The sequence below is a fragment of the Simochromis diagramma genome, unplaced genomic scaffold (genome assembly GCF_900408965.1).
Source record: "Simochromis diagramma unplaced genomic scaffold, fSimDia1.1 OVJJ01000483.1, whole genome shotgun sequence".
Classification (NCBI taxonomy): Eukaryota; Metazoa; Chordata; class Actinopteri; order Cichliformes; family Cichlidae; genus Simochromis; species Simochromis diagramma.
Genome location: NW_024386835.1, coordinates 117,228 through 258,574, shown reverse-complemented (window position 1 = coordinate 258,574; position 141,347 = coordinate 117,228). Strand labels below are relative to the sequence as shown.

General features: G+C 39.8%; 10 protein-coding genes, 2 long non-coding RNA genes and 1 pseudogene across 37 annotated transcripts in view; 6 read left to right on the top strand and 7 right to left on the bottom strand.

Moving 5' to 3' along the window:
* The window catches only part of LOC120731538 (GTPase IMAP family member 2-like), a 30,518-nt gene extending 14,243 nt beyond the window's left edge, over nt 1-16,275 (bottom strand). Inside the window, exons 1-2 of the mRNA XM_040028596.1 lie at nt 16,245-16,275; nt 9,590-9,648 (exon numbers count right to left, since the gene is read on the bottom strand). Of these exons, the coding sequence (XP_039884530.1) occupies nt 9,590-9,608 (19 nt within the window). The 5' untranslated portion in view covers nt 9,609-9,648; nt 16,245-16,275. The remainder of the gene's footprint in view (nt 1-9,589; nt 9,649-16,244) is intronic.
* On the bottom strand, nt 13,572-14,433 carry LOC120731541. The gene is made up of 2 exons (XR_005695388.1): nt 13,855-14,433; nt 13,572-13,667 (listed from the first exon to the last, which is right to left on the bottom strand). It is a non-coding gene; the product is annotated as an uncharacterized LOC120731541 (long non-coding RNA).
* A 15,310-nt stretch (nt 16,276-31,585) lies between the features above and the next one.
* Nucleotides 31,586-33,383, bottom strand: LOC120731540. The gene is made up of 4 exons (XR_005695387.1): nt 33,246-33,383; nt 33,022-33,120; nt 32,334-32,374; nt 31,586-32,240 (listed from the first exon to the last, which is right to left on the bottom strand). It is a non-coding gene; the product is annotated as an uncharacterized LOC120731540 (long non-coding RNA).
* A 4,367-nt stretch (nt 33,384-37,750) lies between these two features.
* Nucleotides 37,751-40,171, bottom strand: LOC120731509. Its single transcript, XM_040028544.1, has 6 exons — nt 39,956-40,171; nt 39,618-39,644; nt 39,218-39,505; nt 38,613-38,927; nt 37,867-37,923; nt 37,751-37,776 (listed from the first exon to the last, which is right to left on the bottom strand). Exons 1-6 carry the CDS (start codon nt 39,987-39,989, stop codon nt 37,751-37,753), a joined length of 747 nt encoding a protein of 248 aa, XP_039884478.1. The 5' UTR covers nt 39,990-40,171.
* Nucleotides 40,172-44,603: 4,432 nt separating this feature from the next.
* Nucleotides 44,604-47,961, bottom strand: LOC120731537 (annotated as a pseudogene).
* A 268-nt stretch (nt 47,962-48,229) lies between these two features.
* rpusd4 (RNA pseudouridine synthase D4) lies at nt 48,230-50,894 on the top strand. The gene is made up of 6 exons (XM_040028595.1): nt 48,230-48,760; nt 49,477-49,684; nt 49,771-49,864; nt 50,055-50,205; nt 50,295-50,392; nt 50,484-50,894. The coding sequence occupies exons 1-6, from the start codon at nt 48,349-48,351 to the stop codon at nt 50,682-50,684; spliced, it is 1,164 nt and encodes a 387-aa protein (XP_039884529.1). The 5' UTR covers nt 48,230-48,348; the 3' UTR covers nt 50,685-50,894.
* A 135-nt stretch (nt 50,895-51,029) lies between these two features.
* On the bottom strand, nt 51,030-60,014 carry LOC120731532 (glutamine-rich protein 1-like). Of its 10 annotated transcripts, none has more exons than XM_040028587.1 (12): nt 59,897-60,014; nt 58,495-58,748; nt 58,352-58,420; nt 55,221-55,358; nt 54,320-55,126; nt 53,794-53,953; nt 53,458-53,612; nt 53,235-53,349; nt 52,763-52,871; nt 52,517-52,668; nt 52,338-52,428; nt 51,030-52,250 (listed from the first exon to the last, which is right to left on the bottom strand). In XM_040028587.1, exons 1-12 carry the CDS (start codon nt 59,901-59,903, stop codon nt 52,061-52,063), a joined length of 2,247 nt encoding a protein of 748 aa, XP_039884521.1. In that variant the 5' UTR covers nt 59,904-60,014; the 3' UTR covers nt 51,030-52,060. The 10 variants fall into 10 exon arrangements, with proteins under 10 accessions (XP_039884521.1, XP_039884520.1, XP_039884516.1 ...); XM_040028586.1 differs by having other exon boundaries at nt 58,495-58,754; nt 59,897-59,983; XM_040028582.1 differs by lacking the exon at nt 59,897-60,014 and adding an exon at nt 59,761-59,885 and having other exon boundaries at nt 58,495-58,754.
* LOC120731534 (proline-rich transmembrane protein 3-like) lies at nt 59,828-65,469 on the top strand. Of its 2 annotated transcripts, none has more exons than XM_040028592.1 (3): nt 59,828-59,940; nt 62,634-63,127; nt 63,457-65,469. In XM_040028592.1, the coding sequence occupies exons 2-3, from the start codon at nt 62,650-62,652 to the stop codon at nt 65,094-65,096; spliced, it is 2,118 nt and encodes a 705-aa protein (XP_039884526.1). In that variant the 5' UTR covers nt 59,828-59,940; nt 62,634-62,649; the 3' UTR covers nt 65,097-65,469. The 2 variants fall into 2 exon arrangements, with proteins under 2 accessions (XP_039884526.1, XP_039884527.1); XM_040028593.1 differs by lacking the exon at nt 59,828-59,940 and adding an exon at nt 60,236-61,865.
* Nucleotides 65,470-70,756: 5,287 nt separating this feature from the next.
* tmcc1b (transmembrane and coiled-coil domain family 1b) lies at nt 70,757-86,174 on the top strand. 5 transcript variants are annotated; one of them, XM_040028574.1, is made up of 8 exons: nt 70,757-70,886; nt 74,535-74,708; nt 77,222-77,261; nt 79,310-80,087; nt 82,440-82,859; nt 84,022-84,506; nt 84,585-84,720; nt 84,802-86,174. In XM_040028574.1, exons 4-8 carry the CDS (start codon nt 79,488-79,490, stop codon nt 85,114-85,116), a joined length of 1,956 nt encoding a protein of 651 aa, XP_039884508.1. In that variant the 5' UTR covers nt 70,757-70,886; nt 74,535-74,708; nt 77,222-77,261; nt 79,310-79,487; the 3' UTR covers nt 85,117-86,174. The 5 variants fall into 5 exon arrangements, with proteins under 5 accessions (XP_039884508.1, XP_039884510.1, XP_039884506.1 ...); XM_040028576.1 differs by having other exon boundaries at nt 77,218-77,261; nt 79,825-80,087; XM_040028572.1 differs by having other exon boundaries at nt 77,218-77,261.
* Nucleotides 86,175-86,281: 107 nt separating this feature from the next.
* Nucleotides 86,282-104,500, top strand: LOC120731530. 2 transcript variants are annotated; one of them, XM_040028579.1, is made up of 17 exons: nt 86,282-87,996; nt 89,847-90,020; nt 90,514-90,621; nt 93,619-93,710; nt 96,180-96,227; nt 96,477-96,521; nt 96,695-96,991; nt 97,591-97,902; nt 98,046-98,105; nt 98,436-98,522; nt 99,062-99,163; nt 100,452-100,470; nt 100,959-100,978; nt 101,128-101,168; nt 101,280-101,346; nt 102,159-102,199; nt 102,281-104,500. In XM_040028579.1, exons 4-17 carry the CDS (start codon nt 93,689-93,691, stop codon nt 102,320-102,322), a joined length of 1,203 nt encoding a protein of 400 aa, XP_039884513.1. In that variant the 5' UTR covers nt 86,282-87,996; nt 89,847-90,020; nt 90,514-90,621; nt 93,619-93,688; the 3' UTR covers nt 102,323-104,500. The 2 variants fall into 2 exon arrangements, with proteins under 2 accessions (XP_039884513.1, XP_039884512.1); XM_040028578.1 differs by lacking the exons at nt 86,282-87,996; nt 89,847-90,020; nt 90,514-90,621 and having other exon boundaries at nt 93,620-96,227.
* Nucleotides 90,894-92,979, bottom strand: LOC120731531 (protein B4). Of its 2 annotated transcripts, none has more exons than XM_040028581.1 (5): nt 92,792-92,979; nt 92,482-92,717; nt 92,309-92,408; nt 92,184-92,233; nt 90,894-91,697 (listed from the first exon to the last, which is right to left on the bottom strand). In XM_040028581.1, exons 1-5 carry the CDS (start codon nt 92,883-92,885, stop codon nt 91,464-91,466), a joined length of 714 nt encoding a protein of 237 aa, XP_039884515.1. In that variant the 5' UTR covers nt 92,886-92,979; the 3' UTR covers nt 90,894-91,463. The 2 variants fall into 2 exon arrangements, with proteins under 2 accessions (XP_039884515.1, XP_039884514.1); XM_040028580.1 differs by having other exon boundaries at nt 90,894-91,706; nt 92,792-92,978.
* Nucleotides 104,501-106,550: 2,050 nt separating the features above from the next.
* On the top strand, nt 106,551-120,612 carry LOC120731528 (cell wall integrity and stress response component 3-like). 5 transcript variants are annotated; one of them, XM_040028570.1, is made up of 18 exons: nt 106,551-108,118; nt 108,409-108,435; nt 109,069-109,383; nt 110,914-110,961; nt 111,054-111,116; nt 111,309-111,365; nt 112,547-112,594; nt 112,689-112,748; nt 114,709-114,771; nt 114,934-114,984; nt 115,079-115,138; nt 115,249-115,350; nt 115,617-115,635; nt 115,939-115,958; nt 116,067-116,107; nt 116,254-116,320; nt 119,660-119,700; nt 119,799-120,612. In XM_040028570.1, exons 1-18 carry the CDS (start codon nt 108,028-108,030, stop codon nt 119,889-119,891), a joined length of 1,266 nt encoding a protein of 421 aa, XP_039884504.1. In that variant the 5' UTR covers nt 106,551-108,027; the 3' UTR covers nt 119,892-120,612. The 5 variants fall into 5 exon arrangements, with proteins under 5 accessions (XP_039884504.1, XP_039884503.1, XP_039884501.1 ...); XM_040028569.1 differs by having other exon boundaries at nt 106,554-108,118; nt 115,076-115,138; nt 115,620-115,635; XM_040028567.1 differs by having other exon boundaries at nt 106,559-108,118; nt 115,076-115,138.
* A 6,410-nt stretch (nt 120,613-127,022) lies between these two features.
* Nucleotides 127,023-139,632, top strand: LOC120731525. 6 transcript variants are annotated; one of them, XM_040028561.1, is made up of 19 exons: nt 127,026-127,305; nt 127,506-127,532; nt 127,648-127,935; nt 128,226-128,540; nt 131,398-131,469; nt 131,567-131,623; nt 131,912-132,001; nt 132,352-132,411; nt 132,508-132,567; nt 132,771-132,815; nt 132,896-132,964; nt 134,628-134,678; nt 134,872-134,976; nt 135,535-135,553; nt 135,842-135,861; nt 135,954-135,994; nt 136,092-136,158; nt 137,019-137,056; nt 137,147-139,632. In XM_040028561.1, the coding sequence occupies exons 1-19, from the start codon at nt 127,272-127,274 to the stop codon at nt 137,237-137,239; spliced, it is 1,551 nt and encodes a 516-aa protein (XP_039884495.1). In that variant the 5' UTR covers nt 127,026-127,271; the 3' UTR covers nt 137,240-139,632. The 6 variants fall into 6 exon arrangements, 5 of the variants coding, with proteins under 5 accessions (XP_039884498.1, XP_039884495.1, XP_039884496.1 ...); XM_040028562.1 differs by having other exon boundaries at nt 127,027-127,305; nt 131,398-131,450; nt 131,563-131,623; XM_040028563.1 differs by having other exon boundaries at nt 127,027-127,305; nt 132,914-132,964.
* Nucleotides 139,633-141,347: the final 1,715 nt, after the last annotated feature.

Below are 141,347 nucleotides of genomic sequence, written 5' to 3'. Positions count from 1 at the left end.
TACATCCTTGCATTACATACTTTAGGTTCATTTTCTGAAGGCAGGTTTCTGAGAGAGAACAGGCAGATTTGGAATATAACATGCAACGTTCTATAGATGGATACATAAAAAAATGAAAAATTACATGTATGTGCTAAGTTTCTAAATACTTTGTCACATTTATGATAAATGGATTTGAAAGCAGATAAAACACATTTATGCCGGCCTTGGCTCATTAGAGTCCTTGTCTTTAAATTAACTTTGTATGTTTCAGGTACTGCACTCTTAAAGACTGAATGAACCAGCATTGCAGCCATGGGTCATTGTGAGCATCACAGGGAAGGTTAAAGCTGTCCACTGCACCTGTAAGGCCGGAGTCGTGGAGACCTGCACCCATGTCACTGCTCTTCTATTTAAAGTAGATACAAGATACAGCCAGAGGTTGGCCATAAGATAGACTTCTCCTCTTCAGCTGCCCAAAAACGGCTCTGGATCAAAACATAAACAGACCATCCATATTGAAAGGTAAAAGGAGCCGTCCCCAAAAACGAAGAATACCACCTGCTAATGTGGAGGAGTTGTCACTGCTATTGGATACTTTGCTGGAACACAGTAAAGCTGTGGGTTGTGGGAATGACCCATAATGTTTTATATATGGGTCTAGATTTATGCCTGAAGTGCGCTGCCATGTAAAGAATTTGCATTTACTGGATATGTACTGACTGAGTACCACTGTTCAAAAGTTGAATAAAGAAACAAACTAATTTTTGCCTCTTTTTTAAATTTTTTTATTAAAACCACTTTATAGAACATCACATCAGTTACAATGTAGAATCCATGTCATTTATAGTTTATAAAAGACAAAATGTTTACACAAAATCATGACAGCATTTACACGATATCACCCACTACTAACATTACTTTATTTACTATCAATTACTTCAATTTATCTTTTGAAAAATTACCGCTATCTATACAGCACAAGACTTAATATTTAACAGGAGCAAGTTTCATTTTTCCCTGGTTTTACTACCACACTGTTCACCAAAAGGGCAGCAAACCTTCACCATCTTATCCAGAAGGTAAGTAAAGTAAGTAAAACTTTATTTATATAGCACCATTCAAGATAAAAATCACAAAGTGCTTCACAGAAGCTAAAACCTAAAAATAAAAATCAACCAAAAGCAAGTTTAAAAAGATGGGTTTTTAGCTGTTTTTTAAAAGCGACCACTGAGTCCACAGATCTCAGGCTCAAAGGGAGAGAGTTCCACAATCTGGGGGCCACAGTTCCAAAAGCTTTGTCGCCTTTTGTTTTCAGCCTTGTGTGTTGGACAGCAAGAAAGCCCTGGTCACATGACCTCAGGGACCTGCTGGGAATGTATGGATGTAAAAGTTCACTTATATATGTTGGTGCTTGTCCATGCAGAGCCCTGAAAGTCAAGGTCAAAACCTTAAACTGGATTCTGAATTTAACGGGGAGCCAGTGCAGCTGAATCAGCAGGGGTGTGACATGGGAAAACTTGGAGGACTTGGTCAGAAGCTTTGCAGCGGCGTTTTGAACAACTTGTAGACGCTCCAAAGAGGCTTTACATAAACAAGTAAACAAAGAATTACAATAGTCCAGACGAGATGAAACAAATACATGAATGACAATTTCTAATTCGGAGCGCGATACAATGGGACTCAGCTTAGCAATGTTTCTCAAGTGATAAAAACAGGAGCGAACCAAAGATTTTACATGGGCATCCAAAGTCAGAGCTGAGTCAATACTAACACCAAGGCTCCTGATAGACGATTTTGCAAATGTAGCAAGTGGACCCAAGTTTTCCATAACACTAGGTACAAAATTTTTAGGAGCACAAACAAGAACTTCAGTCTTCTCCTCATTTAGTTGAAGAAAGTTTCCAGCCATCCAACATCTAATGGAGTCTATGCACTTGTGCAAAATCTGTAGCTTGGAAACATCATGGGGCTTAAAGGAGATATATAACTGAATATCATCTGCATAGCAGTGATACGAAATGTCCTTAAAAGTGCTCAATAAGTGTTGAAGAGGAAGTAAATACAGTAAGAACAATAAAGGCCCCAAAACTGAACCTTGTGGCACACCATAGGCAAGAAAAGTAGAAGAGGAACTGTACTTAGAGGTAGCCACAGAAAAGGATCGTTCATGCAAATAGGATTCAAACCAGTCCAAAGCAGCCCCTGATATACCCACCCAGTCTCTCAGCCTATCTAACAGAATATGATGGTCCACAGTATCAAAGGCGGAGGTCAGGTCCAACATCAACAGAACGGAGCATTCTCCTGCATCACATCTCATCAAAATGTCGTTGGAGACTCTAAGAAGTGTAGTTTCAGTAGAGTGAGCTCTACGAAAGCCAGATTGGAATTTATCCAGAATGCTGTATTCATCTAGAACAGCTATAAGCTGCTTAGCCACAACCTTTTCTAAAATCTTAGAAATGAACGGTAACTTTGAAATCGGTCTGTAGCTACTGAGAAGAGAAGCATCAAGCTTAGGTTTTTTTTAACAGTGGGTGAATAACAGCATTCTTACAATAAACAGGGACCTGACCAGAAACCAGTGAGGTATTAATAATTGTGAGCACACAGGGACCAATAGACTGAAAGACATTTTTAAACAAAGATCCAGGTAAAATATCAAGAGAGCAGGAGGATGCTTTCATTGAATTAACTAACTTGACCAGCTCAGGTAAGGACACAGGTAAAAATCTTTCTAAAATTACAGGCCTAGCTTGAGTTGGAGCAGACAAGAGAGACACAGAAGGAGAGATACTGTTCCTCACGTTACTGACTTTTTCAATGAAGAAAGAAAGAAATTTTTCACAATCTTCATTTGATGAAATTGGGACAGCATGTGGAGCAGGAGCAACAATATCACTAATGGTGTCGAATAGTACCTTAGGGTTACCTCTGCTCTTAGACACTAAGTCTGAGAAATAGGCCGCCCTCGCATCTCGAACTGAAGTGTTAAAAGAGACTAAAAAGGTCCTTTAAATGAAGGAGATGGACATGCAAACGCGTTTTCCTCCATAAACGCTCAACCTTACGGCAGCAACGCTTTAAGAAGCGAATGCTGTCATTTATCCAGGGAGACGACTTTGAAACCGGAGCTAGTCTAACTTTGACAGGACAAACATTGTCTAAAATACAAAGACAATGATTATTAAAAAGATTTGTTAAAAAATGAACATCTTTATAAGGAGATAAAACTAAATGAAAAGCATCGGAAAATTTAACAGCACTAGAGGAAGTTAAGATGTGAGAGCTAACCACATGTCGAATAGGAGAGAGGGACAAATGAAAAGACAGATTAAAAAGAATACAATGATGATCCGAAATAAAAATGTCCTCAGTACAAATAAAATCAATGTTTAAACCTAAAGTAAAAACAAGGTCCAGTGTGTGTCCTTTGGTGTGTGTGGGACCAGACACATGCTGAGTAAAATGAAAAGAATCCATGACGCTAAGGAAACCTCTAGCAAAGAGGTCGGAGTCATCATCAACGTGTATATTAAAATCTCAGACTATAACCAGTCTGGACAGCTTCAAAGTCGAGGATAAAAAGTCACTGAACTCCTTTAAAAACATGCTGTTTAGGCCAGGTGGACGATACACTACAGCGCAGTAAAATGGATCTTTATTTCCAATTCTAACCAGCTGTAGTTCAAAGGATGAAAAATGTCCGACCAACACTGCGCGACAGTAAAACCGGCTTCCAAACACCGCAGCGACACCTCCTCCTCGACCCGACGTCCGAGGCTGGCTGATGAATGAGTACCCACTCGGACAGAGTTCGATGAAGGATGAAAAGTCACCATCGCGCTACCAGGTTTCGGTTAGAAATAAGAAGTCCAGTTTCTTGGAAAGAATAAAATCGTTCAGCAGGAACGTTTTATTAGTCATTGATCGAGCATTAAAAAGCGCCACTCTCAGCGAAGTAGAAGACACATTATTAACAGAAGCGGCTCGATTTAGGGAACGAAGAAACAGAGAGTTTGATCCGCGACGTTCATAAATTCCACTCACCGCGGGGACGGAAGGCCAAACAACAGGAGAGTCTGGATGGACACTCCTGAGGTAGCACCGTCTCATAGATCCAGGCACAGTTAGTCCCCGCTTCCAGAACAGCCTGAGTTTTACCTGGACACCTGCTCTTTTTCCTCTCCTCCTCCGTGACTTGCGCGGACACAGAAAGGCGCCACTGATGACCAGTGTTGGTCAAGTTACTTGAAAAAAGTAATCAGTAACTAATTACTGATTACTTCCCCAAAAAAGTAATCCCGTTACTTTACTGATTACTTATTTTCAAAAGTAATTAATTACTTAGTTACTTAGTTACTTTTTAAAAACACGATTTACAACCTGAATAGGTGATAAAGCGATAGATCTTTCAGCCCAATTCTACTTTTTCTGCATAATCCATCATACAAAATGTAATCAAATGGAAAAGTCTCTTTTTTTAACTTGTTTTATTAGTTTTATTCTTTTAACTTTATGCATCAAGCAAAAATTTAATTATATGCAACATTCTTTGACTTGAATAAATTAGTTTAACATTTAAACCTATTTTCTACACATTCCAGCACATAAAATAAAATATTTTTTGTGTTTACACTCAGTCTTTCAAATAGATGCAAGTAAAACACAGCAGAAAATAAATAAAGTCAAAGACTCAGCGGTCCTGTTGCTCTATTTTCACCTGTAAAGCAGGACTGCGGTAGGCGGAGGTTTACCCTGGTGCAGGTGTTCCGCGGTCAATGGAAGAATCCGCGAGTTTCTCTGTGAATTTCCCATTACGTCATAGCGCACTCTGCGCTTGCTCGGAAGTTTAGGGGGTTTTTTTCGCTGTAAAAAGAAGTTTTCTTCCCACGCACAACGGACACTAATGTTTTTGTCACTTTTTATGGAATCAAAGTCAAAGTAAGGTCAGTACTTCCACGCTTTAAACGCTGCACGCTCATACTCTCTCCCGCACTCAATATGTGATCCATTGTTGATCTGCACACAGCTGTTGTCACTAACGGCGCACTCGCTTACGTCACTGTCATGAGACATTCTCGCAAAAAATCACGGTTTTAGTAACGCAGTAACGCAGTGTTCCTACGGGAAAGTAACGGTAATCTAATTACAGTTTTTGCAATAGTAATCCCTTACTTTACTCGTTACTTGAAAAAAGTAATCAGATTACAGTAACGCGTTACAAGTAACGCGTTACTGCCCATCTCTGCTGATGACACCTAATGAAGATCCAGACACTGGTGTCGGCAGCGGAGGATGGAAAATACCGCAGAAGGATAAGGCATCTTGACTTATCATAGAGGATCGGATGGATAATAGCGTCAGGCGATCATAGACAAGGGCAGCCAACACATTAGTGACAAAAAGCGAAAGCAAAAAGGCCGAAAAAAACAGCACAGAGAAACCACGGCCGGCAGTGGCAAAGCCAAACACAGGCGCCATCATACCGGAAGTGTATGTGGCGAAGAAGGGTCACCTCTTCACCCTCACATGGAAGAAGTAATCTGATTGGCATGGTGGTATGTTTGAAGCAGGTCCCTTGTGTAGCGCTGGAACCCAGTCACGATGTTTCATCCATTTCATAAGGTTGGTTTGCCTGCAATAATGCCACACAATTAGCAAGTCTATAAATAGAACGTTTTTTTTCTAATTTGATATGACCTCAGAGTGCATCGAAAATAAAACTAATAGGCTTTAAGTGATGGCGTGACGAATCCTGCTTCCGGGCCAACACAAAACCCATATTAAACGCAGACTACTTTAAAGTAGTCTGCGTTTAATATGGGTTTTGTGTTGTTAACATGTTTAATGTTTTGTATTGTCTTCTCTTTAATCTCAAAAAGCTCCTAAAAGCAGTCAGTGATCACTGTTGGCCTCCCTCTGCTTTTATCACCACTAATCATTTGAAAGCTCAGTTTTTAAAACCTTACGATGTAGCTACAGCCCAGCCCATGCAGCAGTATATAAATGGCTAATCCTATACATCCTTGTGGATGAATTATCTCAGTTGTTCTCCTGGCTGAAGTTTGGTCCGTTTACAGCAACCTGCCATGAGATTATATTTGTTCCAGACCACCGAGAATCCTCACGATAACTTTTATCAAGTGGAAAAAGGTTAGCCTGTTTATATTATGCTAACATAGCTGTGTCGCTAGCGGTCACGTAGCACTAGGGTTGCCAACCGTCCCTTAAAAAACGGAATCGTCCTGTATTTCGAAACAAAAGTACACGTCCCGTATTGCGCTAATAAGGGACGCAGTTTGTCCCGTAATACAGTGAGAATCAAAAGTAGTCTATAACTTTTAATGGAATTAACGCTTTGTTTGAAAACATAATTCCCAGCCCCTCTCCTGCTTTGTGACCAATGAGCTGACAGCACACTTATGACAATTCGAGTATGACAAGTCAGATTACCGCTCATCTCATTGGTCGAGGAAAGGTCGCTTACAGAGAAAATACCGGAAGACAACAGAAGACCACAACAAGAAGCATGGCCAACAGGGGAACAAACGCCGACACTGCGGTGCAAGTCTCGGACGACAGTACACCTAAAGCTGGACATACACTGTGCGATTTTCAAACTGCACAACTGACTCGCAGGGGTTAGAAGTTGGTAGGTCACGATGCAGGGTCTCACCCGATGCTCTGATGCGACCTGAGTGCTCACACTGTGCCTCCATAAAATGAAGGTTATAACAGAAATTCTGTCGCTCGCTCTCCCTCTCTGTCTTTCACTCACACAGACACACACCACCACCATCAACTTTGCTAAATTGCTAATGAAAAACATTGATCAGGCAGCTGTGATTGAGCAGCAATGTAAATCCAACTATTTTCACGGTTGTTGTGGTCGTGATAATTTTGTGATGCCACATCGAAAAGGCTCGGATGAGCTTTCCAAAGTTCTACAAGTTGTGCCTCCATCGCTTGTGTCCAGATCACACGCTGCACTGCCGTGCTGCGCCGTCTTTTTCACCGACGTTTACCTGTTTGCGCGTGAGCAGTGTGAGCGGCTCACGAGCGATTGATGATCGGGAGCTGCTCGAGGTGTTAATCGCTTCTCGTTACCCCACGTATACTACACAATGCACGATGAAGGCCAAAATCGGGCCGATCACCAAATCGGTCGCATGACTCAAAAATCGTCTCAAAATGGGCCAAAAATCGCACAGTGTAAGCCCAGCATTAGAGCAGCAATGTTTGTTCCCCTCAGAGAAAGAAAAAAAAGGCTGCAAAAGTACAGGGAGGAATGGGAAAAGGAAAACACCTGGCTGGGAAAGTGCACGATAACACCTATAAAACGCACTGCACTGTGTGCCGGCGCACTTTTTCCATAGGCATGCTTCTAATGGTGGGCACATGAAGAACATGAGGGGCGTGAAAGCTCAGGGAACCCTTAACCAATTTTTTGTCCACCAGGCCACGGCAGAAGCAGATATGGTATGTAAACATTGGTTTGTTTTTTTAAACCCTCTGGTTAAGGTTAATATGGGCATGTGCAGTGAATATCAGCGCTATGTGGCCAGAAGTGTGATAATATAATTTATTTTGTGTAATAAACAACTGCAAGGATAGATGATTACAACAAATAGATCACTAATACATAAAAGTAATACATATTTTAATAATGATGATGAGTTAAGATGCGTAATCATGGGAACAAGTGGGTTTACAAACAGGAGCAGCTGATTAGCATTAGAAAAGCTGAAATAATACCTCAACTGAAGCCAATTGTACTAAATGCCCTATGTGCACTGTTACAAGAATATTTTTGTTCTATTGCTTTCTATTAATTTATATAACTTTAAGTTAAGCAGGACAGAGTTCTTTTAAAGAAAGATTTACTTCTATTCTCAAAAGTTAAGCATGACAGGCTTCTGTTTAAGAAAGAGACCTGTTTTATTGTGTTAATGTTGTCATTTTGAGCTAAAAATAAATGGCTAAATGATCATTTGTTTCCCATATGGTCATATCACAAAGAATATGCATCTGCTTAAATCAAATTCAAGTCAAATGGTTAAAAAATAATTTCACACACAAAAAAAAGAGCTACCACACTGGGAAGGGTGAAGACAACTGGGTTGCCCGGCCCTGGCCACAAGGTGTCCCTTATTTATTTTTCAGGGAGTTGGCAATATACCAGCTAGCCAACCTTCAGTAACCCTAGAAAACGTCACTGCTGTTTAGTTTTCTGTCTTCATTTATGTTGGAAGTGATAGCAGAGCTGTACGTTTGAATTTGTTTCCAAAATCCCTCATTTAGATGGAAGCTAGCGAGCTAACTTCCTGCTAATTTCTAACTCTGTTAAATGTCATAAATTCCGTTTCGCTTTCATGGTTGCCTGGATGATAAACTCAATTGTTACACATGGTAGAGCAGAACGCTGATCATTTTATTACAGATGAAAGACTTTAGATAGTTTTTCAACTCTCAGTGATTTATGGACCTGCAGCAGCGTTTAAGCCCATGCTAGTGACGTCAGACTTAAAGACCGGATAAAGAGTGATATGAACATATCTATAACTTACCGGAATGAAAATGTCTGGAGCACACCAACAGATATTTGGAGATGGTAGAGAACTGGATATCAGCTCGTCTCACAGCTGCTATCCAGACTAGACGCCTTCTTTTGGTAACATCCGATACAAGAACTGCCTCACGTTGCTTCCAGGTGGGGAAAGAATGAAAAGATAACACATTTTCAACCTTATTTCCTTGCCGGTCGTGCGATCTAAGTTTACAACCGACCGCACAGCAAGTACGAACCATAGCTGGTGTTATCCGAGCACTTTCGCTCCTCTTTCGCTAGCGCTTTGTTTGGCCCAGAAACATGGTGCCTCAACCAAAAATCATGGCCACGCCCCTCTCGTGACATCACGCTCCAAAAGCCCTATTAGGCTAATCGTTGCGTCACTTCCGGTATTTCAGACAATCCCTTTCCGTCAAGGATTTTTAATTTGTTGTGGGTTTTTTAATTTGTTGTGGGTTTTTTGTAATTTGTTGCGGGTTTTTGTAATTTGTTGTGGGGGGTTTTTTAATTTGTTGTGGGTTTTTTTTAATTTGTTGTGGGTTTTTGTAATTTGTTGCGGGTTTTTGTAATTTGTTGTGGGTTTTTGTAATTTGTTGTGGGTTTTTTTAATTTGTTGCGGGTTTTTAATTTGTTGTGGTTTTTTAATTTGTTGCGATTTGCACTTCCCAGCCACCGTAGTATTTAGTTAAATTACTTATTTAGTAATTAAGTTACTTTTCAGACACAGTAATTAGATAAGCATTTTAAATACAATATTGATTTAGTAATTAGTAATTAGTAATTAATTACTTTTTTAAAGTAACTTACCTAACACTGGTTGTAATGTTCATCTTATAAAAATACTCAAAGATAAATTAAGTGGCTTTGTGTGCAAGCACCTGTACATTGACAATAAAAGTTCTAAGTTCATTATGATTCTTTAGATTATTTTCTTTGACAAAAGCAGAACGATATTACAACACCACACACGTTTATATACAGAAATGGAGATGCAGTCATTTATTAGTATTTGTTATAAAATCTGATTAAACTCACCAGATGCTGCAGTTGCCATGATGTCACACTTGCGGAAATATGAGTTACTAGACAAACAACTGCAAGAAGATAAAATCAGAGAAAATAAGTCACCATTTCATAATACAGGTAGAACAAAGAAAATAACAGAAGAAAAAATATATTCATGATGCCTTCCTGATGATTGTAATTAATTCTTCACTGTTCTAGGAAGCAGGCTTCAACATGCTTCACTTATTGTGCTTTTAGTGCATAGTGCTGAATGGAGAATTGGTGAAGGGACAACTGTGCAGCCATGTGTGACAGACCCTTAATTATTACAAAATAAAAAAAATTAAAATAATTATTAAAGTAAAAATAAATTGCAGATCATAAAGTGCTCCACAATCTAAGTTATGGTCATTTTATCCCATAGTTTGAAACGTACATTAAAACATGTTTGAATTTATTTAGTAGAAGAAATAATATTGTACTCTTAAATATATATTGATAATTAAGTCTTCCAAATTCTCATAATCTTACAGTTTATAAATTAAAAACTCAGCAGGTGGTGGTTTGTAGGAGGTTGCCATGTTGCTGACAACTGTTGTCTTGAATACAGTGGCCAAGAGGAACACAGTTCTGCCTAATTTTATTTCATCTATGCAGTTAGAGACCAGCTACATGTGTATTACGTATGTGAGAACTTGTATTCATTTGTGGGCAACAGAAGCAAATTTTAATTCACGTCTGCACCTTCAGATATGAAGGAACATACCTATATTTTTATCACCTGAGAAGGAGCCCCTTCATGAAAGAATACAAAATGTAAAGGAAAGAGATGCCACCAGCATCTTAATAGGACCTCATCCTCTTCCTTCTGACCTGAAGCTTCATCTCCTGAACTGACATCAGGGCTTTAACACATCAGGGGTTTAACACATGAAAACATGCATAAAAAATACTAATTTATTCACTGTATCGTGACTAAGGTTGGTCTTCTAACCTCAGTGACATCTGGGAAAATAAACTCTTGCTTGACTCCCTGTCTCCTGAGATCTGCAATCCCAACAACACCACTCTTCCAAGGCTCAGACCCGGGCCAACAGATATCTGGGGCCAGCCATGGTCGCCTCCATCCATGATGAGGACCTGTGGTTAAAGCTCAAAGCCAAGCCCAAAGTGAGGACCTGCTCCACACCCACTCCCTCTGATCCATGACTGCCGTCTAGAACAGTGTTTCCCAACCTTAGGGTGCCACGACACATATTTCATATTATAAAAATCACACGGTACACCTCAAACAAAAATGTCACAAAAAGCATATTGATCATTTTTCCCCCACACACCAAGCATAGCGGAATTGGCTCAGTTTGTCTCCAGTATACCTTTTTTGCTTTCTTCTGACCACTACTTGTGCTAGGCCCTTCATCTGGGTCAGAATTTTCTCCAGGACCCAGGTCAGACTGACTGCTTTTCCTTTTCAAATATTTATCTATTGCTATTATGCACTGGTTGTCTCACAGCATGACTATTGTCATTTCTTCTTCATCTTCTTCTGTTTTACTGGCAGTTGGCAACCCATTTAATTAGAGCAGGTAGTTGTACTGCCCTCTAGTGGAAGATAATGTAATTGTTCTGCCCGTTACTCATGCCGGTCGCTTAGAGTACTTTTCCACGGCACATGTATGTGCTACGGCAGAGTGGTTGGGAAACACTAGTCTAGGGGAAGTGGAAACAAGGATGAAAACTGTCTTGCACTATACAGTTTGGACCCATCATCCTGACTAAGGGGTTCAAGACCCTAGGGAGGATCAACACCTATTAGTTGTCTGTCTAAAACCCGTAGCCAACCTTGTGCCGCGGCTGACTTCCTACAATGTTGGCCAGTGGAGCAATGAAAATAATTCTAATGTCTAGATTTTGTGTGTGCTGGCACAATTCATCTTTGACCCTGACAGATTAATATATGTGCATGTGGAAGACTGACAGCCGTAAAGTTAGAGATGCTGCTATGCACCTTTTTCTACCTGTTTTACATTTTAACTGAGTTAAATATGTAAATAATAATTTTAGCATGAATTCTGGCTGTAAGTTCTTTCACTGTACTTTCACTGTTATTGCATTATCAATAATCAGGCCCCATCTTATCTTAATGACCCTATAGTACCATATCACCCCATTAGAGCACTTCGCTCTCGCACTGCAGGCTTACTTTTTGTTCCTAGAGTATTTAAAAGTAATATGGGAGGGAGCGCCTTCAGTTTTCAGGCCCCTCTTCTGTGGAACCAGCTTCCTGTTTGGATTCAGGAGACAGACACTATCTCTACGTGAGTGAAGAAATATTTTTAAAAATTATTATACAAAAATGATTTAATATGAAGGCAATAGGCAGAGTGTTACAGGCAATGCCCTAAATAATGTAGCCTCATGGGAAGTGTAGTCTGTGCTGCAGGGAGAATGGACTGCCATACCCGTTATGTGTCTGTGAGTGCGAGGGAGGGAGAAAAAGGAGAGTGGAAAAGTATGAGCTGTCATTGAGCAGAAACGGGAGCTGGAAGCATGTAAATATAAAGATAACCACTGCAGCCAAAAGTTCAAGTTCAAATTTTATTCGCCACATGCAGGTTGCCCTGCAGTGAAATGAAAGAGTCCCTGACGAGCCCAGTTGTAAGTAAGCTATTAAGACTCGACTGTACACTGTGTTCGAGTTTTCCTCCGAAACAATAAGTACTGTTGGAGCAGCCTTTCAACGCCTCTCTCTGTCTCTCGCTAGCAAAGTTGACCCAGATAACAAAGTAAAGCTAGTTTTCAGCTACGAGCCCAACGTATTACCCAGAGGTCCCTTTACTACGGTTCAGAGCCGCGGACCTGTTTTATATACGCACAGAATATTTTTCTATACGAGATCGCTGCAAAAAGTGCAGCCTTACCTGATGTCCACCCTGCTGTTATTCATTTTATATTAAGATTTAAAATTCTAGTTGGTATTGGTATGGTGAGTAACCTTCAGTAATAGTAATAAATCACACAGCAATAGTACATTCATTTAGTTGTAAAGTATTCAGAATACATTACTTCAGCAATGTGTAGTGGAATACATTCCCAACACTGTCAACAGGTTAGCACCTCATACCACAGTGCATCAAAGCAGTCTCATGAGCGCTGGGAAGGACAAGCCCAGAGCCCAAAACAAACTGTGCAGGAGATGACAAGGTTAGTAATTTTATGGTGAAAATTATACTTTTAGTTATCTTGATTGGCAAAAAAAAAAAAAGTAAATACAAATTCTGCTTCTCACATATAGGGCATTTCCAAGATTTTTTTCAAAACTTCGTCCCTTTATTTCATTACAGCTGTCCTGTGCCAGATGTTCTGTTGACCCACAGTGACAGGCATCATTTCAGAAACCCCAGGAAGACTGAAACTCATCGCCGGGATCAAGCAGGGCTCGTGATCTTCACCAGCAGCTCCCTCACAAGAGGGATACACCCAGCATTTCATGAACACTGTGATGGAGACCTTTGCTTTGTGTAATGTTAGAAGTACTCAGATAATCCTCAGAGGGTCTGGACTTTTACATAATATAATATCTTTAAGTCCTGTAGAAAGTTAAATATATGTTGTGCTCTCTGGTTACTCTGGTATGAATGACTCTGAATCACTTTATGATAAATAACACACTATTGACAAAAACAGTGAAAGAATTCTAGATCACAAGTTTTTAGTTCAAAATACAAGTGACGACCTTTGACTTGAATCAGGTTTTATTTAATTGTGTCAGAGAAAACATCATGTGCTCTTCATGCAGCTGAGTACATCAAGTGTTTAAAACAGAAGCTGTGCAGGTCTGAGATCAGCAGCTTTCTGAAACACCAAACTGAGGTACTGTTAATGCTGATGTATAGTGACACAGTTACAGGGGTGATTCATCCTTTTGACTTTTTGTCTTTAACTTTATCAATAAAACAGCTGCAGCTTTCACTGACAGCACATGTGGTACTTTAACCCTTGTACTGTTTTCTTCAGTTAATTTTGGAGTTACTACAAAGATTGAAGATATAGGATGATCTGTCTGCTGTCACTGGGTGGTGCTGAGGTCTGAATCTGAGGACAGCTCCTGTAATCACAAACAGAACAGAATCATGAATCAAGTTTATCTCTCAAATCTGAAATAGAGCTGATCCTTCTCTGTCCCACACACTCAGGATCTGAAGTTGTTCATTCCTACAGTTCTGCTGACAGATGAGCTGTTTATTTTTTTTAAAGGCCTTATATACTAATGCATTTTCCAATATCATGTTTACCTTTGAGTTGTTGGTGCTTTGTAAATGGACGTCTGCAAAGATGAGATGATGGAGCAGGTTTCAGTCCTGGTTCAGTCTGCTGCTGCATCCTGGTCACAACATACAGAGGTGTTATCAGCAGTGGTATTGAACATGAAATATTAATGCTTCAAATTATTTCTCTTAAAGGATGTAAGCTGTACTGAGTACTGCACATGTGACTTTGTGAACATACCTCATTAACACTAATTCAGACAGTTTTTTAACGTGAATATTTGCAACAAACTCCATAAAACAAATATACAAAGTCAGTGCTAAAAAATTAATCAGTGGAAAAATTAAACATTTTAACTTAAGCTGCCAAGCGGAAGTAGTTGGTTTTTGTACATAAATATCGGGCTTTGCTATTTAATCCGTAGCTACTGACTAATGAGGGGTTACTGAAGTGCCAGCTTTTTAAAAGTTGGCGTTAATGTCCTTCCACATGTGGCAAGCGACAGAAAACATGCTGCTGTTTGCACATATTTAATAATCAGCTCTGCACAGGAGCAGAAGCAGAGTCCAGCCTGTTGCTCTTACAGTATAATACTTATAAAAGTACAGTAACCATTCTAATTTGTGTTGTACAGTTATTTCATTTTTAACCTTAATTTATATTTTATTTCTTCCTAGTTAAATTTACCCTTTTTAATTTTTCATATTTATTTCCTATCTTATTCATAGCCTTTTCCTTTTTTGTTTTCTTTAGGTCACGAGCAGTTGTCCAAGCATTTCACTACATATCGTACTGTGTATGACTGTGTACGTGACAAATAAAATTTGAATTTGAATTTAACCGTGGTTAGTCACTAAGCAGCCCGGTGCGTTTCTCTTGATTTCTTTAGTCAGGGTAAATTCATTCACCTGCACGGGTTAGCTAAACAAACTTTACAAAACAAGTTTGCCCGACAGCCGAGTGCTCATCCTAGCTAAGGACCTAAGTTACGGATTAGCTTACAAACACATTTAACTTACCGAAAATATTGCAGTGGGGCCTCAGGTCCTCCTGTCCGGTAATCCAATTTACTGAAGAACACCTCAGGCTGTCACTTTGAAATAGTCGGTAATGTAAACGATAGAGCTCTCAGCATCTGCCATTACCGAACAGACAGACACATGCAAGTTTGTCCGTGACCGCAGCCGCGTCGTCAGTGTTTTCTCCAGTCATTGGTCAGCATTATAATATATGCAAATACATGCATTACCCACATTTTGATGATTTCAACTTAATAAATGGAAAAACAACAACAACTTTTAGTCTTGCAGAAAACAAACTGGAGAGGTCTCATTCTCAAAACAAACTAACAATCAGAGGATAAAATTCCACATTTAACTGTACAAATCGCGTCTTTGTTTTGGGGCTTTTTTTTTTTCTGTATTTCTGCATCAAACACTCCACCTACTTTTACCGAGTTGTTTAAAGTTGACGCCGTGTGTGTAGTGATCAGGAAGTACTTTTCAGCTCCGTCAGACACATTACCGTGATATCAATGTGTCGATATAAATCTGACTCCCTTAACGCCAATCAGAAAGTGATCAGTGATTGTGAATGTCAACACTGAAGCCTCTGATTTATTTACAGGATCAGAAAGTATTTCATCGTTTGAGTTACTGACCGGTTTAACCGTTTTGCTGCAAAACGTCCATCCGAATGAAAACGAAAGCGTTTAAAATGTTCCACCCAAAACAGGTGGAGACTGCTGCCCCCCCCAAACAAAAAAAGATAACAGAGTGAACGGGAAAGTTTCGATTTAAAAAATTTTCCCACAAGTCGCATAAATAAATAATTCACTGAAATTAAATAAATAATAATGTATGTTCTATAGGGCATCACGCGCAAAAATGTTTTGGGCCTTTATTGATAATAAGACAAAAACCATGCATGTGTAACTTTCTGTTATGTACGTTTTTCTTCCTGGTTGTGTTTTACATCTGAAATCTAGAATGCTGCATTTACCATTTACCCACATTTTGATCATTTCAACTTAATAAATGGAAAAACAAACACAATTTTTAGTGTTGCAGAAAACAAACTGGAGAGGTCTCATTCTCAAAACAAACTGACAATCAGAGGATCAAATTCCACATTAAACTGTACAAATCGCGTCAATTTTTTTGGGGTTTTTTCTGTATTTCTGCGTCAAACACTCCATCTACTTTTACCGAGTTGTTTAAAGTTGACGCCGTGTGTGTGAAGTCTTAGTGATCAGGAAGTACTTTTCAGCTCCGTCAGTGTGTCGATAAAAATCTGACTCAACTAACGCCGATCAAAAATTGATAAGTGATTGATGATCAGTCAGTAATGTCAACACTTAAGCGTCTGATTTATTTACAGGATCCGAAAGTATTTCATCGTCGTTTGAGTTACTCACCGGTTTAACCGTTTTGCTGCAAAACGTCTGTCCGAATGAAAACGAAAGCGTTTAAAATGTTCCACCCAAAACAGGTGGAGACTGCTGTGTAACTGTCCCTGAGACAGTTAAAATAAAGTTGGTTATTTCATGTTTCTGTGATAGATTCATGCTTAATTTAGTTCATTTATTTATAAGATAAGATGATAAAAGTGTAACATTAATTAAAAAAACATGTCTAAAATATGGGATTACAAAATATGGGTTTGTTAGATATGTAAAGTGCCATATAGTTTGTATGAGGTGAAGTTTGTAATTGTCACATGACCAGAGTTTGGTTGAGAGCACAACCATGACATTGTGGAGCTAGCATGGATACATGGCTACAGATGCATCTACAGCCTCAACGTTAATGTTATTCTGCATGTGGTCCAAGAGGCGCACACGGTATGGTTTCATGTATATTGTTTGTATAATGTTGCATACGTGTTCCACACTGGTAATGAGAGGACATTTTTGTGATATCCATTATTGTGCATTTTTTCTGTTCTGCTTGCACAAGAGTGTTTATGGACACTGATATGAGGGACTGATAAGCTCAAAACATTTATGTTGTAAACTTTGTGTTTCTTCAGTTTTCACGGTGTCTGAAGACAATAAGAGTGAGAGAGAGAGAAAAATAAATTTCCAAAGACATCAGTATGATGCGTGGCCATTCTTTGTTGGACCCCTGTAGTTACATACTGCGTCCCCCCCCCAAAAAAAGACAACAGTGCAAACGAGAAAGTTTGGATTTTAAAATGGAACTTGTGTGATTTTTATTTCATTTATATTTTGTCATAGAAGTTGTGATCTATTTAAATTTAAGTGTGATCAGTGGTGGAGATTTCATAGTCTTAGACTCAGTCTTCAGAGTCATAGACTCAGAGTCTCAGAGTGACTCTGTCTTCATGTGGTGTTTACAGAGAATTTTTACACTGGACAAAAATATAAACGTAACACTTTTGTTTTCGCTCCCATTTTTCATGAGCTGAACTTAAAGTTCTGAAACATTTTCTACATACACAAAAGAGAGTAATGGGTCGACCCATTACTCTCACATATTGTTCACAAATCTGTCTAAATATGTGTGAGCACTTATCCTTTGCTGAGATAATCCCAGCACGTCCCATCTGATGTCACACTGATGGAATTCATGCGTAGAACCACAAGATAAAATTTCATCTCGTTCAATGATGATTATAGTCGTCCCATTAGGTGGCACTCTAACCATTACTGACAAATGGCATTACAAACATTTCCGAGCTTGACTCTCATGTCCCCTGCGACGTTAGGGTGAGATTTGATATTGTGTTTTTGAGTGAGAGCTGATTACTGCTTTTTGGTGAGTGATTCAAACTCCACGTGCCGCCATGATCACCCTGTTTCATTAAACATAAAAAGCTTCGCAATTTAACATCACAAAGGTCTTTAGATTCCATGCACCGGAGATCGTGTCGATGTGATGAAATCCCTTGGTGGAGTTCGTCAAAGTACGAGGCCTGAAAAGAGGGGAAAATGTCGCCAAAATTACACTTTAATTTTAAAATGGCTGACTTCCTGTTGGATTTGGGATATTGCTCCAAGAGACTTTTTTGTACATCTTGATATCTTACATAAGCTTACCAGGTTTCAGACCTATAGATGAATCACAGAGCAAGGGCTGATGTTTTGAAATTTTGTAGGGGGCGCTGTGGCGCCATTTTGCAATATTCCATGAAAATGATCAGATAACAAGAAAGTCTTTGTCACATTGGAGGTGTGGGCCAAATTTCAAGAGTTTTTGAGGTTTCCAAGCCCCTCAAAAGCCTTCATCTTTCATGGTGAACTGCGTTGCCACCAGGGTGCGCCGTTCAGTTCAAACTCACAATTTTCACACTGAAGCATCATGAGGGACTCATGTTAATATTCACCGCTTTTGAGGTGGACATGATGAACCTGTGAAAATCAGTATATCAAAGTGAAACACATGACATTTCCTGTTCCCACTAGGTGGCGCTCTGCGTATTCCTGACAATGGGCACATCAATTTGTTCAGGGCAGGTCTGACATCACACCTGTAAAGTCTCGTACTAATCAGACTGGATTTCATTGAGTTATACTAATTTGTTTCTTCATGGCGAGACATCAATGTTCGCCATGCTGCTGCGGTCACACCCTTTTGTGAAAACTCACACTTTTCATTGTAACCCAAGACCAACTCCTTAAGGCTTTCCTGGAGAAATTTGAGGTTGCAGATGTCACCCATCACAATACTGTATCCTGAAGTGTAAAACATGACATTTCCTGTTCCCACTAGGTGGCGCTCTCCCTGATTTTACGGTGTGTTCACACCGAACGCGATGGACGCGAATAGAGCGTCAGGTTTACATGTAAAGTCAATGGAAAGGCGCGATGACACGCGATTGCGGGTCCCGCGAAAATTCGGAAGCAGATTTGCGTCGCGAAAACGCGTGAAACGCGCGTCAGTGTAGCGCGTCTGGCGCGCGAATAAAACCACGCGCGTGAGTTTTTGTGTTGCATTTTGTACATACGCGCGTTTCGCGTCTACCGCTCGAGTTGGAAAAATCTGAACTCCAGCGTCAAATCGCGCTGCGACAACCAATCAGGAGCCTGGTGACGTGGCTCTGACCTAGGTCAAAGGGGCAGATCCAGCCAAAGCCCTTCATTCTTCATTCAGTATGGAGGAAAAGCTAATCAGTGCTCTGGCTAATCACCCCGAGCTGTATGATGCCAGCTACTATTTCTACCGAGACAGGAATAAAAAGGACCTAGCTTGGAGACACATAAGTGAGGAGATTGGGCAACCTGGTAAGTTCATTCCTTCTTCTTTTTAATTTTCAGACTGACCCGATGAAGCCGCGCAAAAGCTAGCAAGCCCGCCTACTGTCCCGCGATTTTCCCACTGATGTACAAATACCTTTCCGCTAACCAGATAATGCGTTTATTCAGAGGACATCTGCAGGAGAAAGTGGAAGAGCCTCAGGGACACCTATAATAAGGAGAAGAGGACAGAGAAGGAGAAGAGGAGTGGGTCTGCAGCAGGATCGGGGAGGAGATGGAAGTTCTTCGCGGTCATGGGGTTTCTGGACCCCTTCCTCACCCCGCGGGAGACTAGTGGCAATATGGTGCGGACCGTGGAGAACTTCTCCCCTGAGGACCAGGGACAGCCCGAAGAGGCAGCAGGGTAGTGTCAGTCAGAAGGTATGTTTACAATGAATTAATGTAGGCAGTTAATTTATGCGTGTTGTCATACAGGAATATATTTTGTTTATTAATAAACAGTATACAGTAGTCCCGCTGTTCATCCGTCACTGCCTCGCCTTTTCGCTGATTTTTTTTTTTTATTGCACCGTACAGCTTTCAACAATGCGCATTGCATTCTGCAGCCCAAATGACAAATCTCCTCCGTGTCGTGTCTCCTGCGCTTGCCAAACTTATCATGTTTGGTTTTGATAACCATCACGTCCAATAGAAAAAAACAGCACAAAAACACTCTTAACTATGACCCTCATTCGGAAATAGACACCTGCCCCGGGAGCGAAAAAGGCGCACAAAAGTGGCGCCGCAGACGGAGAAAAAGCGCGGCATAATACTTTTACGTTTTAAAATCGACAACGGTTTGCACTTTGAGAATCAACTTGTGAGAACTGTGACTACTGTTCATGTGCTGCAATAAATGAGAGACCACTGTATATAATAATAAGTATATAATAATATAATATTCTCCATGACTATTGTCTTCAACCTGTTAACATATAATATTGTCCTGATAGAGTCAAGTAATCATGCAGCAGAGTCTTCCCCTGTTGCTTCTCCTGGCTCCCCAGTCCCTGGTCCCTCCACTCCTGCTGCTGCACCCACAGGTATGAACATCAAGCACTGATAGCTTTTTACTTGCTTGAATCCCCTTGTGATCACCTTCACTAAATATCTACAACCAATCTGTTCATATCCTGGTTTTTTTCAATTTTGAAAATGAAAATCTAGTAGCAGCCTTCTCATTACTTTGTGGTGTTTTGTGCTGTGTTTTACAGGCCCACAGAGGAGGACAGCTCGAAGGCGGGCGAGGGACGGGTCCCAGGACGGTCCATCGGCGGTGGAGCTGGCTATCCTGGAGTCCCTAAAGAGGCCACGCCCGTCTCCAACAGAGCATTTCCTCCTCAGCCTTGTTCCTGCTCTGGAGAGCATGCCGCCTCAGACACGAGAATTCGTGAAATTTCAAATTTATAAATTAGTTTCTGAAAACAGCACAGCTGTGTTAAATTTGGAAACATTGGACCCTAGTGATCAGTAGTTTTCTGATGAGGCAGCAGCTCTCCAGGGCAGAAACAATGTGCTTATTCTTCTCCTCCTTCTCCCTGAGGCTCTTCCACTCCAAGCTGGGTCCTTTTTATTCCTGTCTCTCTGTAAATAGTTAAATTTCATATATTTATGTTTAATGTTTTTGTTACTGAATTTATATATTTTATCAAATAAACATTTATAATGACAAATGTCTCTGTTCTGCTACACAGCAAATATTGGCACCCGACTTGACACATGTAGAATTTATTTCATATTATACTAATGACAAAATATACTGATACAGTGGGATGCAAAAGTTTGGGCAACCTTGTTAATAGACATTCTTTTCCTGTATAAATCGTTGGTTGTTACAATAAAAAAATGTCAGTTAAATATCATACAGGAGACTCACACAGTGATATTTGAGAAGTGAAAAGAAGTTTACTGGATTTACAGAAAGTGTGCATGTGACAAAGTGGCTAGAACGGAATTAATTTGCCATTTGTCACTTGCATATATTGTTATTTTGTGTTCTGTTATTTTACTGTCAGCCATAATGCTTTAATTTAGACATTGTTGGTGTAACTTCTCTTAACACACAATATCCCGGGTTTTGTTTGTGGTAGCAGTAGTTACATTCTTTACATCCATGCATGTGTTTTAAAGCAAACACTACTAACCATCAGATCATCTGAATTCTCTTCTGTTTACAGGCACATGTCTGGTAAATGATGTTTCTTTATGTTGCTTTGGTTATACTTACCATGGAGTCCATGTTGTGCATTCAGGTCCTATATGTGAGTCAGGTGTATGGGAAGGGCCGCCCACTACTTCCTGTTTATATAGGGTCATGAGGTCAATGATTGCATCACTGGGTGTAACCAAATGGAGGGTTTTTCATTTTGTATAGTATTGTTTGTTTTCTTTAAAGTAGCCTTTTGAGTTATATTGTATGCAGTGTTTTACTTTACAAACTATTTAGTTGAGTAAATGAGTTTGTCAGTTTCATGCATGACTTTATTCCTGTTCTTTGTTTAGAATTGTATTATTTGGTCTGGGTCTGGGTCTGGGTGCAGTTCCCCCCTCCAGGGGCAAGGGTACCTAGACCCGGTTCGTAGAGTACGCTTGGGGAGTGTGATCGTGTGTACAGCGTCTCTTCATGTCTGTCTCCACGTTGGTTGAGTGTGGAGTAAGTGCATATGAGAGCATGAGGGTGGGAATGGATGTTTGTATCTGTGTGTGCCTGTATGTCTGTGTCTATATGTCAGGTTGGGTATCAGACGCCACCTCTCTGGGGACATCTCAGGCCCTCCAAGGTTTGGAGGTCTATCTCCCCCCACCACCACTTCCCCTGCCAGTGGCGGACTCCCTCAGATATCGGTGCGTTGGTGGTTCTTTGTGTCCGGGGATGGGCGTCCAGGTACACACCGGCTCACTCCTTGGCGGCCGCTTATTGGGGCCTGGAGCCTGGGGCTCGCTTGGGCCACTTCGGAGGTGGGGTGCCCCCGGCCTCTCGGCCTGGGGCTCGGTCACTCAGGCACAGCTGGCTGCCGGCGGAGCTCACGGGCGCGTCACTGCAACCCTCCCTGGCTTCTGCTCCGCGGCTGCTGAGTGAGCCCTCATCTGGGACTCTCCTCAGCTCTTTCTGGGACAGTGGCGCGGCTGCCCCTCTGTTGGTCTTCCTTGGTCTCTTGTGTTCTGGGGGCCTCTGGATGTCTGGAGTTTTGATCTCCTCCATACCTGCTTCATGCCCTGGAGGACGGGGCAGTGGCTCCCCACACCCTCTAGCAGATCATTACATGAAGGAACCTTTTAAAAAAACAAAACAAGCGCGTCCATGCTCACAGGTGTACACACGGGTGATCACACCCACAAACTACACCCTTTTTGGCTCCTACCTCAAAGCACACTGTGTTCTGTTGATCTTATGTGCTGCACAATAATGTTTAATATTTAGTATTTACTGTCATATTCCCATATATCATTGTGATGTTGTTTATTCTATTACTCTTGTTCTCTTCTGCTTGTTTTCTTTTTTCTTTCTCAACAGGTGATCCAGGTGATTGATATATGCATTTTTTATTTCCTGCCCATTCTGTTGGTTTTTGTCTTTTGCCCTTCTCCCCCGTCCCTCTTCTCAGCTGTTTCTCTTTCCCTCTTTCTTTCTCCCCTTCTTTCCTCCAGTCAAGTCTGTCCCGTATTCAGCAAGTGAAAATAAAATAAACAATAAAAGGTGAATCAAATGGACCATTATGGCAAGGCTGGGATGGTCAATTTGGTAAAGTAAATCCGTTGGGCATCTTTCTTTGCCTTTAGACAATAATTCTGATGGCAAAAGAGCCAAACGGGACAGGCAAAAAAAAAAAAAAAAGGTACTATAGGTATAATATCATCCTGAGTATACTCCGCATTGAAATACAGGAAACAACACTTTGGCCTTTCTTCAGTATGAAATGTTATCAAACCATCAAAGTCCTGTGGTGCTTCAGACTTTTTCACTAGCCTGTTTTCAGTTAGCACAGTTAATGAGCTGTCTAAAAACCAGAATTCAAAGATTTTCCACTTTGCTCTCCAATTGCTTTCCCTGTATCAGAATTAGGCAATGAAATGCCATCATTAACGCAGTTGCTGTTTAAAATTTTCTACGTTTAAATTGATACTCAACTGAGCCAAACACTGATAATTTTCTTTTTTTTAAAATACATTATAGTTAGCTAATTCATGCTTTTAACTCTACTGTTACTACAAACCATTTTTAAATCTTATTTAATAAAGAAAAAGCCTGAAAACCTGATATTTGCTTGTATTCCCCGATTACAGTAGGCTAAATTACTCTATTATCAGGAACATCTCTGGAGGAAACAGAGCTCTGTATTTTTTGCAGTTCATGAGACAGCCATCCCTCAGTTAAACACTTTTCACATTATTTTTTTTTAACATTTGGTTTAGTTATTTATAAATCTGGTTATCATGTTTTGAATTCCCACCAACAACCATGCATTGCAGACTTTTTATAAAATAATACTTGTAGAACTTTTTGTGTATTGGAAAAGATCGTTAAAAGAAGCCGTTTGAAATAAACCAAAACTTCAGTAAAAATCTACCAAATCTTCTTTTGATTGCTTGCTTTAGGGGTCGCTACAGCCAACCATGTGCCTTCACGCTATTTCTAGCATCCTCCTCTGTCACACCAACCCCCTGCTTGTCCTCCGTCACTTCATCCATGAACCTCTGTGGTCTTGTCCTTTTCCTCCTACCTGGCAGCTCCATCTTCAACATTCTTTGTCCAACATGTCCAATCCTCAGCCTCAGCCTTCCCTTTCTAACATTTGTCATTTATGTTTATATGGTAACTCCCAATAATCTTAACATCTCCAGCTCAGCCTCAGCCCCAAACCAGACATCACAGCAGGTCTCACTACACATATTTTTCATTATTATCATCACATCCACGCTCAGTACACACTGAATTCATTTTCCTTTTCAGATTTTTTACTTCAACCACTCATCAATATGCTCCTTTTCCTTATCAAAAATGAGTTTTCTTTGACCACATAATGTTAGATATATTGGATATGGGTTTTCTCACACTCCCCATGTCTTTCTCACTGTGTGTGACTGTCAAAGCGTGTGTGGATCTGCAGGTTACTGTGTGCAGTGGAGTGCCCCCGAGTCTTTGGTTAATAATTGAAAAATGTCCTCAGGGGCATGGCAAAGCATGTGAGTTTCCATGCCCCTGAGAGGATGGTGCATTAATGTAAACTAGCATTCAGAGAGAAAGCATAAAGATAGCGGTCGTGAACGAATGTACATGATACGGCTGCTGTCTGTGTTGCAGGAGTGCTAGCCTACATCAATTGTGTTAAATAAATAAAGCCAGTGGGATTTTTGCATGCCTGATTGATTGTTTTATGGTAAAAGGGAGATGCTAGCAATAAAACATGCTTAAAAGAACTTCAATCATCTGCTAATGCTATTTACTTATCACCTTCCTTGCTGCTTAAGTTATGCTACATCACAGTGCAATAATTGTTTAAACAAAATCAAGCAGGTGCATGAATTTGGGCACCACAAAAAAGAAATGAAATAAATATTTAGTGTATATCAATGTGTGTGTCTCCTATATGATATATGGGGTGCCTTTGTCTGGACGTGCTTCCCATCCAGAGCTGCACAGCACAGAGGAAAGTTCCAGCGCTCCTGGAATCCCTCTGTGATGGACCGCCAGTCTCCAGGTGAAGGCGCAGCCATGAAGTCGTCCACTAGACAGTCCCAGATGGCCGTCGCTCCCTGGGGGGTGATCTGGCTCACCGTGGACACACCGACTCTGAAACTGAACGCGATGGTCCTGAAGCAGTCCCCGGTGACAAGGAACCTGGACAAAATTGTTCAAAATTAGTATTATGTGTGCTGCAGTTACAAAATACATTATTCAAATTCCAAAATACTTTTGTGATGTCAGATTTAAATCACAAAACTTAAATCTTACATAAAACATTTTGTAATTATAAGGATAATTACAAAATGTATATTAGATAATATCGAAAACAGTTGTTTTGTTTTAACTTTAACATATCATAATTTGATTGGTAGCAACTTTTGCCACTACAGTGTGCCAATCACTCATAATTCCTAAACATGTCAATCAGGTAGGAATGAAGTAAGACATTAATAGAAATAAAGAGTTGTATGTTGACATGTAGCCCTTGCTTAAATCATTAATATTTTTGAAAAATTTATCTGTGATAAGACAGCTTATCAAGATAGAACCATGTAACTAAAGATGAACCAAACTGTTCAGTTTTATCTAACTCTGTTTTAATAAAGGCTGGTGACCCCTGCTATAGAGTCTGACAGCTGCTTGGATTATATACAAATATTCAACTATCCCAGAATTAAACCAGGTCTAAATAAAAAGGAGTGAGTATCACTACAAAGGTTAACTCAGTGGTCCTAATGCTACAGTTTGATATCAGCAAACACCGAGCGCATACATTGATGTGACACCACGGCCATGCTATCATTGCAAACACTGATAACAGCATAAATCGAATTAAATCGGGACTTGATGAGAGCTTCTGAGTATGACTAGAAATATTATAAACAGTCGTCTCTGTACCACAGTTTGCTATCAGTAAACACCAACAGCATTCACTGTTAGCATAGCACATCCATGTTAGCAGTGTATAAATGGATGGTTTAGCATATTAGCACAGGTATCAATAAAGGACTACCGTATTAAACACTTTTACTAACCTCAGGCAGACGGACAGGCGCTCTGCAGGTAGGATTGAGCGCCTGTAATTGGTGTCTAGGCGGGCGATGCTGGGACCGATGAGGGAAAGCAGGTCCTCAAACTGGCCGACGGTGATATCTCTGGAATCGGCCGTCATCCAGGCGCAGCTCCTGGAGCAAATGGTGAAACTCACCAAACTGCTCATGCCTCTGGAGGACCTGATGGACCCAGGTACGGCGAGGACGTCTTTTACGCCGCTGCTCTGCTCTCCACAGTACATAGAGAAGGGAGACTCTCTCTTCAAGCGCTAGCTCGACAGCTGCCATCTTGCAAAGATACTGGTCTGACACAACTTCCTCCCACATTAACGGTTCACGCGCGTCAAAATATCATATTTTGACGCGTCAAAATATCATATTTTGACGCGCGATGGATTTTTCTTGGACACGCGTTGAGACGCGAATGTGCACGCGTCAAATTAGGGGTGTTTGGGGCGTTTTGTTCGCGTCCATCGCATTCGGTGTGAACACATCGTTAAATGTGGCAGTTGAAATGTGTTCAGGGCTGGAACCTTATCATATGTGTGGTCTTTGGTCCAGATCGGACAATGTATGAGGGAATGAGAGGCAATAAGATTTTTATGGCGAGTCATCGAAATTTGGCATGGTGCCACGGCCTCACCGTATCCCGAAAAGTCAAAAGCTCGGCAATTTAACATGGCCCAGGTGTGTAGTTGACACTGACCAAATATGAAGCTTATACGACCAAATCCCAAGGAAGAGTTTGCAAAAGTTCGAGGCATGGAAATGGCAAAATTAGAGCCAAAATGTCACCTTCACTTCCAAATGGCGGACTTCCTGTTGCGTTTGCATCAATGGGCCCACTGACTTTTTTGTTTGTCTTGGCATGATACACAGTTGTGCCAGATTTCAGACATGTAGCTGAAACTATGTGTTCGTAGGGCTTGATTTAACAAGGCATAGGTGGCGCTACAGAGCCATTTTCCAATGCTTATATGTAAAACCATTAAAATACAAATTTTTCACCAGACCTGGCATGTGTGCAAAATTGCATGAGTTTTTGAGCATTTTAAAGCCCTCAAAAAGTCAATTCATTTCAATGAAAAATACTACTACTACTACTACTACTATTTCTACTACTACTACTAATAATAATAATAATAATACTAATACTAATACTACTACTACTACTAATAATAATAATGATAATAAACGGGGCACATACAATAGGGCTTTCGCACTCTCAGTGCTCGGGCCCTAAATAGCAACTCTGTCTCTTACTGAGTACAGTTAGTAGGTTTATTTATGTTTTTTTTTTTAAATAAATTATATAAACAAAATAAATATTTTTGTTTCACTGAATATGGTTTTCCATTCCAAAGTGTGACATGGCAATAGTACAGAGTTTGAATGGAAGATACATTTTTGGGCATTCAAATCCACAATTTCTGAGACCTGCGATTGAAGTCAAGATTGGCTTTTTTAATATTTAGACAAAATCCTTTACTTCAAAATGTGTCAATATAACTTTAAAAAAACAAAACGGGATTTTTTTTATTACCAAGAGAAAACTGAAAAGGACATGCAGTTAATGTTACACCCCTGAAAACAGGGGGAAAAGAATCACGAGAGTGATTATGACTTGCGTCTCTCATGCAGTCGTTTATTGCAGTCAAAATGAGCAGAAATGTTTCACATTCTGTACTGCTAAATGTCACATTGTGGAAGAAAAACACCAAATAACCGAAATACTAAAGTGCTTACTATACATATACTTGAGCAGGTTTCCTAACAAAATGGCTGACAATCGCGGCATTTTTAGCTCCTGCAGTTATCTTAATGGCCATTACACAGTACAAAACACCGCTCAAAACCGCCACGCACATGTGCACAAAACTGCAATATAATGCTTCTAAAGCTTACAAAACAATGAAGGGTTACGTCTTAAATATCTTAACAGTGTACACATTGGAAATATATCAACTTTTAAACACTTTTACCTGAAAACGGGGAAAAGAATCACAAGAGTGATTGACTTGCGTCTCTCATGCAGTAGTTTATTGCAGTGAGGAGAACGCGCGAAAGCCCCCTAGTGGAGAATAGAGACACTACTAATCGATCCCAGAAAAGGCCTACTAGCCGATCACTGATGTATAGACAGTGTTGGGAAGGTTACTTTTAAAATGTATTCCATTACAGAATACAGAATACATGCCCCAAAATGTATTCTGTAACGTATTCCGTTACGTTACTCAATGACAGTAACGTATTCTGAATACTTTGGATTACTTAATATATTATCATGCTTTTTACAACAACGTGAATGTACTATTGCTGTGTGATTTATTACTATTACTGAAGGTCCGCGACTCCGAACTGTAGTAAAGGGACCTCTGACTAATACGGCGGGGTCCCTGTCGGCTCGTAGCCGAAAAATAGCTTTACTTTGTTGTGTGGGTCAACTTTTCTTGCGAGAGACAGAGAGAGGCGTTGAAAGGCTGCTCCAACGGAACTTGTTTTCGGAGGAAAACACGAACACGGTGTACAGTCGAGTCTTAATAGCATACTTACAACTGGGCTCGTCAGGCACTCTTCTTGGCTGAAGTGGTTATTATTATATTTACATGCTTCCAGCTCCCGTTTTTCCTCGATGACAACTCGTACCTTTCCACTCCCCTTTTTCTCCCTCCTCGCGCTCACAGACCCATAACGTGTATGGCAGTCCATTCTCCCTGCAACACGGACTACACTGCCCATGATGCTACATTCTTTAGAGCTATGCTTGTAGCATTCTGCCTGTTAGCTTAGCACAACAACAACAACAACGAAAAGGCGCTCTCTCACCCAGGAAACACACAGTTGAGAGAGCGTTGCCCTGTAACCATGGCAACCGTAACGCTGCCGCCTGGATCAACAGAACGTAGCTGTCAAACAAAACCCAAACAGTCCTGACCCGCGACAAAATGGAACAGGAAAGTACCGCAGTGTAATCCATTTATTTCAACAAAGTAACTGTATTCTGAATACCACCTTTTTAAACAGTAACTGTAACGGAATACAGTTACTCATATTTTGTATTTTAAATACGTAACGGCGGTACATGTATTCCGTTACTCCCCAACACTGTGTATAGATTGCAGTTCTCTTAAATAACACGAAAGCCATTAATATAACATGAAAAATAATAAACTCTTAACCATTTTCTTACCATATTTACATTATTTTCGTCCTTATATCAACTGATATGAATTAGTATTAACTGAACAGTTTTATATGCAGTAGTCCTTCAACCTGTCACACTCTCCCCCACTCAAAAAATGTCGTCCCGACATTATACCAACAAATTGCTTTTCAGTCTATATTCTCTTGTAGTCAGGACACCAACAGTAGAGTGAACCAATGTCCTCAATTCTGTGGGTTTAACACCTGTTTCACCACAGTCCATCACTGGTGACTGAAGACAAAGTCTATAACCAGTCCATATGTGAGTCTTCACAAAGTCTATTGTATTTGCTGGAGTCCGTACAAACCAATGGGCTGGGTGCAGTATGACTGCACAGCTGGAAACCATGGAACCAGGCCCGGGTACACAGGAAGCAGTTGCGGTGCTGGCTGAACACTGTAGCAAGATGGGGTGCCCAGTTGGTCATACGTCATCCGTCTTGGCGGGTGTCTCTCTCGCTGAGGCCGCTGAGGTGTCTCCTCAAGTCTCTCGAGTACAACAGGTGGAGGAGGGGCAGGTATGTCACCTGCAGCGGGCTCTGCCTCCTCACAAGTTGTCTCCACGACAGCTGGGTCAGGCGCCTCCAGATGGTCTCTAGCAAGAGGCTCTGGTGTTGGTGCAAGAGCAGGGGCTGAAGCTGCGGGCTGAGACGTTGCTGTGAGAAGTTCTTGTTCTGATGGCTGGGACACAGGTTGAGGTGGTGCGTAATGACAGCGGTATTCATCAACACTGCCCTCATCATCAGAGTCTGGCACAACAGCGACAGCGACACTACTAATCGATCCCAGAAAAGGCCTACTAGCCGATCACTGATGTACAGGGAGTGCAGAATTATTAGGCAAATGAGTATTTTGTCCACATCATCCTCTTCATGCATGTTGTCTTACTCCAAGCTGTATAGGCTCGAAAGCCTACTACCAATTAAGCATATTAGGTGATGTGCAACTCTGTAATGAGAAGGGGTGTGGTCTAATGACATCAACACCCTATATCAGGTGTGCATAATTATTAGGCAACGTCCTTTCCTTTGGCAAAATGGGTCAAAAGAAGGACTTGACAGGCTCAGAAAAGTCAAAAATAGTGAGATATCTTGCAGAGGGATGCAGCAGTCTCAAAATTGCAAAGCTTCTGAAGCGTGATCATCGAACAATCAAGCGTTTCATTCAAAATAGTCAACAGGGTCGCAAGAAGCGTGTGGAAAAACCAAGGCGCAAAATAACTGCCCATGAACTGAGAAAAGTCAAGCGTGCAGCTGCCAAGATGCCACTTGCCACCAGTTTGGCCATATTTCAGAGCTGCAACATCACTGGAGTGCCCAAAAGCACAAGGTGTGCAATACTCAGAGACATGGCCAAGGTAAGAAAGGCTGAAAGATGACCACCACTGAACAAGATACACAAGCTGAAACGTCAAGACTGGGCCAAGAAATAACTCAAGACTGGTTTTTCTAAGGTTTTATGGACTGATGAAATGAGAGTGAGTCTTGATGGGCCAGATGGATGGGCCCGTGGCTGGATTGGTAAAGGGCAGAGAGCTCCAGTCCGACTCAGACGCCAGCAAGGTGGAGGTGGAGTACTGGTTTGGGCTGGTATCATCAAAGATGAGCTTGTGGGGCCTTTTCGAGTTGAGGATGGAGTCAAGCTCAACTCCCAGTCCTACTGCCAGTTTCTGGAAGACACCTTCTTCAAGCAGTGGTACAGGAAGAAGTCTGCATCCTTCAAGAAAAACATGATTTCCATGCAGGACAATGCTCCATCACACGCGTCCAAGTACTCCACAGCATGGCTGGCAAGAAAGGGTATAAAAGAAGAAAAACTAATGACATGGCCACCTTGTTCACCTGATCTGAACCCCATTGAGAACCTGTGGTCCATCATCAAATGTGAGATTTACAAGGAGGGAAAACGGTACACCTCTCTGAACAGTGTCTGGGAGGCTGTGGTTGCTGCTGCACGCAATGTTGATGGTGAACAGATCAAAAGACTGACAGAATCCATGGATGGCAGGCTTTTGAGTGTCCTTGCAAAGAAAGGTGGCTATATTGGTCGCTGATTTGTTTTTGTTTTGTTTTTGAATGTCAGAAATGTATATTTGTGAATGTGGAGATGTTATATTGGTTTCACTGGTAAAAATAAATAATTGAAATGGGTATATATTTGTTTTTTGTTAAGTTGCCTAATAATTATGCACAGTAATAGTCACCTGCACACACAGATATCCCCCTAAAATAGCTAAAACTAAAAACAAACTAAAAACTACTTCCAAAAACATTCAGCTTTGATATTAATGAGTTTTTTGGGTTCATTGAGAACATGGTTGTTGTTCAATAATAACATTATTCCTCAAAAATACAACTTGCCTAATAATTCTGCACTCCCTGTATAGATTGCAGTTCTCTTAAATAACACGAAAGCCATTAATATAACATGAAAAATAATAAACTCTTAACCATTTTCTTACCATATTTACAGTATTTTCGTCCTTATATCAACTGATATGAATTAGTATTAACTGAACAGTTTTATATGCAGTAGTCCTTCAACCTGTCACACAGTTAAATCCTTTGACCTTTTCCAGGCAGATTTTGGAAGAACATTTTGTGTTGTCAGTTGACAGTTTGTAGATACACGTTTAATATGTTGTTTTCCCCTTTAGTTTGTATTAACACAAAAACAAAACAAATACACCCCACCTTAAAAAACTGTTGAATAACACAATTTGAAATGCAAATGACACCATTAAAATAGATACATATTGTCTATTAGCTAATTTTTAAAAGCAGCAATTGTTTAAAAGGTGGACAATTTGGAAAGAAGCATATCTTATTATATGGCAACAGTATCCACAGTTCTAAGTTTGGAAATGACTCAGATGTTATGACTATCATCTTCCAAATTACAGTTACTTAAAACAAAATAATGAAGATCTAAAAGCATTTATTAAAAACGCAAAAGCTGAAAACTGCATGATCATGCCAATTATCCTTAGAAAAAAATAATCTACAACAATTTAAGTCCAAAACTATTTGCAAAAAATATCTACTACCTGTAAAGCTTTTCTGACTTTTACATGAATTAAAACCCTTTAAATACACTTTACTGACAAAATCACCAAAATGTTTCAGTGTGCATCAGCATGCTCTAAATCGTATCCTGTGAATCTGGTGCATCTGTTTCCTCAGAGATGGTGGCGTACACATGGTAAATGTCAGACTAGAAGAGAAAGACTGTAATGTAAGAGTCCTTTAAGTCTGTGGCAATGATTAAGCCAAACAGAAAACATATTTAGTACCAGCTCTCACTTACATTTTCATTTTTCATCTGTTGCACGTTTAGGTCCTCCTCAACTGCAGGTAAGAAAATAACATTGAAAAATTATTGCTTTCATTCAGCATTAAACACAAACACACACACACACACACACACACACACACACACACACACACACACACACACACACACACGCACATGTTGCTCTTGTAAGCCCGTGTAGGTCAGCTGACTGTCAGGTTTTTCTCTGAATTATTTTATGGTCTTAACCTGAAAATATAAAATGCCTTGAGGTGACTTGTTGTGATTTGATATGATGTAAAGAAAATTGAATTGAATTGAATCTGAATCTTTAAGAATCCAGGGTCTGTCTAGGGTGCTGTCACTCTAGATCTAGATAATATATAGATGCAATTTTGCTACAGAAGACATGACATATTCCACATTGGTCATACTCAGAGATAATACAAGAAATTATGTTTAACAAAAGCTTGTTGAGTTTTGATGATGACACTGGTAGTTAGTGTAAAACTGAATTGTTTTTTATTTTAATTTTGATGATTCTGAAGCAATCTAATGATATATTTGTTTATTTATTGACATTGCTTGATACACTGAAGGCAAAATGCTAGAATGCTGGAAAATGCTATAATCGTGCTTCAATATGTGTCACCTGAACACTGAAAAATTGTTTTTCTAAGCACATGAAATAAGTATTTCTCACCAGTTCTCCTTTTGAATATAAGAAGCCCCAGTACCAGTAGGATCATGCCCATAATTATTCCAATTCTTGTCACAGCTGCTGCCAAATTCCATAATGACTCTGTTTTGAAAGCCACAAACAAATTTCACTTGTAACTCAAACACAAGATACATCTGACAAAGTTACAGCAGTAACAGTGGACTGAGTGAAAGTAATATTATGGAAGTCTACGCAGTGTCTCTTACCTTCGACTTTCCCTGTAGTATCATTCTTGTTTGAATCTGTTTGGAAAAGAAGATTGATTTGGGCCTGTTAGCTTTGCATGTAGAGGTGTATATTTGTGTTCAGTCACTTAAAGCTGCAACAGATTAAGCATGGTTTTAATTCTTCAGGTTCTGTGCTTCTGCACATTCAGTTTGAAATAATATACAGTGGGTAAAATAACTATTGAACACCAATATTTGAAGGTCTTGAGAGAGCTCGCTGGTTTTACCCACCATGAGATGCTTCACCTTCACCTGTGACACCTTACTAAACAAGACACTTTTTCTTCACACACCATCTCTGTTTTGTTTTCTAATTACTGATCAATTTCAGGCATCATGAATTTCCATGCCTTTTTACACCTCCCGTTTTTACCGTGTTCAGTACTTTTTCCCTGTGTCACTTGTCATAATTTAATTGAACTTAATTTATGGAATCTATGGTTTGATTTTTTTCCACGTGGGGCTTTAATGGGTCGTTATTGATGTCTGGCGAGAATTTTATTTTAGTAGCACCATTACAAATATATTTCTAATTCTCTGCTCTTGACAAAGGCGGTCGCACTTTTCTCCTCTCTCCTCTCCCTTAGCTTCCCTGCTTAGCCTCTTATGTCCTTGTCTAGTCTCGTGTTTTTTGTATTACTTTTCCCTGGAACACTCTCTCACAGTCTGTTCTCTAAAACCTAAAAGAGGAATTATGGATTTGATCAACTGGTCCCTAAATGCAATTGACACCCCTTTCTCAACGAGAAGTTTGGGCTTAGGTGAGCCTGAGTGCTGAAGATATCTACCTATTCGGAACCATGGTAACAGAGTTCTTGCTGATCGGAGCTGGCTTGGCCCTGACTTATCGAAAAATTAAGAAAGCGGAACCGGCTGTTCAAACCCCCACAAGGCTGCCCGCTGGGATTGAAACGATGGGAAGAGGCACGAGTTTCTCAAAATGGGCTCATTGAGTGCAGCATGGATAAGATCTTGGAGAAGCTTACGGCTGCCGTGAATACTCAGAATAAGATCTCTGAGTGCAAACTGGATTACATCTTGGAGGGGCTCGCTCGGAATAACACCTCTGAGCGCAAATTGGATGACATCTTGGGGAGGCTCACTGTGGTCGTGAGTTCTCAGAATCTGCTCTTTGAGCACAAGAATGACAACATCACAGAGCGCAAGTTTGATAACATCATGGAGAAGCTTACGGCTCTCCAATGGGAGATTGAGAGACCAGTGTTGGACTGTCAGAACAGCTTTGAAATTCATATGAGCTGTTCGCACTAAAATAAAAAGCACCATCACTTCATGCGGATACCCTCTCGGTGCCAGCTGCGGTCGCAAGGCTGGAGCCGAACAAAAACACCCTGATAACAACTGTGTTTAGACTGTTCTTCCCATTCCATGCAAGGCCACCTGGGTTGGCTGGCAGACTGTTTACTTAGCCTGGCAGGGCGAAGGACACTGTCTCAGCTGAACTCTGGACACGCACACACACACATATACACTGATATGCACACACTCATCCCCCCTCCCTTTCAAAACGCCTTCGATGCTTGTTCCCTCCTGGGAACACGGCCATTTCACTGCAGGGCAACCTGCACGTGGCGAATAAAGCCTTGATTGATTGATTGATTGATTACTTAGAAAACAACATTTCTGTCCTAATGTTGTCATCAGCTGGTCAGTTGACATTACACTGTTGTATTAGTTTTAATTTGGTATGCAATGGTAAACTAGTACTTATTAGGGAATGGCAACAATTATAATAATGAATATTAAACACACAAAAATATCTATAGATAAAATGTATCTGGTCATTTGCATCAATCTTGGAGACCAAAAGTTTATAATGAAGTGCCTGCAAAGTTAGTAACTTCCTTTCAACATCAGCTATAGCCCTGCTTACAAAGTACTGTTTTACTTAAGCTATTTAAGATGCTGAACATGGTGAATATTTACTGTTCCTACCAAACATCAGAATTCTAGAGTTAGAACTCAGATCGTATTATTATGCTGAGAGTTTAATCAGACTCATTGTCTGCATGGTCAATAGGTCATTGTCGGACGTACTGTAATAAAACAGGGACATTTCAAACTTTCATGACAATTTATTTTCCCATTATTGATGCACTCAAAAAAGTCTCACCTGTAGTCAGAGATGGGCAGTAATGCGTTACTGTAATCCGATGACTTTTTTCAAGTAACGAGTAAAGTAAGGGATTACTATTACAACTAATAGTACTATTGCTACTTTCCCGTATGCATGCTGCATTACTGCGTTACTAAAACCGTGATTTTGTTTGCGAGAATGTCTCATGACAGTGACGTAAGCGAGTGCGACGTTCATGGTAACAGCTGTGTGCAGATCAACAATGGATAATATATCGAGTGCGGGAGAGAATATGAGCGTGCAGCGTTTAAAGCGTGGAAGTACTGACCTTATTTTGAGTTTCAAAACTAACATTTTAACTACTGATTTTATCTATTGTTCTGATTTTATCTGTTTTGATTTTATGTAGTTTTGTTTGTTTGTTTGTTAATTAGTTAGTTTGTTTGCTTGTTTTAATCAATTTTAAATCATGCTTTTTATTTGTTTTTGTTTCTAATGTCTCTGTAAAGCACTTTGAATCACCTTGTTGTTGAATTGTGCTATACAAATAAACTTGCCTTGCCTTGATTCCATAAAAAGTGACAAAAACATTAGCGTCCGTTGTGCATGGGAAGAAAACTTCTTTTTACAGCAAAAAAAAAAAAACTAAAATTCCAAGCAAGCACCGAGTGCGCTACCACGTAACGGGAAATTCACAGAGAAACTCGCGGATTCTTCAACTGACCGCTGCGGCACACCTGCACCAGTGCAAACCTCCGCCTAACCCACTCCTGCTTTACAGATGAAAATAGAGCAACAGGACTGCTAGTCTTTGATTTTATTTATTTTCTGCTGTGTTTTACTTGCAACTATTTGAAAGAGTGAGTGTAAACACAAAAAATATTTTATTTTATGTGCTGGAATGTGCAGAAAATAGGTTTAAATGTTAAACAAATTTCTTCCAGTCAGAGAATGTTGCATATAATTAAATTTTTGCTTGATGCATAAAGTTAAAAGATTAAAACTAATAAAACAAGTTTTAAAAAGAGACTTTTCCATTTGATTACATTTTGTATGATGGATTATGCAGAAAAAGTAGAATTGGGCTGAAAGATCTATCGCTTTATTACCTATTCAGGTTGTAAATCGTGTTTTTAAAAAGTAACTAAGTAACTAAGTAATTAATTACTTTTGAAAATAAGTAATCAGTAAAGTAACGGGATTACTTTTTTGGGGAAGTAATCAGTAATTAGTTACTGATTACTTTTTTCAAGTAACTTGACCAACACTGCCTGTAGTACTGTCTCCTGATGTTATATACTGAGTTGTTTTGACAGGAGTGTTCACACCAGTTGTAGGGTTGAGATTAACAGTAGCTAATCCTTTAAGACAGAAAAACATCAAATAAATATTATGTCACTACAACATTTTGCTGCTTAATTTCTGTTCTGTATTAAAATTGAATTGAAGTTATGACATGCCAAAAGAAAAGAACTAACAAAAATATTTCCTGGTGTATTTCTGACATTGTTTTACTCTTTAGTCTTCAGAACATTCAGTTTGAAAAAAAAAACTACACTTAAATTGAATGTCTTATTTTTTACAGTTCTTCCTTAAGTGTTATTGATGCACTCAATGACGTCTCACCTGTGGTGCTGTCTCCTGATGTTTTATACGGAGTTGTTTTGACAGGATTGTTCACACCATTTGTAGGGCTCTGATTAAGAGCAGCTAGTCCTTTAAGATAGAAAAATATCAAACAAATATTATAATGCCACATATTTTCTGTATTGACATTCTTGATTATTTATTTCCTTGCGTTATTGAAAACAAGTATTTGGCATGAAGTGCTAAAAGAAAGGATTCTCAAAAACAGTGTTTCTTGGTGTATGTCTGCCTCGATCGTGGCTCAAAATTTGGGTGTTCGTCTTGTAATCGGAAGGTTGCCGGTTCGAGCCCCGGCTTGGATAGTCTTGGTCGTTGTGTCCCTGGGCAAGACCGCCTACTGGTGATGGCCAGAGGGGCCGATGGCGCGATATGGCAGCCTCGCTTCTGTAAGTCTGTCCAGGGCAGCTGTGGCTACAACTGTAGCTTGCCTCCACCAGTGTGTGAATGTGAGAGTGAATGAATAGTGGTATTGTAAAGCGCTTTGAGGGGTCCCAAAAAGCACTATATAAATGCAATCCATTATTATTATAACTTTTCTATAATTTAAAGGAGAAGTATGTTAAACATAGTATTCTAACAGTGTTTGAACTGTTAGACATCGTTTCACTCTCCAGTCTTCAGAATATTTAGTTTGAAAAATGATATATAACACAAAAATTAAACGTCTCATCTTTCATTTGAGCAGATTTACATTAATACAGAAAAAATATTTTCTAATTTTACCATGTGAGTAATTTATTTACCTGATAGTGTTGAGACTTGATTCTGTTCCATAAATGTTCAATAAAATGTTAAAGACATTTAAAAGAAGTGATGTGTGATGATGCTCTGGGTTGTTTGTTAAGTGTGTCCTACCTGTGGTCATGATAGATGACGGTTTGTTGATCTTTGGTGATTCACTTTCCAGAATAGCTACAGTAAAAGGAAATTAATTTGAGTATAAATAAAGGTTTTGTTATTACTGCAATCAATTCAAAAGCGATTGAAATTTTTGAAAACACATTTACTATTTCATTAAATGTCAAATCTGTCCCAAAGGGAGTGTCAGACGAGGGACTATTTTTTACCTATACTGAAATATTTGGTAGTGTCTAGGCCTGGGTATCATCACTGATTTCTACAAGTGATCCAATTCTGATTAAACAAGGTCCCGATTCGATTTGATCCCCGATTCCAGTCGATTCGATTCAATTCAATTTTGAATCTGACAGTGAAAAATAGTATAATTCTGATCATTTATCAGCAAATATTCATATTTTTATATTTATGTATTAAAACAAAATATTTTGTGTCAGGAAGGGTATCCAGTGTAAAAACCTTTACCCATTTCTACTGTGAGCATGTTATTATGCTGACAATATCATCAAAGCTCAAAGAGACTGCAAGTCTGGACGTACTCTTTTTCACATCAAAGCTCAGTTCTATTTATTTGCACTGAGGGTCCAAATAAACAAAGTGAAACGAAATGAAAATCTTGGGAGTAACAACCGCAGAACATTTTTAGAGAAAAATACTTTGAATGCTTTTATTTTAGTCATTTTCATCATTTTAATGTATTAAAGTAGCATCTGTGCTATAAAGTCTGCTTATCTTTGACTTACCTGTTAAGTTGTATCGATCACTGCGAGGAGACAAAGACCTGGGTTTCCTTTTCAAAGTGTAATCACAGCTGGCATCTTTTTGTTGAACAAAATGTAGATGTCTCAAAAAATCATCAATTGAGACATAAAACTGGCAGAACCTCTGTTTGTTTTTTGTCCTGCTATTCTTCCCGACAGGTAATGTGAGGACTAGACGACTTGCTTCTCCAAAGTACAGATTACATCTTGTATCATCTTTCACAGATCCAGGCAGAGAGCAAGTGAACTGAACTTGTTCTCCATTAAAATGCTGCACAGTCATCTGTGGTGGTTGACCTACATGAAGATTAATGGAGTCCCATTAATATGCAAGAATATTGTATGTTTTACCAGCACAACAATAACAATACTGGTGTTCAGAAAAGCTGAACTGCAACACATTTTGTAATTAACGGTAACTGGTCATGTTTAGATTCCTGCGTGCTGTCTTTGGTGGTTTAAGAAAATATGTAAGAACAACACTCCTAAAAATGTTTTGTGAAAGAAAACCTGCAGCTTTATGAAGATAATAATGTCTAACACACTGTATGATAACTTATCCAGTCACAGGAGGAGCAGTCTCTCACTTTGTATGGTGATGGAGGATGGTTCACTGTCAGCAGACGTTGAATTAAGGTCTCCAGTGTAAAAACATCTCACTTTAACTTCAGCAGGTGAACTGTGATGTGACATTAACAGCAGTTCTGTTGCAGTGAAATTCTGCAGGCATGAGAAGGCTTTGGAAGTATTTTTGCTCACCATGTAGAAAAAACACTGATGAACTGAAACAGATGTTGGTGCCTGACAGTGCAACGTGACCGAGTCCGTCTCTGAGATCACTGCTGTGTTCACTGTCAGCGTTGGTGGAAGAAGAGCTGAAAAATCAGAGGTAAAGAAATGTTTTATCTAATAGGTAATTTTTGGTTTAAGTAAAGAACAAATATGCAGTCACAGAAAAATCTGAACACTGGAACATCAGGAACTCACCTTGTGCTTGAATCTCATGAACAAAAGCTGTTGGAAAGAAAACATTTGTTAACAACATACTAAATGCACGTATTAATAACCATTATTATAATTATGTATTAATGGCTCATTAATACAAACAAACTGTCTTTTCAAGATCACAGGAATTTGTCCTGCTGAGAAAGTTTTAGTTTGGGACTCCTCACGTGAGTTTATTGATTAAAATTAAAAAAAAATAGAAGCACCACAAAGACACAAAAGTTGCTGTAAGAACACAACGTAAAATCCCCAACCATGAAAAATGTAAAACCTACAGATTCAACATCTTCAATCGAAAAGCTACAAGAGGTTTAACTTACACATGAGGATGACTGACAGAAGGTGTCCAGCCATGATGAAGAGGATTACTGTGACTGTGCAGAACACATGTGAAAGTCTGACTTTGTAAAGGCTGATGTTCCAGTTTAAGGAACGTCACAGGAAAACCACAGGAACCACTTTAACACAAGCAGAGCAAAAAGTCATGAACGACCCTCTGATACTACTTACTACTGCAGTGGAACCAGGACTTCAACTTCCTGTTCTGTGGCAAAGTCACATTTTAGAATAGAATAGAATAGAATAGAATAGAATAGAATAGAATAGAATAGAATTCAACTTTATTGTCTTTGCACATGCACAGGTACAGGGCAACGAAATGCAGTTTGCATCCATCCAGAAGTGCTTTAGTGATATAGATATATTACAATATATATTAGCAATAATATAGATATGTAAGTATATTACAGAAATGGGTCTATTATGGTATGTTATAATGTACATGGTATGAAGTATGTTGTGAATATTCTATAACTATAAGTATGTACAGGCTGTAGTGAGTACAAGCTATGTACAGGCTATGAACAGGATATAAATATGAAAAACTATACAGAATATGAAATAAATAACTTTACAGCTATACAGAAATGGGAACTATGCAAGTTGTAAACAGTTGTAGGATTAAAAATTATCGTATGTACAGAATGATTATTTACAGAGCTATACAGTAGTGCAGTTAAGATAAGTGAGGGTGTGGATAATTCCTACAGAGGCTATATAAAGTGCTAGTGGTTGTGAGTGGTGGTTTAGTCCATGTTATTATTGTGTTTTTGAGGGTACAGTTGTCCATTGTGGGTGTGTGTATGTTCAGTTCATGAGTTTAACGTGGGTCAGATGTCAGGAGGCAGAGTTCAGGAGTCTGACAGCTGTGGGGAAGAAGCTGTTCCGGTACCTGATGGTCTTAGTCCGGAGGCTCCTGTGGCGCCTCCCAGAGGGCAGGAGGGTGAAGAGTCCATGTGATGGGTGACTGGGGTCTCTGATGATTTTCCCAGCCCTTTTCAGACACCGCTTCCTGTAGATGTCTTTTATGGCAGGAAGTGGTGCTCCGGCGATGCGCTGGGCAGTTTTCACGACCCTCTGCAACGCCTTCCGGTCCGAGGCAGAGCAGTTCCCATACCAGACTGTTATACAGTTGGTCAGGATGCTCTCGATGGTGCAACGATAGAAGTTCACCAAGATGTCTGAGGACAGGTGGTTCTTCCTCAGAGTCCTCAAGAAGAAGAGGCGCTGGTGAGCCTTCTTGACCAGCTTGGAGCAGTTGGTTGTCCAGGTGAGATCCTCGGAGATGTGGACTCCCAGGAACTTGAAGCTGCTCACACGCTCCACAGCCGTCCCCTTAATGTGGATGGGTGGATGTGGGTCAGCATTCCTCCTGTAGTCCACGATGAGCTCCTTGGTCTTCTCGGTGTTAAGCAGCAGGTTGTTTCTGTCGCACCACTCAGCCAGACGATCCACCTCCTCCCTGTAGGCGGCCTCATCGTTGTCACTGATTTTACCTCCTCTCAGCAGATTTGACTGGTCATTCTACATTTGCCATTTTTATGATGTGATGATCCCTGAAAATAAATATACGACCAACCATTAACATGGGTCACAAGATGGCTGCTGAAAAGGGAAACTTGCTTCTTTGTGTTTAAATAACAAGTTAGCTTAGAATTTGTGTTTGTGTGTGTGTGTGTGTGTGTGTGTGTGTGTGTGTGTGTGTGTGTGTGTGTGTGTGTGTGTGTGTGTGTGTGTGCGCATGTGTGTGTGCGCATGTGTGTGTGTTATATAATAAAATACATTAACAATAAATATACTCATTAAAAAAAGTCCCCAACAAACAGTACCAATATTTATATATTATAAAACAAATATCTATTTCCATTATTGTTTCAGCAAAACAAACAACCTTCATTTGTCACATACACAATCATACAGAGGACAACATGTAGTGAAATGCTTGTGTACGAGCTGCGGACATAGTCGTGCCATTCCAGGGCTTGGTTTTAGCATGGGGGGTCTAGCCAGGACCCTGACTGGATACCAGGTGGGAATCAAACTTGAGCCTCCTGCTCGAAGAGTGTGTAGTCTTACTACTACACTATCCAGCTGCATGCTTCTGTTCCTATTGTTTCTGTTGTAACAATATGAAAATAAAAATATGAAAATAATGACAATTCTTAGATAAAGGTAAAGATAAAGATAAAATAGAGATTGAAACTTTACTGGTAATTCTTGTACCTAAATAAAGTAAAATAAAATAGAAAACTACAGAGTCGTTGCATCAAGGTACCAAACTGTCTCAGAGGCAACGTCACCCAAGACAAACGGAACACCTCATCACTCCTCCTTGAGTGAATTTCCAGCCCTCAAAAGAGATTTTAATAATTGTAACAAGGAAAAACAAGACCTTGAGAACAGGATCACCGAAATGCAGGAGGAGAAACGTCAACTGGAAGAGAAGAACAGTGAAATGCATTGCAAGCTCCAAGATATGGAGAAAAATAATGAAGGCTTGCGAGTAATGTTTGATGAAGCACTTGAAAGAAATACACAACTGGAGAAAGAGTTTAAAAAATGGAAAATCAAACATAGAGAAATTTTTTACAAGGTCTATGACACAGAAGAAAAATACATAGAGATGGAGTGCAAGCTCCAAGACAGAGAAGAAAAATGAAAGCCTCCAAGTGACGTCTGATGAAGCATTGAGAAGAAACACACAAATCCTTAAAGACAAGGAAGAACAGGAGGCAGGTCACCAACAGATGCAGTGCAAACTCGAAGACACAGAGGAAAAAATGGAAGCATTACAAGTAATGATTGATAAAGCGCTCAAAGAAAATTCAGACCTGCTAAAAGAGAAGGAACAACTGGAAGAAACCCAAAGACAGACGCAGCACATTCTCCAAGAGTTTGAAACACAAAATACAGAATTACAAGTATTTTACAATGAAGTGAAGGAAATAAAATTGAACTTGAGAAAATATGCAGAGATATAGAGTGACGAATCCAAGAAGTGGTGACCAAAAACAGCCATTTACAAGCACTCTATAACAAAGTCCAGTAAGCCAACACCAAAAAGCAGAAGCAGAAGCAACGGCAGGAGAAAAGTCATAAAGACATACAGTCTTCATTTCAATTACTACAGAAGAGACATGAAGAGGTACAAGCCACCCATCATAAAGAACAACAAAGAAACACATGCATGAGGCAAACAAAGAACTGGAAGAAAAACGCGAAGAAAAGCAGGAAACACTAAAAGAACGAGAGAAAAGGTTCAAGAAACTTGATGTGCAGCATGAAGCACTTTTCAGAGAGATGACAGAGTTCAGAACAAAAATCTACAGGAAATGAGAAAAGTCTGAGAAAGAAGAGAAAGCGGTTCGGGTTATTCTGGAAGAACGACTGTAATAATAATGATACTAATGGATTGCATTTATATAGCGCTTTTTGGGACCCCTCAAAGCGCTTTACAATACCACTATTCATTCACTCTCACATTCATACACTGGTGGAGGCAGCTACAGTTGTAGCCACAGCTGCCCTGGGGCAGACTGACAGAGGCGAGGCTGCCATATTGCGCCAGCAACACCAGTGTGCTGCTTCTTCAGTTGAGCCTTGACAAGAATAGCCTCATCTTCCTCCGACGGGGCAAATTATATAATAAAATATGTAAATAAATTCAGTGTGATTCAGAGCATTATTTAATTTGAATGTTGTTAAGATGTAAATCACCATTCAGCTTAAGAAAAGCTTCTTTACTTAAGAAAAGCTGGATAACTTAAACTGAGCTTTGTTTAGCATGACTCCCTGTATTTAGATGAGGCAACAGGTTTGAGTTAGATAACAGAGTTCAAGAATAGTTCACCGTAACTGAAACATAAAACTTAAGCAAAGTCTCACTTTCAAGATTCAAGAGAATCGTGCGTTAGCGTTGACTCATCCTTTTAGGGGTGTGACAAATGGAAAAAGTCTGAAAACTGGAAATGGATCAGTTAGAGCTACACATGTGTGAGGGGCCTACATTTATGTTTAACTGCTAAGTCATTCAAATATCTAATCAGCCAATCATATAACAGTTATTCCAGGCATTTAGACATGTGTACATCATCTACACGATGAAACCGAGCATCAGAATCGGTCAGACAGGCTGAGGAAGTAGACTGGTACTTGCATCGTCATTCATTTCTGACCACGTCCATCTCACAGTGTAGTGGTCTTCAGATGGCTGCTTCAAGCAGGATAATGTGCTGTGACACGAAGCGTAAACCATCTCCAACTGATATCCAACTTCTGTGTCTTCATGTCAATATGGACCAGGATCTCTAAGAAATGTTTCCAGCACCTTGTTGAATTTGCGCCACGAGGATCTAAGCTAGGGTAAAGAAGCACAGGATTTGGAAACACACACACACACAAAAAACTCTCACTTGTTAGTGTTTGTCAGTTTACATTTATACTTCTAATATTGTTGGTTAATACAAAGGAAAAATAATAACAATAAAAGCACTTGTTGGAATTCAGATAATTCCTAGCAAATGTTTGAGGAGGGATGAGGGACAACGTTTAAAAAACAAGATTTTTTATTATATAACTTTAAACCAGTTTATTATAAAACCATCAATAAAAGCACAATTATTATTTTTAAAAAAAACACAGGCTAATAAAAGCTAATGAAACATCTTTTTTAAAAAAAGGTAGAAACAACATAACATTTTTCCAAAATATTCCTTGGTCACGATGTTTGTAAAGGAGGGTCCAACTTCACTCCATGATGGTGACCTTTGGTGCCTTTACAAGTCATCAACACACGGGAGCCAAAAAGTCTGTTGAGAAAATAATTTTTAAAAAGTCAAAATGAGAACAATAAGCAGTTTTTCCAGCAGGAGATCAATGACACACTGGTAAGATAGGCTTGCGCTCACCGTGTTAGAGCAGGCACTAACAAACGTCATGAATCTGGGGTTGAACTGGAGCGCACTGATGGGTCCTGGATGCTTCCCATCCAGCACGGCCACTTTCATTCCACTCTCTGTGCTCCAAACGTGAACTCTCCCGTCTTCTGAGCCTGGAAAAACCAGAGTGTTAACAGGAAGCTTAAAGGAAAAGGCTCAAATCTAAAGTTTGAGGGTTTTTTTTTTAGCTTACCAATCATGACAAACTGCGAGTCAGGTGTGAAGCAGGCCTCCAGTGAGATGCCTTTACTGTTGTTGTAGCCCTTAAAATGAGGAAAGACAGGGATGGCTTCAGCATGTAATCTGAAAATAATTATATTAACATAAAAACAGATGCAATTCCGTATTTTTGTTCCAATATGTCTCTTACGGAAAAAGTGTGCAGCACAGATCCATTGAAAGCATTCAAGACTCCAATAATCCCTTTATTTGTAGATATGAGGATCTGCTTCCCATCACTACTGAATTTGAGTCCAGTCCAGTCACAAATGCGATTAAACCTCGTTTCAAAACAGGAAAACGGGCCCTTCAACGGGAAGATTTTCAGATAATTAAGAATTTAATTTAAGGCTTTTGGAAAGAATGCATGTGAACACAAACAGAAAACCCTTAATGGACTCAGCTGTACCTTGTCAAAAGCACGAAAGTCGTAGAGTTTAACTGTCTTTGAATCCACTCCTGCAGCAAATATCAGCCCATCAGGGGTCAAACGAACACAGAGGTGTCCCCAGTGGATTTATCAAACCCTGAAAATCAGAGAGATTGTGCAACATAAACTGTTAACTTTCAAGAAATATGCAAAAGAATCCTCAATAATGACCACTTTCTGCAGCACATGTTTTCATATTTATGTGTTTATTTCCATTTGGTGTTTATTTACTCCTTATATTTTTGCAAGGTTATGTTTCTGGTATTGCCCATAGATTTATTATGTCTGAGCAGATCCAAGAGAGATTTGGAGACCTCTGGTGGTCAAGACTACTCAGGAACTACTAATCAACAGCACTTTAATAGGCAGTATTTTGTGTCACAATATAAAGCACACTATTCTGCTGCTGTAGCTGTTATTACACATTTGTAAATGTGTACAAATGGCAGAAGAAATGGAAATTTCCAATCAAGTGACAAACTACTTACTTGAGAGTTTTGACAGTGGAGGTCCCAGATCCGGATAGTCTTGTCCAATGACCCAGAGATAAATGTGTTATCCACCGGAGACATGGAGAGAGCAGTAACCCTGAAACCCAAACAAATTGGTTTTAACTGATCAGGATTGAGCTAATGTTTTATTGAATGTAAAATTACTTTAAGGAAAGACAGACAGGAACAAGCTTTTCAGGAATGCACACTATATGCACATCCACAATGAGAATCTGAATTCCTCTGCAATCCAAAAGTGCTCTGTTGGACTGAAATCTGTGACTCTGGAGGCCATTTGAGTGCAACGCTTTGTTTCATCCAAATTTTGATCCTAACATCTCAAAATTGCAGGAGAAATTGAGAATCATTCAATCAGGCAACGTTTGTCTTCTGTTGTCTAATTTTAGTGATGTAAACCGTAACTACTGTTTATTGTTCTTAGCAGACAGGAGTGGCACCCGGTGTGATCTTGTGCTGCTTTAGCACATCTGCTACAGAAATGTCTGGAGAGCATTCAGAGATGCTCTTCTGTATAACTTGGTTATAACGAGTGGTTATTTGAGTTACTATTTCTCTCCTTTCAGATCAAAGCAGTCTGACTATTCTCCTCTGTCACCAACGAGGGATTTTCACCCAGAGAAATGCTGCTTACTGGAACTTTTTTGCTTTTTCAGATCATTTTCTGTAAATCTTGGAGTTGGTTGTGTGGGAACATCCCAGCAGATCAGCAGTATCAGAAGTACTCAGACAAGCCTGTTTGGCACCAGCAACCACGCCACATTAAAGTCACTGAAATTACCTTTGTTCCCCATCCTGATGCTCAGTTTGAAATTCAGCACATCACCTTCACCATGCCTAAATGTATTGAGTTGCTGCCATGACACTGGCTGATTAGATATTTCCACTAAAATCCAGTTCAACAGGTTTAGCTAATAAAGTCACCATTGAGTGTATATTTCTGTATTTTTATGAGCACACTGGAGAAAGCTCCAGAAAGGTAGAAAATGAGAATTCCACTCAACTACATTTTATTCTATTTAGTCTGGTTACAGTAAATAAAAGCATGTCCATTTACTTAGTAGGCATATAGGGTGCATACTATATAACTGTCTGCTTTCACTGAATACCAGTCTACATGTTTACAGTTGTGGTTGATTAAGGTTGTGTGTTTGCTTTACGCACCTCTTAGTGTGACCTGGGAAATATCGGATGTACTTGTTGTCAGTGAGCGAAAGGAATCTGATGGTATCTGAAAAATATCCCAAAATATATTTCATTTTCCAAAACGGACCACTAACTGTATTCGCATTGCTGTGCATGGCGTCAAGTGTTTACCATCCAGTTTGTTGGAGCTGTAAATCACTGTATTTGTGTCTCCATGCGTGTAGCGGATGAGGTCTACTCCATACTTTTTGCTGAAGAGGTTGCTTTTGCACCTGAGAAAAGCACAAGGACAACATAAGAACACAATGCAGTCACAGTATACTGTATATTTATCATATACAGTATACTGTCTACAGTGGCTGCCACTTACTTTCCATCTCGCATGTCATACAGCAGTATGCGGTCATCGTCGCTGCTTGTTATCACATTTTCACCATTTGGGCTGTAGTCCACGCAGTTGACCTTCTCTTCGTTTTTCCGATGAGTCCTGGCCACTCTGAAACATCGTAATACACCGTCTGTGATCTTCATAGCTGCAGGCTTTTACCAAGAAAGCATACGTTAGGAGAAAAAACACTCCATCAGCTTCCTGTCTGAGATTTAATGAAGCCTGGTAATTATTTCGGTTTGGTTGAGCTATGCGCATCTGCTGTCCATTAGATCACTAAGGTGCTTGTATTTGCCTTATGACAACAAAAATCCACAGCAGACAACATGCAACTTTGTAACAACCGGAAATTATGATCGACTTAGTTTTATTCATCTACCAGACGGGCGGTGCTTTCCAGAAGCTATAATATTTTGCAGTTGTGATCTGGCGGGCCGTGTAAGCGTGGTTAACAAATACACCCGTTGAGAGAAAGGCGGAAATTACCGGAATCCTTTTTTACATTTACGCAGTGTGTATTTGTTATGTTTAAGAGCATTTAAACGGATAGTTATATCGTTTGTCGTTTGGTTTTATCTATATAGTGTCTAATATGTCGGAATTATTTTAATTTGAATGAATGGATGAAATTATGCTTTTATTCTGAAAGGCTTGGCCCGGAAATTCTTTAATAACTTCAGAGTTCATGCTTGTGTTTTGAAGCTCGTGTGCGCCGTCTGGTCTGTGAGGTTCACTCAGTGCCGTGATGAACAGCTGTGGGAGACTAGCGCGTGTGTTTGACCGGAGCTCCGGCCTGGATGTGCTCTTCTGTCTGGTCAAACCCCGGACAACCTGCCGCCAGTGTCCGCAGACAACACCGCCCCTCGTCCGGGGTCAGAGCACCGCTGCCAACCACACTCCAGGCTCCGACGCAGATGACAAACCCCGTGTTAGAGCCGTTGACCTGGCCCGTAAGATCCGAGGAGAGAAGTCGAAGACCCGAGAGACAGCGCCTCCCATGTCTGCCCAGCAGAGGAGGGTGATGGAGCTGAAACGGTTCAGTGTACAGTTACAAAATGTGCACCCCAACGTGCTCGCCAAACACCTCCACAGAAGCGTGCTGTACCAGGACAAGGATGTAGTGATCGTCAACAAACCCTACGGCATCCCTGTGGCAGGTAAACCAACACTGGGCTGTCTTCTTTAATCTGATTACACTGACAAGAAGTTTGAAAAAGTTTTTATTTTCAGTTTGAAATAAAAATAAAAATCAACTCATTGTAATGTTAAAAAAACAAAACAATATGAGATCTTTGTAACATGGTGTTTTACAATGGACATGGTCAGCAGCAATATTCAGGTAGACTGTGGTGTTTAAACGATGGTACTAAAGGGCACAGAGTGTGCCAAGAAAACATCGTCTGACATCATCCATTTGTACTGTTCTGTGTGAACCCGAAAGATGATTGGGAAACTTTATAAAATACCGGTACTCAAACCTGCCTGTCTGACACCAAGAGCCATGCCACATTTAGTCTTTTAAATCACCTTTCTTTCCCATTCTGATCATGGCTCTGAACTATTGACCATTATTGATGCCTGCATGCTAAATTAATGTGATTATCTAATCAGATATTTGTATTAATGAACAGTTAAACATGTGTATGAAAAATTATGTGGTGAGACTATATTTTATTGTTGTACATATTAAGGTGTTCTTAAACAGGCTCAGTATTGTTGTTGTTATTATTATTATTATTATTGTTGTTATTGTTAGGAGACGGGCAGTATCATTACTGAGAACAGCTGGAATGACCATAAAAATGTCAGCTATCACACTGAAGCTGGGATGTCTAACTGGCACCACAAATGTAATGTTGCTGCTGTCTCCCAGATGACTCCGACGTCACATCCATCACCTCTGTGCTTCCTGTTCTCTCCAAAATGATGGATGGGATGAAGATCAAGTCTGATTCTCAGCTCATTCCCTGTCTGGGTCTAGAAAAGGACTCAACGGGAACTCTCCTGCTGGCCAGGAGGGATGAAGTGGTGGCGCACGTACTCGCTCTGAATAGAAATAACAAAGTGGAGAGGAAGTACTGGTGAGTAGGGGAAACTGATAAGGATTAATTAAATAATGTACATGCTAATACTCCCACTGCATGTTAGTTATGTTGTTCCTTTTCAGGGTTATCACGGTTGGTGTTCCTGTGCCATCTGAAGGTCTGATTGATATTCCCATCATAGAGAGAGAGGTCACAGGTCCTCAGCCACACTACAAGGTGCCTCTTATTCTGTATGATCATTGCTTTAAACATCCTTGTATGTATGGCTTTTAGCTTAGTAGTTAGTATGTTTATTACACATTAAATTAGTTTGGGTTTGTTGTCCAGGGCATTTGAGTAAATTACTAGGTATTGTTTAAATAATGGTGTGCATTTTCCAGTCTCATAACAACTTCTTTGATTTCAGATGGCTCTGAGTCCTCTTTACAGACTGAATAATGAAGGTGATGGTGTAACCAAAGTCCGAAGTCATCGCCAAGCTCATCCAGCATTGACCAAGTACAGAGTCCTGGACAGCAGCAGTGGTTGCAGCCTTGTGGAGCTCCAGCCTTTTACAGGTAACAGTGCACATGTGAACAAAAGGAAATCATCCCAAAAACCTGCCTGGGCACATGTTCGGTATTTTTCTGCTTCATTGTGTTCACAGGAGTGAAGCACCAGATGAGGGTTCATATGGCCTTTGCTCTCGGGTGTCCCATTCTTGGTGACCACAAATATTCCCACTGGAGCAAACTGGCACCACAGGTAAGATGTTTACAGTCTCTTTTCTAACATGTATGAGTTTGATTTCTATTTTGTCACAAATGATGACTAAATAATACATTTCCTTCCACAGAAATTACCAGAACGTGTGTTGGGAAAACTTGGGATTGAACAGAGCAAGGTTCGGCACCTTCCCCTTCATTTACATGCACGACAGCTGACGCTGCCAGGAAGCAGCCAAGCTGACGTCAACGTGTCCTGCCCGCTACCGAAATACTTCACCCAAACACTGGGCCGACTGCATATAATGCTCCCAGATGAAAAACAAACGTGATCATCTCCTTGCTTTGTTCAGCGTTTAACAGTCCAACCCTGTTAAATGTAATTTAAATGTGGAATAGAACATCAGGATGTGTAACTACAGCGCTGATACGTGTGATAGTGGACAGATGTGGAACAGAATGTGTTAATTATGAAAAACTGATGCTATGGAACTGAATAAGAACCATTCAAATGCGTCATTATTAAAAAGACCCACAGCTCACTTTTTCTTTTTAGAAGACAGTAATCATTATGTTTCAGCTTGACATGACTTACTACAAAGATTCCATCTGCATATATTGTTTAATAACCTACTATACACACATACATGAAGGAATACGTTGGCAAAAATCCTTGATGGGTGTTTCAGATGTTAGTTTTATCCTGAGAAAAATCTCCTGAATGACTACAATATACAGATATAGGTGACAAATTAAAGGAAAAAAATCCAACAGTATATGGTGTCTCAGTTATGCTGAGGGAGTACGTCTCAGCTCACATTAATCCTATGTTAAAATGCTTCAGTTTTGACGCGAGTGGCATCTCCCAGGATGCAGGAAGGGGTTGAAATACTTGAGCTATGAAATTATGAATCGGGCTATGACCTCTGTAGTCACCGGATCTTAAACAAAAAGTGCCCTGCGGGGGGAGTTTGGGCCAACATGGCCACTAACATGATTAAAATACCCATTTAGAGGATATCTTCTAGATAAAGAAAAATTGTGTCCTTCACTACAGCTGAGTTAAAGAGGCAGCACAGCACAGGCAACCAAGTTACTGAAACACACTGGTTTTGCCTTCAATTTGTCACCGATCTGTAGCACTTAACCATGTGAATGATTGAGTTTTAACTTATTCCACAAGCAATATCATGTAATTATGTTTTGGAAAAAACAGGCACAAGTATTTCAGATTCAAACTTATCATACATGGTCCAAAATGTATTTTTAAAAAAAAGTTGTGAGCACTGGTCCCTGTAACTGTCTTAAGATTATTACTAGTGGTACTAGAGAATTAAGACGTGAACAGCCTGTGAGGTTAAGAAAGAAAAGATTACAGTTGTTTAATCATTTATAAGATTGACTTTGTACAGGAACGTGTATCATCTCTGCCCAGCTGAGAAGAGACTAAAGTCTTGCTCACTTGCCGGTTCAAAAGTTACAGAGGTGATATCTTACAAAGGCAGCCAAGAGAACGAGAAGTCCAACCCACCGGTCAAAAACAGAGATAATAAGAAGAGAAGAATTTATGGATCTGATGAGCATAATCATGATACTCTCCTCAGAAGTTGTTCCACTTTATTTTAATGGCCATCGATGATAATAGTCAGGATGGATACTGCATAGTCAACAATCTGGAGAACAAGTTCCTGTGAGCCAAGTCCTCAATCTAGCTCACATTTTCTGGAACAACACAGATGATCTCCTGGATCTCTCTGACCACGATGATGCGAGACAGCATTTGTTCCACCTGCTGAATTGTGAGGGGCTGAGAGGAGTACCACATCGGGCTGTTTGGTGCAACGACAGGCTCTGGAGTCATGTAGTACGCATCGTTACGTCCTTTAACGCTCTGTGGGCTGGAAAAGAAAGTTAAGCATGTGTCTGGGGGTGTAAACTGAAGAGTAATCATCACATAAATCCTACTAAGCTGAAGTGCTGCTCACCATTTGAAGAGGTAAAAGTCATAAAGTTTGATGGGACAACGAAGAGGATTCGCAGGATCCTCGATCTGCTCTTCATACATGTCATCGGTTCCTAAATGACGCAGTACACAGCAACAGGTCAACAACGGGCATTTCTGCTATCCAACACTGAGCTAATCACAACCTGAGCAAGAGAGTACCTTTTTGTCCAGCACTGTGTAGGCCTTGCCCTTTGAGAAGGCGAATACTGGTTGCTTTGTCCTTGGCGTTAGTTGGGTTCTTCCTTGAGTGTCTTAAGACTTTAGAGAAAGCTACTTTCATGTGCTGTTCAGGTGTTATCAAGCGGAAATACCTGCAACAAATACGACATTGTACCATATTCGGTATTTGACTCTGAGCGATTAGAGAGAGGATAAAAGACTAAGGGCCATTCAATGGTTACTCACTTAGTGTTGAAATACATTAGAGTTGTGAGCAATGTGGAAGGTGAATGTGCGCCAAGCTGTTTACACTCCCACAGCATCTCCTCTGTCACGTGACTTGGGATGATATAACCTAAGAGGAAAACATACCATGAGTACGGCAGGATTCACATGCATGTGTTTAAGGCTTCAGCGCATCTCCGTCATGTTGAACAGGATGATGTGATCCCGAACTAAATCGTCGATCTGCTGCTTAGCTCGTCCTTGCCAAAAAAATGCTGTTAACTGCATAAGGTTAGTAAAGTGCAGCTAGCATGGCTAATGCAAACAGGCAACGGAAGCTCTTTTAATCTTGTGAATGACTGATGGTTGTTGCTATGACAATCATGCCAGAAAAGATCCCAAATGTCAAAGATGTCCATTGTCGAGTGTTTACATACATGTAAATGCTGCCTGAATATCGAAAACAATTACAAAATTGTGGATTCTGCCTTACCTAAAGGATGCACAGTGGGTTTCCAGTCGTGCAGGATTGTGTGTAAACTTTCGCAAAATCGAGTGTAATATGGATCATTGAAAATATCATCCACACGTCCATTTTCAGAAAGATACTATAAAAAAGAAAAAAAAACAACAACAACACAGAAAAGATTATTAAGCAATTTCAGCCTTAGTTTTATTCTTCCTGTCTTTTTGTGGTTGAGTATGGAGATACTAACCTTCTGTATACACAAGAAAACATAATACAGGACATCGGGAGCAAACTGTTCGTCCTCGGACCCTCGTGCCTCCTGAGTCATCAGGGAAAGACCCAAGTTTAACTCCGCCACTGCACTGGATACCAGATCTTCCTGAAAACGCAGGGGCTGACGACCTGAACGCAGAAATACCAGAAAACACTACGTTTGGAGAAGCAGTGTAAAACTGACTTTACTTCTAGGTGACTAAGAATAACAGTACGTACTACACAGAGTGCTAACAGCAAAATGTTATGACTTCCTCTGGTTTCAGCAAGAGCTCACTGTTACTGAGACAACTGTAACAGGCCTACTTACGTCCTATGGGCGCAAGCTTTGTTGTTTCCCGTTTGCTTAGTTCAGCATTTTTTCTCTTCACCCAAAGGCGCCAAACCTCCAGCCCTTCCTCTGGCTTTAGACACACAGGAACCAGAATCTCTGTGGGTGCTTCGCCCTGAGCTTCAGAGGCTACTTGACCCTGCAGTAGAAGAGCAAAGGAAAAAAATAAGAAAAAAAAGGTTGTTTTTGAGAAAGATGGCAGCAGAGTTAAACACATCTTATTAATTACATGATGGTAATTCATAGTATGATAATACTGTTATGTTGTAACATGGTATTGTTATGATTAGTAGTATTAACTAGTCCTAGTTAAACTAGTTCACATTCTTAATTCAGAAAGGAAAAAAAGGCTAAAAATAAACATGAACTTTTGAAAACACCATCATGATTATGACCAAAGCAACAATTATCAGTTCTGTTCTGTTACATTTGCACAGGGCAAATTTAGTTCCAGCCATAATCATCGAGGACCAGAGTACAACTGTAAGACGGAGTCTTTTCTAACCTGCAGATGGAGCTGCTGGTCTTGTCCATCTTCCCCTTGACTCTGCTGTTGATTTGGGTCCCATATTTGCACTGACTGTGTAGTGTTGTATGTCCCTCCTACGGTCTGCACTGCCACGGGGATATGAATGTTGCCGTTCATGAACTGTGCTGGGAAGAGGGTCTGCACGATCTCTTCCTGCGTTGCAGTGGTGGCCGAATGCACATCGGCAGACCTCAATGTGGAATTTGGGGACATTTTGTCCTTGCCGTTGGCGGTAGTTACTTGCACTGTGCTATACGTCTCCTGTGGTATAGCAATGTGAGTTACACCCTGCTGCTGTGGAGTGGAGTACACAGGGATGGTCCAGGTCTCACCTTGGGGACCTGTGATTGTTCCTGTAGTGCTGTACAGCTGAGCACTGTCAACTGTGAGCAAATCCGGTCGTAGGGACACATAACTTTGCTGCTGCCCTTGAGGGATGGCTAAAACTGTAGCCACCTGCTGCCCCTGTGGAACAGCATACGAAACAGCTAGGGGGACATCCATCTTACGCTTCTTGGCTGGTTGGAGAACAGTGGGGATAGTGCTGGGCCTCCGCTCTGCCTCCCTGGTAGAGTCCTGTTGCTGAGCAGGAGTCATGGTCTCAATGGTCTGGATCTGGATTTGTTGCCCACCCTGTAACTGAATCTGCTGGCCGGCCTGAAGTTGAATTTGCTGTCCCCCAGGCAACTGAATATGCTGCATTCCCTGCAACTGGATTTGTTGGCCACTTGACAGTTGGATTTGTTGTCCTCCAGCTACGGCGGCAACCAACTGAGCCTGAATCTGTGAAACACAGTAAACATGTTTTTTTTGTTTGTTTGTTTAAATGGGGAAACATGGAAAAACCTGATAGACGTAACTGAAGTTAATCCTCTACCTGCTGTTGCTGCTCCTCTGTGAGCTCTCCTGCCTGCACAAGCTGGGCTGTTGAGATTCCCTGTATGTCCTGCTGAGAGGGGTGGGCCACCTGAAGAACCTGGCCAACTGTTTGGCCCTGCTGTTCTTGGATCTGAACCTGGTACAGAGGGAGAGTGAGAAAAACAAACAGACTTGTAAGCAACCTTATGAATCATAAACACACTGAAATACTTTTCTTTGACATTTCTGCTATGAACAACACAACAGTCATCAAAGTCATAAGGTGTCTCAAGTTTATACATTTGAAGTCTCAGTAAGATACACCCATGTCTGAGGTGACCGATCCTGTTTTAATTACATTAATGTGAATTGAACAAGCATGAAACAGCAACCATAATCCTGAGAGAAAGTTGATCTTTTTTTTGGCTTGTGATACTTCATAGAACTAACTTCTGCTACTAATCAAACAGATATTTCATTGGTTGTGCTACAAGGTCTTTAATTATCTGCACAACAGGCAAACAAAAAGCAAACACCCTCTTTCCAATTACATTAAATACATTTACATTGCTTTAATTTTTATTGCACAGAAGGACTACAATGTGATGGTACAAATCAGTATAACCAGTCAGAAATGTATCCTCCATTTCCACCTGCACCTTTTCCTACTGAAGAATCATTGTGACCACAATATTTTTCTGTAAAGTACTCCTTTGCGTGGTTTTCACATTTCCTGTTGGCTCTGTATGCATAATTAAATACTAAGTGAAAGATCTTCTGTTTGTACTCAGTAGGAAAGGGATTCCTTCCAGTGAGCCTGACTGTAGCCTCTCAGAAGGCACTGCTTTGATATTTGGATTGGATATCAGTCCAATACTTGATCCAACTTTTTGGGTCAGTATGGGATCCATTCCTTTGAGTTCTACAATGTTTTCTGTTTACCAGATAACAGCAGCAGTTAGCGCCACAGCTAACACAGCATGGAGGGAGGTTTGGGGTCATTTCATGCTGCTACACCAACAACTTCTATCTGTACATCTGCAGAAGCATTTATTTAACTGGAAACTTTCCTCCTGTTTACTTTCACTCTCATTATGCTCTGTCCAGTCATGCAAGATGGAAAGTTTTGTGTAACACTTTTTAGGAGTGTTTACTAAACTTATGATATAATTATAATTTAAAATGTGATCAACTCAGTTAAAGTTAATTTCACTCCAGCTGTCTCATTCTTGATGAAGAAAGTACAATGCCTGTAAATGACACCAGTTTGCAGCCTAATGACTCCAGTCCAGTGCAAATAGATTAAATGAACAAGAATATATCCCCCCCCCCACTTTATTTATCCTCCCTATCCTCCCTTTTTCAATAATAAATACCATAAATTCGGTTAATTTATAACCTGTTTTTAACCCTAACCCTTTTCAAAACTTATGAAAACGTAAGTGGAGTATGACCTCATTTCATACAAATGATTCACATCTATAGCTGATAAAGACAACACCAGTACACATTTTATGTGCTATAAGAGTGTCATATTTTGATGGTTTGGCTACAGCAATGTCTCACATTTACATTTTCAAATGTAGGACTAGGAGAAAAACCCAGGCATGTCTGAGAGGAACAGCAACATGTCAGCCTCTGATAGATTTAGTAAAAAGGGAGCTACCTTTCAAATATTCCAGAAAACCACTCCTGCAAAAGGTGGAGAAACTTTGAGGAGAGCCTCGCAGCTCCTGACATGTAACCCAAAAGTAAACAAATGCCTCAAACTAAGCATTACTACGACAGGAAGAGCCAATGGTGGGTAGAAAGTACCAAATCAATCACCTGCAGGTGTTTAAACAGCTCAACCCAAGAAAAAAAACCCCCAACATAAAACATCCCGGGTAAAAAAAAAAAAAAAAAAAAAGTTTTCAGGTTTATTATATGACAATACTACGCAGGTGTTTGAGGAGGTTAAGCTACTTTAGTTATTGATAAACTCAAATGTTAAGCAGTTATTTTATATGTTTATACAGACTTACATGGAAACACTACCTCGGCTACTTTTGTGATTACATTTGACGTATGCTGTGTCACTGTATGTAATGCTGTTGCCACCTTGTTTTGACAGATTCACATTTCAAATTTCATTTCAGTAAGAAAGTGCACTTCATGTACTTACACTTACAAAAAAAAGCTGCTGTCTGCAAGTGTTTAAAATTTTTGTATTTTTTTTCCTATATCACCAAAATTATTACAAATTTTCTGATGAAATATCATGATATAAATTTTGAATCTATAATTACCCACCCTTATTTCAATCTCTTCCTCACAGTGAGAAATACAGCTTTCTGATCTAACACTGAGATCAAATCAGTACATCAGCAGAGACTCACAGTCAAAGCAGTGGTGTCAGATCAGAAAGGGAAAAAGCTGGACTGGTACATCCTTAGTAGCCTCAGGATTTTAAGGGCAACATAGATGCATTCTCATATGTGTGACAGTGTATCAGGCTATGCTATGGAGTAATGCAAAAATAACGCACTGCTTTTTAAAACAGTAACTAATAATTTGTAACATATTCTGGTCTCTATGTAATGACACAAACACTAGTGAGTAATTGTGGTGTGCTGAGACTGAGAGGACAATCGGCTATATAAAATTTAAACACACTATGTTTTTGTATGAGGTTAGGCAGGAAGAGTCTCTGGACTACGTTTGCAAATGACATCATGTTCGATTAGTTTAAATTTCTAGGATCAACCATGCAAAGCAACAAACAGTGCACAACAGAGGTGAAGAAGAGAGTGCAGGCAGGGTTGAGTGGATGGAGACAAGTGGCAGGGTGATTTGTGACAGAAGGATAGCAACAAGAATTTAAAAGACGGTAGTGAGACCTGCTCTGATCTACGGTTTGGAGACAGTGGCACTGACAGTAAGACAAGGCGGAACTGCAGGTCACAGAGCTGAAGTTGCTCAGATTTGTTTTTGGAGTGACCAGGATGGATATGATTAGAAATGAATACATCATTGGGCCAGGTCAGGTTGAGCAGTGTGGATGCAAACTTTGAGAGTTTGTGTGAAAGAGGAGGATAGGGTGGGATAGGGTGAGATGGAGGCAGATGATCCGACCAATAACAAGAGCAGCTGAAACAAGAAGAAACTAACCTGCACTTGAAGCTGCTGTTCAGATCCTTGATGCAGCTGGGGTGACATCTCTGTTGAGGTCACCTGTACCTGTTATAAAACATTTACATGTAATTGTAAACCACCAAACAACATAATTCAACACCCAATATAAAGTGTCTTACTGGACAGGCCAGCTCCAGGAGAGATCCTGCCACCTCCGTGCTGTCTGTGTAAACACAGTTGGCACCCTGCTGATGGTACACCATGGCTGTGCTGGTGGCTGCCCCTTCCTGCTGGCTGAACTCCTGCAGCACCTCTGGGCCCTTGGCAAGAGACTCCAGGAACTCCTTCATCCTGTGCTGAGGCACAGTGCGGGCCTTTTGCCGCACATATTCGTCAAAGGAGACCACCCCACTCTCCTGCTCGTTCATCGTCACTGGACCTGGAAAGGAGATTTTTCTTTTACACTTCTAAGAGCACAGTTACATCCATTACATCCTAAACAAGCTGCATTTGCAATGTTCATGTAAAATGATGAGAGACAGCTTTTCTCTCTTACATACAACTACAATGATGCAGTTTAAATGTTTGTCAGTAAGGTTGGGAACGTTAGGGTTGCTATGTTAAATGCATTTGGCTTGGAGCTAATACAATGACTGTGCTTTGATTAAATCAACTTTTCCTACAATTAAGAAACACTGCAATCACAGATTAGCTGAAAGGTAAACCTAAATGTTTACTATGAGCGATTAACTGGGTTTAATAGCAATGAAGCAATGAAGCAACGCACCAACAATAGTGCCTGGTTTCATTATATTGACAGTTTATGTGACAGCTAGTTGTTAGCATGCTAGCTTAACAATGTTAGCTAGGCGCTGTTTTGCCACAACCCATATGGATAGTTCACTGAGTTGCAACCGCCGACTGCATTCTACACTGTTGAATACCAATATAATTTATGCCGTAACTTATACAACACGGCTATAGTTTTACTCATAATAGAGGCTATCGAACTGTATTTAACACAGCAACACCTCGCTGGCTAACCACTGTGCTAACGTTAGCTAGCGAGCTAGCTCGGCTGCTCTGGATCCTGTCATGCTACCTTAAATAAAATGAAATCCTCTTGTTTCCGCCAAGGCACGGTGTTTAAAACCAAAAAGCCGATAAACGTCTAACAGCTACCACCAGCATACCATTTACTTGGCTACATAGCACATTTTAGCAGCTGTGCAATCCCGCAAAACAATGCCGTGATTACACGGAGATAAAATTTAACCATTGGCCGATTCTCTGACGTCTGCTTATTTCACGCTGAGCTCCGGGTTGTGTTAAAAGTTTACCACTTCCAGCAAAGCGCAGGTTTAGTTATGCGGCGAAATCCCACGTCGTATGTCCAAAAAAACACCACTCAGCGACACACGCACAAAACCCCACACACTGTTTACCAAGTGAGACATAAAATGACGGAAGTATAGGCCCCGAAAACAACGCGGCTGCTCTCCACGCTGCTCTGCCAACCAACGGGCTGATAACTGCAGCTCCCATCCCGGTAGCAAGAGCAGCACTGTTATGAAAACTTACATGACATTTGGACGAGAAGTGCAACCACATTTGTGTAGTTAAAGGTAGGGCATGTCTCATCTGTAACGGTGGGTCAACCGTAGTCTGGCAGTGCAAGATGTACAGTCTCTCAGATTAAAACAGGGTCATTTGCATTGAAATGATAGAACCTATATACACAGATACCCAGTTTGAATGATCGCAATAAATAGACAGCCTTTTACAATACCACTCCTTTCATTGAGGATTAATTTAAAAATCAGACAAAATAATGACTGATCATTGTCATACTATTAGATATCTGTTCTAATATTACAGAAAAGTAGGATCTGTATAGTTTTAAATTAGATAGATATTGGCCACATTATGTGGTTAATTGGCCTTGGTTATTTATTTTATTTTAAAATATTTTAGTAGGGATTCCTTACTTAAATTATTATTTTCGGTCAAACTGTTTTTATGTTACGATATCTCTGTTTTTGATTATTGATCATTTTATTTTATTATTAACTGTTTAATTTATTTCCTCTGACTCTGGAAATCAAGATACGTGACTTTAAATGAACACAAACATTTTCTTCCAGGATGGTTCTCCTGAAGCTTGGTAAACATGAATGCATGTGCCTTTAACTTGTTCTAACTTCCCCAGTCTGCCTTAAAGAGCCAGGCATGTGCTACTGAGGGCCTCCCCCTGTTCCCTCCACAACAAACTGCCTCTTGCCCTTCTTAAGGTGGACCTAGACAGATGCGCTGTGTGCATAGGCTGTGTCCTCTACACACTGGATTGGAAAGAGTTAATTCCCACACTCGCTGCAGACTATTTCTGATTCTACAAGGGCTCTCTTATGGCAGCGTTTATGCAGTATGTGTACATTTTTCTTTAACTGCTTAACATCTTCCAGGGTGTTGGCAACACATCTAGGGTTAAGGATAAGGTCTTGTTAAATGTCCACCCCTGTTTATAGACTTTAAAACACCCAAATTCTGAGTCTATTATAATTAACCCCTTGAGGTCTCTCATCACAAGCAATGATCCTAGAAGATGTAATTTAAAAAGAAAATGTCCAAATTCTTTGCAGTAAGGGGATAACATTATTTTAACATATGCAACAGAACTATTTTTTCCAGTATAATATATACTGGCTTTTCTCCAAAATACAGGGTTACGTTTATGGTTTGAGGCTAAATTGGGGCTCTCAGCAAAGATGACTTGGAACTAAGAGGGTTCATGGAAAAAAAATGAAAGTCATAATGCGGTGAATCTTCATTTGAAATGTAACATCTTCTAGTTTCTGAAAATCTGCCTGTTTAGCAAAATCTAGCCCGAACACTATCACCATGGTGGACGTTAAGAGGAAAGAAAGCTGATCCATTATTGATAGAGAAAAGACCACAGGATTCATCTGAGTGGTGACTAACACTCTCCTAATTTGATCATAAAGCGTAAGTCTTTCACATGCATACTCTGGAAAAATAATAAGCTAGTAAGTTGGCATGAAACAGCTTACTTGGCTCGTGACTTACTGGCTTATCACTGCAGGTGACTTTATGCCACTGTAAGAATCTTAATGTAATCCTTTTGAGAAGGATTTACCTTTAAACAGCTGCCATTAAAACAAAACAGAAGGCTTGTAGGTTGTTATTAACAGTCGGTTATTTCCCACTTTGATTTTCATTTTAAAATCCTTCATTTATGAACACTGCAAACAGTAAACAGGAATTATTTATTCAACTTTTTTTCTCCAGAAATGGGCCATGGTAATCAGGTCTTTGTTTTACTAGCGACATAGTGATGGAAAGTTGCCAAGTAACCAGCAGGTGCAATAAGCCGTTAGTTAGTTGTGAGCGCGCCAGTCAGTAAGTTCAAGGCTCACTGTGATGCACCTTGTGTATCACCTCAGAAATCAGGCTTTACACATACTTTTACCAGAGATGCAGCACAACCCGTGATGCACTAAAAAAGAAAGCAGAAAATAAGACTTGATCGCAGGTAAGTCAATGAGTTAGACTGATTTGACAGCTGAATGATGTGTTGTCATGTGTGTTTTATACTTGTGTTTGCCTGAATCATAACTGAACTACGAAGGGGTAAAATATTTCAGTTTTTCAGAGTTTTTCTGGATTCACAGCATTTTCTAGTCTTTCTAATTGCATTTAGATACCTATTGTTTACACTGCCTGATTTATTACTGAAATGGCTACTTTATATTTTTGGTCCGACTGACTTATATTGTGAACAGTTTTTCCAAAGTTGTGTTGTCATTTTGGTGATTCAAATGTGCATTTATTGTAGAGGGTGCACATCCTCCAGATTACACGTAGAAAATATTGTCATTTAGAACTGAAACATAAGATTTCGTCTGTGTGAATCTAAATATATTTCTACCATTAACTCTTACATGATGCGCTAACATCATAATCATTTACCTCCCCATTATGGCTGTGAAGAAAGTGTTTCAGTGTTTATTTCAAGGTAAAATCAAGTTTTAGCCATCTTGACATCAATAAATATTTTTAGTACATATGTTTGTGTTTACCAAAGCAGTTTTTGATTATTTAGTTGCTGTGAAAGTGTGGCAACAAAAGAGGAACTTTTTATTAAAAGAGGCTTTTCATTATCTTGGATGGCTGAAGTTTTGCGTTAGCTTCAGAAAAACTGTAAAGCATATTTTTAGACTGTTAATTTTAGTGCTAGGGACATTAGGAACCTGAATGCATGGAAACGTGTTTCAGTGCTTTCGCTCTGTCTTCTCTACAGATCTTGGCTGTCAAAAATGGGGCGTCTGCTCTTTGTGACACTAACCGTGTCCCTCTCTTCACTTGGAAGCCTTATTCAGTCTTCGCATTCACCATCCAACTCTGGCTCAGTCCAAATAACTCAAAGTGGAGCCAGAAACAACAGCAGCCTGGACAGCTTGGCCAGGGAAGTAATCTTTCAGTCAGAAAGCCCTGTAGAAGGCAGCCGGTATAGTGTTGGCAGCATGGAGTTGCAGCAACTCATCAATCAGGCTGTCACTCCATTGAGCAAAGAAACCCACTCTGGGTCTGGAATCATAGTGGGGACAGAACCCAGCCTGCACCACTCAGGGCCTCTGGACCAAAGAGCTGACAAAGCTAATACTTCAATTACAGGAAACACTCACCCCAGTGTACCCGTAATCTCAGAGGGAGCTCTGCTGGAAGGCGGCCACATAACAGCAGAGCGCTTACAAGAGAGTCATACCTCTGCTGTGAAACACAACTTCCCAACTCGTAAGTAAAGCTGTGATATGCAAGTGAAGTAGCGCACATAGTGCATTACTTTACGTTTTTCTTTAATTGCATTAAATTGTCAGGTGGTCACAGTGAGATCTAGTATAAAATTATATCCTTCTTTTCACATTTTTGTATGAAAAATCAAATTTAAATCTATTTAAAAAGCAAATAAAGTAAAAGTGATTGATATTGGATCTTTTGGTTCGATGTAGCTGTCTGTGACACTGCGTGCTGTGCAACTATGCTGGTAATCGGGCTAACAGTATGTAAAAATTCACCATGAAATTATTTTTAATTAAAAATATAAAATCTTCTCTTTCTTTCAGGTGGAGACCGCCCTAAACTTCCTTTCCATACCAGTGCGTTTACTTCCATGATAAATTATAAACCTTCAGAACCTGGAGGCCCCTGCGTGCTGGGTGTTGGGCCGTGTATTGTTCTTAAAAACTTTAATGGCACCAGTCTGCTCTGGGACGACATGAGGCGCACACTGGCGTTTGCCTGGGAATTGCACGTCTTTGGGTCTGCCAGCCTTTTCTCGCTGATGGCTTGCCTGGCAGTTTTGGGGACGGCTGGAGCATGTACGCTTCCTCGGCCCCTCTGTTACACCCTGATCCTGGCAAATAGCTTCCTAATCATGGGTGGTTCTTTGCGTACCATCCTCCTCATACTTGACCCCTATGGTACCCGTCAGATTCTGTCTCATGCCACTCTGGCAGCGCTACATAATGTTCCTCTGCAGCTTCTTCTGTGGGCGCAGCTTGCTCTCGCTCTGGTTACACTGAAAGGGTTAAATTTATTACTTTTCCCACTAAAGCTGCAGCACCCATGGGTGGTTGGAGGGTTTGGTATATTTCATTGCTCTGCATTATTTGTAGCCGATCTATACTCTTTAACTTTAACCCCTGCTGTCCCTCTTTTGCTACAGACCCTTTCCCTCTGCTGGGGCCTCCCATTTTGCTTAGGGATCCTCACAAAGGCCCTTTCCAATCTGCAACCCTTTCTCAGGTCCTCTTTACCACAGTGGGCTCCTTCACAGAGGCCCGAGAGGCGCGGAAAGCGAGTCATAGCAGGGTGCGCTTTCCTTGGGGTGCTATGCTGCAGCCTTCAGATGTATAGTCTCTTCTGGCTTTATGGGCTACTGGGAAACTGGAGGCGCTTTGGCTGGGGCTGGTGGCTGAGTCAGTTCTGGGCGAGACTCCTTGAGTTAGCCTGGGGATTCTCTTTGCTTGTCCTGGGATCTTGGATCTTCTGGACTCCATCTAAGGGTCACACAAGGGGTGATCATGTGCAGAGCAGAGTGGAGGCATTCAAAAGAATGGAGGATAAAAGCTTTTGGGATAGGGTGTTAGCCACTGTGTGGAAAGTCCCACTAAAAAAATCAGATAAAAGCTGGGAAGACCTGATGCCAAATAACTGGTCCAAATATAACCTGTCAAAAGCAGGTATCAGCAACAACTTAATGTCCCCATATGATGATCGAACATCCACCCAAATATCAGAGCACAAGTCTGATCCTGGTAGTAGCAGCTCGGACTCTCAGGCAGCATTGCTGTGGCAAAAAGTTGGTGAACGTGAGTGTATTCTTTCACTTATAGAGTTTGACATGCGGCCCCCATCTCCTATTAACCTCAGGCGCAGCATTGATAATGCTTTTCACCACGGACAGCTTGTAGCAGGGAGTCTGTTCACACCTCCGCCCCCCTCATGGACAATGGGCACCAATGATGAAGACGGTGGTCTAAAACCCTTCCCTCCAGCTTTTATCAGCTACGGCTGGATGGACACAGAGTCCATTTCGGCATCTCTAGACCATTTCCAGGCCAAAGAACCAGTACAGTCACCCAGTGCTGCATCTGAAAATAATGGCAGCAGTGAGTCTCCAGCTGCTGCATACATGAGAGAGGAATTCTCTGCAGTGATGCATCAGCATTACTGGTCAGATGACGATGTCACAGACCTCTAAGGACATAAACTTCTTTTACATAAACTATCATATTTCTTTTAGTGAAAACTGTTTACTATGGGTGGGTTTAATAATGCAAAAATACAGTCAGTATGACCTGAAATTTGTCACTTTTTATATGATCTTTATGTTTTTGAGAAGATGATGGTACTTTCACTTAAATCTGTTGAGTCAGATTTTTTTCTCCTAGTGAATAATATGAGTATTTAATAATAATAAAGGTCTAATATGTTTTGTTCCTCTCAGTGTTATTTGTGTATGTAGGACAGATGATCTTTAATTCAGCAAGTTACCATCTCTTATCTGTTGACATCTGATTAGTGTACCAACAGCGACTGGATGTTTTTACTGTCTTGTTTGTAAATCAATTTGAATTTATATGAATAATATGATCAACAATAAATTTAGAAATTGAAAGAATAAATTTTGTGCTAACCATGTTTTACATCATACCAAATTTACTTTTATTGATTTTGCCTCAAATATGTGTGTGTGTGTGTGTGTTTGTGTTCAAATCATAATAATGGCAGTCAGCATGGAAGTGTAAGGATGTAATCTTTTAGTAGATGTTTAGATCACTGAAAACTGGTTTACGTAAAGCTGAAAAACCGAGAAACAGAAGATTTTGAGAAGAGGTGAAAAAAAGAATAGAATTTAAACATTAGATTTTAGACAATTACCCCGAACAAAAGGGAATTAATTAAACTTAGTAGCATTTAGTTGTGTTATTATTCAGCTTGAATTGTTTGATATAACTACCAGTGTTAGAAAAAAAGTGGAAAATAAAAAATGTCTTTAACAGGCTACGCTGTGACAGGAGAATCTATTGGGAAGAACTCAAAATTTTCAAAAAGTCATAAATTGACAAGAAAAAAAATTGTACAGAGACAAAGTGGTAAATTCAGAGTTTTCTTTTTCCTGCTGAATTTGGAACTTTTTTAAACCTACATTTTGTTTTTTTTAATCGCTAACTTGATGGTTATTTTTCCCATAAATATTTTAATCTTCTTATTTCTACTTTCAGTAGCCCCAATGCATATGTCGTAATGTCGTATTTCTCAGCGGTGCGCAAACACAAAAAACAGGATAACAGAGCTGATTAGTCCAGTACATGCTTATCATACACAACAAGGACTTCTCCCGCTACAGGTTGACATAGCAATGAATGATTGGTCAACAGTTTGAAAAGGGGGTGGTTCTGGAGATTACCTTTGAAATCATTTTACAAAAGCACCGTTATATAATAATTAAAGGTGTGATGCCTTGCCTCCATTTCCTGTATGTTGCAGTGACAGTTTCTCAATCGTTTTTCAAACTTTGTGATGATTTGTGATGATGATGCAGTGGGTGCTGTGCAAACACCTGCAGCAGTGTGATTGATGTTTAACCTAAAACTTTGCTGACATTCAAATGTGACCATCAGAGTGACTTAAATTGGTAAGTTTCAATAGCCTAAATACCATCTTACATCTGTCTTATTAAAGGTTATGTTCATGAAACTAATCTTAGTCTGGTGTGTCTGACTCACTGTTTACTTTTAAACAAAAGATTTGTTAATGATTAATTTTAAAATGTAAATTATTCATTTGGAATAGATCATACAAAACCCAGCAGACCACATCAATAAAATCAAAAAGTCTGAATATATTTAATATTCTAATTATTCTAAATCAAACACTTTTCATTTAGTGTATGAATATTGAATATGCATTGATAATATTGAGTTTAGAGTCACTAGATTAAAAAAAAAAGACTAATGGTTAATAATCAGATATTAAAACTACTGGAGTGTTTACACGTGTAGCATCTGTGGATTTATTGTTAAACAGTTTTCTGAACAGTTGACATTTACTGCACCTTCTAATTGATGCATGTGCTCACAGATCAAGGTGTGATGGGCCCTCTTGTGGTCAAACATTGTAAACAAACATTTACTCAGTTTATTTCCTTGGAGGATAAAGAATATTCACTCCTTCCTTTATGAGCGGATGGTGAGTTTTTGGTTACTTGCCTTTTGCTACCCAACATTAACCCTACTACAACACCAATCGCACCTCCTGGTGAAAGTGGTCAGGTCCTGCGGCAGACTCAGTACCCTCAGTTCCCAGTGTTTCCACAATACGTAGTTCCCACACCTATCACACATGTTTATGGTATTCCCTACTACATCCGTAGCTTCCCTCAGGTACTGTTGCAAGCTTTGTAAACTAAGAAGTGCCTGCACTTCCCTACCCTGAATTCTCATTTAGGCCTCATGTCTTGTTTCCCAGACGTGAACTGCCTCTCCATAGTATCCACAATATCCATTTCCTGTGTTCTCACAATTCCCTGTGGGACCTGGAATTTTCCATCCCACAACCCCATCTCACCCTCTTGCCCCTCCTCCATGACTGTGGTTTTTGTAACCATACCTGTGGCCACAAATGATCACAAGTCCAATAAGTTCCCCACTTGCCTGTTTCTAGTATTTTCTCAATATACTTTTCTGCCATTCCCTAACAAACTGCTCGTATCTCCAAAGGATCAAACTCAAACTGCCGAGCATCTTAAACCTGTAAATCCAGAAGCCCACACCACAATACCCGAACACTCAGACTAACCAGATGCCTGTGGTGTGTCCATCAACATACTGCTGTTACTATGTCAACAACAGTGTTGCCACCGCTCAGAAGCCTTTGACTCAAACATTTTATCATCCACACCCTTACAAGTAATGACATTATGTTCCTCGTGAGGCTGCCATGCCAGTATTTCCTGATCCTTCAGCCACACCTCTTACCAGCACAGCTCCATCAGCTCAGAGAGTTTCAGCCTGTCTGCTGTGTTTCCTCTTTGCCCTTTCCTTTATCATCGGAGGCCAAAACTGGATACACAATCATTGACTGAATTTGTTTAAAACACTCATACTCAACTGTTTTGTCTTGTTTTCCAGTCAGTCCATCACCTATCCTTTGGCATTCCTTAATGTGTACATTTATGCAGGATTGCTTTCTTTCATCTGTACACTGTGAACAGGTTGCTGTACATTTTACAATAACTCACTGGCAACTGGATGACAGTAAATTATTTTCAGTAACTATGTTGCTGTAGTTTAAGTTGCAGTAAAATTACTGTAAATACTTTTTACATTAACTTAATAGCATACAGCTGCCAATCTGCCAGTAACTTATTTTATTTATTTTATTTTATTATTCAGTCCGTAAGAAAATTATTGTATTTGTTGTTTTTATTTATTTTTTAATTATAGCAACAGAAGTGTCACAAAAGTCACTCTAGTTGAGCACTGCAAACCACATCTAACTTTCCATCAAATAAAAATATAAAATCACAATTAGTCACGAAGACCTGTCACTACAAGATGCTTTTTAATTGTTAAAAGTACAATTAAAACAAATTACAACAAATAACAATTATACTCATACATGGCGTCTTTTAGCTTGGTCTTAATATTAATAACTAATAAACATGCCTGGCTGTCCTAATATCTGCGACAGTAACACAGTGCTTTTATCATATCAAATCAAACATTCACCTGATGATGGTGTGAGATGCAGAAACAGAGATTCACTAAAGTTATTAGTATTAACTATTAGTTTAGCAGCATCACTAAAATTAAAAACATGTTAAAAAGTTAGGCTTGACTATTGAAACCCTTTATTTCAGGCTGTTCTACAAGCTACCTGAAAAACCTTCAGTTAATCCAAAATAATACAGAGAAAGTACTAACAAGGGATAGAAAGAGACACAATATTTACCCAATATTGGCTTCTCTTCACTGACTCCTGTTAAATCCAGAGCTGAATTTAAAATCTTTACCCTCACATTCAGGGCACATTCATAGAACCACATTATCCCAACAGAAACTGCTCTCAGGCTGCAGGCCTGTTTTTAAAAGTAGAATTCAACGCAAAGCCTTCAGCTATCAGGCCCGTCTCCCTTCTAACCAGCTCTTAGTTTGAATTTGAAACACAGACACAACCTTTACTTTTAAGATTAGGTTTAAACGTTTCTTTTCGATAAACCATTTAGGACTGGATCACATGACCCTGAACAATTGCTACAATAGGTTTAGGCTGCTGTGAGACCTCTTATGACACTCTGAACACTTCTTCTCCACTCCACTCTCACCTCTCTACACCAGCCTGTGTTTATACACCACTACTGCGTGACATTAAACTGTATTTCTTTTGTCTCCTGTAGTATGTTTTGGCCCTTGTCTCACTTTGTTCTCCTTTATTCTTTTCTCTTTCCCCTCACTCCCCAACTGGCTGCCGCTCCCCTGCCAGAGGTTATGTCCTGGTAAAAGAACGTTTTTCCTTCCCACTCTTGCAAAGAGGTAGCTCTTAGAGATCGTCTGATTCTTGGGGTTTTCTCCGAACAATAGAATCTGTACCTTACAATATAAAGCACCTTCAGACAGCTATTGCTGTGAATCAGTGATTTATAAATAAAACTTAATTACCCCAGAGCCTGTCAGGGGGACAGCAACCTTAGCAGAGATACCCAGACCTCTCTCTCCCTAGCCACGTCCTCTAGCTCTTCTAATGGGACCCCATAATATTCTCAAGCCACCTGAGTGACTTAATCCCTCCACCGTGTCTTGGATCTGCCTCTAGGTGCCCTCACAGTAGGATATACACAAGACGCCTTAATTAGGAGGTACTTGAGTCTTTTAACCACCTCATCTGTCTCCTTTGATGTGGAGATATTCCTGTAAAGTTAATTTGCATGGTTTCTTTCTCAACATGAATGTTGTTTGATAACGGAATAATCTTAAATTTATCTTCTAGTTCAACTGATTGATAAACCCAAAACTGAAATTCTGCATCTATGTTGTCATTAACCAGTCACATTTAAATATATTTAGCACAAAAGTAAGGAAATATGTGTTTGGTCTTTCTTTGAGAAGAATGCTTCTTGGCAATAAAACTTATGCCACTGAAAAACCTGTTTATTTTACCTGACATGGTGACACATCTGTAAGGAAAATACATTTGTGAGTTGTGCAGCAGACTTGAGTATGTTGGTTGCATCCATGAAAAACTGGCCGAAACTTCTGTGCCAGAATCAAACAGCTTAATGTTTTGAGCTTCTGGTCTTTATCAGGACTGGTTGTTGGCAACATGTGCGCTGTACCTGAACATGTGGGTGAACATTATGTTCAGCGTTGAGCCCAGAGTCGGCCTATAGCAATTAGATCGTAGGGTCAAAGTATGGAGAAGATGCAGAGAGAGAGAGGTAATTGATCTGCGATCAGTGGCAATCACACATTTCCAAGCTGTTTGGCACTGGGAGAGACGTTTTGACAAACTTTTCATGCAACCCACAGACTCAACTCTGCTGCTCTAACCACAAATGTATTTGCCTTACAAATTTGGCTCCATTTAAAGGGATATAAACAGTTTTTTTTTTCCAATGATGTAAGATTTATTCCCCCCCAAAAAAGAAGCATTGTTAGAACAGATACATAATCGACCAGGTTTCTATACTGTTTTGTGTTAAGTTTATATTCAGGGTACAAATACAGACCCTAACATTCCCAAACAAAATACTGAGTTAAATTTAAGAGAAAATATCTGCAGCCACGCCTGAAAACATTCACTTGAACAGTGCAAGGTCAGGGACGTGTGACCCAGCAGTCAACCTGCTCACCTGCGTGGATCACACGCGCGAAGGATGGGCGAGAACTCGGCACTGCTCTGACGTCGAGCACGCTATTTGACGTCACCGTGGGAGTGTCCACCATCGGGAGAAATGAACGGTCATCAACACAATCCTCTGAGCGCTCATGTAAGTTGATACCCGCAAAACACACTTTTTTTTTTTTAAATGTGAGAAGCCTGGTATGAATGAAACGTGTTTCCTCGTGCTGTCGCCCGCCGTGCAGGCACTCCAGGGCCGGTGGGTTAATTATCCGGTTGCCGCTGCCGCCTGGCGATGAGCCTGTTTGCTGCCTGTAGCTAACCATGGCTGAAGCGATGTTGGTTAGCTTTGAGAGCGTAGCCAGCCTGCTGCTAACTGACAGCTGCGAGTGGTCAGGCGGCGAATAAGCGCCTGATTTACCAGCCAGGGTGCTCAGGGTGGGCGATGTGGAGTGTATTTACATGTGTGTGCTCACGAAAAGCGAACTGATTGCTCATGTTGTAACTCGTCAGGGTTCAACTTTGGGGACAACACCCAGCCGGATTCAGTGACGATATATGTATATGTTTTTTTTTAACAGTCGGGATATTCGAGGAATATAACATTTAGCTGAAACTAAAGGATTTTGTCCATCAAGCCCTGGTACAAAGAGTATTAGCTAACGCAAAGCTGCTCTGCGAGGACTAAATACGCCACCATGAAATACAAGAAGGTGTGATTAAGAAAGCCTGGTGGGAGTAGGTGACAGATGGCCACCCAATACCTCCAATGTAAACGTGTTCGAGATTTTCACACCTGTCGGGACCGTCCCCGCCTCCCCCTCTCCGGTGCTGATGCTGTCAGTTTATTTCTGCTATTATGGATTTTGATGGTTACATTTCATATGGCAGGAGAGTTTCCAGTGTTCATGACTCAGTATCTTGGTAGCCTATTTGTTGTTTGGGTATGACTGCATAAGGTTTCATTGTCATTATGCAAGCATAATGAAATTATAGCTATACATGGTGCATAAAACATAAATACACCTGTGTGTGTGTGTGTATGTACACACAATATATATATAAAGATATGTAGTTTTGAAGGATGTAAGCAATGAGACTGGGCAAGAATATTGCATGTTAGCACTGAACATGACTTATTTACTTATTAACATAGCTAGATAACGTGTATGAGAGGGTGTCAAGAGAGGAACCGTGGTACTGCATGAGGAAGTCATGAGTGGCGCAGAAGTATGTGAGTGTGGTGCAGGACATGTTCGAGGACAGTGAGTCAGTTGTGAGGTGTGCGGTAAGTTCAAAGTGGGGTTAAGATTACACCAGGGGTCGGCTCAGAGTCCCTTCTTGTTTGCGGTGGTGTTGGACAGGTTGACAGGCGAGGTCAGGCAGGAGTCTCCATGGACTATAATATTTGCAGATGACACTGTGATCTGTAGTGAGAGCAGGGAGCCTGGAGAGCTGGAGGTATGCTCTGAAGAGGAATGAAAGTCAGACGCGAGACAGAATACAGTGTTTGAATGAGAGCAAGGCAGGTGGAACGGTGACATGCGAGGAGTAGAGATAGTGAAGGTGTTAATGTAAATACCTGAGGTCATCCATCCAAAGCACCTGAAAGTGCACAAGACAGATAAAGAAGACGTGTGCAGGCAGGGTGGAGATGAACGTCACGGGTGATCTGAGACAGAAGGATAGCAGCAAGTGAAAGGGAAAGTTTACAAGATATAGATATACATAAGTTAGTGACAGAGTTCAGCAGTGCTACAGCTTCTGGGAAGAAGTTGTGTTTCAGTTTGTGTTTGTGGGTGTAAGTGTATGACGAGGCTCTAGAATAACCTGTAATAATGACATTAATAACCATGTAATGTAATAAACAGCTACTAAATGTGTATTAATGCTTTGTTTTGTTGAAAACGGGGAACTCCTGCAGAACTGCTGCTATCACTGGAGAGCCTGTCATAAACACCTGTCACCTTACACAGCGGTCATCTTCTGGTTTATACATTCAAATCAGGGATGTTGGGTGAACTTTAATATGAAGCCACATTACAAGGCGTGGCAGCAGTGAGAGGTGATGCTAGCCTACACTCTGTTCTTTGCAGGATACACACACTGTTAAATCAATCAGGTCTCCTGACAACACAAAAACAACACAAACTGGCTGTAAAGAGTTTCGGCTTCTGTATGTAGGTTGTAAAACATTGACTGCATTTTAAAGAGCTTCACGTGAGCTCCGGTGTGATGTGGGCAGGGGTTTGACACTGCGATATGTGCTGTTATCATGAATTTTAAGCATGACCTCGCTCCGCTTAACACCAACACCGGTGTGCACCGTGGAGTGAAATAAACGCCCTCCGGCTCCTTTACGTTAGCTTGCCCGGTTAGCCACCAGTGGAGAAGTCAAGCCTTCAATTCGGGGAAAGCGATGTTTTCTGACTTTAGCTGGCACAACGGTTTGTACCACTCTGAAGTAAAGCCGTAGATTTCACGATTGTTTTGTGAAAATGTCCAACAGTAGTTTTTTTAAAGCCCGGACCCACGAATATAAGCTAGCGAGCTGCTAATTCCATCCTCTTCTTATCTCTGGCTAATGTTAAACCGCTGGGCTCGGACTATTTGCAGTAACTCAATAACGGCACTCATACAGACAAGTATGTACATACATAATTTAGTTTATCACAGCATCTCCTTTTCAATTTTTAAGTACAGGCGTTACTACAGTTACCTCACATGTAATGACACCGAATGCACCTGTAACCCCTCGAGTAATGTAATTACCTAGCCGGGGCTGTGTGGTGATGGGTAAACGACGGGCGGCTTACGTGGTTTTGTCAGGGTGTTTTCTTTTCCTACCGTCCTTTATTTCACAAAGAATGAGTGCAGAGAGGAGTTGTTCAGGTGATATGAATCAATCAATAACAATAATACGAACAAAAACAACAGAAACATGCCGGGACCATCATTAATTCATGGTAGAGCTTAAACGTACTCAACCACCTCTCTGGTTGAGAAAATGAAAAAAACATTAGCACAGTACAGTTTGATTTAACTCTCTTAACTTCATTGAAGCGAACTGAAGTAAGTGTCAGTGCTATAAATACATTTAGCTGAGCCTTTTTGTCTTGACAGGATCATTTTGGTGCTGTAGTATATTTAAAGGAGACATTTTTTTTATTAGTAAGCACAGATCCTTTTCACTCCTTGTGCTTTGATTGTGGCAGATTATTCTTACAGACAGCGATGTTTACATCTGTGTAAGTGTCGCATTATTTTATTGTAGATTTGCCTCCGTAAACCTGTCCAGCACATAATCCCTCTGGGCTATGCAGCACTATTAATTAACATTACACAGTTAATTAAGCTAAAAGTCCTCAGGGGGGCGGGGGCCCTGCGCTCTACAAAATTAAACTACATGTTTTCATTCCGCCATCCAAAGAGTTGTATGAGCTTCCTGGCATAGGGGGGATGGCTGTAACCATTTGTTGTGGATTGAATATCGGATATTAAATGGCCTTGGTTTGTTGTGTGTGCTGTTAGGGGCAATCCTTGTGGTTTTTAATTTAAATCCTCATACATCAATTTCAGCAGCACTGCAAGAACACCCTATTACAGCTTTGCTTTATAAGATTGTTAGAATTAATTATTGGTGCCAAATATTGACTCTACTTTTAGTGCAGGAGGATGGCTGCTTGTGGTCTTAATAATACAGATTATGTAACTGCTTGATTATTACCGCACATTAGTACACACTTTTGCGTCTCTTTTTAATGCTTGTTTTTCTTGTTCTTCTTTTTCTTTGCAGCATGTGATCTTTCTAAATGTCCACGGAAACAGTTGACTGAAGTTTGACAGCTCTTCTGCCAGTTTTAATTTGGAAAAACGTACCCAGAGGAAGCAGTGCTGGATACTTGCCTGGATTACTGAGTCTTTTTCTGTGGCAATAGAATAGATCTATTGCACATGACCACATTTGAAGGTATGTCTTATCACCAAGTACACTCCTGCTGCAATGAATGCCCTTTTTGTCAGGATTGACATTGTTGGATCTTTTCACTTATCTATCTCTATCCCCAGTTAAATTAAGGAATAAACTAATGCATTCAACCTAGTTTTTGGTAATGAGTGTGAATAAGAGTATTCAAGAGTATTTCTGAGGCCTCAAAACAGCTGATCATGCTGGAACTCACAGTGCCCTGGGAAGAGCGGATCGAGGAGGCCAATGAAAGGAAACGAGTAAAGTACCAGGAACTAGTGCAGGAGTGCAGGGGAAGGGGCTGGAAGACTTTCTATGAGCCCATAGAAGTGGGTTGTAGGGGCTTTGCCAGACGATCACTCTGCAAAGTCCTAGGCCGGCTGGGCCTGGCTGGGGCAGCCAAGAAGAGGGCCATCCAGGCTGTGAGTGAAGCGGCAGAGAAAGCCACAAGGTAGCTGTGGATCAAGAGGGCTGATCCGTGGGTAGCTACTGGTACGCAAGTCGGGGCCTGATCACCCCCGGCTGGGTCGCCTGGGCGAGGGTGTATGATGTTGTGAGACCCGAAACACCTGATGACCCCAGGATACATCACTGAAGATGCGTACCAGTGCATCCAGGAGATGTGTCTTTTATACTAGTAAGACACAGCTCCAAAAGGACTTGCTGACATGCTCCAAACAGGAACGCTGCTTGCATATTTCTGGTGTAGGAACTTGTGGGTCGTTTCAGGGCACCTTGAAACAACAACTGGTTGAAACAACAACAGCTGGTTTCAGTGGTTAAAAAATGAATCATAGCAGCATTGGTCAATTAACCACCTTTTCTTTCCTGAAAACCGCTAATTTAGGAGAAGTGGAACGATGTTCCCTCTGTTGTGGTTTCATTCATCCTCGAGCTGCCTCGTGCCTGCCGCTAGTTCCTGCTGTGAAAACGTACCTCATGTAGATGATGTGCCCATGCAGCACTGTATGTACACAGAGTGATGGGCGAATGTTGGCTGACCCACTTCAAAGAGAACACTTTGCCCTCAGCCTGGAGGACTCAGATGCCTTTGTACTTTTATTGTAGATGTAGGACATTGTCCCACATCTGTGTCGAATATTTGTCTTCACACGAGTCTTGTAAGCGATTCAGAGTAATAATGTGTGGTCAAAGAGCTTCTGTTTCTCATATCAGATGAAATTTATGCTTTAATCTGTTGGATATGTTGTTATTTAGATAAATATAGTATTCAATACCTCTATGAGCAGGTAGCTCCTCTGAGCTGAAGCAGCAGATACGAAAACCAAGAGCAACAACAGGAGTGAACCAAGATACTGGTTTAAAACTAAACAGCAGCGTTTTAATGTGTTGTTTCTGCAAGAAGTGGTTAAGGAGCTTCCTTTCGTTACTGAACTGTTCACCACCACCTACTCTTGAACAATGAGCTTTCTTCTCAGATGCTGCAGGTCTAAAAGCTGGACCAGCATGCAATGAGTCACAGTGTCACTAATGGAGCATTTCAAAGGGTTTTCTGGGCCGGTTTGCTCTGCTGACTTGTTAAATGATACATACATAGCTGTGCTGACTCAAAGGATCATTTTTCTGTTTGTCTGCCAAGTAGCTTGTCCTCAATCACTTTAAGCCTTGGATGTTTTCTTTATGGCTCGATGAAACAGACGGTACATTGTGTCTCGCAAAACAGACTGTCTGACGGCTCGTCATAAAGTTACTGCTGCAAAATAAACCGCATCACAGCCTTAGTGACATGCAGCGTCGACTGTAATGTTCCCTTGGTTATCATGCTTTGAAAGATGTATTAAAGGCGTAACGTAGCAAGTGAATATTTGATTTAGAAAACATCAAACCCTCTAATTGGTAATCCTCTGCTGTCCATAAGCACTCTGATTAGGGACAGGCGCGATCTCACATACTTGAAGCATGCAGAAGCACGGCTTGAGACCAGTTAAATTGCCTGTTAGTGATATAAGAAATCAGCATGCTTGAAAATTGTACTTAAAAATAATTGAGTTTAATTATTGTCAAAACAAGCCCATGAATTCAAACAAAGAAGACTGTGTAGCGCTAACTCTGCTGTTTGGTTTGGAGCTTGTAGGACAAATGATTTGAAAAGTGTTTAAGTAGGAATCTCTCAGGCTTACATCCCCCCGTCTCGTATGTGTTGCAGATGAGCTGTGCAGTGACAGCTCCTTGGAGCAGTTCTAAGCTGCGTTCATGTTTTCATATTCATGAGCTGTTGTCTTGTCTTGCTGTTGTAGTGTATATCTAGTAGTTGTTATTCAACAGTAACAATGCGTATTAAACATAAACTTAGTGTCAGGGACTAAAGGTTTTAACCAAAGGTCCACTTGGCTGTTGACGCTTTCTGGTGGGCAACATGTTGGATGCTGATAAGTTGTTTATTGCAGTGCTGGTTTACATATCCATCAGTCCACTGTTTTTCTCTTTTTCCTGTTATTTGAATATTGTAATTGATGTTTTTTTATTTTGTCTGCGCTTCTGCTTCATTTAGCCAGTCCTGATTCGTGAGTCAGAAGAGGAGAGGCTGGGCTGATGGTAAGCTCTCTTACAAACTATCTAACCTTCTCTATTGCTCTCATCCTCACTCTGTCGTTTCATGTTGATAAACCCAAAGAGCTGTGTTCAGCACAAACTGACATTTAAAAGCCGAGCACTTGGAGTGGCCCTCTATATTACAGGATGTAGCCTTCTCATGAAATGAGAAGCAAAGTGGGGAGGCCGCTGTGGATCGTGGAGCACCTTACTCAGTTGAGAAATAGATTGTAGTCACTCTCCATTTAGATCTTCATTTATGTTTATTTTACGTTTAGTTTGTTGTGGTCTCTTTGTTAGCATCTGAACATTCTCAGTTACGTTGATTATTTAGTTCTGTAAGGAACACTTTCTGAAATGTAATAATTCAATGATTTTATACATAAGGGCAAAAATAAAGAATGGACACTATCTGCACATGTGCAGTATATCAGATATGAGCATTTCAGAAACTGTACTTGTTTATTTTGTAGATTTTATGTTTTTGCTTTACTGGGTTGACACAGTCATGACACGAAACACGCAGTATAGCTTTCTGGTGGTGATTCTGGTGTTTTTCCCCTTACATATCATCGTGAGTAATCTACTTTTAGGATCTCTTTGCAAAAATAAAATACTTAAACAGAGTTGATCCTTAACAGGGTGCTGATTGTGCTTTTAGGTTACATATAATGTCCCTTTGTGTTGCATTAATGTTTCTATGGAAGTGTAGTTATGTGCAGCTTTGCCACAGCCTCCATTCAAACTTACTCTTCCAAGTTTTGTGGCACATGCTCTGCTGTCATCAGGAAAAGCCCTCGAATAACAAGTTTGCTTTGCCTTACTGAACACAGAGGAGCTGCATGAGCACAAATTCCAGCAAAGTTGTCAATTTTAGTTTTAAAACACCAAATATCCAAATAGAAAATTCACAGTCTCTCTTTGTCACAAGTTACTTTGATGCGTCTCCAGTTGAGTATTTTCTCGTCCTCTGACCAGTGGCAGATTGCCCTTGCAGCTATCACACGCTGTTATTCTACCTGGTTAGCTGTAATTACATTCCATTCAGCTGTTAATGTGAGAAATAGTAAATGATTCACAGATTAGTTGCAGATTATTAATCACAGTGTAGTGGTTTACACATTCACATTCACAAAAGGTCACCTGTTCAATTCCAGCTGGAGACACAAATTCCTTTTTTGGTTGAGTCAGGAAGGGCAAACGGTGTAAAGCTGTGCCAAATCAAACATGCGGCGCTGCCTGCTGTGACGAACCCTTTTGACAAGGAAGCAGGGAAACGTAGCTTTAGTTGTAGGTTAATAATATTTGCCTTATATGGCTTTTTACATCAAATCTTAATTGAATAATCATAGCATCCAGGATGTGTTAACCAATCTGGATGACACTACCTAGTGCACCAGCATCTAAATGTAAATAGCATTTGGGAATTTTTTTTTTTAACACAAATTCTTGCAAATTATATATATGAAGTTTAGTTGCAGATCTCAAAATGATGAACAAATACAAGAACAATAAATATAAGTTTTAATTATTCAGTTGTTCGGTGTTTTGAACCATTTGCTGTATTTGCCATCTCACCAAATAAGATCAAAAGAATAACACGATAGATTAACACGCTTGTCTGTGTTTTTGGACAACGAGAACAAGTGCCTCATTGATAATAACTGTGAGGAGGAAGGCTGCTCAGTCACCACAGGTCCCGTCTGAATATTATAACACATTTAAACCCCTTGATGAGCCACAGTGGGTGTTTTGTCTTTTTACTGAAACAATGGCATTTTAAAAAATTAATATCACGCTAAAAATTACGACTGGTATACCAGCACGTCCAGTACATCTGCCCAGCATGAACCGAAATAGGTACCTACTGTCTTTATCCAGATTGTGAACAAAAGTTAACTAAGAATCATGTTGACTGAAAAAAAAAAAGGTCATGTCTGTGCCAACCCAGGTTTTTGTTGCTTAGTATTGTTTCCTATTCTTCTGCTGCTTATTATGTTCCTCACTCACTGCTGCATGTCATAATACATTTTATTTTCCTTTTGTGGTAGACAAGCATGACATTGAGCCAAGCCACAGATGCATGCCCACTCAAAAGGCCCAACTGAGCGCCATCCCCTCTGCTTCCCTGCTTTCAACCTGCCTCTCAGAGGGCGGGGTGTCGACGGGGCGTAGCTAGTCTCCTTCACACCCCGAGCAGGACCCTCACTGTGAAACTGGAGGTCTCAGATGGATCAGGGTAGTAGTGAGCAGAGTCCAGAGGAGCCGGACGCAGGAGGGCGAGCGGAGCCAGAGCTCGGCAGGAGGGCGTCGGAGTCAGAGCACGGCTTGTCCAAAATCACCCATAATGCCCTGGAGAACATGGGAGCGTTGGGCCATGGCCTGAAGCAATTCTTCCAGCCACAGCGCCGACGCTCCTCCGTTTCCCCGCATGACTCCGCCTCGTCCTGCGCAAGCGCCCCTCCCTCCGAACCCGCTGACGTAGGGTCAGAAGTAGGGGACACCCCCGCCTCCTCGGCCCTCCCTTTGGATTCTGACACCCCTGCCACTTCCGCCCCTCCTGCAGCTCTGAGCCGTGTCCTGCAGCAGATCCGAGGTCCACCAATGATAAAGCGAGGCACCAGCCTGCAGAGCCGCCGCAGCAAGGCGGGCGGCACTGGGGACCCTCCCCAGAAAGGTAGCCCACAGATCCACCGGCGCAGCACCCATGAAGCCCTGTTGCAGGCTGGACGCCCACGCTCCTCTTCGACCACAGACACACCCAGCAGCCCAGCCTTGGCTGACATGCTGCTGACCTCTGGTTACCACTCCACTGAAGAGCCCGACAAGGTGAGAGTCTTAGTTTTGATTCTTGTTGTAAAATCTGGCGTGTTTGCCCTAAAAAGTCTGAACTGAAACTTGCCAGTAAATAAAAGTGTTTAATGTCAGTAATAGTGTGTTATAGCTGGTTCAGGATCTGCCTCCAGTTAATCAAGGTTCAAGGTTCTTTATTTGTCACATGCATAGTTATACAAGTATAACACACAGTGAAATGTAGGTAATTTTAATGTAGTATTACTTGTCAAAATGCTTGTTTTACAAACTGTAATGTCAAAAGACAAAAATAGAACCAGAGTCTTTACTTATACTTAGTTTCTAATTCGAAAATGAGACATTTCCTGATTCACGGATGGAAACTGTAGTTCCAGAAGTCAGAATGACACTCACCTCTAACCACATACAAATATGTGCAGTGTACTGTGAAAGCACAGGATGTGAAGTACAACTCTCACTGCAAATCCTGACATCATTATACTGTATATAGAGATGAGGTCTAAACCTTCAGAATCAAGGTGCAATACTAAGGCTTTGCACTCAGGATTAATTTGTTTGGCTTATTTAAAAATAAACAGTTACATTTTAAAAATAAACACAAACTGACTCGCGCACTAATTTGTGTGCAGGAATGTCAAAACTAAATGAGTTGGACAAACTTGTTAAGAGGCCATTAATGCTTTAGATGCGCAGGGATGAGCTGCTGAATGGGGAGATGAGCTGTCAGCGGTGGAAGGTCAGAGATTGCCTTTGAGTGTTTGGTCACTATGTGCTTTAAGCCTTTCTAAATTTAGCTTTTGCTGTCCGAGTGTACTTCAGGTCAGAGCGGGCTTGCAGGGCTAAACAAACTCAAAACTTGTTTGTTTGACATTTAAGTACAGTTATGAAAGACTGCATGACCTCACAATGGCGGGAAACTCTCTTAAATTGATTATTCGGCAAAACCCCCCAAAACAACCTTTGGACCGGTAACTTGTAATCAGCAGCTCTCAGCTAAAGTCTGCTTATGGCTGACAGTAAAAAAAGTCTCTCAATCTCTTTGTTGTTTACTTTTAGAAGAAGTAGACACTAAAAATTAATGGATGAGTTTTCAGTTTGAGATGCACAAGTTTATATAAACAAATTGTAAATTTAAAGCTAGTTTTTGCATGTGGTTAAACATCACATCCATCAGCCTTGCAGTCCTTTACCTTTATAGTCGGCAGGTGTATTGAATGTGTTTTTTTAGCCAGATACAAACCGACACCAGTCAGGATCACTGATTCAGAAATCATGTAGGAGGAAAATTTCATGATTTCTGAATATAAAAACTTTATTTATGCTGTTACAGAAGATTATTGTGATTATAGGACACACAATAGGTCACAATCACACATAAAACACGAGCTTTGTAGAAGATGTTACATTATTATGTAGCTGCTCTACGACTCACCCTTGTCGTTTCAAGTATATTCAACCCTGCAGTTGGAATTTGAAGTAGTCTTCCTGTTTTGCAGGTTATTAGATAACATAACCTTGCATCACCTTTTTGGGTTTACGTCATTTAGTTGGCTGCAGTCGTGTTTTCAGTCATGGGTGTTGGCTCTCGTGTTTGTTGATTTTCTGTTTCAGATTTAATGTTTCTCTCTCCCGTGGCCTCAGGGTGAGGGTGTTCGTTTGTGGAGTCGGGTTACTTGTCCTGGACTTTGTAACTAAAGCACGTCACAGGGGGGACATTTAAATTGCTGTCATAGCAGCACCACAAAAATTAGTTGACTTGCTGCCTTTTGAATGATTTTTCTTTCCTTCTGTTTACCTATTTTATTCTACTTGTACCTTCTGGATTTGGAGCTGGGCAGTGACAGTTAAGGTGGAATTTTGTGTACAGGTGCCCTCTGCTGTTGTGAATATGTAGTTACAGATCACTCTGAAGGGTGCAAACGTGTGTGCATGAGTAGGTGAAAATAGTCATTTGTATACCTTCAGTTAGTGCTGATCAGTGTTGCCAGTTTTTGGCCTAAAAAAATCTTTGCAAATTAAACCTTAAGTTTAAAAGGAGCGATTCACAGGTTACTCAGCGTTTATAGGATGATTAAAACTACAAAATTGGCCCAGCAGGAGCAGTTTGTCATTTTGAATTGGACACAAATGGTGTGATCAAGAGACATTAGAGAAATGTATCAAAAATGATGTTGCCATTTATACAAATTGTGCAGTAGTTGATACTTTTACACTTTCAGTGCAGGACTTACTAAACTGATAAAACACACCCGTTTAGCACACTATATGAAACGAGGAGGTTAGTTTTAACTATGGCACAGTGATTTAAATGTTTTGATTATGTTTTAAGTGGTTAAATACTTTCCTCTTTCCACTTTTCTTGAACAGCTTGATCGTTACGATGCATCGGGCCCTGCTATATCACCCAATGCCCTCCCATACGGCGCAGATGGATATGACGTGGTTGACAGTACCCCAGACCCCCAGCGTACCAAGCAGGCCATTGCCCAACTGCAGCAGAAGATCCTCAAGCTCACAGAACAAATCAAGATAGAACAAACTGCACGTGACGACAATGTGGCCGAATACCTGAAACTCGCCAATAATGCTGACAAACAGCAGAGTGCACGCATCAAACAGGTGTTCGAGAAGAAGAACCAAAAGTCGGCTCAGACTATCCAGCAGCTGCAGAGGAAGCTTGAGCACTACCACCGGAAGCTTCGAGAGGTGGAGCACAACGGCATCCCTCGCCAGCCCAAAGACGTTTTCCGAGACATGCATCAGGGCCTGAAGGACGTCGGAGCCAAGGTCTGTGTTTTTTTGTTTTTGTTTTTTTTTAAGCGTCATTTAAAGTTTTAGGTAATTTTTTTTCATAGCTCTCCAAAGCTTTGAAATCATCCTGTCCAAGTCGTTCTCCTGTAGTGCACTCATGCCTTAAAAAAGTGCCCTGACAACAGAACACTAAAATTCATATTATCTCAACCAAATAAGACAAACCTCTGCATTCTGCTCTCTTGCAAGGTGCTGTGGCATTTACCTGAAATACATCACTGCATGTAAATACTGCATACTTACTGCACATACTGCCAGTCGTTCTTCTCACTGTTGACTTTCTTGAAAAGCAGAACTCTGTTGAATAACTGATAAAATATGTGACTCGATATAGAGGAGTACAGTGGTAGTGGTTACTGTTTACCTTCCATACTAATTATTTATGTTAAACCTTTGTGAATTTTCTCAGAGCAGCTCCCAGGTCACACGGAGGACAATGCTCAATGTTAAGACTGAAATGCATAAACATGAATAACAGACTAGTTATTTTTCTGGTGGAATCAATCCTCAAGTTCTCCATCTGATAGTGTTGCAGTAACATATTTGTCGCCTTTTTCCTTCAGTTTACTTGATAACAAACATCATACAATCTTAATCTGTGGCTTCACCGACCATTTGCTGAGTGTCTGCTGCAGCACTTCACCTGGTTTAGCCATTTTTGATGATGCCATTGGAAGTGTCAGTGCAGTTGTACAAATCAGCCATGTAGATTAGAGGCGCAGAAGTAAAAAAATAGACTAGTCTTCAGTTTTTTAACTTTTTTTTTTTATTATTAAATTGTTGTGCGGAGTCTGCATTCTCCCTGTGGTCGTGTGAGGTTCCTTGGTCACAGCCAATTAATGGGTTAATGGATAATTCAAAATACATACTGTTCAGGTGTACTCTATCTTCTAACCAGTGTCAGTTAGGATAGGGTTTATCACCTCTCACCTCAACTTGAAAACATACCAGTAAAAGTTCAAAATGTTGTTTAATTTGTGATTGACCCAGTCATGCACAGATCTGCAGATGTGCCAATTAAAAGTGTGTGCGCTCTGCAAACTGTCTCGATACACTTGGTGTTTAATGTAGCCAGAGCTTTTTTATAGTATATCACAAAAGCATTCTTGAGTATTGACTTGATCCTGTTTCACTACAGGTAACAGGAGGCCTCTCCAGCTTCTCTCAAGCAACTCATTCTGCAGCTGGAGCCGTGGTGTCCAAGCCGAAAGAAATAGCTAACATCATCCGTAACAAGTTTGGCAGCGCTGATAACATCGCAGCTCTGAAGGACTCTCTCGATGAAACCCAAGGAGATGAGGGCATTGGTCCTGGGGGAGCAAGGGCACTTGGAACAGGGGCCTTACCATCCAGCCCAAAGTATCCCAGTGATGATGACTGCTCTAGTGCTACTTCTGGTTCTGCAGGAGCAAACAGCACCCCTGGTGCCCCAGGAGGCCCCCCCAGCTCTAAGGGCAACACCCTTGATCATGCACAAGCCTCAGGCTTTGATGCTATACTCCACGAGATCCAAGAGCTTCGGGAAAACCAAGGTCGACTCGAGGAGTCCTTTGAAAATTTAAAAGCCCACTATCAGCGGGACTACACTATGATCATGGAGGGGCTGCAAGAGGAACGATACAGGTAGATTTGTCATGTGCTCTGCAGTATAGTCTGTTTATGTAGGACTTGTACCATTTTGTGAAATGTGCTGCTTTGCAGGTGTGAACGTTTAGAAGAACAACTGAATGACTTGACAGAACTGCACCAGAATGAAATTTTGAACTTGAAACAAGAACTGGCGAGCATGGAGGAGAAGATCGCCTATCAGTCTTATGAACGAGCGAGAGACATACAGGTAAGCCTCGCTTGGATGAACAGAACACGTGTGCTTCCTTATTAGAGCTCTGTCACCGACTCTTTTGTCTCTCACTTGCAGGAGGCGCTGGAGGCTTGTCAGACACGCATTTCCAAAATGGAGCTGCAGCAGCAGCAACAGCAGGTGGTGCAGCTGGAGGGTTTGGAGAATGCCACAGCGCGGACTCTTCTTGGAAAACTAATCAATGTGCTGCTAGCTGTGATGGCAGTCCTTTTGGTGTTTGTGTCCACAGTGGCTAACTGCGTCGTGCCCCTGATGAAAACCCGCAGCCGCACGCTTTCTACGTTGCTCCTCGTAATTATCCTCGCCATCCTCTGGAGGCACTGGGATGCCATTTCAGAGTATATGCATCGCTTTCTTCTGCACCCCAGATGACCGGCCTGGAGAAGGTGCATTTAAGTAATTTAAACATGAAGGGACCGGAGGTGTGAAAGCGATAATAAAGGAATTACACTGGCCCATGTGGGAAGATGAATCTCAGCAGTCCTCCTTTTTCCAGCAGCTTCTCAAAACACTCAGGAGGATTACAAAGCTGTCTGTCACTTTACTGCTCTATGAAATACGTTTCGAGGAGAATAAAAGTGGATACGGAGAGAAAAGGCTGGATGTTTGATATGGACTTTCTATATCTGGTGCAATTGTGGCACGAGCATACTGTAAAAGGGTGAACGGGGCATAGTTGAAGGAGCGGGCTGAGAGAACTGCACACTTGATTTCTCTCTTCTGAGTGAATTTGTTTACATGTGGGAAAACTTTTCATTGTTTCCCCACAGAAGAAAATATTATTCAGAGTTTTATTACTTTTCAACTGATTCAAGTGGTATTGTTTTGGAGTTACTGCTATTTTTAATACAGCCGATTGATGGATTTTTATGTTCTTTTTAACTGTAATGAGCCTACAGTGTTCTGCAGTCATAGTCGCCCACGCTCTCTTTTTTGTACTTTTTTTTTTCTGGTTTTGTGATTCAGTTTTTTTTCCGTCTGCTTTTTTTTCCCCTCTTTGCTCTATCTTTTCAGATTTCAGCTTTTATGACCAACACTTCTTCTCTCTGCTCACTACACTCTAAAGAACGGGGTGCTTGCACATCAGCTACATTGCTCTGGGTCAGACACATGTGGGTTCTTGTTTCTTACTGGATGTGTGAAGTCAGTAACACTGGTAACGGCACAGCCAGGATATTACTATTATGAAATTTTGTGCTTGGAGTTGCAATCATGCAAACCGGACCCTACTATCCTGGTGGTTTTTCCACTGCAGAGGAATCATCTATGAACTCATTTAACATACTTGAAGAGCGGTTAAAGTGCTCAAAGACTCAGTGCTTCCGTACTGTTTCTATTAGTGACAATGAAATAGTAATACTTTTAGTTGGGTTTTTCTTGTTTTTTATTTTTTAATTAAAGATAAATAAATTTGCTGTTTAAAAACTGAACTTGAAAGTCTAACTTCTCTCCATCCTTGGTTGTCTATAAAAATCTGTTTTATGGGGTCATACACCTTTAACATTAAAGAGGGTTATAGTCAAAATAATACGAAGGTAAAAAACACAAAAACTTTTGCTCACTGGCATGATCAACAAACTGGTTTCAGGTGATTTGACCTTTTTGACATGAGAAGATGGGCATGGTCAGCAACATTACTCAGGTAGGCAGTGGTGTTTAAACAGTGATCAGCCTGCACTAAGGGGGCTGTCAGTGTGCTATCCCTATGTCCCGTGCACCAGGGATGTCAGACTCTGTTTACATCGTGGGCCACATAGAGCTGTGTTTGACCCTCTGTAGGCTGGATCAGTGAAATTCTCCTTCTGCCACTGTAAAGAAGTTTAACCACACATGGAATGATTCACATATCTTAGAAGAAGAAAACAGAAGTGCAGCTTCGACAGAACATCTCAGTTCTTCTAAAAAAAATAGATTCTGTAATAAATGGAAGAAATCTGTCAGCATGGCTCTCTGGGCTTAAACTGTAACACATAGATGTGTAAAATTACAGAAAGCTGTTAGCTTATTGCCCAGTAATGAAAAAACGTTTTTTTTCTGTAGACCCTCTATAGAAAAAAAGAAAGTTCTATTTTAGATAGTGAAAAATGCAGGAAATGTTCTGTTATTTAAATGCTTATCTGTTACTTAGGTAGATTGATGTAGTATGAGAGGCCATGGAGGAAGTCTGTCACTAGTAAATGTAAAACGTGAAAATGCAGTTAAAAGTCCAAAATCTATACCTTTCTTCACATTTTACAAAGTGGGCCAGTAGGCCAGATTAGAGCCTCTGATGTGTCCCCGGCCCATTTGACACCCCTGCCTACACCACTACGCCATCCCCACCCAGACCCGTAGATACGAAGCAGAATAGAGCCATGCTTTCATGTTGTTTAAGACCAATTCTGACCTGATCATCTGAGTGTTGCAGCAGAAGTTGAGACTCATCAGACCCGGCAACATTTTTAAATCTTCTATTGTCACATTTTGTGTGGAGTTGTAGCCTCAGTTTCTAGTTTCCTCACCGGTGTGGTCTGCTGCTGCTGTAGTTTGGAAAAATCCCAGCAGATCAGCAGTATCTGAAATAATTCTGGCACATGCAATCATGCTACGTTCAAAGTCAGTTTGAGCTTCAGCAGCTCATATGGAGCCTGTCTACATGCCTAAATGCACTGAGGTGCTGTCATGTGATTGGCTAAGATATTTGCAATGAAGATCATATCAACAATTATATGTTAACCTTTCTCATCGTCTCATAAAAGGGTCGAGAGTGTACAGAAAAACAAAAAACGTCAAAGCCAACAGATGCTCCACACAATCCATTAAATCTGCTGTCGTTTTAAAGACTTCTTTTTTCTCTGTTCCCCGCGGATGAAGGTGAAATTGAGCTGGGAACTGCCTCTTTCTTCAGACCTTTAGCTACACCCAGCAAAACAACTTCTTTTATTGAACTACCACAGATTTTATTTAACTGCAGAAAACTTACTGAACCTGAAACACCGGATAGCAGATCGTTTACGACATTCACAAACCTGAATCAGCGTGAACGTTTCTGTTTCTGACAGTTTTACATGTTGTTAAGCAACATGAACGTTGGGCACCAACGTCGTTTTACTGTTTACAACATTTATCGCTTCGATTGCGCTAAACTTTAACACATGCAAAGTAGTTGGATTTTTTTTTTTTTTTTTTAAGGTGACAAATGTGTCTCAACATATCAACGCCTGAGAGGTCACTGACACCCGACTACGACTCCACGATGTCACTTGAAGCCAGGTGAGCATGAAGCGACCAATATAACCAGGAAGAACTGCACAGTCATCAAAAATGATGTTCTTACTACATTCAAGTGTGAGGTAGGGATCTTTATCGCCGTGTACTGTGTGTTAGGTGTAAGTCTGCAGGCCACACACACGGGGTACAGCAGCAGCCGCCTAAGGGACGAAAGCTCCCGGTGAGAGGCGGGCAGACAATACCGATACCAACGCTGGTATCGGATCGATACTAGCGTGATAGGACCGTTACTTTGTTTCTATCCTGTTACGTCCCCCCAAAGGGGTCTAGGCATGCGAGTGAGGGGACCAGTAACAAATGAGTCCAGAACAGAATGAAAGGAAAACAGAGGTGTTTTTAGTAAATAAAATAGTCTTTATTAAAGATAATCTTAACATAAAGAGCCGGCAACGCCATTTTACCAATAACACTTGGAAAAAGGAAAAAAGGTTGCAATAACAAAGAACACAACAACCAAACAAAAACGCCACACCACGAGGAGGCACTTCCAGGGGCCCACAAGCTCACCCTATCACTAGCAGCAGCCCACACTACTCACATAAAGCAGCTATACTATTCCCACAACTCCACACCAAGAACACCCCCACCCTGCTCACAGCTCATCCCCAGCTTATATGACCTCAGAGAGGTGATTGCTGACTCGGCCCAGGTGGTAAATGAGTCCAATGAGCAGCAGCTGTCTCCCGGGGAGAGAGAAGAGCAAGAGAGAGACAGAGGGGTGGAGCAAGAGAGGAGGAGGCGGAGAAAAACACCACGCCCACACAAGGGCAGTATCAGGAGGCCCAGCTAGGACCCTAACATATCCTCTGTGGTCTGTATAAGCCCAGGTGTTTCTTGAAATGTAATAAATAAAAATATCTTCGAGAATACTGATTTACACTAGGGTCACAGCAAATATTTACTCAGCCAATCACATGGCAGCAAATTTAACAATGTAAGCATGTTGACATGTTCAAGTCGTGCTCCTGAAGTTCAAACAGTCCATCAGAATGGAGGAGAAAGGTTATTTAGGAACTTGAGAATCCCATCATAAACATACAGCTGAAACTGCTCAGAGTTTTTGGTCCATGTTGACATGATAACCTCACACAATGTTTCCAACACTGTGCTGAATCTATGCCATGAAGAATTTAGCCCAAAGTGATCCAACCCATTACTAGTAAAGTGTACCTAATAAAATGGCTGGTGATTGCATATTAACATTTACAACTGTTGGATGTTTCATGCACTCTAGAAATGACATTTAATACAACATTTACTCATGCCCTGGCGTGATGCTGATCGACTGTGATGATGGTTTGGAGTTCTGGGTGAATTTTTATTCTCTCAGTCATTTTTGTAATAGGTTAGTTCCCATTTTATCAGCACAACTTAACAGTGACATAATGGACTTTTTAAATAAAGCATAGATAGATTATAAGCAGACACCACACTAAAATGAGTGCTTATAAATCATTTTAAATGAATTTTTGTCCTAATGCAAAAAAAAACATTGAATTTAAAGACTTTAATTAATTTAATCTCACTTTTTTTTTTAAAGAAATTGTTTTATTATTTTAAACAGCAGTAAAAGACAGATTTTATCAGTAAGGAGACACTGCTCATTGCTTTTTACTGTAAGTGGAAAAAACATGCTTATATATGTAGTCACCCCACAGAGGCCCACTTTGAGGCAGACCAATTTTCAGGTTACAGCCGTCATCTGGAAAGCACGCTGTTATCCAAATACCGCTAGTAACAAACAGGAGGCCTCTACATCTTCTTTCAGTCCAATTATTCAGCAACTGTGGTGCAAAATCTGACTAAAATGTCTCTTTCAATATCTTATACAGTAGCTCAAGGCAGTGTACCTGTGACCACAGCGAGGCCTTTGATGATGTACTGAAGTACGTCGGTAAGCTTCAGGAAAGCCACAGCCAACTTGAAGAACACTTTAAAAACGTAAATGCGAGTCACCAACGAGACTACTCTTTGCTCTTTGAGGACCTTAAAGACCTACAGAACAGGTACTATATTACTCTATACAGCTGTATAGGCTGAAACCATCTGCTGTTTTTATGTAGTGTTGTGTTTTGCAGAAGGGAATCTCTAGAAGAGCGATTCATTGACTTGACAGAACAGTATCAGAATGACGTTTGGAACTTGAAAAAAGAGTTAGCCGCCACAGCGGAGAAGAGTGCTGATCGGTCTTCTGATGCAACACAAGATTTTTATGCAAGTTTCAAATAATGTTTTCCCATGACAAGAGAAGTTGTTTCAGTATGTAACTGATGTGCTGATTCTTCCTTTCTGTACAAAATAAAAAAAAAAAAAAAATCCAGATTTACTCTTTACTATTCCACCTCAGATAAAAACTCCAAAAACAGATTCTGACAGGGCTAAAAAGATGCCAGGCCCTTTTTAAACCACTATAAGGGCCTGGCATCTTTTTAGCGCTGGCTTTGTAACTGTACTTCTCCTTGGGCAGTAGAAAACTTCAATTCTGTCTCTGGCCTGCAGGAGGTGCTGGAGGCTTGTGAGAGACGCCAGTTCAAGCTGGAGCAGCAGCAGCAGAAAGAAGAGGATGCAGGGCATCCAGAGACATGGGGCAATACCACTGCACAGACAGTACTTGAAAAACTAATCGATGTATCGCTAGCCTTTATAACCGTGCTTTTGGTGCTGATGTCCACAGTGAGCAGCTGGGTGGCCCCATTTTTCAAGACAGCCCTTCTAATGCTTTGCATGCTGCTTTTTCTGGTCCTTTTGTCTTTCCTGTGGAGGCACTGGGATGTTATTTTAGAGTATCACCATTTACCCTTCTGCAATTAACATCTTGGAAACAAATAAAATGAATGCAGACACCACTCCGTCATCTTTATTACTGCAGTGTATGGAAACTTAAATCTAGTGCATGCGTCTTACTACAGAAAGCAATAGCCCATACAGTGAAGTCCGAGTTAAACAGGAATGAATCCTTTGTTTACAGGACCTGAATCTACAGCTGAGGATGGTCAACATATTCAGGGACATGCACCAGTTTATAGAAACAGTGACTCAGTTTGGTGAAGAGCCCACTAGGTCAGCTCGTTTACACAATTGTCTGCTGAGACTTGTGCAAATATGGTTCACTCAGAAAAGCTGCCACCTGAACGTTAAGTTCAGAATGTTTGCAGATGAACAACTCTTTATTTTGAAACCAGGTTACACAGCATTATAGACTTGCCGTCATAAACTCACAATTGCAAAAATCAGTCAGGTTTCTTTCATTGTAGGACATGTTAGACCTTCAGTAGCACAAATGTAGAAGGTCTGAAGTAAATTAGGCGCCAGATTCAATACATTTGCAATGCTTGGGGTTAGTTTGTATAGTCTAGTATTAAAGGTAATTAGAATATACTCAAATGCACTCGAGCTAAAAATTTAGATTTATTTGATAAACGATATAAAAACAGTCTAGAATTACAAGTTCAATCTTCAGACTTTGTCCCTCGTTTTCCGCTTGATTTAGAAGCCACTTTACTGTCCGCTATGGCAGCCTTGGCCTTTCCAGGCTTTGACTCCTTTGTTTTCTTTGCTTTAGTCTTGGTCGAGTCAGCAGTTTCCTCACCATCCCCAGTCGGTTTAGCTTTTTTAGCCTTTGGCTTCTTCGCTGGAGCAACCTTTGATGTAGAAGCCTCTTCATCCTTCAACTTTTTGGGAGGCTTTGAGTCCTAAAAGGCAAAAGGGGAATTTAGGAGACAGCAGTAGATTGAATGTCAGAATTTTATGAACACTGGAGAGAATGTAAACTACTTTACCAGACAAATAAGAGATCCTATGAAAACTGACACGTTCAGGACACTTTACCAAGCCATTAACCCCTTAAAGCTTGAATTGTAACGCAATTGCCAGAAAATTCACTTTAAGATGAATCTGACATATGATCAAACACTCCAAATCAAGTCATATGTAAATAAAATACATCAAATTTGCTACATCTGGCTTAAAATAAATGCTCAAGTCTATTGTGCAATTTGGGATTTTTCTCCAGTGAGGCTGTACATTTTGTTGAAATTTATAGTTCTGCAAAAGTAACATTCTGACCATGAATATAGATGTAAACTACCATGAGCTTCATCCACATGCTTAAATACATGAAGAGTCAACTTCCCAACTTCTCATCTAAAGCCAAACTTGCGCCCGCTCACCTCTTTGGACTTTGTTTGTTCATTTGCAGCGTCTTTCTTCTTTGTGGCACCTGTAAGAAATGACGAGTTGACACCGAGTAACAGCTTAAATTACTGCTCACTCGACGTTTAACGGTCATTCATACCCGCTTTCCTGGGCTTCTTGGCTCCATCCTTGGCTGCTTTTGGAGACTTCTTCACACTGGGCTCTGCGTTTTCGGCTTTTGGTTTAGTCTTCGGTGCAAGCTTAATAAAGACGAAACCCGTAATTGACATTTGAACTCTTCGTTTGAACGCAGCTGCAGATGTAACCTCTTACCCTAAATCTCCTCGTGGCCGTTGTCGCGCTGGAGTTTCCAGGCTTCACCAACGTCCCATTTTCCACTCCCTTCTTCAGGTTTTTGCGAACTAAAGTCTTCAGCCTCGCCAAATCCACCGACGGGTATTTTTCGGTGATATACTTCAGTATCGCCTGGGATGAAACCCCTTTGCGCGAGTCCAACGCTTGAAGTGCTTCTTTCACCATGATCGCCGTGGATGGATGAGGCGCAGCATCTACGCAGAGTAAATTTACATATAATTTTTAAAGTTCGTTCCATCTTAGAGATTTTCGCCTTTTGCGCACAGACCTGATTTCTTTTCCGGCTTCTCATCCACCGACGCTTCGCTTGTGGATGAATCGGACAGCTCAGTGGAGTATGCTGGTGGCCTTTTGGGAGGCATTTCACTAAAAATCTAAATTTAAAAACAGGACACAATAAAGGCAGACAAGCTAAAGTCTTAAAATATGCGTACTCTCCTTTTATTTGGCAACTGTCTCCGTTTTTATGCAGTTGTTTCCGGCATAATGAGACCAGGTGAACCGCATCGCACCAGGTGTGGTAAATTAGGATTTGAAAGCCACCGCGGATTCACCCAACTTAATGTGTTATCACTGAATCCTGTCACCTCATCCGGAGTCAAAACACCCAAGCAGTGCTTCAAATGCACAGATAGCAAGGCGACATTAAAACAACGCTGCCTTTTTATTTGAATCGTCGTTGTGGCTGAGACTGAAATCTCAGACCTAAATAAATGTCGGATCAATGTTAAATACTGATGAAACTTGACGGTGTGACGACAGTGACGTATGCTTTAATTGGCTGATCGAGATTTTGGGAATAATATTTAAAAATCACGGATTTATGACCAAGAGACAACCTACCCAGGGACTGAAACGCACTTTATCACATGCATATCTTTGCTGACTGTATTTGGCACTTTATGCAACCTTTTGCACCTCTTTATGATGATATTTGTAATAGTAAAATAAACTGTTTTAGGTGGTTAAATGTTATGCTCAAAATTAGCTTTTGAGATGTGAATTTAATCATTTTTAGTTTTAAACAAGTTGTTGACAGGTTTCTAAAATTTCACGTGCTTTATTCACATTGTGTTTTTGTATTTTCTTTTGTAGTTGGTGCAAACGCATTACACAGAGAATTTTCCTTTAGCTATAAGCAGTTCAAAGCTACAGTCTAGGCTGGATGGAGGCAGGACATCACAGAGGTAGGAGAAAATTCCCCAGACATAATTTCAAGCTAAATAAAATATTCTAAAAAGTATTTAACGTGAGTCAAATGAATAATAAGAAGTTTAATAAGGATAATATATTTCAACATCATTACACAATTTATCCTGGCTGTAGATACAGAAGTACAATACTCTGAAGTATTGAGTATTGTTAGTAATTTGCCTTTTAATAGGAGTTGAAATGCCACAAAAATTGATTAAATGAAATGTTTTTCTTTATCTGACTGGATAATTGCATGTTGATGTACATCAGTATGCCAAAATTAAAAGATGCCAGGTTATAACAAAACTGATCATTTATATCTGTAGTCCCAGGCCAGGTCACATAAAACATTAAAATGAACAAAGACATAAAGATACACAACAAAAATAGATACATAAATGAGTTCTGGGTGGTCACACACCTGGTTTGCTATCAGCCAGTGTTTGAGATGCTCCCTATTTTTGTTGCTGTTTAGCTTTATTACTGAAGTTCTCCGGTCATGTTGTTAATATTATCTCAATATTATCTGAGGGTGCAAAACTGATTAAGAAACAATATCAATGCTCAATGCAGAATTCATCAAATTTAGACTGATAGCACAATGTTGAACAACTATTGTTTGCTATCTCAGTGTGCACACTTGTGTCTGTGTCAAAAGCAGATGCGTGTCACACATTGTAGACGTGCGAAAATGATCTTTACTTTAGTAATAACCACCTTAGTGGCTTCCGTGTTCTCATAGATAAAATTACCTCCTAGAGAAAAAGGACAGGAACTAAATTTGTACTCACAACTCATCACTGAAACTTTGTATCTAATTTACATATGAAGCAAAATCAAATTTAGATTGCTCAGTGACTACAGAGGCAGACTTGTGATGAGTGTAAAAATGTTTGCGTAGGTGAGGATGAGTTCATGCTTGAGTTCAGCCTTGAGTCTTGAAATGCCTACAAACAAAGAATGGCTTTGATATGTTTATATTGAGGACTTCAGAAACTCAGCCGCAGCTCCTCTGAAAACACAATGTAGTGGTGACATGATGGGTTTTCCATTCAGAGTATGTTTTATGAATTTTCCTCTGGGGCCACACAGGACACTGGGACTCTTGTGGTAAGCTTATAATCGGATAACATTAGTATTAAACAGAACTGAGTCCAGCTTATTGATGCAGCCCTTCACAACAGTCCCAATTTCCCATGTGGTCCCTTGGGAAAATGAATTAACCACTCGTGCATTTAATATTAGTTCTCCATCCCTTTTTTGAATTTGCATGCAGCATGCACCATTACATTATGCGACTTTATTTCTATTTTGTCTATTTCATAGAGAAACAACAGCTCCAGTAACCCTAAAAGATACAATGTAGTGGGCTCCATTTTGCATCTTTTCTCCTCCACCTTCTTATGAATATAGTCTCCATGCATTCAGACATACAACAAAAGAAACACAAATAACATATCAAGCAGACATTACTTAAAAAAGAGGCTGATGATTTGCAATGAGCCATTGATTGAGATGTCTTAAATGTTGGATATGTAGAGCGCTCTGTTATTGTCTCTGGGTTGCAAGTTGGTAAAAAAAAATCATGTCGATCATGGTCTGTAGTCATGATTGTAACATTATTTCAGTATTATCCGAGAGTGCAGATGTAATTAAACTTAGTCTGATAGTGCAATGTTGAACATCTTTATGCATACTCAATTATTCAGGTAAGAAAATCTCCAAATGTTGATTCTGTTCATCTGGATGTAGTGTTTTCAGTGAATGCGGCACTTTCTGAATGTATCGTTCTCCCACTGAAAAAGCTGAGTCCCACTTTTGAGAATGTTGAACATCGTTTCAGCTGTTGTTTAGTGCGCACATTTGTCTGTATCAAAAGCAGATGTATATGATGTGTTGTAGAGGTGTTAAAAATCTCTATTTCAGTAAAAACCATCATTGTGACTTCAGTGTTGTCATAAATACATTTATTTAATAGAGCTAAAGGGCAGAAACTAAATTTGATTTGACCTCTCATCACTGAAACTTTGAATGAATCTATATATGAAGCAAGAAAACATTTAGACTGTTCAGTAAAGAGGCAGAATATCAGGTAACAGGTTTATCAGGTAACAGCAGATACAAAAGCTAAAATGTGCGCTTTACTGTCTTATGAACTAACTTGTGAATACTTCATGTGTTGCAGTGCTTTGAAAATAAATGCAAGTGATGCATGTGTGCAGATAGTGAGGCCTTTAACCCACACAAATTCAAAGTAAATGATGCTCAAATGTGCTCTTCTCATTAGCCTCTTTTCACCCCTCTGCTGTGGTTCTTTGTTTCTCAGTAAAACACGTATGGGTATTTTCGAAAGCTGCATCGTTGTGGCCTTTGGCTGTTGTTCAGTGCTGTTGCTTCCTGTCTTTTTAGTTTGAACAAGTTCTGCAAAATGACAATCAGTCTGTTTAATTTGGCTGTTGCAGTATTCAGCTTCATCATGGCTGGACACCTGCTGTTTGCCATCCTCATGAGTAAGTTAACTCTCTGTAGATTTCACCATAAATGAACTCAGGGTCATCTTTGCAAATTACCTACATTTTTCATGGCTGGTGATTCTATGGTTGTTAGTTTATTGAGAAACTATTGTTCTTGTTGGATTAAATCTGCATTTATACAGACTGTGAGCAAGAACTAACTCAAACTTTAACAGTTCAATTGTTTAAATGTTGCATATGTGTTCATATCCAGTTATTAACACATGCATGTATTTCCCTTGTTAGACATGTTATTTCTGACAGCTTCCTCTCATGAGTATCAAGTCCAAGGTCAGTCTGCAATTTACAGTTTTAATTTCAAACTGTTCTTTTAGCATCATATGAACTGATACAGTCTGCGAATAACCAAACAAAGTTTTCACACATTGTTTGTTTACAACAAAGTGTGTTGTCATAATAACCTTTTAGATATTTGATACACGTATTTCCCTCTAATCTTTCAGCTCTCCTTCCACCAACACTGACAGTGAACACATCAGTGATCTCAGAGACAGACTCAGTCACATTACACTGTCAGGCACCAGCATCTGCCTCAGTTCATCACTGTTATTTTTATACTGGGGAGCAACAAAGTAACAAAGGCAACTCGTGTCTACAGACACTGACAGGAACTGAACTGCTGTTTATGTCACATCAGAGGTCACCTGCTGAGGTCAAAGTCAGATGCTTTTACACAGTGAAATATGGAGCTGTGAATTCTCCTTCACCACACAGTGACACATCCTCCATCACCATACAAAGTAAGAGACTCTTCTTCCTGTTATTAGATCATTTATCATACAATTACATTTGGCAGGAATCTGGAGGACAGTGCTTCATGTTTAGGAGAGTATGTTAAAGTTAATTACAGTTGTTGTCAGTTATTACTTTGCAGGTCTCTGGTTATAAACATCTGGCCTACTACACTGAACTAAATTTGCAGATACAAAAACCTGATACAGAATCACTGTTTGTATTTAATATAAAAACCTGTTATGATAAAATTATGATGGATTTCAGTTACACCTTTCTGTCTGTTCATATTAACAGACGTGATGGTCCAGCTGATATTTAACCAGTTCAACATGTGTTTCTCACGCATCATCTGAGAAGGCTGAATGTCAAATTTTACTGATTCGTTGAATACATGTAAAATACATTTCAGCCTCCATGTGGTGTTAAAAGAAATTTCAGGGGATCGAAAAATGTTGTAAATGCTGTTGTTGTCAGTTGTAAAATATGATGACTGAGTGTTATAGTAGGACAGTTGTGATTATCACCGCTGTCGTTGTTTTTGTACTGGTAAAACATGCAGAATATGTGACTGATATCTAATGATACTGCATTGATCTTCATGTAGGTCAAACACCACAGATGAGCGTTCAGCATTTTAATGGAGAACATATTCATTTCGTTTGCTCTCTGCCTGGATCTGTGAAAGATGACACAAGATGTAATCTGTACTTTGGAGAAGCAAGTCGTCCAGTCCGAAATCTAGCTGTCTCCAAGGAAAGCAGCAGAAAAACCAAACAGAGGTTCTGCCAGTTTTATGTCCCAGTTGCTGATTTGAGGCATTTACATTATGTTCAACAAAAAGATGCCAGCTGTGATTACACTTTGGAAAATGAACCCAAGTCTTTGTCACCTCGCAGTGATCGATACAGCTTGAAAGGTAAGTCCAAGAAAAACTGACTTATTTTTATGTGTTATGAGTTTGATTCAGTTTTTTAGTTTTACAAGATGTCTGCTGCAGTGATTCCAAAAATAATAAAAAACAAACAAAAACACATTTTTTTTGTTTTTCTTTTCCTGTAGATATTGTGGAAAAAGAATCACTAGTGACTGTCATGAAATCATCATTTTCCACAACCGCAGGTAATATGTACAATACACATACATATCAACCCAGATCATCATCACGCGTCACTTCTTTCAAAGGTTTTGAACTCTTTGTGTACATTTATGCAGCAGCATCAAGAATCAACACGTCCAGTGCTTCTACTTCCACCGTTTCTGTGAACTCACCATCAGGAGCTAAATTACTGATGTGTTTTGTGTGGTATTATTTAACCACAAATTACAAGGGCTACAATTAGTCTGACATTAGTGATACAGAAAAGAAATGCAGTAGCAAATATATACTTAAGAAGTTGTGATATATTTGACATTGCGTTAATTATTTTGTATTTATGTGTTTTAAATTAGTAACTACTACTAATCTAAATCATGCAACTAGTATGGCCCCTGCAACCACAAAAACTGAAGACATGACATCAGGAGGGAGTAACACAGGTGAGACTGTTATGAGCACATTGAAAATGCAAAGCTATGTTGTTGTAAAAGTTTTTGTAATATTTCTGTTTTATTTCAGTAGATCACACATTTGAAAAACCTGTAAATAAAACAAACACTGATACGTCATAAAACCAACCCTCACAGGAGTAAAGTATTTCATATAGTGTATTTTCAAAACTTGATTCTTATATATTCTTATATAGCGCTTTAAGACTCACTCAGGGCTCACAGTGCTAATTAAAACTGCCCATTAAATTTATCACAATTTTTGTCCATACAACTGTCTCCCCTTTGAATTACACAACATCAGCACACATCTATTCTTTAAAATGTCTTTAACATTTTTTTAAATGTTAAAGACATTTTAATTACTAAAATTAAAATTACTAAATTACTGATGTTTTTATTTGTGGCAGTATTTAATCAGAAAGTAACATGTTAATCTAAGCCATATATTTAGTGTGAACCTTAGCACAGAGACATAGAACTGTCCAACTTTCGAGTTAAAAATGAGATGTGTTTGTGATCTCAAACAGGAACGTGGACACTGACTGTTGTGTTAGTCGTCGTTGGTTTCGGAGTCACTGTGGGCGTCTTTATACTGGTGCTGATGATTGTTAGATCTAAAAGAAGAAATGGTGAGATTTATGTCAATTGATATGTGAAAGTATTTGTCAATGTGCCGATGGATATTAATGTTAGAGTATAACATTTACAGTTTTAAAACTGATTTCACATTAGATTGCTCTGGTTACTCTTTTTGCCATCAGTCTGTAATAAATAATTTTTTCATGCAATAATATGTTACGTAGTGTTAAGGATTTAGGAAATAATTGTACTTTTAGATTTCTTGTATCAGAATCAGAATCAGAAAGACTTTATTTATCCCCAAGGGGCAATTAAGATACAACAGAGTAGCATGACGTTAAAGATAAGGACAGGACATAAACAGGCAATGAGAGTGAGATAATAAATACACAGAGTATACAGTATATACACAGTTTTAAAAGTACACAGTTTTAAAATTAAAGTGACTGAAAGGTGAATAAATAACTGTAAGTTACTAAAAGTGAATAAAGTGTCGGCAGTATAAAAGAGTGTAGAGTAGTTTATGTTTCTGGTGTGGGAAATGTTCTTATCGGCTGGAGTTAAAAAGCAGGGTGGCTTTGGGGACAAAGGTGGCTCTCCTCCTCTCAGTCCTGCAGGAAATGCAGCGGAGGCGTCGCCCAGAGGGGAGCCATTGGAATGCAGGGTAAAGAATGTGGGAGGGGTCATTGATGATTTTGGCTGCCTGTCTAAGGGCCTGTTGGCTGAAAACCTGTGCCAGAGTTCTGACAGGCAGGCCAATGATTTTAGAGCACAGTGATGCAGTGTGCTGCAGTCTGTTCTTGTTCTGAAGGCTGAGGGAGTGGAACCAGCAGGTGATGGAGAAGGTCATGATGCTCTCCAGGAAGGCATAATGAAAAGCTATCATGATGGGTGTGCTGACTCCAAAGGAGTTGAGTTTCCTAAGGAGGTGTAGCCGTTGGTGGCACCTCCTGAGAATCTCCTCTGTGTTGGCAGAGAATTTCAGGAGGTTGTCAAAGATGGTTCCCAGGTATTTGTACTCCTCAACTACCTCCACTGGCTTCCCATGGATGGTGGTGGTGACTGAAGCAGCCAGATCCCTCTGCCTACTGGAGAAGGTCACCACCATCTCTTTGGTTTTGCTCACGTTCAGTTCAAGTTTGGAGCTGTCACACCACCCTACAAACTCTACTTGTATTGCTTTTATACTTTCAGGAGGTCTCGTTGAATGAAAGTTTGTAGGTTTGTGTATGTTTGTTGAACTATACTGTAAATGAGCCACTGACTGTAAAACTGATCTGATGCCACTCAGCCTATACAGCATTCGGACTCTGACTTCTTTATTTCTGTTTTTCTCAGACAGATATTCTCCAAACAGGTAAGAAATCTAGTTTTCAGCAAACTTGAGCTTTCCCTTAATAAATGTTGATCACATCTCCCCATTCATTCCTGGACATTATTTTACAAAATGCAGAAGCAATAACAGAGACAGAGTTAAAGCAATGAAATAAAAGAAAATAGCAAAATACAGAATTATTCCTTCTTTTGAAATTAAAATATAATGAGGGAAACAGTTACTAATTTGCTCTGACTCACATTGAAACCATCTAATTATCATTACTCATAAGTTATACATCTGTCTAATCCCATTTACACAACCCAGCCAGAAACGCTGTAGGGTGGACAATGCCTTCAAATCCCAGAGTCTTTTCAAAGTAAAAGCCATCTTGTGTCTCACATGGGTTCTAACAATTTTTACTGTCCTATAATTTTTAAACTGACCGACCAAACCCACAATAAGCCTGCTTTTTATTTTCATTGTAATTTTATGTAACCTTTGCTTCCCTTTATTTATTTTACTTGTAGGTTTAAAGCCAAAAACACAGGTATTTTATTTATTTAGCTGCCAGTATCCCTGCATTCATACATTGCATGCCTTACATTGCACTGTAACATCCATCAATAATAGAGTAGACAGTATTGCATTTATATGTATTTTTATTCTCTGAGATTTTTTTATTTACCTCTGCTGCAGATGACTTTGTATGCATGGCAAATATTGACCATGGAGGAATGGTAATGCAAATGCATATTCCCATAACTTTAATATTCAATAATTTAATTACAAATGGTAAAGGTGCATTCATTTGTAATGTGTTATCTGTGGATTTTCTCTGTTGGATAAAGTCACCTGTAAGTAATGATGGAGCCTACAGTGCGATCACTTCAGTGGCTGGTGTCAGATGTACTACTGGTGAGCAACAGTTTTTTTTCTCAAACTTTAAACCTATCTAAAGTCTGTTTAGTACAATATAGAGGAAAAAAATCATGGTGTAATCATAGCTGTGAGAACGTGTACCAGTGGTGATAAAATAGTTTATGAGAGCAGGGGGTAGAAACCTCAACACCTACTGTATCTGTAGGGGGCTTTATATAAAGGCTGTAAATTACATTGGTTATGTATAGTTAATGAAATATGTGTTTAAAATTAAGTGAACAACTTTATATTAAGTTTTTCACTTAAAAGTTTATGTTTATAAACTTAAACTTAATATTTATCTATGAAGAACAATCATGCAAGAATATGTATACACAATCTGGATTACATACACAAAAACACCAATATATGACTAGAACAGCCAGATATAAGGAATGAATGTTGCAGATAAAACAGTGACCCTCTATATTTTTGATGATTCACTGTCAAAGTGACAGAGACAACACGTTGCCTGCAAACGTTCACCCTTTAGCATAACAACAACACAGGTGGTTTCCTTTTTGTAATCATATGAAAAAAGCCCAACAACAGTAAAAATCATAAAATAAACCTTTTCCATATTATTCATTTAATTCGAACGTATCTGAGCACTGAAGACTCTTAGATGTACACATTTCTAAGAGTAAAATGAAAAATTCATGACACAAAGCTACAAGACAATGTGTTTAAGTTTTTGTTTTTTCCCAAGATTTACTTTTGATTTTAGTGAGAGGGGAATCACATGCAGTGAATGCAGCTGCATCTGCCTGACTGAAAGTAATTTTAGGATTTGATTCTCTTACTTGCAGGTGCAGAGAAATTGAACAGAGAAGAGTTTAAATACGACGAGGTAAGTGACACCTGAGGTGCAGAATATCTTTTCTGAGCTTAACAGATGCTGCAGACTTAAAGGACTGTCTGTTTTCTCCAGTCTGATGTTTATCATGCATACGCCACCATCTCTGAGGAATGAGCTACACCAGTCCCACACGATATGACGTACAGCATGCTGCAGGCACACTGAAACATTTAAACCTGAGATGCTGTTGCCTTCCTGTAAACTTGAAGCAGTCTGGCCATTCTCCTCTGACCTCTGGCATCAACAAGGCATTTTACCTAAGAAAGCTGAAGCCCATTAGATATTTTCTCTTCTGTGGAGAGTACAGATCAACAGTTTGAGCACTACTCAGAAAGGCATGTCTGCCAACAACAATCATGCCATCCTGTTCGAAGTCACTCAAATCCCCTTTCTTCTCCATTCTGATTCCCATTTTGAACTTTAGTGGGTCATGTTGATTATATAAAAAAGCCTAAATGCACTAAGTTTCTGCAATTTGATTAGTTGATTAGGTGTTTGCTTGAAAAATCAGTTAAACAGCAGTAATAGTACCTGATAGCTGCACCCAATAAAGTGTCTTTAACTGTATACAGAAATACACTGAAAAACAACAAAGCCAGAATTAATAAACTTTAACATGATGAAAAGTGTAAACAAGAACAGAGACTATGAACATTTAACAGAATCATGTGGAGATATAATGTTTGGCTGACATACAATCAGGGTATTGTGGAAATGAATGCCGATTTAAAGAAAAATATAATTTTACAAAGTTCTGTGTGTGTGTGTGTTTGCAGATAGTGAGGCCTTTTACCCAGACAAAGTCAAAGTAATGTACAAACATGCTCATTTTATCTTTATTTCATCCTCCCTGTGGTTCTTTTATCTCAGTCCAACATGTATAGATATTTATGCAAAGCTGTTCTTTGTGCATCTTTGTGGCCTTAATGTGTCAGTGCTGTTGTTTCCCGTGGTTTTTAGTGTGAATGGGTTTTGAAAAGTGTATGCAGTACTGAATACTACTGTTAAAATATTCAGTACTGCATGTTCATCATGGACAGCTACTGTTGTCATCTTCATGTGGCAGCCAAACCTCCTGAAGAATTTTTTTTATCACTGTCTGTGTTGTTGCTCTATTTTGTTTATTAATTTACTAAAAAATTGTCCAAAACTTATTTCCTCGGTGTGACAAATGCAATGCACCTTCATCTGGACTTTCACTTGCAATCGACAATATAATAAATTTAATAGTTTTAATGTGTCTGCATTTGGTCAGTTATTGAATTTATTAAATATCATTTTGGATTTTACTCTTTCTGGGCATTACAGTTTCAACTCCAGAGTGTTTTAGAGTTTTCACTCTCTGACAGACACTGAACTGTTTAAACCTTCTGCAAAAAGGTCCAACCTGCACTCTTGTGTAACACCACTTTGAGCCATGAGATGGAGTAGTTAGTGGGTGGAGTCTTTCATGCGCAAACAGGAGAAGAAGATGAAATGCTGATGAAACCCAGATGTAACAGAATGACACATAAATCTTATGAATCTAATGGTGGAAATGATCATAACCAGCACCAACTCTTAGGTAGAAAACATGGTTGGAAACAATAAAAACTGGAAACTACCAGTAAACTCCAGTACTGGAGACATTGCTTTTAAAGATGGCGATGATGAAAATGGTAAAATCTCGTCTGGACTCCAAAAATCTAAGCTAACATTAATTATTAATGCAAATGCAACATTTTCTATCAGACAAACGGGGCAGTCACAGGAAGTTTTTTCTTAATACATCAAAGTTGCTCCATCCACTCCTTATGACGCTAACCTCAACTGCTCTCCAAAAACAATGCAAAAACAATGAGAGAGAAAGAGAATAGAGTTTATTTCCACTCATGTTCACACCTGTGGCTTATGTGTTTGAACAAACAAATTCTTCAGAAAGGCTCCAACTGTGGTTTGAACCTCCTTACAAAATAGATCTAACCACTACAACACTATGATCTCATTCTAAATGCTTTCTGCAGGCGTAGCTACAATTACACATTTTTGCTAAACACCGCCATCTAGTGATGAAAATTTATTAAAACAAACAATGTAGATCATTTGAAATCTACACGCCTGGCCTTATGTCATTAGAGTATGCAGGCATTTCTTGGAGTATGAAAGATTTGATACGACTGACTGGCACCCACACTCCCCTCAGCTAAATCCAACAGAACACCTCTGGGACATTATGTTTCAGCCCATCGATGTTTCAGTCCACCATCAGACGGTCTCTGTCGAGATCTTGAAGATTCAACCGGACAATATCCATCTTCTCATTCGCAGTATGCCCTGATGTTGTCAGGCATGCATACAAGCAACTGGAGGCCATACAAAGTACCGAGTATCAAATTTAGTTGTTTTAGTTTTAAATTTATATTCAAAATTAAAATGAAATGAGTGTTTTGAGTAGTCCCTCAAATCACCTTTCTTCCCCATTATAGAATAGAATAAAATAGAATAGCCCTTTATTGTCATTGTACATGTAAAACGAAACAGTAGGTGCTCCACACCAACTGTGTCGGAATAAATTGTAAATAGTAGACAGTAGGGATAAATAGCAAACAGGAGAAATATATAAAATCAAGAGGAATGTATACAAAAATAAGACAAAGGCACACATTGGAGAACAAAATAGTTGCAAAGTGCTTGGAGATGGTGCAAAGAAAACACTTGGTCTGTGTAGGGTCCATGTGTAAGTGGCCTGAGTGATAAAGGTTACTCAGACCAAATTGGCTCAAATTGGTGAGGTAAGGTGAGCAGGGTGGGGTGTGGGGGGGATATGGTTGTTGACAGACAGTTTAAGAAGCTATTTGTGAGTCTGGAGGTGTGGGACCTGATAGACCCGAGGCGCTGACCAGAGGGCAGCGGGTCAAACAGGTGCTGGGTGGGGTGCAAGGTGTCACCTGTGAAGGGCCTGGTTTACCAGAGACAGGAGGATCTGGTGATGGCCTCCAGGGGTGGCCATCACCAGATCCTCCTGGGGTGGTTCCCTTTGCCTCCCTGGTCAGTCATGTCTCTCAGTCTCAGTGTCAAGTCCACGTCTCTGTGTTATAGTTCCTGTTTAACATAGAAAGTCCGTGTCTCATGTTAGTGTATTCTGTTTTGCTTACCGTGTCTCGTCAGCTCTGATTTCTCCCAGCTGTGTTTCCCTCCTGCCTCCTGCCGCAGCCGTGACACAGGCAGTAGGAGAGTACACTGTACACTGAGGAGCGGTAGGCCAGCAGTTTCTGGTCCTGGCCTTTTCCAGGAGTTGAACTTCTACAAATTGTCTTGATTATTGAGTTACTAAGTTTGATTGGCAGATATTTGCATTTGCAAGTGGTTTAACAGTGTAACGTCTATTCAGCGCAACAAACAAAAAATCCAAAAGAACAAAAAACTATCACAGAGACTACTGCTATTGTGGAAATGAATGACGAAATGCACCTAGAACATAATTATACAAACTTTGTATGTGTGTGTGTGTGTGTGTGTGTGTAAGTATTCGAGCACTTCTTCACTGATAGATGCTGGCAATGTTAGCTCTTACAACTAGAGCTCTTACAACCAGAGCAAAAATGTTTTACTGACTTACTGCTAATAACAAACTAAGGAATTTAAAAAGAAATTTAAAAATAAAAATTGGTAGAATCATTTGTGATAAAAGGACAAAATACCCTGCAAAGTTGAGGGACACAACTGATGATGTGTCCCGCTGATAAAGCTTCTGGGCTGCCTTTCCTCATAGTAGCCATCCCTTGAGACTTTCTCCGTTAGAAGCAATGCAATATCAGGAATTGTAACATCCAGTTCTATGATTGAATTTCAGCAAACTTGAGTTTGGGTTAACAATTTAAAGCTGTTCTGTAGCAATGGAGGTTGATTAATCCTTGAAAGCTGTGTCTTTCACCATCGAAGGGCACTCAGAAAATGGGGCAAACTCTGATTGGAAGAGGTCTGGAAGACCCAAAAGGCACAACTGAATCAAGTTTCTGAGAGTTAACAGCTTACGTGATACGGGGCTCACAGGAAAACAGCTTTAAGCACAGCTTAATAGTGATCGTAGTAAGCAGATCTCACTTTCAACTCTGAAGAGAAGGATTAGAGTTGCAGCAAGAAAGCCATTGCTCAGATGTGAGAATAAGACAAAAAGGCTTGCCTGGGCATGAAACACTGGCATTGGATACTGAAGACTGGAAGAAGGTATTTTGGACTAATGAATCAAAATGTGAAATCTTGGGTTTATCACGCAGGATCTTTGTGCGCCTTTGAAAAGGCGAAAGGGTGGTTCCAGTGTGTGACATCAACTATCAAACATGGAGGAGGAAGTGTGATAATCTGGGGCTGTGTTGCTGGATCCAGGGTCAGTGACTTGTACAGAGTGAGAGGCACCCTGAACTAAAATAGCTACCCCAGCATTCTGCAATACCCTCTGGTATGCATCTAGTTGGTCGGGGGTTCAAACTACAGCAAGATAATGGCCCAATACACAAATCCAAGCTATGCCAGAACCACCTCAGGAAAAAAGAACAAGATGGTAAGCTTGAAAACATGGAGTGGCCAGCACAGTCTCCAGACTTAAACCCCATTGAGCTGGTTTCAGTTGAACCAGACAGAAGAGTGAAAGCAAAGCAACCTACAACCTGTTATCAAGCTGGAGGGTAACAGCTGTCTCTGAAAACGAGCACTTTTGCAAATATGTGATGTCTTGATAAATCAAGCAAATATCTGAAGTCTACACAGCTGCATTCTCGCTGAAAATAACTTAAAAGTTTATTTTGTGACCCAGAAAGAGTAATATTTAAAAGTTTTTAGCTGTGCTTCTTCACCATTGCCACGCTTGAGTTTTGGACGAAATGCATTCTGGGATATATGGCTGTCCCAAGTACACACAAGTCACCAACGATGCATGCTTGATAAAAGTGGAAGAGTGAGACCACATCTGGGAATTTTTCACGTTCTCAGTTTGATGCGTACTTGAATTGGCACAGTATCAGATTCTACAAGAATCTATACTAGATTCTTTTTTGGCTTTTTGCCACAATTAGATAGTAACAATGAAATGACAGAAATTTTGGGAGAGTGAGGGGAGACATGCGATAATTGGCCTACAGTAGATGAGGAAGTACATCAGGTCATATTTATACAAGAACAGAATAAAATTTAGATTTGTTTAATTCATATTGCACCAAATCATAATTTTAAGCTGTGGTTCTCTTACTTGCAGGTGCTCAAAAATAAAGCAGGGAGGAGATTGAACATGAAGACATAAGTGTGGCACGATATAAATAAAATTAAGCTGAATTATTTTCAGTCACTCAAATCACCTTTCTTCATCATTGTGATGCTCAAGCTGAACTTATGCAGGTCGTCTTGATCACGTCTACATGCCTAAATGAACTGAGTTGCTTCATTTGATTAGTTAATTAGATGTTTGCATTAACAAGCGGTTGAATAGTTGTACCTAATGTAATGGCTATTTAGTGCATAAAAACAAACAAAGAAAAAATCCAAAAGACAAAAAAGTAGCAGCACAGAGACTATGAACCTTGAAAGCTGTTGTGGAAATGAATGCAGAATTAAAAAACAACATAATTATACTAAGCTTGTGTGCGTGCATGTTTTCACCCACAGACAGCCACAGCAACAGAAATGGTGTAAAACATGCTCTCCTTTTCTTTATTTCCTGTGGTTTTAGCTCAGGCTAACATCTATAGGCACTTTCAAAAGCCTGTTCACTGTGTAGCTTGTGGTCTTTATGTGGGAGTTTCAGCAGTGTTACTTCCTGTGGTTTTACTCTGTGTAAGTTCTGCAAAATGATTGATCGAGTGTATCAGTCAGACTTCTGGACAGCTGTAGTTTTCAGCTTCATCATGTCTGGACTCCTGTTATTTGTCATCTTCGTGAGTAAGTTAAACATCCTGGAAGTTTTTGCATTTTATGTAGCAGTAATTTTTGATGGCTGGTTTTGTGTTGAGTGTTTGTGCAGTGTGTGTGTGTTTGTTTTGTTTATTTGTATTTTTATTTGTATTGAGAAAATTCAGCATGGAGACCAAGACAAATTTCCTTGTGTTAAATTAAATTGATCTTGACTTCTATCTGGACTCTGATACAATAAAAAAAGTGTCTACATTTTACTGATATTTTTTTTTTTAATTATTAATATTTATATTTAGTTTGTCATTTTTTTCTGACAGTTTCCTCACCTGAGCTTCAAGGACAAGGTCAGTCCACAATTTACTATTTTAATTTCAAGTTGTTCTTTTAGGATTTAACATGTTTTTCTTCTAATGAGTTGCTCTTTACTGAAATCATAATTTCTCACTGTCATATTTAACAATTAGATTTTTGATAAAACGCCTCTTTACCTCTTATTGTTTAGCGTGTCTTGGACCAATGCAACAGTGATCTCAGAGACAGACTCAGTCACTGTCAGCTACCATCATCTGCTTCAATATGTTTAGGTTATTTTATACTGGGGAGCAAGAAACTATCAAAGGTTTCTCACGTTTACAGACACAGACAGGAACTGAACTGCTGTTAGTGTCACATCAGAGGTCACCCTCTGAGGGCAAAGTGAGATGTTTTTACGCTGTGCAGTATGCAGATGTGAATTCTCCCTCTTCACACAGTAACACAATCTTTGTCAGCGTACGAAGTGACAGAAAGTTTCTCATTTCAGTTTAGATTAAACTCTCCTAACATTACACATGTATGTTAATGTAAATTATAAAACATGATGACTGAGCGTTACAGTAGGACTTCTGTGAATGTCAACACTGTTTTTATTATTGCACTGTTGAAACATGACGAGTATGTGACTGATACTTAATGATGATACATTGATCTTCATGCAGGTCAAAAACCAGAGATGAGCGTTCAGCCTTTTGATGGGGAACATGTTCTCATCACATGCTCTCTGCCTGGATCTGTGAAAAATGATACAAGATGTAATCTGTACTTTGGAGAAGCAAGTCGTCCAGTCCTAAATCAAACTGTCTCAAAGGAAAGCAGCAGAAAAAGCAAACAGAGGTTCTGCCAGTTTTATGTCCCAGTTGCTGATTTTTTGAAGCATCTACTTCTTGTTCAACAAAAGGATGCCAGCTGTGATTACAGTTTGGAAAGTGAACCCAACTCTTTGTCACCTCGCAGTGATCGATACAGCTTGACACGTAAGTTAAAGAGAAACATAACATAACCTGTTTTAGTGTTTATGATACTACTTTTGAAATTAATAAAACATTAATTAAATAAACTGCTACCGAATGTTGAAGTTGACATAACTTTACAAAGTGTGCCTTAGTCGCTGTATAATTATTCCATCTTTTCTTGTAGTTGATCTGATTAATTTGACTGAATTCTGTTCAGTTTATTGAATTTCAGCCTGTTTGTCCATTAAAATTCAAAATTAATAGAACTAAGAGTGCAGCTGTGCCAGAAGATGTGAATAAAGTCACAGTTCAGCTATGGTTAAACTCTTAGTAAGCCTTTTTGTAAGAGTTGTAAATATTAACAGTGTTGAGCATTGAGCCCAGCATGTGCTAGTGGTGAGCAAGGCTGCAGCTGAGGTTGACATGAAATCATTAATAATGTACTTGGTCACAACCCTCTGATCTCCTACACAGATCTCATCTGTTTTTAATATTCAACCATTGTTGTCATTTCCCAAGAAGTGGTAGTTTACAAAGACATGCAGTGGTGTAAAAACCTTCCTGTTTTCCTATTTTTCAAACAAATGTAAATATTAGACAAAGAAAACACAAGTAGTCACAAAATGCAGTTTCTAAATGAATGTGTGTTTACTATTAAAGACTGCTGTGTATTTTTGTTAATTTCCTGTTTTATAGGTGTTATATGAAAACCTCATCTCTGCAGTCACTTAGTGTTTACTCTGGCTCTGAAAAAGATCCTGAATTTCAGGATTTCAATTAATGTCTGTGAAGGTTCTCAGTCATCCAGGTCATCGCATTCAAAGGAGCTTGCAAAGAAAAGCGTCTGGACTTCTTTAAGTTGCTTGAAGACGTTTCACCTCTCATCCGAGAAGCTTCTTCAGTTCTAAGGTCAAATGGTGGAGAGTCCCAGATTTAAACCTAGTGGGGAGTCCCACTAGGTTTAAATCTGGGACTACAAACATTTCGATTAATGTTTGTAGTTCAGTTTAACAAACATGACAGTTCTGTCTGAACAGAGAACTCAAACTGTCCGGAGGGGGAAAGGAGAAAATGCAGTTAAGCGACCTGTAGAAACGGAGCAAAGGAGTTACGAGAGACTGCACAAGGAATAAGTTAGAGAGCTTACTTGCCACACATTTACTAGAGGCTTGGGCGAGGTACTTAAGGCTGGACATTGAAGTGGGGACGACGTGGACCCCAGGCAGCGCAGGTGAGCAGGGAGGTAGCTTGGAGAGTTAGCCAGGATAACTCCAGACTGAGAATGGCTGGGCAGTGAAGCAGAAGAGATGATGATCCGTGAATGTCGTGCAAATCAAAGTAGTACATAGAAGCAGGTTGATGATTTACCACTTAAGGCCGAGACAACAATCCGACACCCGAGAGCTGTCACGCTGCTCCTTAAATACCCGGCAGATGACTCCCAATGCACCACAGGCAAAGACAAGAAAACCAACCAACAAAATCACCCATCAAAACATAGACACATTCATTTTTATACACATAAACACTTTTTTTTTTTTTAATTTTTAGATATTTTGGCAAAAGAATGCACAATGTCACCATGTACCATGACCACAGGTAAGACAGACTATACATCTAAGTAACATACAGAACATTGTGAATGTTTTCTTTAGATTAAAAACAAACAAACCTTTTATGTATTTATGCAGCACAACTGAGTCTCAGCAATCCCAGTGCTTCCAATAATACCACTCCTGTAACCCCACCATCAGGTAACTAAATTACTGATGTGGTATGTGTGACAGTAATTAATCAGAAATAGAAAAGTCCGTTAATCTGAGTCCCTACAATCAGTGTGACCTAAGAGCATGGCATGAGTAGAGATGATAATGTGTGATTTTGTTATGAGTGCATGAAAAATGCAAAAACACGATTTTTTTTTTAATGTTTCTGTTTCACTTCAGAAGTTCCAAAACTTCAAAAGCCTGAATCAAACCATACCTCAAACAAGAAAACATCAGGTAAGTAAAAACAATTCAATCATTTTAAAGTGCATAATATTTTCATTATTAATAGTTTTAACCAGATTTTTTCTATGTACCATGATACAGCAGCTGTGTGTACTTTGTGCATTCATTAAATTCTCACCATGTTAACATATTAAGTTAATTCAGCTCCCAGTGTGTTCATCTGAGTTAAGCATATTAGAAAAAGAAAGTCATCATCAGTTGAACTCCACAACAAGGACACATCCTTGCAATCAGTATATAAAACACTATGTCGCCATTTTAATTCTGATATATCTGGAGAGGATTCATCATTAAATCTGTTTGTAAATAAATACAAAACTACTGTTTTTCATCCTCACTTTTATAGAGTATTTTTTGATTTCTGAAATAAAAATGCTGAATAAGATTAACAGAAAAGCACTGCTTTAATTTTCCAGAGTAAAACCATTAATAACTTGATAAATGAAAAATATCAGCCTTCACTGAGAGATGTTGGCTCTTACAGCCATAACAGAAATACTTTACTTTTCTACTGATAATAAGAGATAAGCAACAGTAACTGCTTTACATATAAAACAACAACAACAAGAACAAAAAACCCCAAAAATACACATCAGTTTTCAGTGTCAAATGTTTCCTGTGCAAAGAAACTGCTCACTGTCCCCAGAGTCACAGTTAGAGAGATTATTTTGAGCTGATAATAAATCCACAGTGTCCACTGGCTCTGTCCTTTCTTTGACCACTGAATGATAATAAAAGGTCTCATCTTAGATACCTTTTATTAATAGAATAACAATAATACCATGATTCCAATAATTTCTCTTCTTTGGTTAATAATTAACTCTGTCCATGTGACCGTAAGTGCAACACCACAGGCACCAAGCACCAGAGAAATACAAAGATGAGAACGATAAATATTTAACAGACATATAAAACATTTTCAGTAAAGACTCAGAGTTAAGGTGGAGGTAAAAACTAATTTTATATTTTAAAACAGGTCCCCAAATATTTCAGTTTGAAACAAAGTGGGGGATTGACTGATTAACTTATTTTGCATTTAGGGTGGAAATGCTGCAGTACTGTGATAGTAAATTTGTTTTTAGTTCCAAAATTGCTTCTTTTAAAATGACTGTGTGAAAGGAAAAAACTTGTCATGTTGATTTATTTGTCTTCTTTTACTCTGCTGTGAAAAGCAGAATCAAGAGCGACCACCACAAAGTCAACATCTACCACAGCCACAGGTAGGACAAAGAGTACATTTAAATATCAATCCAGATCACTTCTTTTTTTCACACCACTTAAAATGATCTTAAACATGTTTGTGGATTTATGCAGCAAAACCGCAGCAAAATACTTCCACCTCTACCACTTCTGTGAACTCACCGTCTAAGTCAGGTAACCGATGTGTTTTGTGTGACAATTGTTGATAGCACATTTAAATAGTTAGCGTCAGCCTTACAGTTAGTGCCACCTCTGTAGTCAAAACATGTGACGAATTTTGAGTGGTAAGATTGTTAGGTATGCATCAAAAATTCAGACATCAGCATAAACATTTGCTAAAATGTGCTTCTGAGCAGCTGAGCCATTAATTTAGCAATGGTTTTTTTTCATCATAAATTTGTAACTTCCTGCAGGTAAAGAAAGAGCCTGTTCGTGTAAAAGTAGAGGAACTAAGTAGAGTGACAACAGTTTTTTTCTTTTTATGGCTAAAATTACAAAATATTTACTGAAGTAATTCTGTCCTCAGAGTTAGCATCAGTTTTCCAGTTAGATGCACAGTGAACGTGCTCACACAGTCAGGCACAGAAGTTACATTAACTTGATTTCTATTATAATTACGACTGTCTACTGTCTGGTCTCTACTGTTATTTTGTTCCCCTGAGGTACGGGGATTTCTAAAACTGAAATAACACAGGGAAAATAAAGAAACCAACACATTTTTATCAGAGCAAAGCCTACATGATTTCTCTTATCTGTATAACAAAAGTTGTAATCATTAAATTCTCTTAGCTTAATTATTGTTCCTGTGACTGCTGACCAAGAAAACTAGAAGTACTGTTTTGAGTGTAACAACAAAAATAACCACCAGAGGGACACAAAAACAAGAACTATTCAGCATCTCCAGACATTTGCACTCATATTATGTCCAGAGATGGGCAGTAACGCGTTACTGTAATCTGATTACTTTTTTCAAGTAACTAGTAAAGTAAGGGATTACTATTGCAAAAACGGTAATTAGATTACCGTTACTTTCCCGTAGGAACGCTGCGTTACTGCGTTACTAAAACCATGATTTTTTTGCGAGAATGTCTCATGACAGTGACGTAAGCGAGTGCGCCGTTAGTGACAACAGCTGTGTGCAGATCAACAATGGATAACATATCGATTGTGGGAGAGAGTGTGCAGCGTTTAAAGCGTGGAAGTACTGACCTTACTTTGAGTTTGATTCCATAAAAAGTGACAAAAACATTAGCATCCGTTGTGCGTGGGAAGAAAACTTCTTTTTACAGCGAAAAAACCCCTAAACTTCCAAGCAAGCACTGAGTAGCTATGACGTAATGGGAAACTCACAGAGAAACTCGCGGATTCTTCAACTGACCGCGGCACACCTGCACCAGCGTAAACCTCCGCCTACGCCGGTCCTGCTTTACAGGTGAAAATAGAGCAACAGGACCGCTAGTCTTTGACTTTATTTATTTTCTGCTGTGTTTTACTTGCATCTATTTGAAAGAGTGAGTGTAAACACACAAAAAATATTTTATTTTATGTGCTGGAATGTGCAGAAAATAGGTTTAAATGTTAAACTAATTTCTTCAAGTCAGAGAATGTTGCATATAATTAAATTTTTGCTTGATGCATAAAGTTAAAAGGTTAAAACTAATAAAACAAGTTTTAAAAAGAGACTTTTCCATTTGATTACATTTTGTATGATGGATTATGCAGAAAAAGTAGAATTGGGCTGAAAGATCTATCGCTTTATCACCTCTTCAGGTTGTAAATCGTGTTTTTAAAAAGTAACTAAGTAACTAAGTAATTAATTACTTTTGAAAATAAGTAATCAGTAAAGTAACGGGATTACTTTTTTGGGGGAAGTAATCAGTAATTAGTTACTGATGACTTTTTTCAAGTAACTTGACCAACACTGATTATGTCTGCACTAAATTTACAACAATAAACAAAAAATTAGAATTTGGAACAAAGCAGTGGATCAACTGATTAACTAACAATACTGCTGGGAAAGAAGTAGTCATTAATGTGATAATACTTTTGATTATTAGTTCAAAATGACTTGATAACTCAATCACATGTCAAGTCTATAAAAAAAGTCTTTAACATTTTTTGTGTATTTATGCAGCAGAATCAAGTCTCATGACACCCAGGGCTTCCATTTCTACCAGTACTGTGGACGTATCGTCAGGTAACTAAATTACTGAGGTTTTATGCATTGTAGCATTATTTAATCAGAATTTATTGATTTTTCTTTATTAATGCAATCCTCCTCAAAGCAGAGACATAGACCTTTGGTGTAATATATTGTTTTGTTTAGTTTTTAAATATGCTTTTATTCTAAACATTGTAGAAGAAGTTTCAAGAAAAACAAACACAAAATCATCATTTACCTTGACCACAGGTACGACATACAATTCATGTGAATATTAACTCTGATCATCACACATCACTTCTTAAATCTTAGATCTTAAACATTTCTGGTGCTTTTACAGCAGAATCGAGTCTCAGCAGTTTCAGTGCTTCCACTTCTCCCACTTCTGTCATCTCACCATCAGGTAATTAAATTACTGATGTTTTATTTGTGACAGTAGTTAATAAGAAATCCGAGCAGACATTAATCTCTTTTTCAGTTAGAGATAAGATGTGTTTGTGGTTTCCTAAACAGGAATGTGGACACTGACTGTTGTGTTGGTCGTCGTTGGTTCTGGTGTAACTGTGGGTGCCATCTTATTGGTACTGGCAGTTTTCAGATCTAAAAGAAGAACTGGTGAGATCTCAATCAGTTATTATGTAAAATCATGCAGATGTATATGATAGTTAGAGTGTAATATTAACATTTCACACTCAGTGGATTAATACAGACTACAGTGTCTTCTTCTTAAAAGCAGTTTTGTAGTCAGATTTGTTGTTAAAGGCTGTTCTGTTTCACAGACGTCTCACTGAATCAGAGCTTGTCAGTTTGTAATTAACGGCTGTAAAGCTGATCTGACCCCAGCAGACTAACTGTCACTTCTTTATTGCTGTTTATTCCAGAAGGATATTCTCTAAAGAGGCAAGAAACCTGTTTTCAGCAAGTATTTTTTTGTTATCACTTGTATAGACAGAAGTTAAACTTACTGACTTTAGATTTTCTTATTCTGCAACTAAACAGAATTATTGGAAGAGTTGTGGATTAAATGCTTTGCTCAGGGGCAGCGGGGCACTTCAGGGCAGAAAGTCCATTCACTTTCCTGTATCAAAAAACAGCCTTTAAAGTAGTAACCAAACAGAGTAATACGATTGGTCTATGGAGAATATTCAGCATTTATATGATTTTTGTTTAATTTTTAAATTAATTTTCCTTTTTTATGTTTAGGACAAGAACCAGCATCCAAGGTACTGAATTCATTCAGTTGCAGCATCAATGTGTTGTTGATTTATACAATATTAGGACAGTACTTATACACTTGTTAACTGAGCTTTATGATTTACCTACTGCTGCAGATGACTTTGTGTGCATGACAAATATTGACCCTGGAAGAATGGTAAATAAACTAAAATGTTTGTCAAATTCTACACTAATATAACAAAACATTCAAAAATTGAAATGCAAGAGGTTTAAGGGTAGGTTAACTTTAATGTATTATTAATGGATTTTCTCATTTAATGTCCTCTTTCCTGCTGCATAAAGTTACCTGAAGGTGATGATGGAGCCTACAGTGTGATCACTTCAATACCTGATGCCAGCTGTGCTACCGGTGAGCTGTTTTTATTTATTTATTTTTATTTTCCTTTTTGTTTTACACCTACTTAAACACTGTAGTGCAGGGTGGAAGACAAATTTCAATATTGTAATTATATTATTATACCACAGCTGTGGGAACATGTTTTATGTGGGGGCAGGGGGTTTTGAAAGGATGACATGTGTGAAAACTGGGGGTACCTCAACAGCAATATGAAAATAGATATTTATTAGGGGTGCAACGATACACAAAATTCACGGTTCGGTTCGGTTCGGTTCGGTTCGATACTTTGGTGTCACGGTTCGATATTTTTTCGATACAAAAAAAATTTTCATGCCTTTTTAATTTGTCATTTATTAAAATTATAAATATATATTTTAACTCAAAAGTACAGTTTTTAAATTTAATGTTGCTGAAACAACAAAGGGATAAAATAATAAATCTATCTGATGGAGAAATCACTCATCTTTAGAAAAGAGAGTTTATTACAGAGAAATGGCTCTTTCCAAAATAAAAGCTATACTATACGCTTCTTCTGGGCTATATTCTCAGCAGCATATTAAACAAATCAGGTCCCCATAAGGAGGATCATGTGCTAACGGCTGTCTAAATGACTCGGGTAAAGTTTGTAGCATGCGTGCTTGTTGTTTTTGTCTGCTTCCACTTGTCTTTGCACTAGGATGATGTCGGCGTAAATGTGCAGTCATATTCGTTGTGTTCCCACTAGTGCTGTCAGTGTTAATCTCGTTGAAATGACGTTAACGCCACAACACGGCAAATCTCCGTTAATGAGCTACCGCGGATCACCCCGTGCGTGGGGCTGGAAGGCCAACACGTTAACGAGCTAACTGCGCTAACACACTAGTTCCCACCAGGGCTGGACTGGCCATCGGGCATACTGGGCATTTGCCCGGTGGGCCACTCGTGATTTTTCGTTTTTATGGGCCGATGGGGTTTTATTTCTTTCTTTTTTTTAACGATATAAATGAATGGTGGTGGATTGGCCAGTTGGTCATGATCGACTCTGGGCTTGACCAGTTACAGCAGAGGAGGTCGAAATTTAAAGTTGAGGTGAAAAGGAACACGATTTCATCACTACTTCAGCTAGAAAATTGCTAATTCAGTCATGAAACTGATCAATGATCAGCTGATCGGCTTTTCTCTCCAGAAAGAGGGAACCAGCAGATGTCGCGCTAAACAACAGCAGCACGTTTAAGCTTGATCAGCTGTCGGTAGGATTTATTTAATGTTAATTTCAAGTATCAGCTAATGTTCGTTGGAGCCACAGCTGTAAAGCTGCTGGTCATGATATCGGTTTGGATATGTGGTAAGAGGGAAACATGAAGATGAAACCAGGAGATGTTCTTACTGAATCATCAGAGCTGAACAGGTGATGGAGAAACAGGTTTACATTTTAGGTGACATGAATGAGTTGAAGGGAAGTTGAAGGGAAGAAACGAACTGTTTCTGAGAGACAAATAACACCAGGATCCATACTTTTCTTTCTTATTCTCATTTAAAATGTCTAGCTTTTAATAAATATTTATCTGAATCTTACAACCAAAGTTTTCATCTGATGTAAAATGTATAGAAATACATTATTGTATTCAGTAAATATTAAGTCTAGTATATACCCTAGTAAGTTATAGTATTCTTTCCTTTGGGAAGGTACCATCTGTGAAGTCTGCAATTCTGTTGAAGAAAGATGTTGAATCTATTTGATTACAGGAGAAAAATAATAGATTTCTGTGCATTTGTTTGATATGTGCATTAAATTAAAATCAGTTTTGTCAATTAAGTATCTCGAAACAGAGGGTGGGGGAGTGATTCCCTTTTTTTTTCTGCTGGGAGTTGGCAACCCTATTAGTTAGGTATATGTAATTATAAATTAAGTTGTTTTATATTTTTGCTAAAGACCGTTTAGAATACCAGAATAGGGAGGGTGGTGTAGGTTTAAGTTTATTATAAAGGCTTTATGGCTTTTCCTATAATACCATGGTGGGCCGGTCACTAGTCAAAATGCCCGGGCTGATTTTTTGTCCCAGTCCAGCCCTGGTTCCCACCCATGTAATTGAGCATTGCGTGGCACATCCGACATACTGTTTTACTTTAGTCCATGACGCGCTTACCTTCAGGGTCATACTTCACATGAAAACCAAAATAGTTCCAAACGCCACATCTGAATGAGGGTGGGGGAGGTTCAATTTGCCATGTTGCAACCAGAGCTTAATTTCTGTCTTGCTAGCTTGCCCTGAACTCAGTGAATCTGCGTTCGACTACTCCGCCTAGGCTGCACTGTCGAGCGCAGATCCACTGAGCTCTCAACACAGACAGCATCGTCAGAAGAAAAGTTGATAAAATAAATTAAAAATTTTGTATTGTTCGATACATATGCGTACCGAACCGAAAGCACTGTATCGAACGGTTCAATATCGATACGAGTATCGTTGCACCTCTAATATTTATATAAATGTTGTAAATTGTACATTGTTATGCATGTTTGATGAAACGTGTTTGAAAAGTAGTTCAATATGGCAGCACTTTATCTGCAAAGACCTTGTAACATAACACACAACTACACAGTTTTTAATTATATTTGTGGACATCCACCATCCACCAGGGGGTGCTGCAGGACCCTCAGTGTCCCTAATCCCTGCAGTCCCTACTGCTATATAGAGAATGTACAATATGGTAAATGGCCTGTATTTATATAGCGCTTTTACTAGTCCCTAAGGACCCCAAAGCGCTTTACACATCCAGTCATCCACCCATTCACACACTGGTGATGGCAAGCTACATTGTAGCCACAGCCACCCTGGGGCGCACTGACAGAGGCGAGGCTGCCGGACACTGGCGCCACCGGGCCCTCTGACCACCACCAGTAGGCAACAGGGTGAAGTGTCTTGAGACCGAGACAATGACAAGGACACAACGACCGAGACTGTCCGAGCCGGGGCTCGAACCAGCAACCTTCCGGTTACAAGGCGAACTCCCAACTCTTCCTCAGTTTATCTGCAGGTTTAGTTGTTTAGTTGCTGTGTTTCTTTCAAAGTATGACAAAGTGAATACTATATCGTTTAAAGAGTTGCACCAATGAAAAAGCAAATCTTTCAGTTACATTGTTGCTTTTATCTGTTGCATGAAAAACACCAACAAAAGATCCCAATGTTTCAGGTCCTCTTAAAGAAAAAAAAAATAGGAACAGTAACATGTGGTGTATGCCCTTCAGTACATGGGGAAGTACACCAGGTCATATTTGTGCAGGAACAGAACAAAACTGTATTACTTCAGTTCTTCTTGCACTTTGTATCTGTCTAAAACAGCAGTTTTAGTTTGAGATTCTCTTAATTGCAGGTGCTGAGAAACTGAATAAACAAGAAAGGAAAGAGCAAGATGTAAGTGAGACAAAGGTTCAGTAATTAAGATGTTTGTTATTTGGCTTTGAAGATGCGAGACGTAAATGACTCACACAGCTGTGTTCTTTCTTTTCTAGTTTGATATTTATCATCCCTACGCCACCATCGCTGAGAAACCAGCTGCACCAGTCTCACAGGACATGACCTACAGCATGCTGCAGGCACATTGATGATGCTTATTATTTTATTTTCAGTAATGGAACCAAATGCCCACTGTCACTCTGTCAGTACTGGAAATGTTTTTTGTCCCTTGAACAAACTGTATTCTGCAGAAGCTGCAAGTTAAGATTGAAACCGTGTTTTTGTTCTAATCAATGTTAGCACAACATTTTGTAATTGGATATATTCTGCCTAGTTAATGTCAAATTGCTATCTGTGTTTGGCTCAAAATTTTTGCACAGCATTTTTCCTGAAACTATTTTTTTTGCATATAGTGTATCCAAGTAATGACGCTTTCCCACTTTTGTATTTTATTCTATTACATATTTGTTAGACACTAGCAGGAGGCTGCTTTTGCATCTGGGTTAGGAACATTAGGGGTTACATTTTTGTTTTTGTTGCTTTTGCTTTAACCAGAGCTGAGGGCCTAAAGTGGCCGTAGCTGGGCTGTAACGGTGGAGACTTTCTCTTCAGTGGTTAGTGGTTGTCAGTGCAGCCCTGGTTTGAACTGCACTGTAGTAACAGTGTGTGTAAAACTGAGATGTACATTCGAGGTAAAGTAATTCCCTGGACCTCTGCTTACAGGAAAACCACAACACCAAACTGGGATTCAAACATGTGTGAATATTTTTAAAATGAATATTAGAAAAAATAACTTCTTAAGGTCTTAATCAAGTATAACTGTGTGTTATTTGTACTGGTTTGAAATAAATATTCTCTTGGTTAAATTCCCATGATGGTGTCTGTGGTGTTTCGACAGAAGAACGGAGACGGCTTGGTTTGTAATGGAACGTATATATTCAGCAGTAGTTCGCCATTTTACATCTCACCATACACTTCACTTCTTCTCTCCTTCCATCATTCTTAGTCACAGAGCCCCCTACTGGTAACTGAGTATATGTTCATATTCAGTCCCCTCTTGTAAAGCAACCCTTCACCATCTTAGCAGTGTATGTAAACATAACATCTCTCCTCGTTCTCACAGAATTCTACTACCTCAGTATTACTATTTAGCATGGTAACATTACTATTTGCACAGAACATTATCAGTAGTAAACTTTGCAACCAGACAGCATTTTCAATACCTATTTCACTTATAACATTACTGGGTGTTTGAACTATACCTGTGATCTTAACATACCCATCTTGTTATGGTGCCTAAATCGTCCTTTATAATGAATACTTGTACAGTTAAGGTTACTGTAGTAACTTAACAACCTTAAGCCACACACTTCACAAATAAATCACAGTAAACCACAGTAAATCAATCATCTATTATACTTGGACCTCAGAACTAGTAGTATGGAACCTAACATTAGCATCCAACAGCTCAAGCGTGTTATTTTCCCACTTTTTCTAAACTCATTTCATTACATAATCCTTGGTCCAAGCTGGTAACTGTCTCGGTCTGTTAGGAACAGAAGGTCTTTTAGGAGTTTCTCTTGTGTTATTTTCAACCTCGTCACCAGCCTGCAACGGCTCAGCATTCTCTGCGCGGCAGAGTGAGAGACGGGCTGCATTCCATCTCTTTCCATCACTCAAGATGAAGGTGCTCAGTCCAGTCTGTTGCTGCACTGACAGTGGATCAGTGAACTGTCTCTCTCCCTTCCCCACTCGGAAAGGTTTACGTATCCGCACCCTGTCACCGACCACAAGCTGGGGAGGTTTTGCCCCCCTCTTAGCATCAGTGTAGCGTTTACTCTTACGTTGCTGGTAAGAGACTCTGGCCCTGCATTGGTCATACTGTCCTGTGTCTTTGGGAAACGGCAGGACATTTAGCTTTGTTCTCATGGGTCTCCCTCTGAGAATCTGGAACGGAGCTGCTCCAGTCGTTGCATGAGCTGTAGCACGGTAATTCTGTAGCATCTCTGTCACGGCGGGCTTCCACAGCTTCTGGGACACCTGTGCAGCCTGAACACAGTCCTTCAGCACTCTGTTGAATCTTTCAACACACCCGTTCGCTTGAGGGTGATACACACTTGTTCTGATGTGCTTGATGCCCCTTTCCTTCAGGAAATCAGCAAAGGCAGATGAAGTGAATTGTGGTCCATTATCTGTGGTAAGCTCACAAGGGTTTCTCTCCCGTGCAAAAGCTGAAGACAAGAACCTAATCACAGTGTCTGTAGTAGCTGATGAAGTAAAGGCTACTTCTGGCCATTTGCTGAAGTAATCGACCAGTGTGATGGCAAACCTGCAGTCCTGCGACCCGCGGTCAAAAGGTCCAACAATGTCAACGGCCACATGCTGAAAGGGACCATCTGGAAACTGAACCGGCTGTAAGGGAGTAGGAGCAGTTTTGGCCGTTTTGTCACACAATTGACAGACTGAGCACGATGACAGAATCGCATGGACTTGAGTATCCATGCATGGCCACCAGTAAAGCTCTCTGAGCCGCTGCTTTGTGCGAACTATGCCCTGGTGACCTTCGTGTGCGAGGCATATCACCTTTTCCCGCAGGGACCTTGGGGCCACCAGACGTGTCCCCCGGAAAACCAACGGTGATTCCACAGCAAGTTCATGTCGCACCAGGAAATACGGCTGTATCTCAGGTGGGAGAGACCTTTTCACCTTAGGCCAGCCTGAGCGGATAACCTGTCGCAGCAGAGAAAGGTCAGGGCAGTCCTCACATTCAGCTTTAAAATCCGTCAACGGTGTCGCTGTCAAGAGAGGAGAAACTTCAGCTATCTCCAAGAGAAGGTCTTTTTCAGCATCAATGTCAGTGCTGGAGTACGTCAGGGGAACCCGTGAGAGGCAGTCTGCGATGACATTCTGAACACCAGGACGGTACTGCACATCATACTGAAAACACATCAGCCTTGCAGACCATCGTGCGATTCTCATGCCCGCTCTGTTCATACCTTTGGTGCAGAGAAGGGTAGTAAGAGCTTGGTGGTCAGTACGAAGCGTGAATCTGCGGCCCCATACATATGTACGCCATCTTTCCACCGCCCAGACACAGGCTAATGCCTCCTTTTCTGTGGTGGAGTACTTTCTTTCAGCAGGAGACAGTGTTCGGGAGGCGAACGCCACAACCCGCTCCACTTGATCTGGATGTAACTGCGTCAACACAGCGCCTAGCCAATAGTCTGATGCGTCTGTGGTGATAAAAGCAGGTAAGTCAGGGTCATAGATGGCAAGTGCGGGACTTTCCAGAAGGAGTTTTTTCAGGTTACTGAAGCTCTCATGCGCTGCCTCGTTCCACTGGAGTTCAACTTTCATGTCTGTTTTCAGCAACTGTCACAGTGGTTCCACCAGTGTAGCATAATCTGGAATAAATTTACTGAACCAGGATGACAAACCCAGGAACGAGCGCAATGCAGCCATATCCTTTGGAGCAGGAGCCTCGGCAATAGCAGTAAGGTGATGTTGGCTTGGACGTAGGCCTTCCTTTGAGATTACATGGCCCAGGAATGTGATGTGTGACTGGCAGAAGGAACTTTTCCCAGCATTAATCTGCAGGCCGACATCTCTGAGACGTTGGAGAACAGCTTGCAGGCGTGTATCATGCACCTCCTTTGATGTTCCGTAGACGATGATGTCATCCAAGTAGTTGCGAACACCAGGCAGATCTTTCAGGACCGTTTGCATCATTTTCTGGAACGCCGAAGGTGCTGATGCTAGGCCAAATGGGACACGTGTGAACTGGAACAGTCCCTCATGAGTGATGAAAGCAGTCAGCTTGCGGCTCTCCGGATGCAAAGGTAATTGGTGGTATGCTGAGCTGAGGTCAATCTGGCTGTAGTGAGTGGCACCCGCCAAGTCAGAAAACAGATCCTCCATATGAGGAAGAGGATGGCAGTCAGCAATAATGCTCTTATTGGGTTCACGAAGGTCAACACACAGTCTCAACTCCCTTTTGCGCTTCCGGGCCACGACCAGAGGACTCACCCACTCAGCTGCATCGATCCTTTCAATTATGCCAGCTTTGAGTAAGCGAGAGAGTTCTGCTGACACCTCTGTACGTACACTTAATGGCAGGCGTCTCAGCTTTTGGCGTACAGGCCGCACATTGTTGTTTACCTGTACTTTATGGATGAACCCTTTAACACATCCAAGTTGAGCTGGTGGAATAGGATCAACATTGTACACAGCAGACTTCTGGTTAGACGAATCCGGATCATCTGCAGTTTCATCCTGAATGCGGTCCACTTTGCCTCCGACGATGCAGACGTTCAGTGCTCTAATGAGGTTGAGGCCTAATAGCGGGGAACCAGCTTTGACAATGTAGAAGGAAGCAGGAACTTTTTCATTCTGTGCATGCAGTGCAACTGATGCAGGCAGACAACCCATCACAGCCAACTCATCTTTAGCATAAGTAACTAGTTTGACTTTAGGTCGCACCAGTGAACAGTCTGCAAAATACTGTCTGTAGATAGTTTCTGGCAGAATAGACACAGAAGCTCCAGTGTCTACTATCAGCTCTACTGTCTTAGAGCCACCTTGTACAGTTTCAATGTCGACAGTGCAGGTAAGCTTATCTTGAATAGCTGCCATCATTTTAGCATCTTGCACGCACAGTACTGCCAATTCTGGAACCACTACTTCTCTCACTTCACTGACTGACGACTTACACACCTTGGCAAAATGTCCCTTTTTCCTGCAGTTGTTGCATTTTGAAGAAGCAGCCGGGCAGTTTTTATCATTAGCTAAGTGCCTGTGAGAACCACACCTGAAGCACTTCCGCTGCAGCTGCTTCGAACCTCCCCGTTTGCGTTGGTCTGGAGTGCAGCCTTTAGCAGGGCGAGGTCCTCTCCTCTGGTGAGAGTGGGAATTTGCCGCGTCAACTGTCTGAACAGGCGCGGTCGGACACGAGCCGGGTGTGGAGAGTAGAGTAGCGTTTTTGACTGCTGCTTCTACCTGGCTCGCAATAGTTAGAGCCTTATCCAGTGTGAGTTCATCCTCCAGTAACAGTTTGTCTTTCACAGCGCTGAGATGAGCATTGGAGATCAACTGATCTCTTATCATTTCACTTTCCATTTGTCCAAAGTTACAAGATGAAGCTAATGCTCTCAGAGCCACCACATACTGAGAAACAGTCTCATCCGCTCGTTGCATACGCTGTCTGAATGTATGACGGCACGCCACGACATTCACTTTCGGCACAAAGTGCTTCTCCAGTGTGCTCATGGCGTCAGCATATGTATCACCTTGCTCCGGTAGCGTGTAGAATAACCGCTGTCCCTCCGGGCCCAAGCAGTGTAGCAAAACAGCGCGTTTCCTAGCATCCGGCCATGCGTCTCCCGTGGCATTGATTACTAGCATGTAATTGTCGAATATTTTCCGCCATGTAGTAAATGGAATCGGCGGCTCACCCACATGTGGAAGGAAAGACGGTGGACTCGGAACTGATGCACTCATCCTCGTCGCCAATTTGTGGTGTTTCGACAGAAGAACGGAGACGGCTTGGTTTGTAATGGAACGTATATATTCAGCACTAGTTCGCCATTTTACATCTCACCATACACTTCACTTCTTCTCTCCTTCCATCATTCTTAGTCACAGAGCCCCCTACTGGTAACTGAGTATATGTTCATATTCAGTCCCCTCTTGTAAAGCAACCCTTCACCATCTTAGCAGTGTATGTAAACATAACAGTGTCCCTGTTATTAAAACTCTTGAGCTCTTCCCCTGCCAGTGGCGGACTCCCTCAGGTGTCGGTGCGTTGGTGGTTCTTTGTGTCTGGGGGTGGGCGTCCGGGTACACACCGGCTCACTCCTTGGCGGCCGCTTATCGGGGCCTGGAGCCTGGGGCTCGCTCGGGCCACTTCGGAGGTGGGGTGCCCCCGGCCTCTCGGCCTGGGGCTCGGTCACTCAGGCACAGCTGGCTGCCGGCGGAGCTCACGGGCGCGTCACTGCAACTCCCCCTGGCTTCTGCTCCGCGGCTGCTGAGTGAACCCTCATCTGGGACTCTCCTCAGCTCTTACTGGGACAGTGGCGCGGCTGCCCCTCTGTTGTGGCGCAGAGAGGAGAAGGCGGGGCGGCGGGGGATTCTCTGACCGGCTGGAGCAGCATCTAATAACCAACTCGCAAAATAAAACAAAATAAAAACAAACCAACAAACACGAAAACACCAGACATTATGATACAGACTTATAATTTGCGCCGATGTTTTTTCGAAATTCTATACACGAAAAGTGAGCGCGAGAGCCCTCGGTGCGCCTGCTCGCTGCTGAAGCCAAAGTAAACTTTATTGTCATCTCCGCTACATACAGTCCAGTATATAGAGAGACGAGATGACGAGGCTCCAGTTACAGCAGTGCAAGTAAACAAACAATATATATAAGAAGAGTAAGAAAATAAATATACACTTTAGGACTCGGGATAAAGGGATCAATAACAATTTAAAATTTAAAATTTACAGTTTGATGATTTAAAGTCTCACACACAACCCGTCGAAAGGGGAGGGGGGCCGGCTGCTTCCAAATAGAGCGTATTTCATTTATAATGTTGTAAATCCAAGTCCATGATTTGAATCCTGGGTTGTGTGAAATCTCAGAAATGCACCCTAGACAAAGTGAATCTGTGAACTAAGGTTTAGGTGTGTTAGATCATGTTGTGGTGATCCTTGGGTTGAGGGATGGGTGTTCATACTGGAGTGCAAAATTAAAACCAATGGAAGATGGACAAGAAAAGTTCAAAGCCATCAGGTCCTCAGTTTAGAAAAAAATAGAAAAGAAGAGGAGGAGAAACGAGCAAAAGCTACAGGTAAGCAGATGTGTCATTGGATAATGGCAGGTCATCCTGAAACAATCAGAATCAGAATACTTTATTAACCCCTAAGGAAATTATGTGGGTTACAGTTGCTGCAAGAAGAAATGGTAAAAATAGTAACAGTAACAGACTAAACTTCAAACAATACATTATGTTACAGATTTTAATATTAATTAGTCCTTGTCAATTGTTGATTTGTCCTGTTCTCATTGTATGACGAATTATGATGGCTGTTTGGTAGCCGTTTGCATACTATGCATACTCTCTCTCTCTTCATATGTGTGTGTGTGTGTACAACAGCTTTATGTTAATGTACAATCCTTAATATGTTTTGTCTGTGTGTGTGTGTGGAGGAGGGGGGGGGCAGAGGGAGTGTTGGCCCAGGGCGCCAAACAGGCTAGGACCGCCACTGCACACAGACATCTGGGAAACTAAGCCCATAGCAACAGAAATGACACAAATGTACTCATGCTTGTCTTTATTTCACTTCCTTTCTTGTTCTTTGATCTAAATAAAACTCATAAGTAGTTTCAAAGGGCTGTTCATGTTCATTTGCTCCGCTGTGTAAAAGCGTTCATTGTTGCTGTGGTTTTCCTGTGAAGTTCCTTAAACTGGAACATCAACCTTTACAAAGTCAGACTTTCAAATGTGTTCTACACAGTCACAGTAATCCTCTTCATCATGGCTGGACACCTTCTGTTAGTCATCCTCATGTGTAAGTTAAACCTCTTGTAACCAGTTTTGTGTCTTTTGGTGCTTCCTTGTTTATATTTTTAACTGATAAACTAACATGTGGAATCAAAAACTAAAACTTCCTCAGCAGGACGATTCCCTGTGATCTCGAAAAGACAGTTTGTTGTATTAATGAGTCATACATGCCTCCAGTACGTTGTTGACAGACTTTCTTTCCAACAGCTTTCGTTCATGAAATTCAAGCACAAGGTGAGTCCCTGATGTTCTACTTTTCACAAAGATTTTCTTTGACTGCATATTTGTTTTTTATTAAAACCAAAAATTACCTATTAGATAAAACATTTCTTTACCTCTGATTTTTCAGCTCTTCTTCCACCAACGCTGACAGTGAACACAGAGGTGATCTCAGAGACTGACTCGGTCACGTTGCACTGTCAGGCACCAACATCTGTTTCAGTTCATCAGTGTTTTTTCTACACGATGAGCAAAAGTACTTCCAAATCTTTCTCATGCCGGCAGAATTTCACTGCAACAGAACTGCTGTTAATGTCACATCACAGTTCACCTGCTGAAGTTAAAGTGAGATGTTTTTACACTGGAGACCTTAATTCAACGTCTGCTGACAGTGAACCATCCTCCATCACCATACAAAGTGAGAGACTGCTCTTCCTGTGATTGGATAAGTTATCATACAGTGTGTTAGACATTATTATCTTTATAAAGCTTCATGTTTTCTTTCACAAAACTTTTTTAGGAGTGTTGTTCTTACATATTTTCTTACACCACCAAAGACAGCACGCAGGAATCTAAACATGACCAGTTACAGTTAATTACAAAATGTGTTGCAGTTCAGCTTTTATGAACACCAGTATTGTTATTGTTGTGCTGGTAAAACATACAATATTCTTGTATATTAATGGGACTCCATTAATCTTCATGTAGGTCAAACACCACAGATGACTGTGCAGCATTTTAATGGGGAACATGTTCGGTTTGTTTGCTCTCTGCCTGGATCTGTAAAAGATGATACAAGATGTAATCTGTACTTTGGAGAAGCAAGTCGTCTAGTCCTCACAGCAGCTGTCGGGAAGAATAGCAGGACAAAAAACAAACAGAGGTTCTGCCAGTTTTATGTCTCAATTGATGATTTTTTGAGACATCTACATTTTGTTCAACAAAAAGATGCCAGCTGTGATTACACTTTGAAAAGGGAACCCAGGTCTTTGTCTCCTCGCAGTGATCGATACAACTTAACAGGTAAGTCGAAGATAAACAGACTTTATAGCACAGATGCTACTTTAATTAATTAAAATGATGAAAATGACTAAAATAAAAGTATACAAAGTATTTTTCTCTAAAAATGTTTTTTAGTTGTTACTCGCAAGATTTCATTTCATTTCACTGGCCACGACCTTAGATGTGAAAAAGAATAGATCCAGATTAACAGTCTCTTGGAACGTAGGAAGAGTTGAGCTTTGATGGTATTGTCAGTATATTAACATGCTTACAGTAGAAGTGGGTGGCACAGTGGGTAGTTTTTACACTGGATACTCTTCCTGACACATCCTCAAAGGGATTTGTACAGTGGCTTGCAAAAGTATTTGGCCCCCTTGAACTTTCCCACATTTTGTCACATTACAGCCACAAACATGAATCAATTTTATTGGAATTCCACGTGAAAGACCAACACAAAGTGGTGTACACGTGAGAAGTGGGACGAAAATCATACATGATTCCAAACATTTTTTACAAATAAATAACTGCAAAGTGGGGTGTGCGTAATTATTCAGCCCCCTTTGGTCTGAGTGCAGTCAGTTGCCCATAGACATTGCCTGATGAGTGCTAATGACTAAATAGAGTGCGCCTGTGTGTAATCTAATGTCAGTACAAATACAGCTGCTCTGTGACGGCCTCAGAGGTTGTCTAAGAGAATATTGGGAGCAACAACACCATGAAGTCCAAAGAACACGTCAGACAGGTCAGGGATAAAGTTATTGAGAAATTTAAAGCAGGCTTAGGCTACAACAAGATTCCCCAAGCCTTGAACATCCCACGGAGCACTGTTCAAGCAATCATTCAGAAATGGAAGGAGTATGGCACAACTGTAAACCTACCAGGACAAGGCCGTCCACCTAAACTCACAGGCCGAACAAGGAGAGCGCTGATCAGAAATGCAGCCAAGAGGCCCATGGCGACTCTGGACGAGCTGCAGAGATCTACAGCTCAGGTGGGGGAATCTGTCCATAGGACAACTATTAGTCGTGCACTGCACAAAGTTGGCCTTTATGGAAGAGTGGCAAGAAGAAAGCCATTGTTAACAGAAAACCATAAGAAGTCCTGTTTGCAGTTTGCCACAAGCCATGTGGGGGACACAGCAAACATGTGGAAGAAGGCGCTCTGGTCAGATGAGACCAAAATGTAACTTTTTGGCCAAAATGCAAAACGCTATGTGTGGTGGAAAACTAACACTGCACATCACTCTGAACACACCATCCTCACTGTTGAATATGGTGGTGGCAGCATCAGGCTCTGGGGGTGCTTCTCTTCAGCAGGGACAGGGAAGCTGGTCAGAGTTGATGGGAAGATGGATGGAGCCAAATACAGGGCAATCTTGGAAGAAAACCTCTTGGAGTCTGCAAAAGACTTGAGACTGGGGCGGAGGTTCACCTTCCAGCAGGACAACGACACTAAACATAAAGCCAGGGCAACAATGGAGTGGTTTAAAACAAAACATATCCATGTGTTAGAATGGCCCAGTCAAAGTCCAGATCTAAATCCAATCGAGAATCTGTGGCAAGATCTGAAAACTGCTGTTCACAAACGCTGTCCATCTAATCTGACTGAGCTGGAGCTGTTTTGCCAAGAAGAATGGGCAAGGATTTCAGTCTCTAGATGTGCAAAGCTGGTAGAGACAAACCCTAAAAGACTGGCAGCTGTAATTGCAGCAAAAGGTGGTTCTACAAAGTATTGACTCAGGGGGCTGAATAATTACGCACACCCCACTTTGCAGTTTTTTATTTGTAAAAAATGTTTGGAATCATGTATGATTTTCGTTCCACTTCTCACGTGTACACCACTTTGTATTGGTCTTTCACGTGGAATTCCAATAAAATTGAATCACGTTTGTGGCTGTAATGTGACAAAATGTGGAAAAGTTCAAGGGGGCCGAATACTTTTGCAAGCCACTGTATCTTCTCCTGGGAGAGGAGGGTATCTGGGCATCTATTCGTAGGTGAATGTGTAAACCACAACAATATGCAGCCACCACTTTCCAGGTTGTTAACATGACCTGTTCACATGTCTTTGTGTGTTAACAATCATTGTGGATTCATTTATTGTTGTCATTATTGTTACATTTATTAAGTACTGAATTTAGGCAATTGGAATTTTTCTGACTACCAAATTACAATACAATACACCTTATGAGGTTAAAAGTAACATTTTTGGTGTGGGATGAATTTCTATAACTGGAAACACTTCCTGATGCAACTCTAGTATCTGAGTGTGGGAGTACACATGACCCTGCTCATGATACTTAGTTTGTTAGGCAAACAAACCAATAAACTTTCAAAATATGCCAACCTTTGAAAGATTTGTTGAAAGGTTACTTTTTTAAAAACTATAATTGTGTCTAAAGAATAAATAAATAAAATAAGAAGGACAGAATTGAAAGATAGCTAAAACATTTTTCTCCACATTTACAGTTGGTCAAATTTTTTTATACCTAAAATAAATTTGATATTGTATTTAGGTGAACAAAAAACTTTCATTAGCAGAAGAGTCTACAGTGTACAAGTATGTTTTCACAATTCATCAGATTGTCCTTTATAAAATCAAGTGAAAGTTATCAGAACAGGACTTAAAGGGAGCAATTTAAACAGAACACATTTTGTTAGCATTTCACATTTCACTAAACATCTCAAGTAAAATTTTGCCTTAATGCCTAAACTTGTTTGTATTCATTATCTCAGGGCCACCTGACACTGCCATTGGGACAGATGTGACATTTAATAAAATAGTAAATGTGTTTTCAAAATGTTTCAATCACTTTTGAATTGATTGCATAAATAACAAAACCTTTATTTGTACACAAACCCATTTCCTTTTACTGTAGCTATTCTGGAAAGTGAATTACCAAAGATCAACAAACCGTCATCTATCATGACCCAGAGCAGCATGACCACAGGTAGGACATGCAGTACACTTAACTAACAACCCAGAGCATCATCACACATCACTTCTTTTAAATGTATTTAACATTTTATTGTCCATTTATGAAACAGAATCAAGTCTCAGCAAACTCAGTGCTTCAACTTCCACTTCAGTGAACTCAATAACAGGTAAATAAATTACTGCTGTGGTGTTAGTAAAGTAGTAAATATTTTTTCTGTGATAATGTAAATCTGCCCAAATTAAAAATTAGACATTTAATTTTTCTGTTATATATTATTTTGCAAACTAAATATTCTGAAGACTGAAACAATGTGTAACAATTCAAATACTTCGCATTTCATTCCCTTTACTTGGGTTGAATAATGTAATGAAAAAAAAGAAGCAGGAATTTCTTTACAGAGAATAGTAACATATGTGACATTATAGTATTTATTTGATATTTTTCTATCTTAAAGGATTGGGTACTCTTAATCTAAACCCTACAACTGGTGTGAACACTCCTGTCAAAACAACTCAGTATAGAACCTCACGAGACAGTACAACAGGTGAGACCGAGTGCATCAATAATGTGAAGATAAATTGAAATGTCCTTGTTTTATTTATGTCTGATTCAATTCTGAGAATGTAAAAAAAATCTCAACTCTAACTCTAAAATTCTGATGTTCATCAGGAACAGTAAATATTCACCATGTTCAGCATCTTAAATAAATGGCAGTACTTTGTAACCAGGGCTATAGCTGATGTTGAAATGAAGTTACTAATTTTGCTGGCCCTTGGTCACAAACCCTCCAACACTGATGCAAATGACCAGATATGTTTTATCTGTAGATATTTTGTGTGTTTAATATTCTTTATTTTGAATATTCATGATCATAGTTCTTTTTTTAAACTGTAGTTATTGTGGGAAGAGAATCAAGAATGACCAGCGCAAAAATGCCATTTAGTCTGGCCACAGGTAGGAAATACAATACATCGAAATATAACCCAGAACATCATCTCACACACACAACTTCTTTAAAGAAACTCATTTTTTGTGCATTTTTTGAAACAGATTCGAGTCTCAGTACTCCTAGTGCTTCCAGTCCTACCACGTCTGTGAATTCTCCTTCAGGTAACTGCAGGGACAGTAGAATTGTAAAATATTGTATACAAATATATTTCTACATTAATGCAAACCAACTCAAAAAAATAAGCTAACACATGAATCAACTATTGCAGTATATGTTATTTCAAACTAACTGTGCAAATACACTGAACCTAACAACCTCAGTCAGCTTTTTGAAATTTTGATCCAAATATTTTTTTTCTAAACAGATTCATACAAGACTAATGCTACAATGACTATTACTACAGTCAAAGGTAAGACAATGTGCAGTTAAACTGTACATATATAAAAAAAATATTATAAAAGTCATCTGTTTTATCTGTTATTTCAAAAGTAAAAAGTTTTTCACCAGGTCCAACTTTTACTTGGTCTCATACTTCCACCCGTGCCACTGCTACCTCAGGTATCTATTTTTTCTTTTTAAACAAAATGGTAACATACACTATATTATCAAAAGTGAAACTTATCTCACGGCACATTGTTAGTCAGTGGCGCTGTTTTCAGTCATTATACAGGGTCATTTGAATGAGTGATAAAACGTTTCTCCCACTGAAAACGTTACATCAACATTAACAGAATTAACTTTTTGTGATTACCAAAAGTGCGTTCACATGCATATGAACTGGAGTGCCATCCCATTCTTAATCATTTTAAATCCTGTGGAGTGATTTTTCACACCATAGGGTTTAAAATGAAGTTGGCCCACTGTTTGCAGCCATAACAGCTTTAACTCTTTAGGAAAGCTTTCTGCCATGACGTATTTATGGGAACTTCCATCCTTCCATTAGCACATTTTGAGCTCGGACACTTCTGCTGGACAAGAAGGCCCGCCTGGAATCTCTACTTTAATTCATCCCAAAGGTGTTCAGTCAGGTTTAGGTTCAAGACTCTGTGCAGGCCAGTCAAGTTATTCCAAACCAAACTCACCCATCCAAATCTTTATGGTCATGGTCATGTTGGAACAGGAAGGGGACATCCACAAACTGTTCTCACAAAGATAGAAGAATGAAAATTTTCAAAATGTATAGTGGACCCAAATGCAAACACAAAGGAACGTGGAACAAAACTTGAATTAACAAAAAGTGAGCTGTTTAATATGGCTGATGGAAAAATACAAAGCAAGGCAAACAAAGACAGGAATAAACCATAACCTAAACTGGGAAACTAAAAATAAACATGAAAAACCCTAAACATGAAACTTGGTCTGGATACAAAGATACCTGGAACATGAGACATGGCACAGAAGCCAACAGATGACATGACCCTGAACAGAGGAAGCCAAAGGACTTAAAATACAGAAGGATAATGAAAGTAAATGGACTGATTCTTATATAGCGCTTCTCTACTCTCCCGGAGTACTCAAAGCGCTCTATACAACATGCCTCATTCACACAAGCACTTCTAAACTCAAGTCCAAACTAAACTACATTCATACTCCGATGAATGCATCCGAGGGCAACTTGGGGTTAGTATCTTGGCCAAGGATATTTGGCATGCAGACTGGAGGAGCCAGGAATCGAACCACCAACCTTCCAATCAGTAGCTGATCTGCTCTACCACCTGAGCCACAGCCACACGAGGATGGGGATGGCTGTGGGATGGGGAACAGGTTGAAACACAGCTGGGACAACTCAGACCTAACGAGACAAGGGGAAACAAAACTACACAAACTGCACACAGCACAGGGGGAGCATTTGCTGACCCAAATTTCTGATTTTATGTTACCTACCACTTTGCTGTCATTCCCAGTTGTTTCCATTTTGTTATAATACCACGAACAGACTGTGGAATATTCAGTAGCGAGGAGATTTCATGTCTAGATTAGGGGCATCCTATAGAGGTACTCTTGTTGCAATTTAACACAATATAAATAAAACTTTTGGTGATATAGTGTATATAACATTATAATATTTATCATATATTTATATCCTAAAGGATCAGTTATTGCTTATCCTAAACTGCTATTAGTGTGACCTCTGCTTTTAAAAGAACTGAAAGAAAAATGACATTTAAAAGATGTTATCACATGAGTTTCACAACTTCTCAATGTTTCTGTTTCATTTTAGTGGATCAGCCTGACAGTAGAGTAAACTCGTCTTCAAAAATATTACAATCATGTAGGTAAACAACAATGTCTTCAGCTCTTTCACTTTGTACATGCCATTATGGTTATTAATAGAATTAATAAAAATAATAATAATGTATTAATGTCTCACAGTTTTTTTTAAGCAGTTTGGCTGGACCAACTGTGTCTACTTTTAATTGTTTTGGTTTTGAGTTAGAAGTGAAACTCTTGTTTGGCTTTCAAAGCAGAAGCATCGATATGGAAGTTGGCAGTAGCTGTGACTGGATTGGGAGTAACCATGGGTGTCATCTTACTGGTGCTGGGGCTTCTCACGTTCAAAAGAAGAAGTGGTGAGGGCACATATGAAAGCATACAACTTTTTATGTTTATGTTTTTTAGAGATAGAATCTGCCTGTCAACCAAAAATAAGATAATATTACCATTGAAAGTTTAACCAAAATATGCATTTTAAAAAAATATATTTTGAATGATCAGAAAACAGATAAAAAGCCCATGGTACCAATGATTATTTCACTTCATCTATGCCATGAACAAGCAAATGAAAAATTTGTTCTGAAAAAAATCAATGTGGCTATTTCCTGTAGTTATAGTACAACATTGTGAGGGCTCACAGGGATTCACCCCCACTTTGAGAACCTGGAACTCATGAACTTTTTGTAATATAGTGATACATTTTTCATAGCTGCATTAAATATATAATAATAATAATTGTACATTAAAAAGATCATCTTATTCTGAAGAAGAAAAAAAGTTCAAGCAGAAAAAGTTCATCATGCCTAATTTATACACGTGTAAAAAATGTTATCAGTTTCATAGTTGTAAATGAACCTGTGACTTTAAAGCTAATCAGATGCTGATCAGACATTTCTTTGCCACTACCTTTTCAGAAACATGTTCTCAAAGCAGGTAAGGAATATTTTCTCAGCAAACCTTAATAAGTTGTTTTCCTGTCATCATTCAGACAACCAGAAGTTGGTCTTATTTACTTCAGACCTTTTCTTATTTATCCAGTGAACAGAATCACTGGAGCAGTGGTGAATCAAATGCCTTGCTTGAGGGCAGGACGCCTAATAAATATGTCTCATAATATTTTTTTCTAATTCTCTACAACAAACACACTTTTTTCTTGTGTAATGTAATGCATACAGCTTTTTCAATTTTTTTTTTAAAAACATTTTCTTTATTTATGTGTAGGACAAAGGCAACATCACCAGGTATCGTATACATTTAGCTGTCAGGCAGCATTACAAAACTATCAATCCATGTATTATGGTTTTTATTTTGTTGAGTTTTTCTTTTGTTACAGGTGATTTTATATCAATGACTAAAATGAACCAGGGAAGAATGGTAAACAAAATGTTTCAGTCAAATAAAAATACTCTTAATTAAAACAATCAATTTAAATACCGAGGACATAAAGTTGATTTTTCCCTGTTGTGTTAAGTTACCTGCAGGTAATGATGGAGGCTCCAGTGTGATCACTTCAGTACCTGATGACAACTGTCTTACTAGTAAGCTGTGTTTTGCCTCTAGTAATAAGATGGTGAAATTGTTGTACATGGTAGGGCTGTTCGATATAACGATATATATTGGATAATGATATGAAAACGTCTATCATTGCATATTACACTATCATTTGTTTCGTGGTGTCGCAAAATAATCTGTTTATGGCAATATTTTTTCATTGTTTTGATGTTAACTGTAGAATTTCTCTCTTTTGCTTATATTTAATATAACCACACTACAGACGATCAAGCGACTGTTTTTATGCGTTGACGTTAGCAACAACGATGGTAAAACCATTGCGTGGTTCTGTCATCTGCTTGTTTATTTTCCACATAAACATTTCACAATAAAGCTCAAGATCCTGTTGAGATTTTTGTGATATATATCGTTGTTGGAACGATAAATATCTTATATCGGGATATGAGATTTTGGTCATATCGCACAGCCCTAGTACATGGAGTAATTATTTATGTGTACCATTAGTTGTTTCTGAAAGTAACACAATAACATGATGACTGTTTAACAGTAATATTGTTAATATGCTCAAATCTTTATTTCATATCTATAGCATATTTAGTTATTACTGCTGACTAACTTTCAGTAACATAGTTGATTTTTTCCAGTGTATGACAAGGGAGCTTTGGCTTTGATAACATTTTACTACCTTGTGATAAGGAAAGCTATTTGACCACTAAAGAGTCTTTAAAATGTCCAAATTTAGAAGAACACTATGACATATACAGTTACAAGACAAACTTTGTGAACCCACTGGACTACATGTTGTCTTGCACTTGTGTGTGTGTGTGTGTGTGTGTGTTTTAATCCTGACTGAAAGAAATAATTTTTCAATGTTGTTCTCTTTCAGGAGAGAAACTAAACTTGGAGCAGACAAAAAATGAAGATGTAAGTTAGACCTGGTGTAGTAATAAATATGTCCGCTTCTCATCTTAATCAATGCTAATGACTAAAAGGACATTACTCTTTCTCTTCTAGTCTGACATTTACCATGTGTACGCCACCATCTCTGAAGCAACAGATCCACCAGATTCACAGGACACGATATACAGCACGCTGAATGCACACTGAAACACAGTGAAACATGTTTGGTGACGTTGTTAGTAAAATGTCTAAAATGATCTAAATCATGTCAAAGTGAGAAAAGTGTGACAGGTAATAGATGCAATCTTGCAAAAAACCTTGAGCTTGAATTGTTGTAGATTTTTTTTCTATTTAAAGATAACTGACATGATGATGATTTCAGCTTTAGTATTTTTAATAAGCGGAATCTAGAGGAATCTCTATCCTTACTGAGGGCTATGAAATACATCTCCCCTTAATCTTATCTGTACCCTGTCTGTTATTGCACAACTTAATAAAGCTGTTTAGTACTTCGAATGTATCCATATAATACAACTCCAGTATATAAATTTGTGTAGATGATGCTCTACTACTCTGAGTTGTGACAATAACATTAGCAGTTAGTCTTTTGTTACGTGCTGTGACTGCACACAGGCTTGTAAAAATAGGCAACATACAATTGACCCCCAGCCCACCAACCAGCTGCAGTTTTTAGGTCAGCACACAAGACCATTTTAGGCCAAAGATTATGATGATGAAAAAATACAGGAAGAATAATGTACTGTAGCTGGTTGCTGCACTGCACAGCTGCTACAGTTTGCCTAGTAGTAGTAACATAATCATGTGACATAAAACATTTAGTGATGATGATACTTTGTATCCACACAGGCAACAGAAGTAAAACAACAGGGGGAAGATCTGAAATTTACATTCAGTAAATAGAGATGTATGTTTCTGGTTCTAGGTTTCATTTGTGTGATGTATCACTGTGAGATGTATTAGAAATATGTAGTTTTTCATTTTCCATTTCTGGTTCCTGGTTATTACACATAAACTAACACAGGTAATAAGCCACAGTATTTGTCGCGTGTTCTTTTTCTCTAGGATAAAGAAAGCGCGCACACACACACATACACACACACACACACACACACACACACACACACTTCCCTGACCTGTTACCTATAGTTTCATGCACCTAAAGTTGCATCTATCTATGTGAGCTACTGTCTATGGCCTCGCTCTGTTTACTCCCACACTCCTTTCACTAAGTCTGCACAAACAATTCTCAATCATGTGAATCTTTTCTACTTCTTTTATTCTGAGGGCTCAGTAGCCCAATTTAACTATATTATTTTCAGTGCTCAGAATTTCAGTTAACTGTGAAAGTGATCTAAAATGTATTAAAAGCCCCAAACCATTTGCCAGCACAAGTCTTGTAAACCACTTTTCTAGTCCTCACACATTAAACATCCATCCATCCATCGTCTTCGGCTTATCCGGGGCCGGGTCGCGGATAACGACATTAAACATATTTAAATAGTTTTGGTGGGTAAACTTACCATTTTCTTCTCAAAATATTATTATAATATTATTAATTGTTTTTTCTCATAGACTGATGTTTATTTCCACATTATTATCAGCAGTTTCTGGGTGTATGCATATAACCAGAAGAAGGACAATGTGGGCATGCACAGCACATTTCATGCTCACGCGAGCGGCCTGAAGTTCCTTTTTCACAACATCTTTTGAGGCCAGTGAGACTTTCAGACACAGAGCCCACTGGTGTATTTATAAACTGTGGTATCTGAATCAGTCACATGATTTGTGAAATTATAATTAATATAAATGAAAATATAGTCTGAAATTTGAACTCTGGAATAATTGTGTTACAATATATACAATTTCTTGATTGTATATATTGTCTAATGCTACATAGTAGCATTAGGAATTAAGACCCCTACTGTACGATCAAGTTTGTGCACTGCACCTTGATTGACCTTCATCTGAGGAACAGCTAAAGCAACAGAAATGATACTGTAGCATATTAATCTAGTAATCTTAATTTAGCCCCCCTGTGGTGGCTGGTATATATAACACACATATATGTACTTTTAATTAGCTGCTCTTTATATGTGTAGCTTTGTGGCCTCAATATGTGATGAAGTACTTTTCCTGCCTCTTGTGGTTTTCCTGTGACCAACTGCTACAAAATGATTCATCCCCTTCTGTGTCGTCAGAAACGTGAGAATCTTCTTCTCAACAGAGCCTTTGGTGTGCTGTCCTAATGTGTGAGTTAAACATCCTGCAGATTTTGCAATATTTAATGTGATCTCTCAACATTCGTGTAAGTTCACACTTGAAACATATATTTTGCTAAAGTTATTTCAGACTTATTAATAGATTTATTTATGTCCTTGACATATATTTTCAACAGTGTCCTTCCATGTAATGCAAGTACAAGGTCAGTCTCTGATCTACTGTATTTATTGCTGAGTTGTGCCGTCACTGTATGTTATTCCATGATTAGTCTATGATTGGATTGGGTAATGTATAACTGCTTACATGGGGAAAAAGGGTAAAAAAAAAGGCGCAGGTATATTATGTGACATAACATCTAAGCGTTCAGTATAACATGTCTTGGTCTAAAACTGGCAATGAAACAGCAGTGATCACAGAATTTGTTTTGTAGAAGTTTTGGCTGTTGATCTCACATCAGAGTTCATCTGCCTCTGTCTGTGTCTGCACTTGAGGCCTCTCACCTGGTCTGGCCTCTCGGCCGTAACACAAAGTAGAAGTGAAACTTTGCCTTCTTACAGTTATTGACAAAAAGATGATGAACAAGACAGCAGATGCAAATGTTAATTTATTTACGACCACAATTATTATCTTTTACGTTAGATGTTGTGAAAAGAGCATCAGGAATGTTCAACATGGTATGACACACAAAACAGCTAAACAGGAACTCATTATTCATTGCTCATCAGTTGTTCTCACAAAGACCTTTTTTGCACATTTCATTCAGAAGAACGGAACCTCAGCAGATGCAGTGTTTACACTCACACCACTCCCAGGAACATTATATTAAGTAGAACGATTGTTAAACAGAAATAGACTGATTTGTATATGAATGTTTTTAGTGTTGTTCCTTCTACACATTTATTTACCTGAATATATAGAATTAAGAAAAAAGAAGAAGAAAAAGACTTTACACATTAACCTAAAATATTATGAAAAAACATGTACAGGACAGAGTGAGAAAACGTACGTCTTACTGTGGCCAGTTAGTGTGATTCACTTCTGATCCTGTGGTTTTCCTGAAAGCAACTTTTGAAAATGTCACTTATTTCAGGCAAAAGTAAAAGCAGTTAGTAGTAGTCTGTTTTGTTCACATGGTTTCATCATGGCTGAACTCCTGCTGCCGTTGGTGGCCTTTGCATATAAGTTAAACTTTTTCTCATATCAGCTGGTACTTGATGTCGGCCATTCAGGTGATTTATCAGTTAGGTATCACTGTTAGCATGTTGCATTTTTACATGAGGATGCTAACACTAGACAGTAAATTTCGTACATTGTTGCTTCTGTGTTGTATTTTTAACTATCAGTAACAAAGTACGGGATCAATCTCTAAGCTTTTATGTTTCTATGGGCTTTTTACTTTGACATTATTTAGTAAATGTTCTAAAGTCAAACTTTTTGTCACGTCTAATTTTTATTGTTTCCTATTACTTAAAATCTATTCAGTTATTATGTCAGTTATGATTTAATTTTACAGCTGTGTCATCACTTTTTTCTCATATTGCCGTTCTTCACCAGATTCTTTTCATGAAATTAAAGCACAAGGTCAGTCTCTAAGTTTCATGTTTTGTTTTTTGTCACCAATGTGTTGGCTATTTATTTAGACTATTTCTTTGCAGTTTCTCTACAAAAATCTTATCACCTTATGATTTCTGACACTGGGAACTAACTATTAGAAATAAAAATCTGTGCATATGAAATTTCAGGCATTCTGCCACCTGAACTGACTGTGACTCCACCTGTGATCACAGAGACAGACTCAGTCACACTGAACTCCTGTTTCTGTGCCTCAGTGTTATTTCCTCATTTCAAGAAAGAAAACTGCCAAAAGTTATTCTGTTACACTTGAAGTGACATGTTATTGCTTCTTTTTTTTTCAGAAGTCCCCACTCAGTAACATGTCACCAATCACCATACAAAGTTACCCATTAAAACACTGATTTTGATTTTGCACATTTGACTTTTAATTTATTATTTTATTGTTTTTTTCTGTCATTAGTGTGTCAACTATATACTGACTATTCTTGAACAATATATT

Excerpts from the sequence above, each read along its gene's own strand:
- LOC120731509 (XM_040028544.1), bottom strand. The coding sequence starts at position 39,989 with ATGGCTGGACACCTTCTGTCAGTCATCCTCATGT. Across the intron at positions 38,928-39,217 it reads ATCCTCCATCACCATACAAA|GTCAACCACCACAGATGACT; the intron begins GTGAGAGACTGC and ends ATCTTCATGTAG. Across the intron at positions 37,924-38,612 it reads TGATCGATACAACTTAACAG|CTATTCTGGAAAGTGAATCA; the intron begins GTAAGTCAAAGA and ends CTTTTACTGTAG.
- rpusd4 (XM_040028595.1), top strand. The coding sequence starts at position 48,349 with ATGAACAGCTGTGGGAGACTAGCGCGTGTGTTTGACCGGAGCTCCGGC. Across the intron at positions 49,685-49,770 it reads AAAGTGGAGAGGAAGTACTG|GGTTATCACGGTTGGTGTTC; the intron begins GTGAGTAGGGGA and ends GTTCCTTTTCAG. Across the intron at positions 49,865-50,054 it reads GTCCTCAGCCACACTACAAG|ATGGCTCTGAGTCCTCTTTA; the intron begins GTGCCTCTTATT and ends CTTTGATTTCAG.
- LOC120731532 (XM_040028582.1), bottom strand. The coding sequence starts at position 59,860 with ATGGGAGCTGCAGTTATCAGCCCGTTGGTTGGCAGAGCAGCGTGGAGA. Across the intron at positions 58,755-59,760 it reads GTCATTTTATGTCTCACTTG|GTCCAGTGACGATGAACGAG; the intron begins GTAAACAGTGTG and ends TCTCCTTTCCAG. Across the intron at positions 55,359-58,351 it reads AACAGCAGCTTCAAGTGCAG|GTTCAGATCCAAGAACAGCA; the intron begins GTTAGTTTCTTC and ends CCTCTGTACCAG.
- LOC120731534 (XM_040028592.1), top strand. The coding sequence starts at position 62,650 with ATGGGGCGTCTGCTCTTTGTGACACTAACCGTGTCCCTCTCTTCACTT. Across the intron at positions 63,128-63,456 it reads GAAACACAACTTCCCAACTC|GTGGAGACCGCCCTAAACTT; the intron begins GTAAGTAAAGCT and ends TCTTTCTTTCAG.
- tmcc1b (XM_040028574.1), top strand. The coding sequence starts at position 79,488 with ATGGATCAGGGTAGTAGTGAGCAGAGTCCAGAGGAGCCGGACGCAGGA. Across the intron at positions 80,088-82,439 it reads CCACTGAAGAGCCCGACAAG|CTTGATCGTTACGATGCATC; the intron begins GTGAGAGTCTTA and ends TTTCTTGAACAG. Across the intron at positions 84,721-84,801 it reads AACGAGCGAGAGACATACAG|GAGGCGCTGGAGGCTTGTCA; the intron begins GTAAGCCTCGCT and ends TCTCACTTGCAG.
- LOC120731531 (XM_040028580.1), bottom strand. The coding sequence starts at position 92,885 with ATGCCTCCCAAAAGGCCACCAGCATACTCCACTGAGCTGTCCGATTCA. Across the intron at positions 92,718-92,791 it reads GAAGCCGGAAAAGAAATCAG|ATGCTGCGCCTCATCCATCC; the intron begins GTCTGTGCGCAA and ends TACTCTGCGTAG. Across the intron at positions 91,707-92,183 it reads AACAAACAAAGTCCAAAGAG|GACTCAAAGCCTCCCAAAAA; the intron begins GTGAGCGGGCGC and ends TTTGCCTTTTAG.
- LOC120731530 (XM_040028578.1), top strand. The coding sequence starts at position 96,146 with ATGACAATCAGTCTGTTTAATTTGGCTGTTGCAGTATTCAGCTTCATC. Across the intron at positions 96,228-96,476 it reads GCTGTTTGCCATCCTCATGA|ACATGTTATTTCTGACAGCT; the intron begins GTAAGTTAACTC and ends TTCCCTTGTTAG. Across the intron at positions 98,106-98,435 it reads ATCATTTTCCACAACCGCAG|TAACTACTACTAATCTAAAT; the intron begins GTAATATGTACA and ends GTTTTAAATTAG.
- LOC120731528 (XM_040028567.1), top strand. The coding sequence starts at position 108,028 with ATGATTGATCGAGTGTATCAGTCAGACTTCTGGACAGCTGTAGTTTTC. Across the intron at positions 112,595-112,688 it reads AACATCTACCACAGCCACAG|CAAAACCGCAGCAAAATACT; the intron begins GTAGGACAAAGA and ends GGATTTATGCAG. Across the intron at positions 115,959-116,066 it reads GACAAGAACCAGCATCCAAG|ATGACTTTGTGTGCATGACA; the intron begins GTACTGAATTCA and ends CTACTGCTGCAG.
- LOC120731525 (XM_040028561.1), top strand. The coding sequence starts at position 127,272 with ATGGCTGGACACCTTCTGTTAGTCATCCTCATGT. Across the intron at positions 127,533-127,647 it reads TCATGAAATTCAAGCACAAG|CTCTTCTTCCACCAACGCTG; the intron begins GTGAGTCCCTGA and ends CTGATTTTTCAG. Across the intron at positions 132,568-132,770 it reads GTCTGTGAATTCTCCTTCAG|ATTCATACAAGACTAATGCT; the intron begins GTAACTGCAGGG and ends TTTTCTAAACAG.